The sequence below is a fragment of the Peromyscus leucopus genome, chromosome 2 (genome assembly GCF_004664715.2).
Source record: "Peromyscus leucopus breed LL Stock chromosome 2, UCI_PerLeu_2.1, whole genome shotgun sequence".
NCBI lineage: Eukaryota > Metazoa > Chordata > Mammalia > Rodentia > Cricetidae > Peromyscus > Peromyscus leucopus.
This window is the reverse complement of record NC_051064.1, coordinates 150,258,674-150,398,513: the sequence shown is the minus strand read 5'-3', so window position 1 is coordinate 150,398,513 and position 139,840 is coordinate 150,258,674. Positions and strand designations below refer to the sequence as shown.

Below are 139,840 nucleotides of genomic sequence, written 5' to 3'. Positions count from 1 at the left end.
CTGGGACCCCGCAGAGCTGTGTCCACGGCTGGCGTCGCCAACACGTGAGCGCCAACCAGGCAGGCGGGCGGGATCACCGGCTCCCGCACCACTCTTCCTTGCTGAGTCGCAAGCGCACCCAGCTCCGCACTTGATGTCTGGGCCAGGCGACAGTCTGAGAGGGAGGGAGAGACAGGCAACAGCCCTTCAGGGCGCTGGGGCAGGAAGCCCTGGACAGCTGAGAGACCGGGCGCTCCTCACCTCCTCCACAGTCCCCTCAAGCAGGCTGGGCAGGACACTTTCGGGGTGCCCTGAGTCACTGTGAATCAGAGTTCCCGACCCAGCTGAAAGTCAGGGTTAGAAGTAGTGAAACCAGTATGTGAGACCAAGAAAGACCATTTTTAGTTCAGACCTTGTGTGTCCAGCATGGGAGTAAGCTGCACATCGGTGTGCCCAGATCCAACCTGGGGGGAGCCTTTTAGAAATCACCAAATTAAGTGGGCGCTCTTACCTTGGCCTTGCCTGGGACCCTTGAGAGCTTCCAGTGGTTGAGGGGACAGTGACTCCCTGAGCAGCCAAGGGGGTTGGGGGAGGGGAAGACCGGCCCTCTTCCCTTTGCAGACTGGCAGGGAGCTCAAGCCCCAAGGTGCTGAAGACACCCAGCTGTCCCTCCCCAGTGGGAAAGATGTCAGGATCACCCGTCCCAAAACCCTCGCCACATCGTTCCATGAGCACGAAGGTTCTCCTGGCCGAGGGCGAGGACACACCCTTCACAGAGCACTGCCGCCATTACGAGGATTCCTATCGGGTGAGGGGCTGGGTATCTGCACTGAAGTGGGGCCCCAACCCTTCCTCACTAAGATCCACTCCTCCACTGGAGGACCTGGCAGTGTTCCATGCCCTCACTTACATTCTGCAACAGAGCCTGCAGGTAGAGGTGCAGAACCTCAAGGACCAGGTCCAGGAGTTACACCGAGACCTCACCAAGCACCACTCGCTCATCAAGGCGGAGATCATGGGGGACATCCTGCACAGGTCCCTACGGTTGGACACACAGATTGCTTCTGAACATGCCTCCATGGAAGGCATGAGAGCAATCTTCCAGGAGGTAACTTGCCCCAGCTCTATCAATTCTCGGCTGCAGAAGGCACATGGCTACCCCAAGACAGGAAGGGGAGAGAGCGTCTGGCGTGGTGCTCTGCCAGACCCTCACTCACGCTGTGGGTTCTGTGCTTGGAGGCTTTCCTCTTGAGAAATGTGGACCAGATTGGTGTGTGTGGCTGTGCAGCTCCCAGAGCAGAGACACTGTCAGTGAAATTACTCCCGCCCACCTCAGACAGCGCCACTCTCTCTTTCAGATTTGGGAGGACTCCTACCAACGAGTAGCTACCCAGCAGGAGATTTATGAAGGTCCCCGGCAGTGGCTCTCAGTGTTAATCCACATTGCAGAGGGAGGGTCACCACTAACCATGCCTGCGCATCCCTGCCCCCCCCCCCAGTGTTTGGCTTGGACCTCACACCTGCTTTGGAGGGCAGGATCCTGTTGAGTGGGATGTCCACACCACATGCTGCTCCTTTTGATCACAGACGGTCATTGGCAGTTGGGATCTCTAGATGGTACCAGGCTTAGGAGCAAGAGTCTAATGCCAACAACCAACACTTTGGCGTTGGCTTCACAGCCCAGCTCCATGACCTTCTCCAGCTGAAGCAGGAGAATGCCTACCTGACCACCATCACCAAGCAGATCACGCCCTACATCCGCTCCATTGCCAGGGTGAAGGAGCGACTGGAGCCCAGGTGAGAATGTGTGGGAAACGTGCCAGCAGGCCAGGCATGTGCTAGAATCTACAAGTCTGCCAAAGAAGTGGTGGTGTACTCTAGAGGCTGAGTCAGGAGGATTGCCATGAGCTGAGGATAGGCATCCACATAGCCAGCACCTTCATCCACTCATGGTTGACCGGCCAGGTCTGGACCAGGCCCTCTCAGGCACCAGAGTGTTATTATGATCACACCAGACTGGAGGGTGCAGGCCTGTTCTCTCAGCTATTCGAGCCTAGCATGAGTGAGACCCTAGGTTCAGTCAAAGTGACACATGTTCGCTACAGATGTTCTGCTGGGCCCAGGAGCTGGAATTCCAGGTGCCCTACCTGTCTCCTCCCACTTCCTCTCTGTGGTGATCCCATCTTCCAGCTAGAGTGTAAATTAGCTTCTGGAGAGAGGTCTGTGTGGAGGCATCATGGGTCAGAAAATTCCTTTCATTCTACCTCTCACTTGACTAATGATTTGAGTCTTAAATTCTGGACTGGAAATTCTAGACTGGGGACAATTGTGCTTTGAAGGCAGGGGCCTCTATTCCTTCCAGCTTCCAGTCTCCAAGCCAGCCGAGTTCTTCTGATCCCTCACCATGTACTATGACCTACTCACTCTTCTTGGAAGTTTGCCTTGAATTTCACACAGTGAGGTGTTTCCAGCCACTGGGATGGGCAACAGTGGTTTCGCTCAATCTGGAAGTTCCTACCTTTTGGTTTGGGATCTGGCACACTCTGGAAGTTCCTATCTTTTGGTTTGGGATCTGGCACACTCTGGAAGTTCCTATCTTTTGGTTTGGGATCTGGCACACTCTGGAAGTTCCTCCCTTTTGGTTTGGGATCTGGCACACTCTGGAAGTTCCTCCCTTTTGGTTTGGGATCTGGCACACTCTGGAAGTTCCTCCTTTTGGTTTGGGATCTGGCACACTCTGGAAGTTCTCCCTTTTGGTTTGGATCTGGCACACTCTGGAAGCTCCTATCTTTTGGTTTGGGATCTGGCACACTCTGGAAGTTCCTCCCTTTTGGTTTGGGATCTGGCACACTCTTTAAAATCAGTTGCGGATTGACCGAGTCTCTGTCAGCGCTCCTGTGATGGGACACTGGCCTCCACTTCACCATTTCCCTCTGTTGTGTACTTTCTAGACAACATCTTTCTCACATCTCTTCCAGTTCTTGCTGATTTTGGTGGGTTTTCTTTTCTTTTTGGCTGGATGTGCTGGTTGTACACCTTTAATGCCAGAACCCAGGAAGTAGAGGCAGGTATATCTCTGTGAGTTTAAGGCCAACCTGGTCTATATGGTCCAGTCCAGCTAGGATTAAATAGTGAAACCCTATCTCCAAAAAGTATTTACTGTTTTGTGTCTCTGTACATGTATGTGTAGGCACACATGTATGCCACACAGAGCATATGTGGAGGAAAGAGGACAGTTCACGGAGTCATTTCTGTGGGTTCTGGGAATCGAACTTAGGTCTTCCTGCTTGGAAGCAGGCCCCATCTTGTTTTGACTTTCCAGTTCCCTCTGGTGCTCTGACTGTCCCTAGCTCCTGCTCTTTCCTGGGGATTCTCTCACCAGTTGAGGCTGAGTGGAAGGCTTTGGTTTCTTCAGGCAGCTTGCCCCTGAAGCAGGCTTCTCTGAGTCAGTCTTTGTCCAGGTGCTTATTTCCCATGTTGCAGGTGACCATGGACCTACTCAGCCAGAAGCAAGAGCAGAGCAGTTGTAGGTGGGCAGAGTGTGTCTGGGGGATGCCTCCGAGGTGAGGCTCCCTGTGTGCAGGCAGGTCTTCTTGTGTTTGAAATGTCCCTGTCAGATTCCGGTCCTTTTCCCATTCCCTTCCTGGGAGGCCTCTGTGTGGAGCTGTGCGGGCTTCTCACCTTGGGCTCTGGCATTTCTAAGTGTGCGTCTTTTACACACTGTCCCCTGAGGCTAGCCATCCTCCTGGTTCCTGGCTGCTCCTTCCTCAGCCAGCTGCCTGAATAACAGCTTCTCCCAGGGCTCATCCCAGGCATGCCTCACCTTCTACTCTCTCCGTAAGTGACCCCATTAATCCCCCTGTGCTTGCTCGTTCTCTCTCCACCCCCCCACACACACGCACTCAAACTCGCGTGCATGTATGGATTAAACCCAACCTGAGTACTCTGAGCATGTGCACTATGTAGAACTATCCCACCCCAGTCCCAGTTCTCTGGGTTTAAAGTGAGAGACGCTTCCCATGCACCGCAGCATTCCTGTGCTCTAGACTCACTCCAGCTACATCCTTCCTGGTAGCTCTCTTGTCACGGTGTCTAAGGCACCTCAGCTCCGTAGTGGCCAACAGAACTCCGGACACCACTCCACCACATCCAACCCCTTATCTTGGTCAGTAACATCATGTGTCATCAAAGCCTGGGAGCTGACCTGATTCTGCTCTCATTTGTTCCCTTTTTGTTTGGTTTTGTCTTTGAGACAGGGTTTTTCTGTGTAACAGCCCTGGCTGTTCTGGAACTTGATCTGTATTCAAGGCTGGCCTTGAACTCAGAGATCTGCCTGCCTCTGCCTCCTGGGTGCTGGGATTAAAGGCGTGCGCCGCCGCCGCCGCCGCCGCCACCCTCTTTGTTCCCATTTTTAACCTACCCCAAGACCCAGACTGAACTCCCCATTTCAGCCTGTTTACTCTGTCACTAGCTACAACCCGTCAACCCTACTGTGCCCTTCAAGATACCCTGCAGCCATTTCTAAATAGTCTGTAATTCCCATCCCATCAGGGCATGGCAGCTCTCCAGGGCCCCTCCCTGCCCACCTCTGTCAGACTACACAACACCCTGGCCACAGTGGCCTTCAGCTCCCCTGGGGCAGCTGCATTAGCTCCCACTTCCCACCTAGGCCTGAATGGTTCATGATGCAGGGTGTTCGTGGGGCCTCCCCACACCACACTGCCAACTAAGGAAAGCCTGTCAAGCTGTCCCTCCACGCCACCTGGCCCCACTCTGTTCCCTGAGGTGTCTCCTCTGACCAGAAGATAGCTTGTGAAAGCCAGGCCTGACTGGGGCCTGCATGCTACTGTGGACAGTGGTTCTGACAAGCCACACTGGGCTTGGCAAACAGTCCCAAACCAAGGGAGAAGTGGTGGGTGAGCCCTGGAAGGTCTGCTGCCCCCTCGAGCAGTCTCTACCATCCAGGTTCCAGGTACCCGTGGATGAGCACACAGAGCAGAGCATGGCTGATGACAGCAGGGACCCCGAGACCTCAGCCAGGTAAAACAGCGTCTTCCCAACATGAGCATGGTGTGTGTGTGTGTGTGTGTGTGTGTGTGTGTGTGTGTGTGTGTGATACAATTAGAGACCAACACAATGACAGGACAGACTTCAGGACAAAGTTTGAGCAGAGGATGAGCTACAAAGTGAGACCCTGTCTTAAAAGAAACAAGCGAAAAATCACACACAAAAAAACCCAAACACACCTTCCAGTGATTCACCAAAATGGCAAACACAAAGAGAAAGAGGAGAGGCCCTGCTGTTCCACAGGCCTCTTTGGGAACATGGAGCGCTCCTTTGGCCACATATAACCAATTTACCAGGGTATGTTGTAGGCATCAAGGGGATGGCACTGTTCAAAAAGGAATGCCCTGTGAGTATCACCCACATATTGTTGGCATCCTTGGAAACAAGTTAAGGGCAAGGTTCTTATTGAGAGAATAACGTGTGATGGACAGCTCCTGGAAAGGGTAAACAATCAGGAATAAAGGGAACCGAAGGCACCTGGGCTCGCCTGTGGCACCAGCCAGCGGCTCCCACAGCAGTCTATGAGAACTAGGAGGGAGCCTGAGAGCTAGAACCCAATCCCTGTGAACTGATGGCGCTGAGGAACAATACTGTCCGCCGGCTCCCACATGCACAATGTACATATGTAACACACGAGTACACACCCACACCTGTCATCACCGTACTAGCAAGACAGGGGCAGGACTGCCAGGAGCTTTAAGCCAGACTGAGCTGCACAGTGAACTGGAGGCCAGGTGGACTACACTGCTATAAACCCCAAATCAAAGCAATAAAAAAACCACAACAAAACAGGAAAGTGTTAGTCCCTGGAAGAGGTCTTCTGCGCAGTTGGGAATTCTAGAGCAGTCTAGAACCAGTGTAGTAAAGACAGAGCAGGTGGGTCTGACCCTTCCATACAAGGACGTGCTTAGGGCAGCCCCAGCCTACAGGCTCCCAGTCCGAGCTGTTGAAATGCTTGAATACTCTGATGCTTGAGCCACCAACAGCTGTCACCTGTGGGGAGACTCTCACTGGAGGAGGCAAAGCTCTCGTGAGGCACACTTCTATGGGTGTGGAAAGGTCTTCCATCATGAAAGCTGACAGGATGGACATAGTGAAGGTGGAGTGGAGTCATCCAGCTCACGTCAAACTACCCTTTAGGATCGACACAGGGAGCATCACTGAGAAGAGAGAGAGGGCATCTGAGCCCCACGGAAGCAGCTGGACCCTGAGCAGCCTCCCAGAAGGACCTCCATTAAAGAACCAAGACCACCCCAGGCCCAAGTAGGAAACTGGAGAGGAGGGATGGCAAGGTGGATCAGGTCCCGAAGAGGCTTGCTACCAAGCCTGACCCCTTGGACCGCCAATGGCACAGGGGAAGAACTAATTTCCACATACATTCACAATAAAGAAGTAATGTGAAGAATCTTCTCAATGAGGATGGCATCCCCACACTGAGACAGCAGCTTGGTAACTGGGTCCTAGTGAGTTGGACCCAGATGTCACTTTCTCAGGGCTGGCACACAGGCTCCAGATGTGGCTCAGAGGTTAAAAGCACTGGCTGCTCTTTCAGAGGACCCAGGGTTTGGATCCCATCACCCATATGGTGCTCACAACCACCTGTAAACTCCAGTCCAGAGGATTTGGCACCCTCTTCTGACCTCTGTGGGCACCACAGACACGTGGTGCAGACATGCATGCAGGTAAAAGACACATAAAAATAAATCCTAAAAAATTTGAGCTGGAAAAAAAAGCATGTGCCACCACCACCTGGCCTATTTTTTACACCTTTAATCCCAGTACTCAGGAGGCAGAGTCAGGCAGATGTTTGTGGTTCAAGGCCAGCCCGGTCTACACAGTGAGTTCCAGGACAGCAATGACTACACAGAGAAACCCTGTCTCCTAGGGGAAATTTAAGCTTCATGACCCAAAATTGAAGTTTTGGAGACTAAATGACACCCTTCCAGTCACAATTTAAGAAAATACACAGCTTGATCAAGTTAAACAGCAAATGTTGCTTTTATGTACCAGAGAGGCTGGCACCTCAGACACAATAATTACACTGATACCCTGCACTGCTGTCTCTGAGGGCAGAGGAATTTGTCACTACAACCTGCCAGAGAAGTGGTTCTCAACATGTGGGTCGTGACCCCTTTGGGGTTGCATATCAGATACCTGATTCATAACAGCAGCAGAATTACAGTTATGAAGTAGCAATGAAGTAATTTTATGGTTAAGGGTCACACATGAGGAAGTGTATTATAAAGGGTGGCAGCATTAGAAATGTGGAGAACTACTCTGGTAGGGGCAGAGTTCAGAAGAGAGCAAGAGACAAAGTACACCTCTTGATACTGGTGGTGCTGAACTTTCATCTAGACATGGTTATCACATAGAGCTTCCACATCCTACAGTCACGCTTGTTCATAGTGAAATCAAGTACAGTTTTATTTAATTAAAAAGAATAATCAGTATCTGTGAAAGAAAATCCCATTTAATATATTTAAATAAACATTTCTGTGTGTAAAAAGAAGAGTACAGTAATTACTCCGTAATCCCCCTCCTTTCAATGGGTCAGACAAGCAGCCTCCACTCACTCAGGACGGAGGCTGGCCAGGCTCAGGAAGAGGAGGTACAAGCTTCCCAGAGCTGTAAGCTGCCCGCCCGCCCATCGGGAAGGCTGAGGGCACTGACCTTGCTGCCACTGTAAAAGGGGAGCTACCTAAGGCAGGGAGATGGCGGGAGAAGAGGACCTAGGAGCTTTGGCTGAGCCCTCAGGGACCTGACGCTAAAAATGGCCTCCCTGACACACCAGCCCCCAAGTCAGCAACTACGTGGGAAGAATTAATAAAGTGTACATCCTAGGACCAAGCAGCAGCTACCACCAAGGCCACTGCTGTGTGTTTTCTGCCCTGATTGAAGGCTCATTCCTCTGCAAACTGCAGGGCCTCCTGAATGTTTCCATGATTGCCAAGTAGGCTTTTCTCTGTGTGGTACCTACTTTCCACCCAAGAACTTCCAATCTGAAGCCTGCAACTAGACAGTCTCCTGATGGTTCTGTAATCTGTGGAAGTCCTAGGACATGGCGGCCTAATACCTGAAAAGCCTCATTAGCCTGATTCTCTGCCACCACCTGTCACTGCTACATTTATAAAGTTAAGGATAATCTCTGGACTACAGCCAGAGGAAAGCAATAAGCGGCCAAATCCTTCCACTAAGGAGCTCATATTCCATTGTGGACTGCTGACTTTCACCCACAAGTTTCAGGAGTGGGCCTGTTCTTCCTCCACTCGCACCGTGGAATTATTCCTTAAAAAACACAAACTCTCCTAGGGTACAATGAAGCCTCTCACCAAGAGATCCCACAGCCTGGGCTCCCTCTCTCCTGGCCCTGCCACAAGGCTGAGCTTTCCAGCCTCTGGCAGGTGGAGGGTGGCATCAAATGCCAACATTCAGCCTTACCCTCCACAATGCCAAGGGCTGCTCTCCACTCATCAAAAAGACAACCTCACGGCCCTCAAGGGGGATGCAGGCTGAGAAATAGCTGGGTCTGACTGCCAAACGTCCCTCCCTCCCATTTGTAGCCTGGTGAGTGAGGTGAGCTTCGGGAGGTGTGGTCTGGATCCACTCACATTTCAAAACTGAGTATTGCTGTCCCAACACGGTTATTCCTGGGCAGCTAGGTGTGGGCAATAGTCATGGCTACCACAGAACTCTGCATGCCTCAGGAAGTCCTGAGGGCTGGCAGCTCCTAAAGCAACTGGCCTCATGCTGATACTGGCAAACCTGTAAGCCTCTTTGGTATACAGAACAACAACAACAAAAAATTAACCATGTAATCTGAAAATAAATTTCTTCTGAGCTGGCTAGCTGTTTTTTGAATATACATCAGGTATCTTCAGTTAACACATAGAAACCCAGTTCTCATACTGAAAGATTTCATTATGCCATCTGGCTCACCTAAGCATTAAAACACCTGACACTGGGAGGAGACCAGGAGGTGAGAAGAATTGGGGTACATGATGTGAAAATCCCATGACTCAATAAAAACGCTAAGTAAACAAAAAATTGTTTCAAGGAAAAATAAAGAGGACACAAAGGAGATGAGTCTGGAAGGGGGCATGAATGTGGGAGAAGTTGGGAGGGGGTTGAGATTAAATATGATAAATATACACTATACAATGAAATTGCAAAAGAATTAATAAAATCTCTGATCTTTAAAACAAACAAAAACCAAAGCTGACACTGTTCCTCACAACAACCCTGTGAGGTAGGTAGGTGGTGCTGGCCCCAACCTACCGCTGGGGAGCCTGAGCCCAGAAGGGCGTGAGGGTGAGGAGGCAGCGCTGGGCACATCCCACCACCTTCACCCTCACAGTTAGTGCCACTGCAGGCTCTGGCCTATTAGCAAGTCAGTCTGGTGGTTCACTCAGGCCCTGCAGGCCGCTGTGTGAGCCAGTTTCAGATGCCTACTCCTGAGCGGTGAGTGAAGCCTGCAGGCTGGCCCCAGAGCGCTTCCCGCTGGGGGAATTCTCCGCTCTGCCTGCTTCCCTGGCTTCTCGGGCTGACTGACCAGTGCACAAGTCGCTGAGGTTTCTGGATTCTCAAAAGTTTTGGTGGAGGAGTAGGTACTGGGGTCACCTCCCTGTTGATGGAATGCCTATTATGGCAAGAACAAGCTAGAATTCCCCATTTATATAGCCCTCAAGGTTTCAACAACTCTGAATCCTACAGCACAATACTAACCACCCACCTGACCGGTCCTCCTTGTCTGACAAGGTCCTAGGACATCTCAATATTCAGCACTCAGCCCATATTAACTTTAACCACCCTCTTGGCCAGAATGCCCTCCATCACGGAGTCCTCCAGAGTTGCTGGGCCTCTGAGTATGCATAGGACACATCTGCAGACCCACCAGGTACCCATTCCTGCATCTACTTCCCACCAGCCATCCACGCCCATTCTCTCTGCTGAGGAAGCCAACCAGGGAAATGTGGGTCACCACGGTCAATGGGTTTCCCTGCTGGCTGCACTGTTGTGATGCGGTTCCCAAAGACATCAACACCACCGGTGCCAACATCAAGTCCCAGTGCAGCACCCACTTTGTGGACTGGTGTCCCAATGGCTTCAAGGTTGGCATTAATTACCAACCCCACAATATGGTACCTACCGCAAGCTGCCAGCATGCTTAGCAACACCATGGACATTGGGGCCTGGGCTCGCCTGAGCTGATATTTGCCAAGTGTGCTTCTATGCACTGGTGTGCTCATGAAGGGACAGTCCTCTGAGGCCTGGGAGGCCATGGCTGTCCGTGAGGATTACCAGACGGCTAGACTGAAGGCCAGGAATACTAAGGATCTGGTCTTTTCAGGCCTGCAGGGTGTCAGTTAGTGTCTGCTCAGTGGTACTGGGACAAGGATGAAGGACGGCTGTTCTCCAGTCTGAGCGCCCGGCTGCACAGAGCACTGCGGGCTGACCTGTTGGAGACGGCAGTCAGGCAGGCACACTGGAGCATGCTGTTATCAGGACCAAGTGTGTTAGCTAACACACACTACAATTTTCGGAGGGATTCTTTATCCAGTGTGCTCACGTTTGTCTGTTGGATACTTAAGACTCTTCTACATCTGAAGTAGAAGCTTGGAGAACAAACAAAACCCCCAGTTTGGAAGATTTCATCAAGACCAAGCCCAGATTAATCAGGGGTTGCACCTCTTAAAGCTTCTATGTGCAATATAGAAAAAGCTAATGTTCAGACCCGCAGAACAAAGACGCCAATGGACCACGGACTGCACTGCCAGACTGACGGCTGTTTAAGGGTCACCCGCCTGAACTCGTAGGGGCATGAGCTGTGCCTACCCTCTGGAAAACCAATGTGACAGGCTCACACTGCACTGCAACACAAAAAATACAAAACACAAGCTGTGGTAAAATGAGACTAAAAATCCCAAACACACAGAGGGCAGTATTTCTCAACAGTAGCACAGGCACCTGGTAAATACTTCCTGGAGAACAGAATCGCTGAGGCCAGGGCTGCAGGAGACCCCGGGCCCGCATCCTCAGGCCCAGGTGCAATGGCTGCTCAAAGCCACAGAGCACTTTGAGGGATCTGCACTACCTGTTGCCAAATACAACCTGGAGCATCAGTGTCCCTTTGAATCTCCACTGCTATCTAGGGAAGTGGTGTGTGAATATGAGTAAATGTATGAGCCGAAGTGTCGAGGCCTTTAGAGTTAATACAGAGACATTCACGCACTTACGGCAGACAAAAGTTAAAGCTATGTTGTGTTTTCGGTTAAAGGTTTTTTGATGCAATTTGAATGCTATTGTGTGGCAACTCTGACTACATACTCTGGCCTAAGTGCTGCAGAGGGCAGTGTCCTCTCCTGAGTATCCTGGTCACCGTGTAAACACACTCTGACCTGAGGGGGTGTGAGACTGTGGCGTGAGTCCTCACCCCACCACTGGAGAAAGGGCACTGATGAACCATTGTGACATGCTCCTTGTTCACTGTTTGTCCATGTTCTACCGTCATCCCACACAGGAAGAGGATGCTGCAGTGGGTCCTTTGGTCCTAAGGCCTTCTGACCATTGGGTTTTGAGTGACATTCTGAGGAGTAATTAGTGACGTATAAAATGATTAAGAAACTCATTCTGCAGTGGCCAGCTCGAAGTAGTTTGGTCCTAGGCTGCGCAGGGCCAGAGATTCCCTGGCCCCACAGGCCGCTGCCCGTCATAGCTCCACCTTGACTCCCTTTATGAAAGGCAGGCCCGTGGGCACTCTCTTCTTATACTCCAAGTACTCCTCCCCAAAAAAGTGAATCAGCGAGATCTCCTCCTCTTCTGTGCGATCACGAAAGAAGCGCCACACTGTCAGGGCGTAGACAACCCCACAGATGGGGTTACACAGCATCACCTGGCAGAGGAAGCGCAAGGTCAAAGGTCAGAGAGGCCTGATGCCCAAGCACCTGCTCCCCACAGGACTTCTTGCCGGAGCCCAGAAGACTCTTACAATACTGTGAGAGCCATTAACGTTCCTTGGAGCCACCTCAGGGCTGCATCTTTTTGTACCTGTCTGTGACTCTCTGAGTAAGCAAGACCTTGGTTATAGTGAAAGACAGCACCCTGGGGTTCCCACCATGGATGACACATGTGCCTGCCTGAACTTGTGTGAATTCCCTGACGTGGGAACTCAGGCTTATGTCTCTGTCCTCCCGACTTCTCCTACCCACCTGGACAGACCGACTTGTCTCAGACCCTTGCTTCCTGCTCTCAAGGCCACATGAACCAAAGGCTACCATCTGAGTTCCCAAAACATTTCAGACATCACTGCTCAGAAAGTGGCAGTGTCCACAACTCAGAAAAGCTGTGCTTAGCTGCCTTTCATTCCTACCCCATTTCCAACCTCCAGCCAAAAAGTCCCTCAAAGCTGAAAGCATCCCCAGCTCCTAGAAGCTTCCTTTGTTGCCATGGAAACCACTAACCCACCCATCCCTACTACAGGCATCAGGACCCATCCAGCAATTGCTCAGTGAACCGGCATGCCCCAACTTCCCACTGCTTCCCTGCACTGGTCACAAGTACTGCTGTGTTCACAGCACCATGCTAGGCCACTCGACCCTCATCCAGTCTGTGACTCGGAAGCACTATCGCCACACTACTGTCCTGGCTTTTAGGGTAGAGAAGGCAGGCCTCGGTGACCAGGCCTGGCCCATCTGGCAGCACCGGTCTGTGCCATCACACCTGGCAGATGTGTATAGCTTTCTGGGCAGCCTTGACAACAGGATTCTTAATCATCGGTGGCAACCTTCTACTGAGTCAGGAAAACCAATTCTCAGTGTGTCATCAGCACCATTGCAAACAGTCAAGACAAAACACAGTTTAAGTCCTGTTACAGGAAAGACTCATCACACACACACACACACACACACACACGCACACACACACACGGGCACACTGTAGAAAACACCTATGATCTAATGATCTAAAAGGTATGAAAGGCTCTTCAGCTCTAAAGCCCTCAGACTACAGCATAAGCACTTAAGACAGACTGCATTCATCAGCTCTCAGTGCGACCCCAGGCTGTGACTGCAAGCGGAGCTGTGTGATGTCTCAGAAACACACAGCTCAAAAGAGATGCTAGAGTCACCTCCTACTCCATTACGGGGTCACCAGAATCCCCATGGCCCACGCACCACTGATGGGATGTCTGGGATCCCCAGATGATCTTCCCAGGCTCTATTTACACTCTCTGGCCAAGCTGTTCTAGGACTAAGTGTGGAATCCAGAGACAGCTGACAAGGAGCACGGTCTGGTCTGCATCCCCAGACAGAGCAAACCCCACGGCTCTCATTAACCTGCCAGGACCTTGGCCTCATTTAGACCTATTTTTTGATGAAAACCCACTGAGCCACCACAGGGTGGCTGAGGACACTCCCTCCCCAAAGCCTACCTTCCCTCGCCCAAGGTGTTCCAGATTCCAGTCAGAGTGGCACAAAGGGGGCGGGGGTACAGGGCCGCACACCACCACCAGCAGGGGTCACACAGCACTCAGAAGGCAAGCCTGGCCCTCCCTGCAGGTGCCTGGCCTCTGTGCTCACCTCCATCCTGGTAAGTGCCAGACTCACCACCCGCCTGCCCTGGCGTTTTCCCTTTAAAGAATAAATTGTCCTCAAGTTTAAATAATTAATTAATTTAGAACAACGACTTCACGTCTGAAACACCAAAGGACTGGATTAGGTCTCCTGGCTTTTATTAGTCACCACCTGAGACACGCCAGGGAGCACATGAAGAGCCAGGCTGGCAACCTTGCCCACACTAAAGAGACTTAAGCGCACTCTCAGAAACGGTGGGGTTTATGGTGTGCCAATTATACTTCAATTTAAGAAATGTAAAAACGTCAAGTGGCCTAGACAGGAGGGTTACAAGTTCAAGTAAGCTTGGACTACACACAAGACCCTGGGTCAAGACACCAAAAAGGAAAAACTTAGAAAAGTGAATTCACAGGAAACCAGGGTCAACTTTGGTACCATACCTGAGTTCCGATACTCCAGTAAAACCAGCCCACATAGGAGGGGTGCCGGAACCAGGCATACACCCCGCTTGTCACTAGAGTGTGGGTGTCGGACTTCTCACTCTGCACCACGTGGTTGAAATTGGAGCCAGCCGTGAACATGGCGGCTTTCCTCAGGCACTCTCCGAAGACCACCATCAGCAGTCCAGTGGTACTGAGCCAACTGATCTGCTTCAGTTCTGCAGAAACAGACACAGGGACAAAAAGTGAGTGGGGACGCTGGGGTGCTCATCACCCCCTTCACCGTTTGAAATGGACCTATTTCCCTCAAGAGAGAAACATCAGAAAACACCCTGTGGACAATCAGCATCTATCATCACATTAAACTTGAATGATAAGAAAATAACCCCCAACCCAGCATCACTGTTTCCAGTCTCAAGTGCCAAAAAGTCAACTGTTAGCAGCTCTCCCCTTCCTGGGCTGATGGGCTCCATTCACATCCTTCTCTAGGGAATGCGTACCTCTGAGAGAAAGAGACACACCCATTTCCAAAGTCAGTCCGAGGACCTATATCTGACTTTGGGGAAGTGTGATTTAGGTGCATTCCCAATACTGAGGTTAGATGTGTGGGGTTTTTCTTGTTTTTTTTTTTTTTTTTTTGGTTCTTCAAGACAGGGTTTCTCTGTGTAGTTTTGGAGCCTGTCCTGGATCTCGCTCTAGACCGGGCTGGTCTCAAACTCACAGAGATCCACCTGGCTCTGCCTCCCAAGTGCTGGGATTAAAGGAGTGTGCCACCACCACCTGGCCTTTTTTTTTAAATAATAAAACATTGTGAAATTCTCATGTTACATAAAAGTACTCAGGCCCAAACTTCATCTAGTCCAATGGTAGAGTTAAGACTACAACCAGCAAGGTGGGGCAACTCCGTCTTAGATGGTGCCGGTGGGTGCCCTGCATTTGCAAGGCTTAGAGCAAAAGGTCAACACGTCCTGGATTTGAAATCCAGAAGCAGAAGTCTCCAGCGAGTGGAGCCTGCCCTTTAAATAGCTCAGGGAGGAGAGATCGCTGGGGAAGACTTGCTCGGGGAGATGAGACCTGAAAGGTGAACCAATGTCACTCTCCTCAGCCGCAGGAAGGCACCCTTTTCTCCCAGAGAGAAAGTAGGGCACACCCACCTGGCCAGAAGATGTTTTCAAGTGTGAACTCTATCCAAGAAGAAAGAGCAGCCACTGTGTACTCCAGACTGTGATTCAGGAGGAAGGAGTCCAGGGACAGACTTTTGGGATTATTGACAGCTGTCACTAAGTACTCAGAATAGTGGAATAATGACAGCGAGCACACGTACCTATTTAAAAACAAAAACAAAGGGGTAGACTAGGCAAGAGAACCAAGTTAGGCGAAAGCACAGACCTGGGTCTGCTGAGCTGTCCCTAACTCTGTCACGCGCTGCTGCCATCACCCACCTGAGTGACACCAGGCACGCACACATGCCGTTCATCCCCTCTGGAGCTTGCAGAAAGTGGGGTTGAGTGGTGCTGTTATGTCTCTGAATGTCACAGACAAAATTAAAAATCTCCATAGGTGAAGGAGGAATTATGGTCCCTTTACTCCTTTTAATATGACAATTTCACATTTTAACATGAAGGGGGGATATCAACAAAGTAGTGACGCATGTTGGAAACAAAATTCAACAGAACTAAAATAATTCCAGCAAAGAAGGATTAGATGGCTCAGCATACTGATAATAGGAGATAAAGCTTTTTACCTTGAAGCCACGATTCATATCCAAGTCAGAGGCTAGAAGGCTCAAGGGACTGAACTCATAGTGTAGGGGAAAGTCCTACACTGCTGTGGGGGAAGCACTAGCCGGGACCTGATGGAAACCGGAGACGGAGAAGGCTTAGGAAAACAGCGGGAGGCTTGCCCCTCCCATCACCGCGGACCTGCACCCCTTCAGGAATGGCTTATCACAGCAGCTTCGGATGACAGGGACCTCTGGAGGGCACAGGGAGACCCCTTTCCATCCACCACAGAATCCACTAACATGCACAATTGTGTTCACAAGATTTGAAATGTGGGGATTCAGGGAACGCAGGAGGCTGCTTCTTCAGAATCCTAATCAGCCTCCTTTTCTGTCAAAGCCCAGACAGGGATGAGGAGAGGCCCCTACTCACCCACTACTCTTTGGACCCTCACCTCAACACCATCATTCCCAAAGTCTTTCTTACCAGCCAAAGTGATTCCAAGAGGACTGGCTGAAACTTAGCAGCACACCGCAGCCAAACACAAAGCCAAGGAAACAAGCCCGGATGGCTATCTGAAAACACACCCAAAAGAGCCTCCATCACCCGGTGTTCCATTTGCAGGGCCCAAACCCAGACTGCAGACGGTCTGGATTAGCAAGGCCATCAGTGAGCAGCGTCCATTGCTCAAGAGATAAAGAGGATGAAATGGGGCTGTCTGGGTTCCAATTGTGTTCTTACATTCCTCTCCCTCTCTCTTCTCTCTAGCCTTCGGCAAGTTACTCATCTACACCATGGAAATAACAGGACAACACACAGGACTTACCACACAAACACCTAAGAATAACCAATTTTAACAGCCACAATAATCAGTACTGCTAGCCTTAGCAGGGCCATCTATGGAAAACTGTTTAAGCCCAGTTTATGGCCTATACTCGCAAGTCAGCGACTCTAATGAGAACACTCGGAACTCTGCGCCCAGTCACCTCTGTAAAGTGGGGCGTTTGACCAGCAGGTAAAACACCACACCTGTCATCACATAAATTAAAAACTCGTGGGTTAGCTCACTTCGCACCTGACGTGAATCTGCCGAAGCTGCTGATCGGCAGGAAATGCAATTAACACCCACAGCTCGAAGTGGGTCCCTCCTGTGACCTCAACTTATGGCAGCGATACACGCTAGTGGGAGGCAACCTGCAACGTGGTGCCGGGATGGGGGTGGTAAAAAGGTGAACCGACCACCGCCAGGCTCGGCGATAACCCACTCCCGCTAGACTAGCTCCAATCCCTGTCCCTAGCCCATCTACTCAGCCCTGCCTGCCGGATCCTGGTCCCCAGCCCAGTCTGCCTGATTCTAATGTACCTGGCCCGCCTACCCTTGCGGGGTCCCCGCCTGCTCCGTCCCTGATTCCTGCCTACCCGGACTCATCTGTCCTGTCTCCGGTTCCAGTACACCCGGCCCGCCCTGCCCCATCGCAGCCAGCTCGGTCCTGCCCGGTCCCTACCTACTCAACCCGCTCTGCCCCTTGCCCGCCTGGTCTCGGTCCACCCGTCCTTGGTCCGGGTCTGGAGTGCGGGTCTACCGGCCCACCCTGTCCGTCCCTCCCTGTCTCTGGTCCGGGTCAACCCGTCCCGCCCGCCCTGTCCCCGGTCCCTCCGCACCCGGCCCGCACCTGGTAGCGCGGCGGCCGGTAGAGCAGCAGCAGTAGCGCGTTGAGCCCGGCCACGTAGAGCGCCAGTCCGGTGCGGCCCTGCAGGCCGGCGCGCGTGAGCAGCGGCAGAGCGAGCACCGAGGCGCCCAGCAGGAAGGTAGCGAGGCTGAGGCGCGCCTCGGAGCCCGGCGGAACCCGCGCCGCGCAGCCCGCCATGGCGCAGGGCGGCGGAAGAGCCGGCGGCGGACTAGCGGGCCGAAGCGCCGACTGTAGCCGGGGAAACCCGAAGGCTGCGCCTGCGCACTCGGCCGCCGACGCCGGCTCGGGAAGGGCAGGTACTCGGAGCTGTGTGCAGCCTGCGAGTTCTCGCGAGAGTGATGCCGCGCGTGGCTGAGGGCCGGAATATGGAGCCGGCGGCCCGCCCCGCAGGCCCCGCCTCGCGGGCCCCGCCCCACAGCCCCCCCCCGCAGGCCCCGCCCCACAGTCGCCGGACAACCTGACGTCGGCAGAGGGGCGACGGATCAGCCCGGAAGTGCCCTCGTCGCCCTGTGGAAGTTCGTCCCAAGTTTAGAGCCCTGGTCCAAAGAAACAACCGGGCGTAACCGACCACTCGTTCGCGCCTCGGCCTCAAAACGGACCCCGCCCCCCGCGCAGGCGCGAGCGGGGTCCGCGGACCGGGCGACGAGCCTTCAAGAAACGGGGTCACCCCCCTCGAGGTGGAAATAAATACGGTTTTTACAGGCAGCGTGCCAAACTTTGCGGTGGTTGACTTGGGGAGCCTGGGAGAACGCCTGAAACCTAAATCAGCGAATACCTATAGGGGGCAGCATTCTGGACGATTTTTATTGACCTATAGAGGGTGTGTGTGTGTGTGTGTGTGTGTGTGTGTGTGTTCTGGACGATTTTTATTGACCTATAGAGGGTGTGTGTGTGTGTGTGTGTGTGTGTGTGTGTGTGTGTGTGTGTGTCATTCTGCCTGTGTGTGTGTGAAACCTAAATCAGCGAATACCTATAGGGGCAGCATTCTGGACGATTTTTATTGACCTATAGAGGGTGTGTGTGTGTGTGTGTGTGTGTGTGTGTGTGTGTGTGTGTCATTCTGCCTGTGTGTGTGTGTGTGTGTGTGTGTGTGTGTGTGTGTGTGTGTGTGCCATTCTGCCTATAACGAAGATGTTGGTGTTGAAATCAGAAGTTCTTCACTTTTGGTCATTTTAAATTTATACAGTACTTGTACACATTTATGTGGCACAACACAGTGTGGGTTTGACCAGTCTGGAATTCATCTCTAGGTAGAGAACCACCTGCCTCTGCCTCCCTAGTACAGGGATGAAAGGCGCGGGCCACACACCCAGCTTTGTTTTGCTTTTGAGACTGTATCCTCTGCAGCTCAGGACAGCTTTGAACTCATTTGTTGTCTGGAAGATGCCCTGGGACTTCAACTCCTCCAGCCTCTCCCATCAGGAAGGCCTGAATTACAGGCGTGTGTTGTATATCAGGTGTAGGTTCATGCGGGTCAGTGAAAAGAAGGCACAGAGCACTCTAAGGATGAGCCTTTTCCAGCTGCAGGGGGATCAGTCTCTCTGGACTGACTCACTGGTAGCAAAGGGCTTTTGTATTGTTCTCCAATTTACATCTTTTAGCAAGTTAATTTCCATATCCCAAAAACCTCCTATCTATTCTCAGACAAGATTCACATAGAAGGTACCGGGAGACAAAAGGTAGCAATCACAAAAGGCAGATCAAAACTGGTTGCTAACACTCCGGAACCAAAGCAGCGGCAGCTCTGTAGAAACTGTCCCAACAGGTGTGAACCATCACTCCAGATCTTGTCTGGCTGGGGATTGAACAGAAGGCTTCTTGTATGATAGGCAAGCAGTCTACTGAGTATATCCTCAGTCTATGAAGCATGGAGTTTGGTTGGTTGGTTCAGTTTGAGTCCAGGAGAGAGACCCTGGGGTACGAGGACTACAGGATAGAAGGATGCTAAGACTTCAGGAGCTGGTAATGAGGACATCATTAAGGAACCAAGAGCTGGCACTGGATTTGAAAGGCAGAGGCAGGAAGCGGCAAGCCTAGGCAGGATGGGAGACAGGCCCCAGGAGAAGCTGGGGCAGCTGCTGTGGTGAACCCTCCATATGAACACAGCATCAGGTCTTAAGAGGGGGTGGAGAACCTGGGCTTGTGGTGATGTATTGTGTGCCCTAATAAACTTGCCTGAGGATAAGAGGACAGAGTCAGCCACTAGATTAGACGCAGAGGTCAGGCAGTGGTGGCACACACCTTTAATCCCAGCACTTGAGATCTCATGCCTTTGCTTGGGGAGCACACACGCCTTTAATCCCAGGAAGTGATGTCTGGGCAGAGAAAGGTAGATAAGGCATGAGGAAACAGGAATTCATTCTCTTTAGGCTGAGGGTTTCCTAGAGGTAAGAACTAGTGGCTGGCTGCTCTGCTTCTCTAATCTTCAGCTTTCACCCTGATATCTGGCTCTGGTTTTTTATTAAAAGACCATTTAAGATTCAAACAACATGGGCTGGTGTCCCAGGCTCCAGTACTCCATCCACATCCTATCTTGGTGACTTGAGGCAGGTAACTTCTGTGAACCTTGTCTTCCTGTAAAATGGAATCCTCATTTCACTGTCTTGGACTGACAACCATCCGTTGTCCTGTTTGACCTTAATTGTCACCTTGACACAGCCTAGAGTCATCTGAAAAGAAAAGCCTCGATCGAGGGGTTCCTTACATCAGGAGGTCTATGGGCATGCATGCCTATGAGGTATTGTCTTGATTATCAATTGATGTAGGAGGGCCCAGTCCACTGTGGGGGGCACAATTCCTTGGCAGGTGGTCCTGGGCTGTTTAAGAAAGCTAAGCATGGGCAAGTGAGCACGCTATAGAGCAGCATCCTCCATGACCTCTGCTGAGCTCCTGCTTGAGTTCTTACCCTGACTTCCCTCAGTGGCAGACAGTGACCTGGAAGAATGACACCAGGATCATTTACAAAGCCTAGCAGTGCTGCAACCATGCTCGGAAGACATTTGTTAGTGGGGTAATAGAAATGAGAAGGAGATTTAATGGTTCAGTTATGATGAAACCCCAGCAACACACACACACACACACACACACACACACCAAATAAGGCTTCCGAGTCTCCTTTCTGTTGCTGTGATAAAACTCAGGCCAAAAGGAACTTGAAGAGGAAGGGTTCATTTGGCTTAACTGTTCCAGATCACAGTCCATCACTGAGGGAAGTCAGGGCAGGAACCATGGAGAAACGCTGCTTTCTGGCTGGCTCACCTGCTCATCCTTGGCTAACTTTCTCATACAGACCATAACACCTGCCTGAGGAATGCTGTCCCCCCATAGACATGCTCAGGCTGATCTAGGCAAGTCCTCGATCGGGCTTTCTCCTCAGATAACGAGGCTGTGTCAGTTTGACACGAGAGTCTAAGAAGGGCATAAAGGTGACTGAGTTGTGGTGCCATGCTGGACCAGGCCTGGGTTGTACTGTTCAGGGCTGACAGCAGGAGTTCCGGCTGCTGCCTGCTCCTCACGGCTCCCCCTCTCCCGGAGCAGGACACCTCAGAGCCACTAGAGGGTGCTTGTTGCCCCTCACTTCAGGCACTTGTGGCCCGGGCACAAAATCCTTTCTGGCGAAGCCCCTTCTCAGGCCTGAGCTTTTCACCTCCACCCTTAGGCAACCAACAAAGTGTAACTGACCAGAGAGCTTGAGCAACTCCGTCCTCTGCCTGTCACCTCCCCTGAGGCCCCAGTTCTTCTTCAGCCTTATCCTGGAGGTGGGAGAAAGGAAAACATGGGCTCTGCCAGATGGGGCCACACTCCAGGGGGTGGGAACTCTTAGGGATTGCTGGGATTGCTGAAACTATCAGGGCCTGGAACTCATGGTGCAGTGATGGAGAGGCAAGCAGGTAGATTTATACACATCTGGGCACGTGCATAACCAGAGAAACAGTCACATGGAGAACGCATATACCCAGGAAAACAGTTACAGAGGACATATAGCCAGAGAAACAGTCACATGGAGAATGCATATACCCAGGAAAACAGTTACAGAGGACATATAGCCAGAGAAACAGTCACATGGAGAACGCATATACCCAGGGATATCATCACGGAACATGCACAGACCTAGGAAGACAGTCACCCACAGAGAGGGCTACATCCAGATGCACAGAGAGGAAAGGAGTCTGGCCCAACAGTCTCACTGGGAACCCAGCTCTTCATCCAAATGCAGGAGGTGACAGGTCTCCAGAACAGTTAAAAAAAAAAAAAAAAAGGAGGGGGAAATGCCAGTTCTGATGCGCTGCTGCTCGAATTTTCTTGAAAAATAAGCATTTGAATGTTTTTTGTCCTAGCAGCTTCCATGCAAGCACAAAAGGAGGAGCTCTTTCTCAGGCTGTCGGGTCCCTCTGCAGCCCGCACCTTCATGACTCCTTAGATATCACCACCACAGGCTAAAGCAGCTTTCCTGGCTGGGCCCAGCTGGAGAGCTGTCCTGTTTTGGAAACTGAGGCAGAGAAGCAGACAGACTTGATCTGGACAGACTGAGACTGCTTTATCAGAACAGCGAGCGGCCCCGACCTTTCCTCTGGATGAAGGCTGTATACACTTAGAGAGGCTAGGGACATGTATGTACACATGCACACATATGTATATAGCTATAGGAAGTTACAGGTATTTTATCGTTTGACTGGAAGCAGGGTGGGTTGTTTTGATACCCAAGCATAATGTTTCTACAGACTGAGCAGAATCATCAGGCTGGGGCCAAGCAATTCTTAATGGCTAAGGGGCTATTGCTCCATACAGCTTGACTCAATTCTTCATGAACTGAGGCGATTACCAACACTAAGAACCACCTTAACATCTCCAAATTAAACCACAAGCCGAGGTGAACTCATTTTTCACTCTTTTTTTTTTAAGATTTATTTTTGTTACTTTAAATTGCATGTGTGTGTGTGTGTGTGTGTGTGCACATGAGTGCAGTACTAGTGGAAGCCAAAGGCGCGTTGAACCCCTGAAGCTGCGGTTACAGGTGGTTGTGAGCTGTCTTTGGCAAGAACAGTAGGCACTCTTAACCACTGAGCCATATCTCCAGCCCCCAGACTTTTGTTTCTTAAACAGCATGGTTTTACTGAGCAAGAGAGACGGTGAAGGGGAGAGCAGAGCAAGCCCACGGCGGGTACACAGGTATATGAACGAGACAAGCGTTGACACGCCACCCATTCTACACACAAAATTCCCAGGGTGAAAGCTGGCTCGTGGTATTTCATTCAAGCCTGAGGCCAAGCAGGAGGAAAGCCCAGGATGCTCACGTCCCCCTCCCTAGCGATGGATGCCGATCAGTCATCTGCAGAGGGCTGTTGCCCCCTGCAGCTCCTGGCTATTCACGGCCTCTGGCCTATCCAGAGGGCAGTGGGGAGGAGTCTGTCCAGCGTGGCTATGGGTCGCCACTGGAGACAGCCGGGCCTTCCAAAAGAAAATTTTCTCTCCTCTTCTCTGGCAGTCACAGGCTGGAGGAATGAAAGCGCCTCTTTCCAGTCTGGTAAATGACGCGTGATTTATGAGTACATCAGCCCACGGTGCATAAGTCATACGTGAACAAAGGGGCCGGGTAAATATTTAAAGATTAGAGCCAGCTCGGGGGAGACACAAAAGGCCAGGACAAAGAGGGTCTCTCTGAATTCACTCTTCCTGAGCTGGGCTGGCCTGGTCAGTGTTGATGCACTCACTGAAGTCCCAGCCTTTATCCCCAGAAGGGCCCTGGGCTGCTGTGCCTTTCAAAGTCCTCACAGAGCCAAAGAGAGTTAAACAATTGCAGCCTCTCCAACCCCATCTGGAGACAATCGACGGAGTCATTTCAGGGCTTTTGCTGTGTTCCTGATAGTTAATTGCACACAGCAAAAGCTTCATCCCACTTTGAAACACATCTGCAGAGGCGGACAGGCTTCTTCCTCCGGTTCCCACCAGCACCCACCGCGGTCTGGGCCCGGCTCATCATTAGCATTGAAAGTGCAGGAGGGTGGCTCACCACTCAGGACCCTGGGCAGCCAAGGGCTGGTGTCTGGGATGGGAGGTGGGGCATCTTAGTGGGGCCCTTGTCTGGGGGCTTCAAGCCCGGCTCCCACTTTGTTTCCAGAACTGTGTGTGCTTCTTGCCAAAGTCAAAAAATCGAATGGGAAAGGCACAGAGGCACCGGCCATTTTCACCCTTAAATTCCTCCGTGTGAGAAAGGGTGGGAGTGGGGTGGGCTGAGAGCGAATATTTTTCCTTGAATGACCGAAAGGGGCCTGGGTTTCTCTTCCTGTACTCCTTTCCAGGTACCTTGGGGACCCTGAGTGCTAAAGATAGGAAGGGAGTTGATGGCCCACATCCTGGTTTGCATAAGCAGCGTTTCTAAGTTGGTCCATGACCTTCCCAGCAGTCCAAAAGAGAACTCTGCCCAGCTTGCTCTGAGAGGGTGAGGTGAGCAGCCGCTGTCTCTCCTCACCTCTGGGAAAGCTCTCTCTCCCTGGTGGGTCCGCCTGCTGGGGCAGGCAAGACGTCTCTCATGGACAGATGGAACACCATGGTGTCCTCAGCTTGCATCTCTTTACCTGTCACCTTTTCCAATGACCTCGCCGGATGCACAGGTCTGGTCTAACTTAGTGCGGGAAGAGGTTGCCTAGAGGACGAAGCTGTAATGGGAGCTACCGTAGTGGAAAGAAGGGGACTGTTTCAGAGCTGGGGTTGGGAGGGGGAGATGGAGGGGTCCCTCCTGGTCATGAGCTTGCACAACCCTCAGGCACAGGAGCAGGCATTGGGGGGTGTTTTGTAGCGGTAAATGAAGGAAAGGCAGGGAAGTTCTCACAGGGAGAGAGACCCCTGCCCAAGGACCGGCCCACGGGAAAGGGCGGTGGGAGGCATGGTGCAGCTCAGCCACAGGCTTGTTAAACAGATCCCAGCAGAGTGCAACCGCTGAGAATCCGGTCCTCGCCCCGTGGCGGGCCTCACTTCCCCCAGTCAAAGCAGAACATTGCAGATTAGTACATTTTGTGGTCAATTTTCCACTACCTAAGAAACACTTAGCCACCCACATGAACGGCCCCACCCAGTGCAGCCAGGATTCCTGGGTAGGCTTGTGAGGTGATGGCCCAGACAGTGAAGGGTACTGGGGTGCGGGCGGGAGCGAGAGAGAGGGACTTTATAGTGACTCTAATTCTGGAGAGGGGGCGGGACCAGTGCCCCGCGCCCCGCAGTGCTCTGGGAAAGCTGTGCGCAGAACCATTGGTTTGCTAATTCACTGGACTGAAAGGCTCGGGCAGCAGTTTATGGGGAAGTATTGTAATTACAAGACAAATTGCCCCGGTTCTGACTTGGCTTGAGAGCGAGGAGGATGGAGGGGACCCGTGGAGTTGAGGCGCGCGCCGGGCCTCCCTACAGATGTGCGGCAGCTGGAAGCCCGTGCGCCGCAGGGAGCCGGGAGTTTGGCCCCGAGAAGGCGGGCGCGGGCGCCGCTTTGTGCGAACCGCACAATGCCTTTAACACTCGGCTGCTCCCTTTGTGCGGAGCCTCCTGCCCGCCTGCCCCGCGGCGCCTTTGTACTGTGCCGCCACCTCCCCAGAGCGATAGCTAGGCGCACTGAGGCGGGCCGGGCCCGCCTGGCCCGGGAGCTTTAAGGGCCCGCCTGATCTGGAAGCTTTAAAACTACCCGGCGCGTGGCAGCGCTCGCCACTGGGCTTCAGCCCGGTCATCAGCCCAGAATACAAACCCACCCGGATCTGGTCCACCCACCCTACGGCGGGGGACAGGAGAAGGTTCCCGAGTTCTGGTCGCCTTTGCCGAGGCCTGAAAGGGGGAGGGCGGGGCTCGATTCTCCACGCTGCTTGGCGCTTGGGAGCGCACCGACAAGGCCGGCCAATGCCCAGAACAGGGAGGAGGGAAGCGGAGGGTTCAGAAAGATGCCCGGTTTGGGGGCATCTTGACCCAGCAATATCCTCTTGAGGCCATACAGAGGTCCTTGTTTTCAATACTTGACCACAGAGAATGCTGTGGGACTTGCACGACTTCCCCATAGGCATGGTCAGGATGCCGCTTCAGTCTCCTGGCCCCCAAACGAAGACCAGAAGAGTGAAAGAAAAGGAGTTCTCCAGGTTTGAACTCAAGAGTTTCCCTGGAGGTCTGCCTTGTCAGCCACAGCCGTGGTTCCAACTTCCCTGATCCAACGGGAGTGGTGTGAGGGGATCGCAGCCCTGTCCTACAGCAGGTGGTTCCAGGGCCTCCTGTGTCCTCACACACGGAAAATGGACAGGTGTACAGGGGCGTACAATGCAGTCTGGACTTTCCTCAGAGCATCAGTGGTCCCCACCCCGACTCCCCACTCATTGAACTGAAGAGGAGGTCCCCAGTAGCCGAACCCAGATGCACCCAGTCTCTCTCCCTTTCTCCCTCCCTCCTCTCTTTCTCTCTCTTTTTTGAGACAGGGTTTCTCTGTGTAGTCCTAGCTGTTCTGGAATTCGCTCTATAGACCAAGCTGGCCTCGAACTCCGAGATCCACTTGCCTCTGCCTCCTGAGTGCTGGGATTAAAGGTGCATGCCACCACACCCGGCTCATTTGTTTTTCTCTTAAAGACTGGTTCTTCACCAGAGTCACGAGCTTGGAAGCCCGGGTCTGGGGGTGGGGTGGTCTGCCTCCTAGCTGGAAGTCTCTATATTGGGTTCTATTCGTCAGTACTCCAGTCTCTGGGTCCTTGGAAAGAGAGGCCCGTTGTGGCCCTGCGGGCGGGCTGCATGCTTTAATGGGACACATGTTGCTGCATGGCCCCCACAGGCCCTGCTGGCGACTGGCTTTGAGAAACCACAGGCAGAAAATTGCTACATTGTCCCGACATTAGGGCGACTAATTCAGCATCTCAGCGTGGCCAGAGCGTGAAAGGCATCGCTGGCCAGCACTCCTCGCCTCAGCGTCTTCATCAGGCCTCAGGACACCTAGGGCACCATCATCATCATTTAGGGTGGCACGCAGCACACAAAGCTCCCTGTGACATTGGAGGACCACCAGAGGAATGTTGGGAGATAAGAAGCCAGGACTTGGCAAGTAGAGACAGAGGGGAGACCTACAGTCCTGGCTCAACAGTGCCTGGAGAGGATGGTTTGGGGGAAGTCTTCATACTGGAGCAGTGGTGAGTCAAGGAAGAAATTAAAAAAATAAATAAATAAAAAAGGAAAGGAATCCTTAGAGCTGCAGAAAGCGTCTTGAAAGCCAGAGGCAGCCTGGGCTATTGGAAGGGGCCTCGCAGAGGGATATAGGGGCAGCTCTCCGGCATCCCCTTTCCATCCCCTCCCCCTCTGGGTTTTTCCAGTTCCTAGAGCCTCATTGACATGTAAACGAGGTACCCCTATAAAGGCAATGCAGCCTACTGTCTGTGCAGACATCACAAAATGGGCACTGAGCCCACATCCAGGGGCAGCCCCAGTGGCCCAGCCAGCAGCTTCCGAAAGGTTTGGGGTCCTGAAGGGTATGGGATGAGAACTCCTGGGGTGGGAATCCCTGGGCTGGAGGGAGTGGAGGCCTGGAAAGGTAGGGCCTTCCCTCTAAAAACTACTGGCTGGCCTGCAGATCTCCAAGCCTCTGATGGAGAAGAAGCGCCGGGCACGCATCAACATGTCCCTGGAGCAGCTCAAGTCTCTTCTGGAGAGACACTACTCGCATCAGGTAAGACCGGAGAGGAGGGAGCGATGGGTCCAGCCCTTCCCCAGTCTGCCTGCTAAGAGGGCTTACGGCTTGGCAGATACGGAAACGGAAGTTGGAAAAGGCTGACATCCTAGAGCTGAGTGTCAAGTACATGAAAAGCCTTCAGAATTCATTGCAAGGTAGTGAAGCAAGGCCTTGAAGAGCGGGGAGGGATGTGTGGGAGCTAGCCATGGGGTCCTGGGGGGAGGCGCGGCTTTGTCCGCCAGGAAACCCAGCACTTGGGAAGCTGAGGCAGGAGGATGGAGAGTTGGAGAGTAGTCTGAGCTACTGGGTAGAGAGGAAAACTGAAGCGAACCGCGAGGTGAGGAGGGTCCATCACCTAGCTGGGGTGGATGTGGGGAAGAGCAGCTAAGGCCTGTCTGCACTGGCTTAGTGTGAGCCTAGGTCTGCCCCACCCAGGAGTCTTCTCCCCTCCCTTTATCCTCCACGTCTCTTCTCTTCTATCCCCTCCTCTCCTCCCTTCCCTTCTCCAGGACTCTGGCCAGTACCCAGTGGGGTCGACTACCCGTCTGGCTTCCAGGGCTGCTTGCCCGGCGTGAGCCAGCGGCTTCGGCGCGGAGAGGATGGCAGCGGCCTGCGCTGCCCCCTGGTGCTGGAGCGCAGGGCAGCCAGCACCACGGACAGCGCCAGCCCGCAGGCGGTCTCTGTTCTCAGCCCCTGCCTCCCGGCCATCTGGGCCCCTGCTTCCGCTGCAGGTGGCTCCCAGTCCCCGCTGTCCCCGCTCCCTCTCCCTAGAGGACTCCCTGAGTCCTCCACCGGCGTTCCGGCACCACAACCCGTGTCGAGCTGCCAGACCGAGAGCCCGAGACCCGGGCTTGGGGTGTGGCGGCCCTGGTGAGGCCTAGGCAAGGATTCAGACTCAAGATCCCCCACCCCCGCCCCATCACCCGCCGTCTAGTCTGGGGACACAGAAACTATTTGGGACGCACCCATGGTGACTGCAGGAACTCTTTCAATCGGTGGCCTGGTGGGGCTGCAGGAAAATCCACGCAGCCACTTGCGGATGGGGTCTAGGTGAATTCACCCACTCCGGCCCCATCCACCAGCCAGACCAGCTCCCCTCCTCCCACCTCTAGTGGAGCTAGGAGGGGACGTGTGGACTGTGCCCCTTTCCCAGGGACCCGGGGCTGGCATTCCGCCCCTGCCCCCCTCTCCACGGCTGCGTCACGGTGGGAAGGTCGCGGTCGCCAGCGGCGCAGAGCGGACCCCTCGCAGCGAGGAGAATCGCTGCCCCGCCCTGGCCCATTCAACCGGCCTCGGGCGCTCTGTTCCCACGGGCACAAAGCGCGCAGGGCCCCGCCCCTCCAGCAAGAAGCTCCCATCCCATCTCACCCCCACCCAAGACCTTCTCACTACCATCGCAACCCACTCCCTCTGCACGGGGCCCACCCTGCGGTGGCGCTCTCCAAGGCCCTCCCTTCGCAGATGCTCACGGCTGCGGGGTCCTGGCGCGCAGCGCCGGCTCCGCCCCTAAGGTGCATTGAGTGCTCCGCCGCCTTGCCTCGCCTCGCCACAATTTCTGCGTGGCACTGCCAGCGCGAACCTCGGGACTTCCGCTGAGATCTGCGCACTTTGTGTTCTCCAAAGACCGGTACCCGGGACCACATAGTACCGTCTGAGCCCCAGACTCTGCTCCTGTTACCATGCCATGCGCGGCGACTACGGAGGGGAGAGATCAGTTTTTTGCTCCCAGACTCCTGTCGTGAGCCAGCCTGGGGTCCAGTCAGAAACCCCTGCACCTCCTAGTACCAACGTGCAATTCTGAATAAAGACTGGGTGTTAAGTACAGACTGAGACGTGAGTGCACCACAAACTACCTTAGGGTAATGTCAAGTTTGGGGCGTCTCTTGCCCTGCCAATAAACACGTTCTGGTCCACTTAGGATTCTCCGCAACGTGGCTCTCCCACTAACCCACCCCACAGAGCGGGCTTTCTGAAGCAAGGACCAATACAGAGCCCTGCCCTGGCCATTTCAAGGCGGCCTCTGGTCAGCCCGCCTGGTGGGAGAAAAGCCAAGACTTTTCTCTCCTCTGCCGCTAGGTGGCGACCTCTCAGCGAGGACCAGGAACGGTGCGTGAATTCCACTGGAATCACTGGAGTGAAGTTTCACGGGCACACCCAAACTAGCTGTACCGAGTCAAGTTCACAGTGAGGATCAAATCCTCCCCAGCCAGTTGCCAGGTTGCCGCCCGTGACAGGGGACCCACCCACTGCTGCCTACTGTTGTGGGCCCAGGTCTGCCTCTCTGGCCAGTGGGACAGCAGCAGCACCTGCTTGGAGAAATGGCAAGTCCAAGGGAATGAATGATACACTGGCCTGGCCTTCAGGCTCTAGACAGACAGAGGTTTGGGGTTAGCCCCGTGGAAACAGGTTTCCGTGAACCAGCCTCAGAAGGCTGTGTGCAAACCAAGAGGAAACTTTTATTGGGTCCTGTACAGAAATGTTTTTCAAAAATCTACAAACGCATCCCTGACTCTGGGCTAGGCGGTGGTATACAGATAGTGCTCTTATCAGTAACTCACGGCCAAGGTCCTTACAGGCATCAGCAAACAAGGAGGCTGAAGAAGGGCGGGGAAGAGCCCTGGTACCCAGGGTCCGCTGCTTGGGGCTTGCCCTTAAAGTTTTGTATAAAGTAGGAGTGACTTAGGGCACAAGGTCCCCACTACAAGTATTGCCGTTGAATACAAAACAGAGTGAAAACCCAAGGTGATAAATTGATGACTGGAGGCCGGGGAGGGAGACAGTGGCTAGCTGGTGGCCTCTGCCCCCACATGACGTCAGTCCCTGAAGGCACAGCAGCAAATAACCAGAGGAAGTTTCTCCCATGTCCAAAGATGGACTGACTGCAGCCCCTGCTCATCTGGGGTGTCTAATCTTTCACTTACCCCACAGCCAGGGACTACAGGGTCCTCTGAGGCCTAGGACAGGGCAGTCGCCCATCCCCATCCGGAGTTGGAACTCTGTCTGGAGAGGGAGAGGAGATGGGCCTGGCCATTGGGCAGTGAGAACGGGGCACAGGCTGCTCTGTGCTGGCCTTTGAGACTATCTCCGGGTCCCAACACAGGGGCTCTGCTGTACGGTGGTGGTGCTACCCCACCCCAGCTCACAGCCTGGGTGTTTCCTGGGAAGACCGATGTCCCTGCCACAGTCCAGAGAGAGGTCTACCCAGGAGAGCAAAGCCCTTCTCTGCAGAGGAGGAGGGGTACAGGACACCCTTTGCGGGACCCTTGCCTGTGTGGGTGCGAGGCGGAGCTGGAGATGGGCACCAGGACAGGGAAGCCCACTTCCATTTGCTTTAGCTCTGTGCACCAGGTACCCGCAGCCTTCACAGCAGGATCACAGAATGGCCGACTTAGTGGGAGACAGGCAATATGGTGTAGTCTCGAGCATGGGGACACTAATGGGGTCAAGGTGGCTGTTATACCCACGGAGTATTTGTGCTTTAGCTAAAGTGAGTCTCCAAGACAGCAAAGGTCATCGAGATGGGGAGGCCTCAGATCTGGGGGTCAACTGCTGAGGGCTGACCCTCACAAAGGGCCCTAAGACCAGGAGGGTTCTTCAAACAGCCCTGAGAGATGTATCATGGTCCGTCATTCACTCATCAGAGACAGGGAAACTGAGGCAAGTCACAGGGAAGCCTGCTCAGTAGAACTTGTTTGGGTTTTGAAGACCCCTGTGCTTACAGACGCTCTACATGCCACACCCTTGAGGTGAGGCAGAGGCAGTACGAGTGAAGTTGAACGCGGTCCAGCAGCTTCTGGCTTAAGCTTCTCTGGGAAGGGATTTGGTCTTTTCTCATGGTGGTCAGGTCTCAGGGTCTCCTATAAACCCCAGCCTAGCCTCAGAGGGCTGGGGAAGGTGTACTAAATGTGCAGATGCCACTCACTACAAAGGCACAGTCTGTCCCTTCCTGGGAGATGCGGTGCCCAGCAGCAGGTCTGTGTCCTGTGCAGCCATCAAAGGCGGCCATCGTCCCTCCAGGAGATATCAGAAGGAAGGAACCATAGAGAGGCGCAGAGCCCACCATCCATTCACCCCTCGGGTGGGTGGTACTTGTCCGCGCGCCTAACACATGCGATGGCATCTTTGGTGCTGTGCCTCTCTCATCTGCATGGCGGCCCTAGGGCGGACCGAGAGGGCCCTAGGACGCAGAGCCCAGCGAGTCCGAGTTCAGCGTGACGTAACCCGAGGACTCGGAAGGCGAGCTCAGAAAGCTGCTGGTGCTGCCGCCGCCCGCCGCGTGCAAGCCTCCGGGCTCGCCCCACGATGCGCTCAGGCCAGTCTGCAGGGGCCCCGCGTGTGCGCGCGTGGCCCGGCGTCCGTGGCTGCGTTGCGTACGGCCGCCAGGAGGGGTCGGGACCTCACCAGGCTCCGTCCCGTCGGAGGCGGCGGGGAAAGGCCGCGCTGGGGCCGGCAGACGACGCAGGGCCTGCGGCTCGCGCTCAAAGGCGGTCAGCGCGAAGGCGTCCGGCAGCAGCGAGACCGAGGCGGAGCGGGCGCCAGGCCCCGGGCGGCGACGCGGGCTGCCGGGAGGCGAGTCGTGGGTGCGACGCGGGCCGCCGTCCAGGGACGAGGGCTGCAGAGACAGCAGGCTCTCGGCCGAGCGACGGCGCGGGCGAAATGGGGGCGCGTCCTCGGCGAAAGCCAGAAGGCTCCCGCGCCGCCGGTCGGACCCCGCGGGCAGCATTAGGTGCGCCGCCAGGGCTGCCAGATCCTCGCCGGAGCTCCAGCGCGGTAGGAAGGTGGGCAGCGGGACGGCCGCCCAAACGTCAGCGTCATCGTGGGAGAACCGCCGTGTGGGCGGGACCTGCGAGCACCCGGCCGGGCTGAAACGGGGCTGCCCTCCTGGAAACCCGCACTGATGCCTCCCCGCGCCCTGCAGAGCAGTGTGTGGGTCAGGGACTAGGGCCCCCTGATTCGGAGCTGTGAGATTTGGGGCAAGTGACAACCTCTCTGAACCTCGGTGTTGAATGAAGCTTGGGTCAGCTGGAGAGAAGTCTCATGGGAAGGTTCACGGTTCAGACACCAATGGACCCCTCTTCCAGAGCACGGGCATAGACCCACCCGCAAAGACTGTGACCTCGAGGCAAGCCAGGGGCTGACAGCCATCCATTGCCACTGATCTGTACGTGCGTGCATGCATGCATGCCTGAAGCGAGCGAGCGAGCAAGAGAGCGAGGGAGAGTGATATCGAGGGGGCGGGGAGGGGAAGAGAGAGAATAGTCCACCACAGACTTACGAGGAGGTCCCTCCGTTCTGCCTCAACCTACCTGCAGATACTGCATCCTATCCTCCTGCAGTGGCCGCAGAGGGTAGAGCTGGGGCAAGCCTCCCTCCAGGGCAGAGAGCTCATACTTGGCCATCCTGTCCAGGGCCACGAAGTCACCTCCATAGCTGTAGTCAAGGGAGCGCTCCAGTACCAGGTCGGGGGAGATGCTACCATCTAGGCTGGTCTCTGCAGGATAGGACAGAAGCACCATGAAAACGTGGGGGCATCAGGAAGGTTTTAGGGATCCCCATGAGGAAGGGACTAGTTTGCAGAAAGGGCAGGCAAGGGTTCCGAGTTCAAATCCCAGCTACAACACACTTTAGTTGTGAGTCTGAAGGCTGACATGTTGAGCACTTCGCTCCTCTGAGATTTGGGGTGGGGACTCCACGGGACCAAGCACCCACACAGGCTGACAGCTCCTGACACACAGCCTGTTGCCACAGGAATATCTGGTGGTGATCGGAACAGGGCCACCTAAGTGCCAGGTGGTGGGGGTACACCAAATGACTATTTCGACAGACACCAGATCTCGCCCAGGTGCTGCACTCCCCAGGGGCCACCCTGAAGCCATCCTTACCATTGTCAGAGTCCTCATCATTGGCCATAAGGGCCACGCACTTCTCCCAGACTGCCTTGAGGTCTGCCCGGTAGCGGTCACAGGTCCAGAGGAAGGCAGGCAGCAGCAAAGCCTGGACCACGGAGCACCACAGGACACAGAGCACCATCCAGGGCGCCGAAGCATCAGCCCGCAGGCTACTGAAGCTCACCACCTGTGGGCACAGGGCTAGGCCTGACCTACAGGGCCCTCCCCACAACATCCCCTCCTAGCCACAGCTGCCACAGCTGTGCGGCAGAGCCCATAACCCCCTCACTGCCCAGAGGAAATGAAGGCTGAGGAGGTGGCTGTTGAAAGCTCCAGGCGAAGGAAGGGCAGCTGAGTGAGTGGCGGCAGGGCCCGTGCCCACCCTGAGTAGAGCTGGCTGTGTATATCCCCCTCAGTGTGTTGGGCAGCAGTCTCACGGGTGCCGGGGGGGGGGGGGGACGGACGTGACACAGGGTTCTGTGGACCACTTCCAAAGGAACAGGCCTCCAGTCTGCACTTCTGTCACTGCCCTATCTTCCCGGGCCAGTGGCTCCTTAGCTCTGCCCCCACCCACAAGCTCAGACCCCAGAGGAGACTTATCAGCCAAAGGGCTCTTCCCAGGTCCCCCATCAGCTTGGAAAGTGTTTAATGATGCCACAACAGAGCACAACTGGGCACGCTGTATCTGTTCCGAGACTGCGCAATCCTTGGAAAGCTGGTGAATTCCTCTGGGGCTCCGTTTCCTCATTTGTGAAATGGGCTAAAAACGCCCACACTACAGAAGGCGAGGTAAGGATTCCTTTTTTAAAAAAATATATAGTTTCACTTTTTAAGCATTTATTTACGTGTGTTTTGTCTGAACGCATGTACGTGTACCACGTGCATGCCTATGGATGGTTGTAAATCACCATGTGGATACTAGAAAGCAAACCCAGGTCCTCTGCAAGAACAGCCAGCGTTTTTAGCTACTGAGCCATCTCTCCAGCCCGGAGGTAAGAACTGTCGATAATGTTTATGACAAGCAGTAGGCTCCATCATCAGTGGCACCCACCTCCCGGCTCTGAGGTGGGAAGTGATGCTGGGGTGGGCCCCTCCAAGGCCCACTGTCTTTACAGTACTTTGTCATTCTCAGGGCCCTTTCTTAGCTCTTACCTTTGGCATAAAGGACTGGGGGGTATCAAGCCCCACTGTAGATGCGGACCGTAGAGTGGGAGGGTGTTGGGCCTGCTGGGGGCAGGGTGACAGAGCAAGCCGGGGGTACAGCCGGAGAGGACATAACCTCCTGGCTGTGTAGGCAGGCTGGCTCTGGCATGGGCTCTTGTCTCTCCAGACCGTCTGTAGCAGGAGCCCCAATCAGACAGGAGCTGTTTACTAAGTGCAGACTTCAGTCTTGAGCCAGCCTAGTCCAAGCTGGCCAGAGGACTGCAGGCAGGCCCACTGGACCGTGGTTAGCAAGGCCTTCATCCAGGAGCCTTTCATCTGACCTCCTCCAGTCCTTACAATGGAGTGCAACTTCAGAGAAGCCGTTTAGGGGCCTGCCCTGTGCCAATTCAATGTTGCCTACTCCTGCCACATCCTGGGGCCTGAGCAGGGGAGGGCAGTGGCATTGCTTCTCATGGAAAGGGCCTTGGGAGAGGGGAGGATGTACCTCTTGCAGTGTGACAAAAAGATCCTAGTCAGCTGACAAGGGTTCAAGTCTCATCACATCTACCCTGACTTTGGGAAGCCATGTACCTCTCTGAACTCTGCTTTCCAAATCTATAAAATGGGAGTAACAATTCACAGCCCGGAAGTCAGGTTTGAGGTTTCAGCCACCTGATGCCCAGTCCCTAGGCTGTCCTAGAAGCCACATCCATGACAGGCTCCCTACCCAACAACCTCACCCACCAGCACAGGGAAGCCCATGAGGCAGTCATAGATGACCACGATGGTGGCCACCAGGCCCGTAATCTGCAGCGAGGTTTTGGCAGGCTCCGAGCCGTCAATGGAGGAGCGACGCTTGCCCTGTGTATCCTCCACCACGATGGTGGGCACAGTGAAGGCACGGCGGTCAGCCCGGTGCCCCGCCTGCGTGGCCAGTGTCTGGAAGAGGGCAATGGCTGTGCAGACCACGCCCATGGCCACGCTGCCACCCACCAGTAGCAAGAAGCAGACTCCGAAGCCAAGGCCGATCTCAGCCACGATGAAGCGGCAGCCGTGGGTGTAGAAACGCTCACTGGTGTCGTGCCAGCCAACGGCAGGAAGGGCCGACAGGATGAAGGACACCATCCAGATGCCCATCACTGTGTGCACCGCCTGCTTCTTGGCATTGCTCAGCCTGGCATGGGGCAGGGCAGGATAGAGAATCCTGGTGTTACTCACCGACCTCTGAGGGACCACAGAGGGTCCTGACCACCCTTCCCCGCTGACCCAGCCGCACAGCTGGCCTTGCCCCTCAGTGGAAAGCCATTCACGCACCTGACCCTCTCTTCAGGCATTTCTGTCCTGTGACACTCACCTTCTACAAACATGTCCTGTGACACTCACCTTCTACAAACACGCCCCTAGCAGGCCTGACTGTGCCGGCCCTCAACCTCCTCACCCATCCTGGCATAGCACGGCCACATATACAGACACACCGCACGCACTGTCTCGCGCTCACCGGTAGTTGACGGGCCAGCGGACCATCCACATGCGGTGGTAGGAGATGGAGGTGACAGAGAAACAGGTGGCCAGAGTGAGGGTGTAGAAGGTGGACACAAAGACCTTACAGAGGCCTTCGTTCCACTCGTAGTCAGGCCGCTGCCTCCGGAGCTGCACCACAGCGTACGTGGCAATGGGGACGGCCACGTTGAGCATGTGGGTGGCTGCCAGGGTGCAAAGCAGGAACTCCAGTGGCTTCCACTTCCTCTGCTTGGCACCCACACTGAGGATGCCCCAGGCATTGGCTAGCAACGACAGGCCTCCACACGCCAGCCAGCCTACCGCACTGCCAGGCAGCCGCCGCTCATCACTCATGGTGCAGACCGGAGCTGGCGAGTGGCTGTGGCATCCTCCTCCTCCTCCTCACCGTGCAGCAGCTCTCACGTGGGGGGGCTTGGCGAGGGAGGCCAGGGTCGACAAGCAGCTGGGGAGGGAGCGATGAGCACTCAGTGAGAGATCAGAGGACAGCAAGCCTGGCACTCTCGGATGGGAGACCTGAGTGGGCGTGGCTTACACCCGGCTGCTGTTGTCTCAGAAGAATCTATTACTCACCGGGCCGGAGGCCCAGGGGGTGGTACACAGGGTAAGTGCACACTCCCTCATTTCCACTCACTTCTGACCATGAGTCTCCTTTTCCCCCTTTCTTTTTAATATTTATTTTATGTACTTGTGTGTGCCTGATAGTTAAGTATGTGCACCATGTGTATGCAGGGCCTCCAGAGCCCAGCAGAGGGCATCAGATCCCCTGGACGTGGAGTTACAGGCAGCTGTAAGCCACTTGATGAGGGTGCTGGGAACTGAACCCAGGTCCTCTGGAAGAGCAACAAATGTTCTTAACAGTTGAGCCATCTCTCCAGCCCAGAATCTGAGGCCACCTGTTCACTTACAGTCTCAGGCCAGGCTGGGCCCATATGGACTGTCTCTCTTTGGATTTATTCATTTTATACCATATGAAATGTTTTGCCTGTGTACCACATGTGTTCCTAGGCCAGGAGAGGGTGCTGGGTCCCCTGGAACTGGAGTTACAGATGGTTGTGTGTGGTGATAAATTGTGTACTCTAATAAACTTGCCTGAGGATCAGAGGACAGAGCCAGCCACTAGATTAGACACAGAGGCCAGGCAGTGGTGGCACACAACCTTAATCCTATCCCTCAGGAGGCAGAGATCCATCTGGATCTCTGTGAGTTCAAGGCCACCATGGAAGCAGAGGCAGGCAGTGTTGGTACACACCTTTAATCCCAGTACTGGGAAGCACACACACCTTTAATCCCAGTACTGGGAAGCACACACACCTTTAATCCCAGGACGTGACATGGCTGGGTGGAGAAAGGTCGATAAGGCGTGAGGAGACAGGAACTAAAGCAGTTCAGCTGAGACCCTTTCGGGTGAGGACTCAGGGGCTTTCAGTCTGGGGATCCGTGGAGTTGGTGAGGTAACAGGTGGTGGCTGTGGCTTGCTCTGCTTCTCTGATCTTTCAGCTTTCACCCCGATATCTGGCTCTGGGTTTTGTTTTTTGTTTTGTTTTGTTTTTTAACAACAAAAGACCATCTAGACTGAACAACAGTTGTGAGCCACCATGTGGGTGCTGGGAACTGGACCTGAGTCCTCTGCAAGAGCAGAAAGTGCTCTTAACCACTGAGCCATCTCTCCAGCCTCAGTCTGGGTTCCTAAGGGACAGGGACTATGGAACCCTGGTGAGCCTGGGACTTGCCGTGTGGACCAGGTAGTCCCAGTTTTGTGCCACAGCAAGCCTTCTCACCATCATGTGTTCCCACATCGCCACACAGACATCCCGGGCACTTGGACCTTCGTTCATTCCAGCTCCCCGAATACCTCCCTTTGCCTTCTCTGATCCCCCAGGTGACCTGTGAGGTAGAGATGAGCTGGCCACCACTCTCACACCCACCCTGGAAGTGGGTCGACAGTCTCTCATAGTGGGCACAGCCAGACTGACCAGACTGCATCACTTGGGGTGGGGTCAGTGGTGGGGCCCCACCTGAGGAGAGTTATGCTGCTTCTGTGGGGGAGCTAAGAGGATAGACAGCACATCTCTAAAGCCTAGGGCCGGGGTATCACACAGCGGATGGGGGAGCTACGTGGATAGACAGCACATCTCTAAAGCCTAGGGCCGGGTATCACACAGCGGATGGGGGAGCTACATGGATAGACAGCACATCTCTAAAGCCTAGGGCCGGGTATCACACAGCGGATGGGGGAGCTACATGGATAGACAGCACATCTCTAAAGCCTAGGGCCGGGGTATCACACAGCGGATGCTGTGGAGGGACAGCAGCATGCCAGGAGCTAGGTCCCACACCCGGTGGGTACTATGAGGTAGTAGTTAGGACCATGTCCTGGGCCTGGATCTCACCTAGAGGGTTCTATGGACTAGTGCTGGCCCAGAGTCACCCTGGAGTCAGACCTTAACTGCCAGTTGCCTTCAGATGGGAGTGAGGGGCACGGGATCCTAGGCGGGAGGTTACACACGAGGGGAGAACCATACCCTACTGGAAGGCTGATTTCAGACTGGCAGTCCCTCCCACCCCTCCCGCTACCAGCCTGTCACCTCTTTCAGCTCCCTGTGCGGAGACTGCTTCATGGAGCAGGCAGCTTGGGGTCCCCATGCCGAGGAGGCGACCTGCCATCCTATTAGCTACTCAGGACTCATGGTAACACATGCAGCCTCACACAGCGCCTCCAGCTGGGGGCAGATGGGCAATTGCAGCCCTAACCAGGACTCCCAGCTCTCAGGCAGGGAAAACCAAGTTGTCCTGGCCAACTGAGCAGACATTCTCTGCTGGTCTTATCTACAATTTCTCTCCTTAAAAAAAAAAAAAAATGTTTTGAGACAAGGTCACTCTATGTAGCCTTGACTGTTCTGGAGCTTGCTCTGTAGCCCAGGCTGGCCTTAGACTTCCAGAGATCTGCCTGCCTCTGCCTCCCCAGAGCTGGCATCAAAGCACCACCCTCAGCTCTTGTCCATATAGTTTTCAGCCTGCTGGGGATTAGTCTTCTCATTTGCTTTTGTGTGTCTTCCCCAGGCCTGCCCAGACTCTGACCCAGGTTGGGTCTACTGTGGCCTGCTGCAGGAAGGGCAGTTTCTGCCCAAACATTTATCAGGTCCATGCTTGCAGAAACCACTGTGGGCAGCAGGGTGGCCCTATCAGATTGTACCCTCCGCCACAGCGTCTGGGTCGGGCCAGCCTCCTCAGCTGTAGACTAGAGGCTACCAGGTGAGTGTGTGTGTGTGTGTGTGTGTGTGTGTGTGTGTGTGAGAGAGAGAGAGAGAGAGAGAGAGAGAGAGAGAGAGAGAGAGAGAGAGAGAGCATTGTGGGCTAGACTCAGGAAGCTGGAGTCCAGCCCCAGCTCCCCGCTGGTTACCTGATACCCCTGCACCTCAGTTTTCTAATCCAAAGATCAGACATGACAGTGCCTTTCTTGAAAAGAGTTGGCAAAGTACTTAGGGTGGAATCAGAGGCGTGGTGAGCAGTCAGTAGTAAACAGTTTCCTAGATTAAAGGATCGCATGGAGTATAGCCGAGCTGGGCCCTCACCCAGGCTTCAGTTCAGCGGTCTACAGGACAGAAGGGTATGGGTGGGTGAGGGAGGGGGCACACTTCTCCAGCATCGTTAATGGGTAGCTAAATGCCATCCCCATTACAGAGAGGCATTTCGATGGAGGGAGGGGGAGAGAGAGATATGAGATCACCTGCCAACATCTTTATGTGCCCGAGCCAGGATTCAAACTGCAGGCATCAAACACCAGAGTCGTGGTCCCAAGCCCTTCTAAAAAGTCCCCAACAAGTATTTTACAGCTCCTAGAAGCAAGGTCTGTCTGAGCTGCTCATCCCTGCAGGAGAGATCCTAACTTTGGCAACAAGGCCGCCTTCAAGCTGAGGACAGCTGAGAATAAAGGGCCAGGGCAGGCTATACTTGACCCCAGGAGTCCTGAAGGCTGTATTCTGGGAGGGGAGGACTGTTCTGGAGTGTTGGGAGGCGGTGGGGACACGCTGTTGATGCCCACAGATCTTAGAGAAGCAGCCACTGGAGGCCAGACCCCACTGGGCCCCATCGGGATTTGGCTATTCTAGCCAGCAAGAATCTATCCCTTCTGCAACGGATTCCAAGCATCTCCAACATTTCCAAGATGCTTCCCACCTCCCTATCAGGAACCTCACAACTCGCCCTCCCCAAGGCAGGGCACAAAGTAGGTGAGACAATCTAGAGACCCTCCCAGGCCTTGAAGCCTCCTCCCTCTGCAGGGTCTGCGGGCAGGGCCAGCTCTTGACGTCACGACCCAGAGCCAATGAGGCCGCGCAGCCCCAGGGCTGTATTGCGCAACAAAGAGAACCCAGAACTTGAAAGGATTCCCCGGGTTCGGGCTGCGCCCACCCGTCTCTAAGAAGCCTACGCTTCGTGATTTCGCCTCCTAGCTGGCCTCTGGTCTGCCAAAAGGTCTCCAAAGGCCCAGCTGGACGGCGGCCCAGAGCACAGAGCGCAGTGCACGCCCCTTGACACCCCACTTATAGGTCTCGGTCTCCCGGGGCTCAGTTGGTTTCTCTGCCCGCCCCTAAAAGGCGCAGCCCTGCCGGTCTGGCCCTTGTAGGTCTTCCACTTTCCAATCCCGAGGGCGCGTCCAAGCGACGGCCTGGGGAGACAGATTAGGGGTGGGACTGTGCCTCAACCCGCACCTCAGTTTGCGCTTGGCATGGGGGCCTGGGACCTACAAAGTAGCCATGCCTGCCCGCTGCCAGCCGCCAAGGACTGCGCTGCCACCCTGGAGGCGGGGAGCCGAGGAAAAGGCTGGCTCGGAGAAGTTACCCTGAAGGTCCCCAAGTTGATGGTGGTGGGGCGTTCCATGCCCAAAGGCTACCCACGGCCACTCCGACGGACCCCGCGTCCCACCAGGTGTCACAGCGCCTCCTGGTCCAATCCTCCCGCCCGGATTTCCCCTTCGGTGTCCCTGGGCCGGGGCGGCGTCGCTCACCCAGCATTCGGGCGCCCAAGGCTCCAGCTCGCTGCTCCCGCCTCCGGCTGCGGTTCCCACGCCCCGGCACTGAGCGCCCGCCGCCAGGGGCCGCGGGGGTGGCTGGCGGCGGAGCAGCCCGCGGGCCGGGGCATCCTGGCGGCGGCTGCCGATAGCCAAAGCGCTGCGCTGCGCTCGGCCCCGCCGCCCTCCCTCCCTGGGCACCGCCTCCGCCACGGCCGCGCTCGGCTCTCGCCGTTCGGCTGGCTGCGCTCAGGCGGCCGGGGGCGGGGGGCGGTCCAGGGCGCATGCCTCTGCCGGGGCCTCCGCGCCGCCCCCTGGCCGCGCCCCGCCTTCCTGGGCGCGTCGCGCTGGCCCCCCACTCCGGGCAGCCACGTAGCCCCAGCAGCCGCAGTGAAGCCCCTTGGAGCGCGCGACAGGACCCGCCCACGCTGGGGCCTCTTGGGTCTGGGTCACTCGCGCAGCCTCCTCTTGGCCGCCCGGAGTTGAGGGGCGGGGCTCGCAGGCCAGAGAAAGGGGAGCTTGGTCACGGAGAGGACACAGGACAGGGGTGTGGGGAGTCAGGGAGGAAGCCACGTCAGATGTTAGCATCCTTGACAAGAGGGACGGTATTCATGCGCCTGAGGATTAGTGGCTTCTAGGAATCACAGGAGCAGGAGGCAGGGTTCTGCCAGCCAAAGGTTCCAACTTATTACCTGTGCAGCAGAGACCTCAGGAGTGCAGAGTGACGACAATATGGACCCAGCCCTGTCCCCTCTGAGACTCTGACCAACCAAGCTGATGGGTAAAAGCCAGGATTTGAAGCATGGCTCCTGACTCTTCCTCCCCTCCTGGAACCCACCTTCTGTCAACATCTGTGGTGGGGTACAGGCTTGTCACCCCTACAGTCCCCTGCTCCTATGCAGAGGGAAATGTCCCGTTCTCCATTCGAGCTCTTAAAACCTCTCCAGCCAGAATGCAGCTGACATCCTGGCTCCCCATCCAGGTGACACGATGGCACAAAGTCTTCTGGGCCACTCGGGGCTATGTGGGACAGGGACCATCCTTTAGCCTCCCTGGGCCAGAGCTGTGTGCTCTCAGGAAGATGGATACCTAGGACCGTCATCAACTGCAATCTAGTAGCTGTCCTGCAATCCACCCTCACTCTGTAGCTTACCTTCTGTACCCTGGGGAGTCAGGTGGGCCTTAGGGTCAGTCCTCTGAGACAGAAGTCTTGGTTTTGTAATAGAGGAACAGTTCATATTAATATGCAGGGCCTGGGATGGCTCCACGTGTGCCCTCTGACACTCCTCAGGGTTTCTGGGAGTGGTCAGGGCTCCCATGCAGACAACCCTGGTTATAAATAGATTGCCAGCAGAGGGCAGTTGCAATCAAGTGTGGTATTTAATGCTGTGTCTACGAAGGACATGCCCCAGGGAGCCCATGGTCTGGGTCCTGCTAAGGATGGTGTGGCTGGGTCTGGGTTCACAGATCTTGGTAATATCCTTTCTGCTGGCCACACCCTGAGAGTGGCCTCATCACCACATCAAGGGTATCCTTGTGGCATAGGCTGGAGACCTCGAAGTTGTCTAGGAACCTGAGGGACAGGCAGTTGATATGGCTGTATGTGGGAGAGCTGGTCCCCTCCCCTACTTCCAGGCAGGAAGTAGCCCGTCGTCTGGGACCCAGGCCGAGACAGATTCCGAAGTTGGAGCTCTTGGCGGGTGTTTCTGCACATCTGGAGCCGGGTTCTTCCTCCAGGGGCCTCAGAGAGCTGCGTGATAGGCTGCAGCTGCTGGCAGCACAGTTTGCCTTTTTCATGTGGTGGGACAGATGTTTGGGCTTCAGGGATAAACCCAGGCGCCACCTCTGGCTGTTTGGTGGGCAGGGGGTGGAGTCCTGGCCCCTGGAGAGGCCTTGGTGGCTATTTGTGTGCCCCCCCCCCCAGGCAGCTGTACCACAAGCACACATATATCCTGATGACACAGATATCTCCATAGCAAACATCCACTGCTACATACAGCAGCATGGATGCATGGGCACAGAACCTCACACCACATATGCATACAGCAAAACAGACATGCACATGCACACACCACGCACACCTACCTGCAGTTATACAGCCACACCCTGACTCCATGGACACACTGCCTCCCAGATCTTCATTCCACACAGGCCTCTCCAAGTAGCCCCTGCCTGAGCAGCTGGGAGTCTCCCAGCAGATGTGAAATCTGGGCCCTCTTTCCAGGAGCTCGAACCAGGCAGTGCAGATTCTCTCCACACATCTCCTGCTTAGGCCATTTAGCATGGAGAGGGCCAAGGAGGGAATGCACATAAGGCTGAGGCAGCGTCCCATGGAAGCTGTAGGGGCAGTGGGTTCCCACGATTCCCACTGGGATGCAAGGCCCCAAGTCACCTCTCTGAGTTCCCAGAGCTGATGCTAGGAGGGGTGGGGCCTGGGAGGAAGGCAGTGAGCCCCCAAGAATGGAGGGCTGAGGCTGCACACAGGAGGTCGACCCCCCACCCCCACCCCAGACAAATGACTACTAGGCTTCATGGGTCCAGCCAGACAGCAGCTTTATTAGTGGTGCTGGGTTTCTTCACAGACCATTCAGTGCTCTGGTGTCCGTGGTGGCCTTTGGGACAACACTGGGGAGCAGTTACTGGAGGGGTATAAATAAAGCTTTGGTGCACAGGTTTTGGGAATGGGGCACAGGTAACACTGCCACACAATACTTCACAACACCAGCTCTCAGTGGAAATGGGGTTCTGGCCAAGGGGGTACTTCTAAGTGACTGCACATGGGGCTGCCGCCTCAACTGTGCTGACCCCAGGGGTAGCAGGAAGACACCTAGGGCTGAGGCTCCGTGTGGCCCTGCCGCTTCGCCTTCATCTGCAGATAGCGGCCTTTGCCTTCTTCAAAGCGCTTCTTCTCATCCTCAGTCTCAGGCTGTGGCACACACAAAGAAGGGCACGTTAGAGACACCAGAGAGCCCAGGGCTGTCTGCACTGTCCCTGGAGAGAGCTGAGGACTTCTGCCACGCACTAGTATCCTGACACCTCCCACAGTCGGGATGGACTGTGAGGTCAGAAGGTCTGTGTGGGGGCCAAGTGTCAGCCAAGAGGGATTGCGCCACCCCGGGGAACTGACCAGCCTTTGTCACAAAGGGAAGGTGGGGCGCTGTATGGGCTGTTGCCTTGAGATAAAGCTTTACTTTATACTAATGGGAGGGACCCTACCACCCTCACCCTGCATGGGCTGTGAGATCCTCAGAAGTGGCACCTAGGGCTGAGCAACTTAAACAGCTGGAGCCGAGCATCAGTGGGCAGGACCAACTGGCCAGAGGGATTCGCTGCAGGCTGGGTTTTCCTCAGGGATGGTCCTGATTTGTGACTATTGGCCTGCTGGGACTTCATATTTGGGAGTGGCCTGGTTTCGCTATGAACCCCTGGGCAGATATCATGGCAGCAGCAATTGGGTGGTCACTTTTGAGTCTGATCTGTCCTGTCTAAAGTTCCATCTGGCACTGCCCTGGCCAAGGAGCTGGGTTTAATGAGCTGTACTAATTCTGCTGGGATGCAATTTCATTGTGACATTATGAGGGTATCCAAAAGCCAAGGAAATGGGGCAGGTGCCCTTCATCCAGAATGACACCAAGTCCTGGCAGCTATTTTTAGGCCTACATGCTTTACAGACCTTTGGTATATTGGCAAAGGAGAACCACCAGCCAGAGGACTTAATGTCAAATCACACTAAGTATTTCCTTCCTCCAGCCTTCCCCAAAATTGCTCTCTAAATGTCACCAGGTGTAAACTGTCCAGGCTGTGCCAGCTGGGATCCAAAGGGACACGAGGTATTAAGACACCGGCATGCGGGGCTGGAGAGATGGCTCAGAGGTTAAGAGCACTGGCTGCTCTTCCAGAGGTCCTGAGTTCAAGTCCCAGCAACCACATGGTGACTCACAACCATCTGTAATGAGATCTGGTGCCCTCTTCTAGCCTTCAGGCAGAACACTGCATACATAATATTTTTTTATTTTAAAGACACGGGCATGCTTTCCATAGGGGTTCTGGTTCCTGTGTGCACTGTTCAGTGCATACACAGAACTTATCCCTGGCTGTCCTGGAACTTGCTCTGTAGAGCAGGCTGGCCTTAAACTCACAAAGATCCACCTGCCTCTGTCTCCTGAGTGCTGGGATTAAAGGCGTGCGCCACCACCGCCCAACCACACAAAAGTTTAATTACGGTTGCCTCACACGGGAGAAGGCTCCTTCTAGAGGACATAGGGTGCCAAATTAAAAAGCACAGAGTAACGCCCGTGCTACGCCTGCTTTCCTGACAGCCAGGGCCCACGGCGTAAGCACCTACACAGTCTCTCACAGAAAACAATGTACATTGACGCTACGATCTGAAATCTCAAAGTAAAATCATTTGTTTAAACTGGTTAAATTGAGGCTTTCCCACACCGGTTTGTCCAGTGCTACAGCACTGTTCAGCGTTAGTCAGGGGTTGTTGGTACCATGCTTTCCGCTTAGCCACCTGCTCACACGCTCTTTTTGCTGGCCTCCACGGCCCAGGGGATACTGTGCTGTCGGTTATGAGCCCCCTGGTCTATGGTTTTGGCTCTGGCTATGGGTGCTCTGAGTTATCACTACCTCTGGTTTCTAGCAGGCTGGGATCTCTCCTGACTTTGACATAAGGAGGAAGCTGCCTGGGTGAGGAAGAGATGGGACCCAGGACCAAGAACTCTGTCTGGGGAGGGCACTGGTTCCCAGAGTGCACCTGGACAGAGGAGTCAGAGCACATGGCCTGGTGCTTCTGCACAGGAGCTCTGCACTCCTCAGAAGGCACGTGACTCAGGACAAACCATCTTCCCTGGTCTCTGGGCAGGCCGGTGCCCACAGCGGGAGGGTATCTTCACCCAAGAGACAGCAGGGGGTCCGGAAGGGCTCTAGGTTTATTCTCAGAGGACAGACCTCACTCATCACAGAGACCCTTGGGTTTCCTGTCTCACACATTCCCGCTGATTACCCTTGATCTAGCAGGCAGCTACAGCGCAGCAGTCTAGGTGGAGGCTCTGCCACTCACCTGCTGTGTTACTTTGGGCAGTTATGCAACCTCTCTGGGCTTCACTTTCTCATCCCCCTGTAGTGGTGCTGCCTCCCGCCTGTTATGGAGGCTGCTGTGCTTGCACTGGCTCCCGGGTGTACAGGACTCCAAGGCAGGCCCTATCACTCTCAGCCTGCTCTGAGTTAACAACAGCACATGACCCTCAGTCCTCACAGGGTAAAGGGGTGGTCAGGATTTAATCCTGCAGGTTTCCAGGGGACCTAAAGGTGCTGAGAGCTGGTGCAGTTACACTCACGGTCCACATGGCACTACCAGCGGCTATCCTCAGCTAGAGAGGCCAGGAGATGGCTGCACTGCCCTCACCTGGGCGGGCCATGCTGCATGCACGGAGCCGAGGTCCCACTGCACATCTGGGAGCTGGACTGGAATGTTCAAGTATTGACCTGAGTGTGTCCTCAGCTCATCTAATGAAGGCATGAGGGGGTTATGTCACTCCTGAGCTACGGCCTGCCTGTGCCTGCCATCTGCGCCTTGTCCCACTGACAGCCCCTCTTTGGGGCCCCCTGGTCATCTGTATTGGGGAGAGGAGCTGGTTTCCTAGATCTTAAGTTTCTCTCAGTTGAACTGGCTCCTCCTCTTAACTGCAGGAGGACTCCAGTGCACATAAAGGCAGAGGTTCCTAGGTGCTTGCCACCTGGGGCCAGTCTGACTCCCCCACTCCCTGTCGGCTTCCCCCACTGAGCTCCTGGCCCCAGGTCCAACTCTCCCTCACTTAGGCAGTGTCCTCCTTGAGCCGGTCACCAGGAGTTCCAGGCTCCTAGAGCTCAGAGAAGGACAGAATGCCCATAGCCAATACAATGGGCTACAGTCTCAGCAAGCGGACCACGCATGGGCGCAGAGCCCAGGTTTACCTCAGTACTGAATACCAGGCCCTCCGGATCCCCAATCAGCAAACATCACAACACACCAGGAGAAGCCAGACCCTGGGCCATCATCCTCACATCCTTCGCTACATCCACTCCCCACTCCCCGAGTATGGTACGAAGTTTGAGAGGGACTGAGGGAGGGCTCCATGTGGGAACCTGCCAACTGAAACAGTGTGCAGACGCCATGTTGGGTGTCATCAGTGCAGGGACAGACAGGTGCCCATGCCCAGCTGTGACAGAGACTGTCTGAGCCATTCTCCATCACAGCCTCACCAGCCAGCAGGCCTTGGTGGCTCACTAGGGCACTGATGGTAGACCCAGGAGGCACGGGCCAAAGTGTAGGAAACTGTAGTCGTCAGCCCAGGGCAGAGGGCAAAGCTGGGGCCTGGCACTGGGCCTTGAGGCTGCTCTGATGTTTAATATCGGCAGTGACCTCATCACCAGGATCTGCCCTCAGCCAAAATGAATGCTGCCTGGTGATGGATGTGTGGGAGGGTGGCCAGGGGAGCGTGGCCAAGGCTTTGCAGGAGCCTATGAGGAAGGACCACCCCACTGCTCTTCTCTCTAGGGACTGTGGCTCGCATTCAGTATCCTGTGCTCAGAGACGGGAATCCAAGCAGGCCGGAGCCAAATTCTGCCCCCCACCACCACCCCAAGATGACAAAAGCCTCCCTCCCCTAGAGGTCCAAGCTGTGCACAATCAGTCCCACAGCCAAGGACCCTTTTCACTTGCCAGCTAGAGGAAACCACAGAGGCAGGCAGGCAGGCAGGGTCTGTCTCGTGTGGAAACAAGGCCCCTTGCTCAGAGGGGCTGGTGGGCTTTCCTACCCAGTGACTAATAGAACCTCCATGTCCCTGTTGGGTCTGGAGCGGACAGAATGAGACAGATGGCAGCCTGTGCACAGCCCTCGCCATGACACAGCTGCCACTTCCTGCAGCCTGACCCCCTCCATGGGCTAAGTAAATAAACACATACGGTGCTGGCTGTGCCATTTTTCATGGCGCTAGGGAGGCGGGGAGAAGGCAAAAGCTTTTCCACGGGAGACCTAAGGCTGCCAGTGGGAAGAAAGGAGCAGGTGACCACAGGGCCATGGGCAGCTCTCGGCCGCTAGAGTACCTACCGCAGCCCCAAGCAGGTTCCCATGCCAGGCCAAAGGCAAGAGGTGAGACAAAGGGACAGAGAATGGAAGGCACCTGCCTAGTGGGAAGGATGGAGAGAGGTGACCCAGCAGGAGTCTGGGTCCATGGACCTGGTTGAGAAGTCTCACATGCACTATTGCTAGGCTTCCTCACCATGAAATAAGAACTCTGGGGGATACTCGAAGTACTCCCAGTGGGGCCTAGCATATGTGTCCCTCACATGTTCATAGGCATGAGCATCTAGAGTCATCCTGGGGCCACATGTACTCCTGGGGCTGGAGGGTGCTCGAGGAGGCCACCACTGCTAGCTCAAGGCAGCCTGGGAGGACAGCCAGATGGCCTGGGGGTCATCTAAGTCAGCTGGGCCTTGAGGGCAGCTTGTCTACTCAGAGGTGATGCCCCACAGCCATAGGTTAAAGGTACATTGCCTTCTGGATGCTCAGAGCTCCGCCTGGCACTGAGTGCCAAGCCCTTCCCCCTGCCTGGCAGCTCCAGGCCTCAATCTGCATCTTTTCCTCCCTCCTCCGCAGACCTGCCAAGTGCCATCTTCTGGGCCTGCTTCCACCAGAGGGGAGCCTGTGGCTTTCGGAGCTTCACACTGCAAACCAAGTGTTTTCCACTCTGTGTTTTCTGTGCTTCAAGAACACATATTTAGAGCACAGCACAGAGGCTGAGTGGCTGAGATCTATCCTCAGCACAGTCAACAGCTTGTCCTTTTTGTCATTAGTGAGTGTCTGGTCAAAGGAGGTCTCCAGTGGTGACAAAATACCTTCCTGCTAGCCTGAGGGACACAAACCTTAACTAGGAAGTCACACAGTGCACTCTCTCCCGTGATCCACTGGGAGACATGAGGGTCTTGGAACACTCACAAAAATCAATGGAAACTTTTCTGATTAGTGTGTGTGTGTGTGTGTGTGTGTGTGTGTGTGCGTGTGTGTGTGTAAGGGCATCAGGCCAGATAGTCAGACTCAGCACAGGACTCACTGTCCCCCGGTGAGAAGGATGGAGAGAGTAACAGAGTCCAGGTCTGTCTGCGAGTCTGACCACTGCAGGGCCGGGCCAGGCACCTGGGAGGCAGAATGCACACTACAGCCTCAACAGCTGGCTTGACCAATTCTAGGGTCTCCTGCAGAAACCTCACCATGGAGAACCCTCACCAGGGGTTCCTCCTAACTGCAGGGATGGGCTCACACCTAGCATACATTGTTCCCATATGACTGAGAAATCCCCTGTATAAAGGCCACCAGGAGGCTGCTGGCAGGGGATCAGCTGTGCAGAGGGGGAGGAGTCACCCCCTGGGAGGGCCTCTCCCATGGGCACAGGCTTGTTCGTCTCTGAAGCTATGTTCATAGCTCCCATGTTAGCTGTCTCCACAGCAACCAAGATAACAAGGGCAGTTCATTGGCTAGGTCCCAGCCAGAGCTATGGTCTCATCTCAGGCTCTGCCCTGTGGTCCTTTCCATCTTGGTGGAGGCAAAAACTGGACCTGGGTCCAGCAGAATGAATAACTAATCAAAACAAGGAAGTCTTTTTTTTTTTTTTTTTTTTTGAGGCAGGGTTTCTCTGTGTAGCCCTGGACCAGGCTGGCCGGGAACTCACAGAGATCTGCCTGCCTCTGCCTCCCCAAGTGCTGGGATTAAAGGTGTGCGCCACCACCACCACCACCACCACCACCAGGCTAGGGAGCCTTAATCCACACAGGTGTGTCTGGCCTTCGTGTCCAGATTCAAACACTGATACCATCTGCCGGTCGACTCCAGCAGGCTTGGCAGAGGCAGCAATGATGATGGCACAGACGTGAGTGGATGTAGCCAGGAAACTGCCTAGGAACCAGCTTTCCTCCTGGCACTGGTGTGTGTTACTGACGCTACATTGTGTACTCACGCACACGAGTGGGAAGGCCTCCCCACACCCTCCCCACCACAGGCTCCCAGAACCCGCTCTCTGGACCTCTGCACACATGCTCAGAAGAGTGTCTTGTCTGAGGGCCTTGGCCACAGCACTCTAATATGGAGTACTAACAGTGTGCTGTAGGCTAAAGACTGGGGCTGGGGGTACCCTGCCCCAGGATATACGAGGGGCCAGATTTGGCCGCCATAAAATCTGTCTTAGTGGTCCAGGCCTCACCTTGCCTCCTGACCTTAATACTTCCTTCCTGAGGCAGTGGAGTGAGTGGTCTGTGACACATTCTCCTTCCCATGCCTTCTGGAAACCTGAATGAAGGGCCTCCTTGCATGATTGCCCTCCTAACCCCTGTGCTGGCAGGGCTCACCCCATCACACTGCGGGGGTGTATCCCTGATCCTCCAGGGTTCTGGGGCTAGTGCCTCTTGTGCATCATGACTGGAGGTGACAGGCCCCTGTACCCCATTGGACTGGCCTGGGGGAAGGACAGGGCCAGCTCAGCAGAGAGCCAGGCACAATTCAGCACACACTGTGTGTACGGTAGCCTGGACCTGAGAGTCCCCAAGAGACACCTCCAGCTTGGTAGACAAAGAGGTGGGTGAAGAGACTGGGATGGAGACAGAGGCAGGCCTGGGGAGGAGGATGTGTCCTCTCAGCTGAGCCAACCTCCTGTATGGTACTCATCATCACTGACTCTGGGGATTGCAGGGCTCACAAGCCCCTATGTTCCCAACAGTCAGCTCTAAGGGTCTGGCATTTTTAATCATTAGAGTCATCTTGCACACCCAGAGGCAGAAAGATACTGGACAGAGTATATCCTGGATGTCCTCATCCGTGACTCATTCCTGAGAGCTGGCACTGTGGGGGTCTGCCTCGCTCCTGAGGCTGGGCAGTACCCATGCCTTCTCAGAAGAGATGCACCAAACTGCTGTGCTTCCCGCTTCTCCAAAGGAAACCGAGAACCACACTGTGCCTAAACAAATGAAGGAGGCACACAGACAGCCTCGGACAGCCAAGGGACAGTAGGACAGTGTCCCAACCAAAAGTGCTCAAAGGTCCTGTGTGTGGACCTAGAATTCTCTAGGCTTGAACATGGCCCCTCAGAGCCTGCAGAAGCCTGTGGACTGAGGTGTCCATGATAGAGATCGGAGCCCCTGTTCCCTGCCCCAGGGTAAGCGCCTTACGTGAGAACCTTCCTCCCTCCCTTCCTGTTTCCTGGAAGCAGGATATGTTCCTTCTGCAGTGCTGGACCAGGCCCTGTAGCCCCCCCCTCCCCCCCCTGCCCTGGCCCCTCTTTGCTGTGTGGCTGGGGTCAGACTCGGGGACCACAGGGAGGGGAGCTGACTGCCACAAAAAGTCTTGTCCTGTCTCCTTAGCACCAAGGTTTGTGGGGCTTTCTAGTGAGTTCCAAACAGAGGGAGCTCAGAGAGCGGGAGATGGCTGGTAATGGCACAGGTGCCAAGGCCTGAGACAGAGGCTCAGCCACAGCCACAGCTCTTCTACCCACAAGCCCACACCACATCACCATGACGACGACGACGACGACGACGACGACGACGACGACGACGACGACAACAACACAGCTTTGACACCACACCGAAGACAGGTAGTCCCAGAGGCAGCTCCAGGGCTGGGGCAGAAGGCTGACAGGCCCTTGTCACATGTCACACCTCAATGGCTAGCTGAGGTAGACTGTGTGGCTACCTCTGTACCTTCTGTGGGATGTTCTGTATGGCAAATGTGTTGCTCTGATTGGTTAGTAAATAAAGCACTGATTGGCCAGTAGTCAGGCAGGAGGAAGTATAGGCGGGACTAACAGAGAGGAGAAAAGAAAGAACAGGAAGGCGGAAGGAGTCACGGCCAGCTGCCACCATGACAAGCTGCATGTGAAGATGCTGGTAGCCACATGGCAAGGTATAGATTTATGGAAATGGATTAATTTAAGCTATAAGAACAGTTAGCAAGAAGCCTGCCACGGCCATACAGTTTGTAAGCAATGTAAGTCTCTGTGTTTACTTGGTTGGGTCTGAGCAGCTGTGGGACTGGCGGGTGACAAAGATTTGTCCTGACTGTGGGCCAGGCAGGAAAACTCTAGCTACATGTACCCACTGTGCAGATGTATTCACTGAGGTTGGGGGATAAAGCGGTAGAATAAGTCACAAGGGTAGGAACTGGGGGTGCATTCTGGGTGTATATGCTGAGCCCAGGGTAGATAGGCTAGAGAAAAACTAGATTTCAAAACCTCTGTGGCAATCACATGGGATTAAGCATCTAAACAGGTCAGTACCAGCTGGTCCAGTGCAACCCCCTGGGAAAGGCATCTGGGGTTGATACCAAGTTCCCTGCATGGAGCAGGCAGAGCAGCGCCAGTGTTTGAGAGAGTCAACAGGTTCTCGGTCACACTGGAGGCTCTGGCTGCAGGCCTATTGCAGATGTCTGTCCCAGAACCTGAACTGAGGCCAACACTCCCAGAACCAAATCAGCAGGTCTGATTCAACAGTGAGGTCTTGAAGCAGTGAGCCACCCTCTCCTGGCCTGACAGACAGCTAGGAAAGTCACTGTCCTACCCTGCCTCAGGGTCTTCCTGTAAGGATGACGATGACATCTCCTAACTCCAGACGTACCACTCATGACAAGTGTGACTCCATGTTCCGTGGCCAGTACCAAGGACCCTGACCACCTGCCCTTCCACTCCTCAGACCCTCCTGTCCACCTTTCCCAGAGGTGAGGAATGGCTGTGGCATCAGCCTAGCCTCAGTGGCCACCCTCTTTCTAAGCAGGCCAGCATCCCTGCTGAGGACAGTTCTGAGGACCATCACACAGGGGACATGTGGTCTCCAGTGGTGGCATCTTTGAGAGGTGGGCTTCCTGAGGACATGGGTGACGGGGTACGCCCTTTGGAGGGTGCCTTATGCAGTAGTCCTCCCTTGCATGCTCTCTCTAGCTGCCATGAGAGAAGCAGGTCTATTCCACCACACTCTCCCCTGTGCAGGATGCTCTACCTTCCTGAGGCCCACAGTGACAGAGCCAAGGCACCACGGACTGAAACACCGGAAATCATAAGTCCCCCAAAAAACAAAAATGAGAAGGAGCAGCTCTTTTCCTCGGGTGTTCTGTCATAGCCATGGGAAGTGACTCCTACCAGGCTCACAGCAAGTCTGTGGCAGACCTGGCTCACTGGCCCAGGGATCTGAGCTGCTGCTGCACTGGGCGAAGAGGCACTCTCCCGTTGAGAAGACCAAAACCAGCACATTTCACCGACCCTTGGTTGAGCGCCTCTGGCTACGAGCAAGCCTCATTTGGAAGGAGAAAAAAGTTGGCCACAACCTTCTATCTCCACTGTCTCCATCTGAACCTGTATCACATGTTCTCATCACCTTAGGGCTGCTGACTAAGGCAGGGTCTGGTCCTGCCTGCCAGTGTACCGTTCATTAGGTATACGCTGCCAGGCATTAGGTGTACACAGCATGGGCTAGGACATTCTGTGACGGAGCAGCTGGTTCTGGAGTTGAATTCAGATTTTCTGAGAACATATGAATCAAATCTGCTTTGTGTGCCCCCTCCCTCCTTAGAGGCAGGTTGGGCATTCTCTGGTTTACAGAGTGCATCTTTTGGGGGCGGGGGAGTCCTTGGATGTAGCACTCTAACTGGGGCAAGTGCTGCCCATACGAGGGGCCAGAGATATCCTCAGCCCAACACCAACTCTATATGGTTCTTACCCTTCTCAAAGAACTTTCCTTACCTTGGCCAAAAAGGGAGAAAAAAAAAAATCACACAGTAGAGGCCGACACAGATCCTGACCCACCAGGGCGGCTCTCCCACAAGGCCTTCCCCTGGCCACTATCACAGTTCTAGTCAGAGCCTGGGTCTCACTCCCACCCCAAGGTCAGAGGGCACCGCCACAGGGAGGATGAGTGGCAGAAGGTGTGGGCCTATGCTGACAGCAGTCAGCCTGGGCATGACAGCAGCTGCCGGGACCCTGGCACACAAGCCCTCCCCGCAGCGGGAAACACCTCCACAGAAGCAAACACGTGTGGCGGCTGCATTCCATGTCAGCAGGGCCCTGGGGAGGGAGCTAAAAATAGTCAAGAGCTTGAAGATGGCTAGCAATGGGGGCAGGGGACAGGCGGGAGCAGGGGGGCAGTGCACACACTCATGTAGCCATGTGCAGTACACGTGTGTGTACCGAGGGCCAGGTTCCCAAGCACACCCAAGCCCAGAGAGTCTGTCTCCAGAATCTTTCCCTTTGCCCTTGCCAGCTGCTCTCACCCACATCAGTAGGCCCCAGCACACCTCAGTGAAGGGCCAAGAGCGTCTTCAACAAGTGTAGAGTGCCTGGACCCACAGGACACCATCAAGAGCAGAACCTCCCACTCTCGGCCTGGTCCTGCCTGTCCTGGTGCCTCCTCTCTTTGGGTCAGGACAGCTCCTATGCTGCCCAGGATGCAGCTCTCCACTGGTTCAGTGGAGACCACGGGCCCAGTCCCCAGACTCTACCCCCGGGGTTGGATTCCACAGAAGTAGGGGACATGGGGTAAAAAGCCAGGCCTATCTTCCAGGGCCCACCCTGGGCTTTTACCATCCTGGGAACCCCAAAGAAGGTGCTACAGGATGCACTTGACCCTGCAGCTGGGGAGGAGGACTCATGGTTCTGTGCAGGGGTCTGTGACCACGCCCACAGCAGCATCTGCCTTCTCTACTCACAGACGGAGCCCTGCCAAGATGCAGCACTAGAGCCGCCTCATCTTGTGCCCATGTGAGCAGTCCTGGAGACCCCAAGCCCTCACGGGACAGAAAGAACTTGGTCCTAGGCCTGTTTTTTTTGTCTTCTGCTCCTGCATGCCCCTGCAGCCTCCTGAGATGGTTCCTCCCTGCTTCCCACCCCCAAGCGTCTGGTCAAAGCCTTCCTTGTGAAGGAACTTAAACCTGTGGCTGCTGATCGGCACTCCCAAGTGTCCCCACTCCCCGCCCTTGATGCTTCCAGCCACCTCCTTGTTCACCTGATGACCGTCCGGAGCGAGGGCTCCAGAAAGTTGTGGACGTGTCAGGCCATCAAGGACAGACTCAGGTTCTTACCTACCTCATGTGACACATACTATGGTTGTCCCCACTACACAGAAGGTACATGCCTAAGACCACACAGTTCATTAGTGGGCTGGCTACCCCTCTCCTCATCTGCATGAGCCACTCACTAATAGTGTAGAACTGAAGCTTGCTTTTCATCAGGTGACATAAAACGCCAGTCCTGTTGAGAGGGCGCACCCCTCAGACCTCCCAGGCCCCCCCGATGAGCTGGAGAACACAAAGCTTGAGATGTTTCTAAACCCCACTCCGGCACAATGTACACAATGCCAGGAGCCCCGGGCACTGTGCCAGCCACGGTGATGAGCTCAGAGAGGTCTGACCCATCTGCCCACCCTACAGCCTGCAGCTTACAAGGTACCTCTTCGTGGGACTTCACTAGACCTGAGCACAGCCCATGACACAGGCCTGGGCCCTGCCCTGTTTAGGACAGGACAGTGCTCCCGAGGACACTTACCACAAGCTGAGGTACAGGCAGTGGCTTGCCATCCTGGTTCAGGGACACATAGGTGAAGAAGGCACTGGCGGCCCGGTACCGCTTCTGTGAGTTGTCCACCACAGGGTCGGCGTCCACCAGGACCTCAATTTCCATGGACTTATTGCTCGTGAAGGTCATACGTCCAGAGATGGTGATGACGCAGCCTGCGGAGGACACGGAGCCGCTGCATTAGTGGATGCCAGCTTGGTCTCTACCCACAGGGGCACAAGTAGGCAGGGGCAGGTCAGCGAGAACCCATGTTACTGAGGACGTTAAGACACGGGTTAGGCAGCACAGGCAGCAGCAACTACTACGACACCACGACAACAAACTATTAGTGTGCGCCATCATTAGTCGATGTGAGTCATCTGTCTCCTGCAGTTCTGGCCGCCACTGGGTCCAGCCCCACTGACACAGGCCAGGAGCGGCAGCTTCAGCCGGGCTGTGGGTGAGCCTGCTCAGTCCTGCCGCCTTCCCTGTCCTCCAGGCCACACAGTTACCCACTGCGATGCTCTGAGCACCAAAGAATACCCCAGAGGCTTATAATCTTATGTTGGCTTGACACAAGCCATGGCGTCAAGTTTTTGGTGGGGTCATGTGACTGTCTGTCAGGTTTGCTGACGTTTCATCCTCTGAGCTGCTGGACATCATGTCAGGATAGTATCCAGGTGGTCATGACCTCAGTCCACAGTCAGTGTCTTTGTAAATGCCCCGAGTGACCCCTCTCAACTTAAGCCAGAGCACACTACCATACAGTGCATAATACCACACAGTACTTCAGCCTGGCCTTCTGCTTCCGGGCTTGATACCTCTCCCTGTCTCCACCCACCCTTCCACTGCTGGACCTTGCCCTTCTCAACCCTGGGCAGTTTCTAGTCTCAGGGTGCTCAGTTCTGCTCTTAAAAATGGACACCCAGGAACTTGACCTTCAGAGAACTGCGAAAGAAAAGGCCGAAGACCCTGTGCCGGGTCTAGTGCTTGCCAAGGATCATCTTTCCCAGCCATGACGGGTTTGGCCACAGGTATGTTGGCCTGTGGAGGATTTGGGGAAAAGCTGGCTCCTGGCTGCTGCCACTTCTGACTGATGTGTGACCAGACTCCTCCTCCCAGCTCCAGCACAGTCTTCTGGGCCAGGACATGTGGGTCACAGGGCCTTCTCAGGAGGGCCTAGTGCTGGCTGCAGGGCCCTACAACACATATCTAGCAACCTAGCTTCAAGACAGGCCCTGCAGGACACACTGAGACAGCCAGAGAGAAAGACAGTGGAGGCAGCAGGGCTTTCCATTGAGAAGTTCCAGAAAGCTCCATTCCACATTCAACTTCATACTTACACAGGGCGCTTCAGTGCAGGACATGGCCATTTCTGGGAGGGAAGGAAGGAGCCAGGTGGTCAGCAACAGGTGGCCTGGTACGAGCTGTAGTGCTCAGTCACATGCAAGCATCTGACAGGTGAACACACCTGTGCCACACCCTGGGACTGTCACCAGCTCAGGGTCTAGAAGCTTAGACTAGTCACCCAGGCCTTACCATGCCTCTGTCCTCTCCTAAATGCCACTGAGAGCTGGGCTATAAGGCGGGACGTGGAAAAGAGAAAGCGGGCAAGATTTCCCCCAAGTCCAAGGCTCGTGAGGGCCACTGTGTGAAGTACCACCTATTGCACACCGTCGGAGAGGCCAATTCCAGGGTCTCCAAACACACTGCGAATTCCAGAGACAACAGGAAGTGTGTCCTTCTGCTGTCAATCACAAAGCCATTTCCTGCCATGGGTCACAGCCAAACCCTGGCTGCTCATGGTGTTAATGTCTGAGTTGGAAGCCCAAAGCTTCTGACTCCAAGTTTAAGTCACAAGTGGCTGGTTCTGAGAACTGGACCAGAAGACCAGCAGCTGGAAGGGTCTGGAGAGCCAGGGGTGTCATGTGACACGATGAACACCCCAAGTCTGGGCTTTTTCACTCACAAGAGCACTGTATCACCATGCCACACACAAGCCTCTGGGGAATCTCCACAGATCTAGGAATCCACCACGGAGCTGGCACCTGACTGGGCCACTGAGAGAACAGGATCAAACTGAGACCCCATGTCGAAAATCTTCAGCTCTGGTGACAGGGGAGGCACAGAGCACCCAAGTCTCTGCAGTGTCAAAGTCTGCCTGGGGAACCAGATCCAACTAAGTGAGGAGAGGCAGCTAACAAGTGGTCCATCCTCCATGACGGCCTCCCCATCCCACACACTTCCTATAATGGCTGCCTAGCTCACCCTGCGCCTCTCCTCCAGGGATGCTGCCAAGACCAGCCCACCTCCTCCACGGCACTCCTTCTAATAGCCTTCACGTTCCACTGCAGATCTGACTAACGTCTACCTGTCTCCCAGTCTGGAATACCTAAGGGCAAGGCAGGGGTCCCCATTATGTGGTGAGTAAACATACAGACCCACAAGGGCTATGGAAGGGTTTTAAATAAGGCAGTTGACCACAGAAACCTAGCACCCTGCAGCCCCCGAGCCCAGGGGAGCCCGAGACCCCGCCATTACCCTGGAGGAGACACCGCACTGGCCTGAACTGAGTGGCTCAGAAGCATGGCACTGGCCTCCACCAAAACACTGCTAGCCAATGCTTCCCTCCACTTCCTTCCTCAACTCAAAGGCCATCCTTTGAACGGCTGCCCTGGAATCTCCCAACCTCTTACCCACCTGCCTCTCCCCAGGGGAAGCAGGGCCCTTCCTCCCGCTCCACCCTTCTCTAAGTCCCCAGAATGTCCGGCACATGGGGTGAAGTGAAGGAAGGATGGGAGAGTCTAGGGTCACGTGACCCCTGTGGTTATGGACAGTGTTGGCACACTTGTTAGCAAAGAGCCCTCAACACCCCGACTGTGGAACACGGCACTACACGGAAGAAGTCTCTGACACATCAGTGGAGACATATTAAGCCGGTAGAGGAGCAGGTCAGCCCCAGTGCCAACAGCTCCTGCAGTTCTGTCCCTCTGCCTAGGGTGGTGGCCTGGTGGGTAAGCAAACACCACAGCTCATGCCAGCACATGACACCTGGGCCACCCATGCTCAAAGTTACAGGTATCTGGAACTGAAAGGCTGGACATAACGTGCTATATCATGAAACAGTCTACATCTGCACTGCCCTGCACACCGTTACAGGGCTCTGGCACTTGAGATGGCTGAGGATAACTGGAGATCGGCACTTTTCATCCTTCTCTCTCTGCCCCTTCTCTTCCTTTCCTGCCGTCCCCCTTCTGGCCTTTCTTCTTTAGACAAGGTTTCATGGCACAGCCCAGGCTGCCTTGGACTTCTGTCTTCCTGACTTTCTGGAATGTCCTCATTGTGTTGGCCAGGCTACACTGGGACTATAAGCACATCCCACTATGCCCAGCTTTAGTTTTCATTTTAATTATACTCTGAATAGTCATGTGTGGACGGGGACTATTTTGTGGGCAGCACAGCAGTTAAAGCTCAGGGGCTGGAGAGATGGTTAGTAGTTTAGAGCACCTGTCGCTCTTACAGAGAACCTGGATTCAATTCCCAGTACCCACATGGTGGCTCACGACCATCCAAACTCTAGTTCCACTCTGCAAACACCAGGCACACACACGACGTACACACATACATGCAGGCAAAACATGTATATATTTTTTTAAAAAACTATAAAAAAGGTTTTTTTGTAGTTTTGTTTTTAAGCAAAGCCAATAGAATGGAGTGTAGGGAGCTGCTGGAGACAGGAGACTCAACTATCCACCCCTGATGCTCTCCAAAATCAACAGGAAAAGGACCCTGGTAAAGGCTGATGAGGGCACAACAGAGCAATGTTTTTCTTAGGCTAAACCACTCACTGCACAAAGCTTCAGAAGAGAGAAGTTCCTACTCAGATGTGAGAAGCAGCTGAAGTCAGATAACATCCAAGGTGAACATCAAAGGTAGATGATGTTGCATTTGACCTATGAAGATCACATGTAGCACCCCTCACCCATATCCACCCTGAAGCTGCTGTTCTGTGTCCTGGATACCTGGCTGTGTCCTGCAAGGGGTCACCAAAAAACGCCTGAGCCCCAGTGGCTATGGGCAGCTTCCTTAACCTCTCAAGTTAAAGATTAGAACCCTGAGATAACAAACTGCAGAAGCTCAAGGGAAGGCACTCAGCATGGGCCTGACCCTGAAGCCAGCAATGTCCAGGGCAAATGCATCAAGTGGGTTGAGCTGCGAACTGCCTGCTTTGAAGCCGCTGATAGCCACCTGGAGAGCGTACCCCACAAGGCTGGCAGCTGCCCCAGCTGACTCCCCTGAAGACAACATCACTCCCCAGGCAGCAGCAGCTAGATTACCACTGTATGCCAGGGATTGGGAACGAAAACTAACTAATAAAGAAAAATAGCTGTTACCAAGCCTGAGACCTGCTAAGCACTCGGAAGTTTACAAAGAGCTCCGTGTTTTGTGCACCAGAGAGCCAGGGCACAGAACTGTCTCAAGTGCACAAAACAGTGAACTAAACTGCAGCCTCTGGGAGGGTCCTTCTGGAAGACTGGTTATCTACAGAAAACTGCACTGCCAAAAACCATTTCTTCAAGGAAACTGGTTGGAATTTATGTCTCAACTGAGGGGGGAAGGGAGACAGTAACCCATGGGATACATTATGCTCATGTGGTTGAGGTTTCTTGTTTGTACTGAGCAAAGGCATTGATGTCCACGTCAGGCTTCCATGCTGTGTGCTGTCCAATGTGTGCTCACTGACCTCGGCATGGTCACAGCAGGTCCTCTAAGAAGAGGCATGGGCTTGTCACGGCTCATGGCTCCTACTGTCCCCAGCATCCATGACACTGGCATGGAGAAGCCTGAGATGCTCTTGCTGGGCCAACACTGTTTAAGGAGCTGGATCTCTGGCCTTCTCATTTCTTACTGGGCAAGGGGCTAGTGACGTGACAAAGGGCTGGACACCACTCTAGTGTGTGGATGGAGCCACTGGAGAGTTAACTCAACCCACACCTTCAGTGTGCACAGGCGGCAGCTGGCCTTGGTATACCAGGAGGCCAGACTGAGCGGCCTGAACAGAGGGTGTCGCAGGTGGCCACGGAGGCTGTGAGCCATAGGGGGGATGGAGTGTGTCCTCTCTGTTCTCAGTATGAGTGAAGAGTTATCCTCAAAGAACCACGTTCATAAACAGCAAGTTGGCTAGTCTACCAAGAGCAGAGGCAACTAGTAGCCCGAGTGGCCACATGGAAAGTCTGGCTCTGAAAACTCAGCCTGTATTTATAAACCCGGATGCAGCTAACTGCATTTTAGCACATATCCTGTTGTGCTCAAACTCACACATTCTCTTCTGACCTTCTGAGGACAGTACTGTGACCACGTAAAGCTGTTGCTAAAACTTTCTGATGGACATCCTATTAAGTGACAGAAAATCTTCTGAGAGACAGACCCACAAGATGGTGTGTGGCCAAGGACACAGGGAGCCAGAGGAGGCAGTATGGTTCTCAGAGGGTGTGCAGCTCTCATGACATCTTGGACTCAGATGTTAGCCTCCAAAATCAGGAGAGAATTCGTTTCTGTCATTTTAGGCATCCCAGTCTGTGTGCATCAGACGCCGCAGCCCCAGGGAGCTAACGTTCTTTCACAGAGTCCACGTGAGCCAGGCCCGTCTTGCAGGCAAGGTTCCCAGAGCTCTGTAGACGCTGCCTTATCCTGTACACACTGATGCATGTCACACCTCTTCTGTGGAGGTGACAAAACTGCCCCCCGTGGCCTCCTCCATGTCAGAGCCGAGGTGAAGGCAAAGGCGAGCACACAGACGGTGGCCCAAGAGGTGCCACAGCCTCGAGCTAAAGTGACCTCAGCAGCTTGATCAGAACCGGCTTGTCAGCCCCACCCTCCTCATGGCGGCTGACACACTTGGACCGCATCACCACAACCCCAGAGGCAGGAGGGACTTGCCACCCCTGCGCCTCTGTCTGAAGAAGCAGGGGCCTCGGTCCTGAGGAACCAAAGATGGAATGTCATAACCACATTTGTGAGGAAGACACAGCCTGTGCCACCTGAAGAGGGACCCTCCCCCTAGACACACCCAGGATGGCTCCTGTGTAAAAGGACAACACACAGGGACCTCACAGGGGACATCTAGTTAGAAACAAGCAAGGTGACAGTGTGTAAAAGCCTAAGGACGCTGGCACAGAAGTAGGCCGGACTCTGTAACTGTTATTTCATTACAGCCTCAATTCCTGCAAACCCCAAGCAAGACGCCATTTCAGCAAGCAGCCGTAATCTGCCGCTCCCTGAGAGGAGCCAAATGTCTCTCTCCGAAGTCTCTAGGCCAGAGGGCTGTAACGGTACAAGGACAAAGACAAGGTTGCAGCAGCCACCAAGGGAGGGGCTCCAGAGAAGGGCCCTCACATCACAGACTTTTCTTTTTTAAATTGAAGACAGGGTCTCACTATGCAACCCTGAGTGGCTGGGAACTCACTATGCAGATTAAGCTGGCCTTGAACTCCCAAGTGCGGGGATTAAAGATGTGCGCTACCACACTGTTTTAGATAAATACAAAGACCAGGACATCCCAGAGGTTCTGTGCAAAGCCTCCAGCCCCCCAGCCCGCCCCTCTGAGGAAGCCAGTGCAGAGCAGTGTGTCAGACCCGTCAAGGACATTTGCTGCAGATAATGCAGCCCCACATCCTCTGGTGGCAGAAGTGACCCTAGACAAGCTGCTGCCTCTCAGCCATTCCTCCACTCCAGATCCACTGCCTCTTGGACAGCCCTGCCAAGCTCCTGGCCATACAGGAGGCCAACGGTGAAGAATCTGGGGGTCTTGCTCTGGTGCCTTCCTTCTGAGAACAGAGCGTGCTTCCTTTAAGGGCTTTCTGACTCAAGGCTTTATTGATATGTCTATTGCTGGGTGGACCTGGAGGAAAGCATCCTCCAGGATGCTTTTTCACTGTTCTAGGGCCATTGAGGGAAGGCTGAGTGGGACCAGTTCTGTGATACATGAGCCTGCTCTCCACGGTGGGTCTGGGTTTATATTGAACAGTGGAGTGCTGAGCAGCCATGTGTCACCAGGCAGGAACTCTAGAAAAAGGACACTCAGGACTCTCCCTTCCCGAAAGGCTCACGGAATGAGCTACAAGGATCACAGCATTCAAGGCTTCTGACACACAAGGCCCCGAGCAGCAAGCTAAAGTGACAAGAGCCACTTGTCACCAGCACCTGTTAAAACAATACCTGTCAATCAAGACAGATTCCTGGAAGCAGAGGGAGCCATGTCACCGTCACGGCTGGCTGTCCTTACCAACAGCCCCACATCCACAGCAGGAAAGCCTAGTTACTCAGTATGGCGAAGTGTAGTCTTGCATCAACCCAGTCTCAGAGTGCTTCCTTCCACCACGTAGCACCCCCTACCTGGTGCTGGGGAGCACCCAGGGTCACAAGGCTCTGGCCTGAGCACCAGGAGTGCAAGGCAGTGAAGTGGTTTAACCTGTATGGCTCCTAGTCTGTAATCAGCAATCTGTAGCAAGGCCTGGCCTCATCCACTGCCCCTCTCATGAGCTCTCTCACAGCGCAGCATCCCAGGGCCAAGGCCCCACTTTGGACTCGCCCTCTGCCTGAAACAACGAGGCGGAGGCACTGACGAACCTGCCCCACCCTCTACAGCTGCACAATTCCATCCCTGTCCGTGAAACCCTCAAGGAGGGTGAGCAGGGCAGGCCAGGGACGGAGCGCCTGAGGCGCCTCAGCACTGTCCCGCCATCACTGTCCATCCTGCCATGGGTCACCTCTTACTCCACAAGAAGGAAACCTACAAGGTTTGGTGGCAGCTGTTGAAGCGAGGGCATCCCAGGGCTCCTAATGCCCGAGTTCAGGGACAAAAGCCTCTGTCATCCCAGAGTTTCCAGCTGAAATCAGATCAATAAACAGCAGCCTCACGGATGTGTGTGAAGGACAAAGCACAGTTGTGTCTTCCTGCTCCTTGTGCACACAGGCAGACACCAGGTGTGAGCACAGAGGGAAACAGCTCCAGGGCCCAAGCACCCTGGACCCTAGAGTGCTACCGCCCCCTTCTCACGGGGAGAGTTCTTACCTTTCCGGATCTTGTCGTGAAAATTGATTGCATCCACGGAAGCTGTGACGATGTTGGTCTTGCAGTGGCGTGCAGCCACAATCCCAGCCACCTCATCCATGAGCTTCATGGTGACACCTGCACAGAAGAGGGGACCCGGCTGGTGAGACTGGAGGAAGAGAGCACACTCACACCCTGGAAACAGTCCTCCCACCCACACCAGCAAGGGCTCCAGTCAGCTGGAGCGGGGGTGGGGCATGCTGTGACTTCCTCAGAAGCATCTGGAAATGGCCGCTGGTGACATTCTGGGCAAGTGACAAAGTTCTCCACAAACCTCACTGCCAGGCAAAGTTCAGAACAATGTCCCCTGGGAGGACATCGGTCAAAACATCAGCTGGTTAGACAGATAAGTTGACACACTCAGTGACCCATATACTCAAGAGGCTGAGGCAGGAGGATCTTGAGTTTGAGGCCATCCTGTCCTGTCTCAAAACAGTAAGGACAAAATCAGATAACACAAGGCAAGGGCAGCTCAGAATCACCAATCCTTCCTATTTACTTAGAGACAGGGTTTCTCTGTGCTAACCCTGGCTGCCCTGGAACTCGCTCTGTAGACCAGGCTGGCCTGGAACTCAGAGATCCACCAGCATCTGCTTCCCGAGTGCTGGGATTAAAGGCGTGCGCCACCACTGCCTGGCATCGCCAGAGAAGGGGCAGTTTCTGGGAAATGTCTGGAATTTGTAGAAAGCAGCAGTGTACTTCAACTGTTCCACACCCAGGGACAGAGATGCCCCAGAGACGCAAATTTACTGGCAGTCTCACTCCTCACAGCCAGCAAGGGACAACACAAACGCCCACCCACCCACACTAACACGGGTGGACCTGAAGATAGGCAGAGGGAAGCGAGACAGACAGACAGACAGACAGACGCCGAGGGCCACATTCAGTAAGAGGCTCTTGTGCTGTAGGAGGAGACTCAAGGGTCCCTAGCGATGGCAGACCAGAGGGCAATGAGTGACTGCCAGGGGGCACAGGGCTTCTCTTCTAGAGGGAATCAAATGTTTCCAATCAGAATCTGAAACTGAAATGTTCCAAGAGCCAAACTCTTTGAGCATCAATGTGATGCACAACAGCAAATGTCATATTATACTGGGAAACTGTTTAACACACAATTATTAAAAATATAGCACAGTGGAAATGTAACACTGGTGACCCACTGTGGAAAACAGTACAGAGGGTCCTCAAAACACTGGAAACATAACTACTGCACAATGCAGCAATCTATTTCCATGGTGTAGAGCCAAAGGAAACAGCAGCACACTGCCTGCCTAGTTATTATATTTTTTATTTTTTATTTATTTTATTTATTTATTATGTATACAGTGTTCTGCCTACATGTATCCCTGCAGGCCAGAAGAGGGCACCAGATCTCATTATAGATGGTTGTGAGTCACCATGTGGTTGCGGAAGAGTAGCCAGTGCTCTTAACCACTGAGCCATCTCTCCAGCCCCCCATTTTTATTTATTTAAGCATGCACATCTCTGTCTCTGTGTGCCTGCGTGCGCACGGATGTACCACAGCACACATTTTATGTGGGTTGTGCACTGGACTTGCAGGGCAAGTGGTTTCCTCACTGAGCCATTTTGTGGGTCCCCTGCCTGCTTATTTTTTGAGACAAGGTCTTGCCAATGTAACCCAAACTGATCTTAAACTCAAGATTCTCCCCTCTTGGTGTCCCAAGCTCTGGGATTATAACCTACAAAAGCATCAAAGTGACATTGATTCACCCAACAGACATCAGGAACTTCAGAAAGCGGAGTGCTCACTATGCTCGGATCTGCTGGCTTCTAAAGAGGCAGAGAGAGGAGAAAAACTGGGAGGCACCCCACCCATGAGGTCCAGGCTCTACTGCAGTCACGTGCCTCATGTTGTTGTTGAACTGAACACCAATTTCCTGTGTGTCTATGCCAATTTAGGATTGGAGATGAACACATAAGTAAAAAGAAATAAAATGTCTCTGGAGGAGTCAGGGAAATCTGGCACCACATACACTCTGCTCAGGTAGGCACAGGGATCAGAGATGGTCAACCTCCCCTGGCCAGGTGCCACTCACATGGAGGCACATCCGGGCCATGCCACTCACTACCTCCTGATTTGGCTATGGCTTCATGGCAGGTCTCTGTGCAAACACTTATCTAAAGACTTCAGAGAGGATGGAGAGAGGGTGCTCACAGGCTGAGCTCTTCTGGATTTTCTCCATAAAAACCAGAGGGGACAACAGCTGGGCAGTGGCCAGACTCACAAGAGGATCAGCATGAGGCCCTGGCGCATGCAGAGGTGCTTTCCCATAGATCATCCTCATACCATGAGCAACGGCCTTGGTGGCCACAGAAGCTCCCTTGGCTCAGGTTAACATCAAGAACACTTGCTGTAGAACACTGACAGCGTACATGAAGAAAAGATGTGCCCAGAATTAGAATGTGGGTTTAGATCACACCCATCAGTCAAGCACAGAATGGCTAAGAGACAGGAGTCTAGGAACTGGCTGCCGGCCTCACTGGGACAGGCCTCACTGGGACAATGCTCTTTAGATGCTGAGTTCATAGCACTGTGCCTTCAAAACAGCTGTCCTCTTTAGGAGACAGTCTGCCTGACAAAGACAAGCTGGCTGTTTCCAGAAGAAAGTCAAAAAGGAGCAGAAATCGAAGCTTTCTGGAGAGTCCACAAAGCCACCGTGACCTGGATGCTCAGGACCAGCCACACTGCAGAAGCACTGGAGCTCGGCAGAGCTCAGAGACCTGGTGGGAGAGCAGCTCCAGGATGGACCAGGCCTCTGTCCCCGGTAGCTGGTCCCCGGTAGATAGCTCTCAACAAATACAGACAAGGGTGCTGAGCTTCCTGGAAAGCAGCCCCAGGAGACAGGCACATTGTTGTCTGTCTCACAAATCAGGGCACAGACCCAAGGAGTTGTGTGTCCCAGACACACAGCAGGAACTGAGTCCAGACACCACTGCTCAGGGGCTACCGAGGCCAAGCTATGCTGCCTTTCCAAGGTGGTTGGCCAGATCAAGAGTGAAGTGGAATTCTTAGGTAGGGTGATGAGAGATTTCAAGATCATGGTGAAGGGTAGGGTGGCAGAAAAATTACTGTGTGTGTAGAGGGGTCATGGCCCAGAGCACCTCCCTGGCCTACTGTGTGTGTAGAGGGGGTCATGGGCCAAAGCACCTCCCTGGCCTACTGTGTATGTAGAGAGGGTCATGGCCCAGAGCACCCCCCCCCCTGGCCTCTAGACAGTTACATTATGGGAGGGGTAAAGAAGAGGGGAAGGAAGGGTTTGTGTTAAAATCTAGAATTCCCAGGGTGGTGACAGCATGCCTTTAATCCCAGCTCCTGGGAGGCAGAGGAAGGCCGATTTCTCTGAGTTTGAGGCCAGCCTGGTCTAAAGAGTGAGTTCTAGGACAGCCAGGGATATAGAGAGAGACCCTGTCTCAAAAAAACAAAACGAAACAAAAATCCAGAACTCACTATATCTGTAACTGGCCCCTTGTTTACAAGCACAACTTGTTAAAAATGGAAGAATAAAATGGAAGAGACTGATGCAAATACAGTTTTGCCTCATTTACCAAAAATGTCAGCTAGTTACCATCAAATCTACTACGAGGCCATTGTCTCTAAAATGCTGACAGTTCTAATGTGCAAGGCTGTGATCCCCAGTAGATTTCGGAAGGAACAAGTGTGGTTGGGTGAGCTTCTGGTTCATAGATGACATGTTGGCCCATATGTGGGCCCCACAAGGCACCCAAGAATGCAATGGATAATGTGTAACATGGATATCTGAGTCATGCCTCAGTTTCCCTGGCCCAAAACAGATCCTGGATCTTGGTGCTCAAGAGATGGCTGCTGGATATGAAAAGACTGATAAAGAAACAGACACTGAAGATCCTAAGTCAAGATGTCCATTCCTTGTTAACCTGACACTCAAAAAATATCACTCTAAACAACAACATTCTACCCTTAACCCACAACAGACTCATGTCCATCTCATTATTCAATGCATGCATCCAGTTGACCTCCAAGAATCCCCAAAGCTTTAAGAGTTCTAACAAGGTTCAAAAGCCAAAAGTTAAGTTTCCTGGAGACTCGGGGCAATTGTCAACCCTTGTAAAAACCAGAAAGTCACATACTCCCAACATGTAATGGCTCAGGGTCCACTTCTGTTCCCAACAGGACCGATGGGAGGTCTGGGGACCCATTCCTCTATCTTGTATGTAGCCACACGGTCTCTCCTGGACCGTCTCTAGTTATCCCTTCGGGCTTCCTTCCACAGACTTTCCATTGTATTAGCTTCTCTAACACCCCAAGGTCTCCAGTGAAACAGGCTTCAGCCCCATGGCTTCACCTGCGGCTCTGAGAGCTGCTGCAAGGATCCTAACCTACCACACACTGCCTTGTACCTCAGGCCTTCCTTCGAAATCTAGGTGGAAGAATACCATCTTCTGTGTTGTTTACATGGGCATCTCTGTGACCACAACACCCAGAAAGGGGAAACAGCCTCCTAGACACAGCCAGAACTGTGCTTGCTCACAAGCGAGAACAAGCATCATGGGAGCTGATCTCACAAAGAATGGTGACGTGTTTCAGTATAAAATATTCAAGGGGCTGGCGAGCTGGCTCAGTGCTAACAGCAGGAACTGTTCTTCCAAGGTCAGGAGTTTGGTTTCAGCACACACACATCAGACAGCTCACACTATCTAACTCCAGCCCTAGATCAATCTGATGTCACTGGCCTCCAGAGGCCTGCACTCTCATGCATATGTACACACATGTGCCTCCAGAGGCCTGCACTCGTGTGTACGTGTGCACACATGTGCATGGAAGGGAGTACTCTAGCTACTGAGCAACATCCCCATGCCCTCACTTGTCTCTCTGATCTGTGTTTGTCTTTGTCGTCCTCATTTTCTCTCACCACTGCATAAACAAGCAGGTCTCAACTCAGACTTCAGACCGTGCAACTGTTCCCCACTGGGAAGGGAGAAGAGAAGGCATGGACTGAAGGTTTTACGTTCTATTTTTTAATTGTGTGTGTGTGTGTGTGTGTGTGTGAGAGAGAGGGGGGGGGGGAGAAGGAGGGAGGGAAGGAGGGAGGGAGAGGGGGAGGGAGGGAGGAAGGGAGGGAGGGAGGGAGAAAGGGAGGAACCAAAGAAGTCCTGAGTTTGATCCTCAGCACCACAGAGATCAGACACCCATCACTCAGGAAGTGAAGGCAGGGACATCAGAAATTCAAGGCCATCCTCAGCTACACAGCGAGTCTGAAGTCAGCAGAGCTGTGTGAGGCCCTACCTGAGAAGGACTGGCTGTCATGTGTCACACGGGAATTACTGAACGCATGCCTAACTCTTCCGGCACAGCCTTCGAGGACTCCATCACAAACACCACTGCCCATGTCACACCAGGACGCCTCAGTATCAACGTCAGTCAGTGCAGAGGCTGTTTGCTAACCTGCATCAAACAGAAGCCTGCAGCCTGGTTCCCAAGTGCCTGGCTGTCAGTGCAGCCCAGATGGACGCTTCTTTCAGAGAAGCCACGTCCCTTCTTCTGCCCTGGAAGTCACCATCCCACCCCCCCTTTCTCGCCTTCACACAACTGTCTAGTGCCAAGTTTTCTATAAAGCACCTCTCCTCGGTGTCCAGGGAAAGCCTCCTCACTCGCTTCCCATTCAGACATGGCTGGTATCAAAAAAAAATAATTTTGGCAAATGATACAGTCCATCATTGGCTGTCACTGCTACTCAAGATTGGTAATTTTAAAAGATGACAACAAAATTGTAGGATTTGCTGTCGTTAGAGACTGCATTCACTTCAGGAATTATGGGAAGGAAAAGAACCAGGCTTGTTGGCCACTAACACATAGATAAACACCGGGTGGCAGAGATATTTTTGTATCTTAACATTTAACTGCTTACAGATTTTTGTTTTGATTTTTCTTTAAGTATTGACAACATGCTGACTGGATTAAAAATAAAGGCTTAATTTTCTTTTCCTAAGGCCTGCTGGCTGGCTGGGCCTGCCTACAAACCCACAGCAGCAGCCAGCAGCTCAGAGCCGGAGCAGCACTGCCTGCTCTGTGGGTGGGATCCGAGATGCCCCCATTTCTAAATTTAACCCCAGCTGACGGAGCGTGGGTAAGAGCCTCCTATATTAAGCAAATGATAGTAACTTCATCTTATTTTATCCATCCTACCCTTTGGTGATGACAAGAGGTTATTATGAGACACAGGTGAGTGAGAGCTCCCACATGACCCTGGCTCCTCTGGGTCCTATCACCCTGAGGCACTGGGATAAGACCAAGGAATCCCTGGCACAGGAGTCTTAATTAAGGCAGTTTATACAGGTTATTTTTGGCAATGAGTGCACAGACAACTACAAATTTCTAAAGACAGTAACAAAATGTCAAAAGTGGGAACTTCAGGAACAGACAGACACAGTTCAGCAGGTAAAGTTCCTGTCACCAAGGCAGACCGTCGGTGAAGGAAATAACCACCCCTAGCAAGTTGTCCTGTACAGCCAGCCATTTGTGCCACAGTGCCTAGGAAATGGAATGTTTTAAAAAGTAGACACTAGCTGGGCGGTGGTGGCGCACGCCTTTAATCCCAGCACTTGGGAGGCAGAGCCAGGCGGATCTCTGTGAGTTCGAGGCCAGCCTGGGCTACCAAGTGAGTCCCAGGAAAGGCGCAAAGCTACACAGAGAAACCCTGTCTCAAAAAAACCAAAAAAAACCAAAAAAAAAAAAAAAAAAAAAAAAAAAAGTAGACACTATGGCAAAGTCCCAGGTGGTGACGCCTGTGGTTGGAACATCACAGAACAGGGTGACAAGGGTAGCTTCTCTCCCTCAGCCGATTACTGCTCAAGGGTCAATGGAGCAGCATCAAAGCAGTAGGGTACATTTGTCACCCAATGCCTTGGGGACTTGGTGGAGAGACAACAGCAGTATAAATCCACATCCAGACCCAGGAGACGTAGGCCAGAGGACAGTCTTAGCCTCAACTAGAGGCCATGAAAGGGCAGGCTCCTACAAGGACTCAGGACCGGAGCAGGGATAGGCTACTGTTTTAGACTAATTTAAATGCATTGGTCACTTTGGACAGGACAATGTTGTTGTTAGAGGCCACCTGCCCTGGTCACCCTAATGAATATGAGGTGAGCAATATTAGGTGAACCAGCTGAAGAGGGGAAAGAAAGGCTCGTTTATGTACAGCCTGGGTCTGAAGGGGGATGGTGTGCCGGTTAACAGGGAATGTGAGGGAGTCGGTTGTCTAGGGACAGTAACAGGGCAGGGGGAGGGAGGCTAGGGCAGTACCTGTGCGACCAGGGGTACAGGGCCCTGGCACACCAGGAGCCTGAGCTCTGGAGAGGTGGCAGGCAGGTCAGTTGGCCGCAGTGGGGAGATGACTGAACTCATAGACAGAAACGGTCAAGTAAGGAACCTTGACCTTCTGGCTGCCGGGTGCCAAGCGGGGTGTGGCTCATGTTGGCAAGGATGGTGCTGCTATGTTGGGAGGGCATGTGGAGGGGTGAGGCGGTCAACAGGAGGCCAGGGCAGGCGGCGGCGGCGGCCAGGGTTTGGGCCAGGAGGAAAGAGGGTACACGTGCTCAGATTCTGACCTGATGAGACAGTAGAGCAGAAGGGTGGACCAAGAGAGGAAATGGAGGTTTTCTGGGATGGATCTGAGTCAGGGCCACCTGCAGGAATGCTGGCCAGACAAAGGACGGAGACTGCTGGGAAGGGCCATAGCTCCATGACAGAGATGCTGCCAGAGTCCAGGGGAGAGGATAGGGCTGGAGCCATGGATACAGGAGCCACTGGCCTCAGATGAATGGGGGACCAGAGAGAGCAGGCGGCGCAGGAGTGCAAAGCTGGGCACTGAGGCCTGAGGTGGGGAGTGTGGAGAGCAGCAGGGGACTGAAGGGCAGTGGCAGGCTAGATGAAGACATGGCCCAGGACAAGTGAGGGGGGCAGCAGGCAGCAAGTCCTGCAGAGACCCCTGGGCTTGCTATACCCTAGTACAGGCAAGAGAGAAGCATCTGGTGTCAGGTTCCAGAGAGAAGCAGGCCCAGAGTGCAGCCCAGGGCTGAGAGGGTAGAGGCCCCCAAGTGGCTGGCAGAACCCCTTTGCTAGGGAGAAGGCTGGCCCCACTTGCTGTCTTTGGGGTCACATCTACCTAGACAGTTTCTCACAAGCACCTGCCCCTACCTCACAAAGGCCTCCTCGAAGTTACTACCATCACTCTTTCCCAGAAGTGAGCTAACAGCAAAGTCAAGGAAACCCGTGTTCCATGAGACCACCCTGGGAATGTGGGAACTTCCCTCTACTCCCATGGACCATCAGAGCCACATCAGAGTCAAAGACTTGAGACAGCACAGGATGGAAGTTGACCATGCCCTGGCCAATAGTCCCACAATAACTGCATGCTCCATAGACTAGGCTGGTCACTAGTCACTCCCTCTCCTGACCCTGGCTGGATCTGGGGTTGGAGTGCAGGGCAGGACCCTAGCCTGTTGGTCGAAGCAGAATCAACCAGGTACGGAGCCTGAGGATGCATTTACACATCATGTGCCAGAGTAGCTCGAAGCAGAAGAGTCACCACAGCCACTGCAGAGGAGGGTCAGCTCTACAGAAAGGGATGGGGTCACTCATTAACCACGGTGACCTGGGGGGCCACACAGTTCAGGACACTGGAGAGTGGGATGAACTTAGGTGTCATGCTTCTATGTATATGGAATGTGGCTCTAGGAAGCACAGGGACCAGAGGACCAAGACAGCGGTGGGAAGAAGCCTCCCCGTCAGGCCCACCCTCCTCTTTTTCTACGAGCAGACTGTTATTCTCTTCCCAGCACCAACACTTTGGTATTTTTAATTTTTCTTTTTAAATCCCACAGGCTCAACGCCGCCCACTTTTCCTCCAGGAACATCTTTGGCCCTCCCCCCAACTGGGGGGCAGCGGCTCCTTTCATTACTTCAGTCCGCGTGCCTCCCAGGCCCGGCCCTTCAGGGAGGCAGCTTGGTTTCAGGCAGCTGTGTTCTTCTCAAGGATGCTCAAGCTTTACCAAACCTGCTTCGGGGCATTCGTATTTAAAATGCTCTTTACAGTCAAAAAGTCAAATGATCACATTGCATAAACGCCCCTCTGAACAGACAAATGCTCTCAACTGTCCAAGGCATCCTCTCCCTCTGCCCATGGCAAAAAAACTAGTAAGTAAACAAGGAAAACTCTGAAAGTGGAGGTGAACACAGCTGGAGCTCCCACAGCTTTGGAGGCTCAAGTAGGAGGACGGCCTGAGGCCAGGAGTTCAAGATCAGCTGAGCATGACAGCAAGACCCACCTCAAAACACACAGGGCCGGTGGACTCAGCAGCTCAGCGGACTCAGCAGCTAGGTACACTTGCCACCAGGACTGAGGCCCTAAGTTTGAGCCTCAGGTCGAACTCACTTCCTAGTCTCTGCAGTGATCAACCCTCTCCCCAGGAAGAGGCCCTGGGTGCATCTCTGAGCAGAACCAGTTTTACCCAGACCTGAATGTAAACAAGATTCCTTTCTCCAACAGAACAGAACACCCACCCCTCCACACCTCTTGTCCTCTAAAGACCGGGAACATGAACTGCAGAGGTGACCAGATCATTCATTCTACATCGACTATGGCCATGTCTAGGCCGAAATGAAGAGGCATGACTGAAATGTGCCGGGAGCCACTGGACACCTGGAGTGGAGCCGCTGCTGTCCCCAATTCATCCTTGACTATGACTATGACTCTCTCCACTCTCCTTCAGAGAGTCGCTGCAAGAATGAGGTTCTCCTCCACCCAGCTTCTCCCGAGAGCAGAGGAACGGGCTCTGGGCAGCTGTGCATTCTCCTCTACAGTGTGTGCTGGACTCCAGACGGCTGCCCAGACCACCCAGACAGCTTCTCCACAGCTGGCCCAAGGACACAGCTGCAGTCCTCAGAAAAAAGCACAATGCCCAGCCTTAAAGACGTAGGCAGAGGAGGAGTGTGGCTTGGCTCTGAAAAGAGGTGCTACCAACACCACAAGTGGGCCAAGAGGGCAGAGAGACAGGAAATGGAATTGCCTCCTAGTAAGACAGAGGCCCAGGAAAGGCTCCCAGGCAGAAGAGGGAGGTCACAACAAGCTGACCATGGACAGGATGCACATTTTTCATGAGGATGCTGGGCAGGACAGAGCTGTAGAAATCATAAGCCCAACAGATGCAACAGGGACTTTCACTGGAGAGGCATTCTCCCAAGAGGAGCTCCCCATGGAGCCTGACAGAAACCCCATTTTCTTGGCCCCTAACCTTGCTGATTACTGGTGAGGCCTCACAGAGCTTTCAATAGCTCTTGTCCAGTGTGACTATATATCAGGTAGAGACGGTGCCTGGGTCAATGGGGAGTCAGAGGTCTGAACAACGTGTGGACACATCAGCAGACAGCAAGAGGTAGGCCACAATGCACGGGGGTAAGGGAATCCAGCCCTTGCATTTGCTGGCTAAAACTATGGGAGCTGAAGATGTAGAACAGAGCCCCATGGGTAGAAGGACTCTCCAAAAAAAGTGCCACACTTAGCCAGTTCATGTTTTCAGGTATGCAAAACCCAGTAAAATATCCTCTGACCCAACAGAGAATACGTCTGCAAATGAGTTTTCCCTTAACCAGGTTGTGACAGGCACCACATACCACCCAGAGGGCCACCACCTTGTAGGACTGCCCCCCTAAACTTTTACCAAGTTGCCACTCTAGCCCTGATCACTCCTGGCCACACTGTCCCTTGTGGAAGCTACTGCCATTTAGGGCATTTGCACAGCACAGATCTTCATCCTAGGGCACCTGCTACCTGCTGTAGGAAGCCATGGAGGATGGAAGCCACCAAAACCAGCAGAGAGGACCTCAAGGCCTGGGAGTCAGACATCTAACCCAGATGAGAGGCACCCTGACTGGCGGAGTCTTCAGGGAACACCGGCACAGAGCAACGGTTGGACCAGACTGCCAGGCAATCATGAGTGCTGTGGAAAACCTTACCCAGAAGGCAACTGCAGCCCAGCCAGTACAATTGGATCTTTTCCTCTAGTCACAGCCTGACCTTACACATTAGGACGGAGGACGCCTCTGAGGTTTAGGACAGAAGCAGTATCTAAAGTAGCTACGGGGGGGGGGGGGGGGGGGTAACCAGAGGACAAGAGGGAGTGACACTTTGTCATCCTTCAGGTTCCCAATAATGAACTTCAAGAAATAAAGCATCAACAAAAAAGCTAGAGCCTTGGAAGTTGGGAACTGACAATTCCTCGAGGATCCACCCTGATGGCCCCTCAGGATCTCCCTCCCTTGTGCTCTGATCCCAATACCTGTCACTCACCCCAGGAAGTATAATGGGGGGAGCAGGAAAGGGACAGAAAGGAAGTGGGTCCTTACAAGCTGACACCTGGCAGGCACGTCCAGGAAGTGAAGGAAGTGGCTGTGAAGTTTCATTTGGGGTTCAGAAGAAGCAGAAGCCAAGGTTAAGTACGTGCTTCCGAGTGTGCCCCAACTCAGGACTCCCTACTAGAGAGGAAAACGACCTACAAGACACAGCCATTCTGATCACACAGGCACAGAGGAGGCTCCGTTCATGTGTTGGCTGGGGGTGAGGTGCTGGGGAACCGATACCTGGGTTTCACTGTGGTTCTCAACAGAAAGGTCACCTTTCCAATGTACCTTCCACAGCCCGTCACATCAGGGCCAAGCCCAGCCAGCAACCAAGTCACTCAGTCAGCGCCTTTCCAAAATACCACAGCACAGAACCAGGGACTGTGGCCACATTCACATCCATCCGGGTTCACCGGCGCCTCATGTGACTGCATTATGGCTTGTTAAGACTGATTCAAGTGGTTTTAGATATCCCTGTTGTAACACTCTACAGGAAACACAATGGGACAGTAGTTGCTGGTACTATTATTCACCTACTTCTGGTGAACTCACTGGCACACAGGGAATGTTGGGGTCTGTAGAAATTAGGAGGCATATTTTATAAATCAGGCACATGGAACTCCTAAGAAAACAGGCATTAAACATCATAAAGCTACTGTAAATGCTTCTCCACACAGTAAACACAGTGTCTAGACCAGAGGACTGCTTGCACTCTGTAAACAAGCATAGCTTCTCAGAGGTGTTCAAGACTTCTTCACTCCTTCACTTCACTTCACTCTGGCTAACAAGTTCTCACAGGCCAAGCCAAGAGGACCCACTTGGCATGTGTACTTTCACCAAGGAGGCAGTGAGATGGAAAACCTCTAACATGCACACTGCAGCATGGAGCTTCCTGGCCTCACAGAGCAGGACTCTGAGAAGCTGCAGAACGAGCCTTGGAGAGGCCTGTGTTTACAAGACAGGGAGGGCTGCTGTCTACCTGGAACTTGGGGCCAGTGAGGAAGGGATGTGGGGACATCGGCAAGGACACAGCTGCTCTCGAGGCAGAAAGACAGACTGTCATGGGTCTGGAAAGCACCACTTGCTCTAAAGTAGAACTGGCTTCCCCGGGTGGGGCCTCTGCTGATCAGAGAGCAGTGCAGACAGCAGTTAGTGAAGAGGCAAACAGTCGTGAACTGAAAACAGAACCACACGGAGGGGATTGCGTAACTCAGGAACAAGGCTTAAAAACCTCTCTCAAATCAGAGGCCTCTGACTCTGGCAGGCCCGGGGCCCATTATCCTTTGACTCAAAAGTAAGTCATGCCTCTTTGTGTCTGTGTGGGGCACTACTTCCCAGGTAAAGATAGAATCTGGTCCCCACTCTTGAGAATCCGTGGTAGAAACATCAACGTCAACCTACAGTGAAGCCATCCATCTGAGCTGGGGTAAAAATAAAACAAGTGTCTTCTGCCCAGAGAATGAATGGGAATGCGGCGTTCCAGGCACTGAGAAACCAGGGCAGAAGGGACAGGGATGCACAAAAGCACCTCTCATACCCGAGGACTGAGGACCAGACACGCCCAAACCCTGACGCCACATGTCACCTCCCAACGCCTGCTCTCATCTGCACAGCTTCCCTGCTTCTGCCCGGCATGTCTCTTTAAATCAGATCCATTTATGACTGTTTGGGAACCAGGGTCTCGCTGCTGCCCAGGCTGGTCTCCAGTTCCTGGCCTTGAGTAATCGTCCCATTTCAGCCTCTTGACGCACTGGAAATCCACACATCTCCGCCTCATGTCTAAAGATAAGTGCTCTCACCTCCTGAGCAGTCTCTCCAGCCCTCAACTCATTTTTACAGTTTACTTTACTCTCATCCAGAATGACACTATCCATTTGTGCAACTCATGTGTTCCTTATATTTGTCTTATATAACAAAGAAAAAATTATATATTACTAAAGCACAAAGTGTCCTCCTTGAGCCAAGGGCCAAATCCTCAGTGTCACAGTCAGAGGAGCCCGGCCAGGACCTTTAAGGCCTACGGCGTCAGAAGTAAGATCTCCAATAACTGAAAATAGTAAAGGTAATCATCTGGAAGAACATTTTTAAATAGCAAGTGACAGTGGGTTACAGGGTATTCTCCCAGACTCTGCAAGACCAACCCTTGACACCACATAGCTCTGAGGTCCCTGGATTCCACGTGACCCTTTGCTGGGATGTCCTCATCCATCCAACTTTCATTTCCAGTTTTAAAAACAGACACCAATGGTATTTCAGTAATTTCTTATGCAACCTCTTAAAAGTTTAAATTTATACTTCACCAGACATGAAAGTCTAAACTAGGTCAGTAAGCAGCGCGGCCTCCCGGGGGATGCTCAGGGCAGGCAGGGGAAGTGGACAGGGGAGGGCTTCCCAGGGGATGCTCAGGGCAGGCAGGGAGGGGCCTCCTGGGGATGCTGCCCTGGAAGGGGACGGAACAGTGGCCACAGCAACTTTATCCCTACCTCCGTGCACGAAGCCATGAAGGGTGCAGTCCGAGGGCCCCACCAGGTGGATCAAGCTGGACTGGCTGTAGCTCACTGTGTTGGGCTCTAGAAAAGAACAGGAGAGAGATCAGTTGTTACACGGATGGGTCTCCATAGCCCAACAGTGGCAAGGCCACTACTGTCCAGCATTCTGTCACCAGAAGTGTCTGCCTGCAGTCACTTAGGCAAGTTTCTCTGAGATAATGGAGGTCTCAGGCAGTAGTAAGGAGCCTCTGTCAGCGAGTCACAGTGCACTCTGGGTATGGTGGTGCCCACTAGACCCCGCCCATGGTAGTCATTACATCCCTCAGCTAGACAATTCCAGACTTATCTCTGATCCTCCACAGGATGTCATTATCCAGCTAACTTTCCATTCCAAAAACACAAAAAGCAAGGACAGTGTTTCTATACTTCCCGAATCGGCCCAGGTCTCAGCCTTGACAGGTGTCTGGGCTGGCTTCCCTCTGAGCAGCCCTCCCCACGGACGGCTGTGGGTGTAAACCTTCCAAGAACAGGAGACCGCAACACAGCTCCAGCCACTCAGCGCTGCTGCCAACCATCTGGGAAGGCTTCACTTAAGACAGGACCCAAATATGGTGGTATTTTATTTGTACTGAAATGTGATTTTCATTGTATGTTAATAAATAAAGTTGCCCGGGGGTCAGAGCTATTAGAGCCATAACAAGAGTGTGGTGGTGGTGGTGGTGGTGGTGGTGGCGGCGGCGGCGGCGGCGGCGGTGGCGGCAGGGGCGGCAGCACACGCCTTTAATCCCAGCACTTGGTAGAAGAGCTAGGTATATCTCTGTGTGTTCAGGGATACAGCCAGCATTGGAGACATACGCCTTTAAGACCTGGAGGATGGTACTTACAGGAGCACAGGTCCTGGGGCCACTGCAGGTGAGGGTCCTAAGACAGCCTCAAGCAAGAGGTCCTTTTGGACACCATATCTGCTCTGGCTCTGCAAGGCAATCTTAGTTTTGTCATGGTGTCTGATCATGTGACTCTCAAGATACCTTCATTACTGGCCACTGTGTGGGGCTGTCAGGTGACAGGTGAGGGCCCCCAATGGCCAGCAGACTGCAGTGAGCTGAGGTGACCTGTGACTCTGAGAGTCTTATTTATCTATCCTATGCCACTTCAATGTCACCTCCCAAAACCTAGGAGTACCCAGATGGCGCTGGGCCTCAGGGCAGCTTCTTTACACCTTGAAAGGCTACATGGGACACTAGTCTGAGCTTGGGCAAAGACCAGGCCCCTGACTCTCCAGGGCTCCTCCCACCTCCCCAGCTCTGCTTGGCTCTGCTCTGATTTGGGAGTGGGAAGTGAGCAGTGAAGCCCACAGCCTGGAAAGCCCTCTGCTGAGAGAGAGGAGTATCACACTGACTCCCTGCCTAGGGTGCTGGGTGGATGGAAAGCAAGCGCCAACAACAGTCCTGAATGCCAGCATCTCCTTGGCTGTCTGAGAGGACACTGAGAGGCCAAGGCTGCCAACACTTCACTCTGTCACCTCTGCTTGCTTGGTTCCCTCATAATGACATGAACGGTGTGTTCTGGAGCAGGACTGGACACCCACAACCTCCAATGTGGCCATCTCAGACCTGCTCTACCAGTGAAGAGACCTGCGTGAGGTGAACATCAAAGGGATATTTTTAAACGTCAAACCTAAAGCTGGGATAGAGCTTGGGGGCAGCATACTTGCTCAGCATGCACAAGGCACAGATTTGATTCCCTAATACACAAAAACAAATTGAAAATTGCATACAAAACCTTACTTGGCCAGGCGGTAGTGGCACACACCTTTAATGCCAGCACTTGGGAGGAAGAGGCAGAGGCAGGCAGATCTCTGAGTTCAAGGCCAGCCCATTCTACAAAGCAAGTTCCAGGACAGCCAGGGCTACACAGAGAAATATTGTCTCAAACAACAAAACAAAAAATCTTTCTCACATGACCAACTCAACAGTATGCTCAAGGAAAGGTCCTTGCAGTCAACTTCAGCTACCTGAATTCAATTCCTGGAGCCACATGGTTGAAGGAGAAAAATGACTCCAACAAGTTGTACTCTGACTTTTAAAGGCTCAAGATGACATGCCTGTGCCTTTCCATAGGCACACGAGTATACACATACACACAGACACGCGCGCACGCGCGCGCGCGCACACACAGTCTTTTACAAAAATCTTCCTCATTGTTTTGTTTTATTTTATGCCTATGTCTCACGGCATACCCTGGCTGGGCTGGAACTCACTATGTGGACCCACCACATCCACCTTGTTTTTATTCCTTTTGATAGCAGGTCTTGTGTGTGTGTCCCAGGCTGGTCTCCAACTCAGTCTGTATCTGTGATATTGGGCTTCTGCTTATATAACAGGTGGGAACCACCATGTCCAACCTATGTGGTGCTGGGGATCGAACCTAGAACCTTAACTATGCTAAACAAGCTCTCTACCACCTCAGCCACCGCCTGGTTCCCTTCTTTCTCACATTGAAAACTGACTGTTCACACAGCAATGGGAGGCGACTATAGCGCCCAGGTCAGGGCCCCCACTGTCGTGCTCTCCTGTCTGAGAACACTGGGTAGGCCAGTGTCAGCGCTCTGAGGAGCAGGAGCTTTCAATGGATAGGAGCGCCAGTGCCTCTTTAGTTTCCTCCCCCATTTGGCCATCAGCTAACCCTCCAGGGCTCCTGGAATGAGCGCTTCCTTCTCTGGGCGGTGAGTCCAACACAGCCACTCCCATGCCCCCCCACAGTCTACATTTTAAGTGACACAGGGAACATGTGAAAGGAGTCTGCTGTGAGCAAATACATCCACAGAAATGGGAATGCCTTGAATACAGACACTAATGAGGTGCTGCCCAAAGAGCCTTTTTTTTCCAGAGTCTATACCATCTTGCCAGCATGAAAGGCAGGGCACACATGTTTAAATTGTATGCCCACCAAGTTAAGGCAGGGCACACATGTCTAAATTGCATGTCCACCAAGTTAAGGCAGGGCACACATGTTTAAATTGTATGCCCACTGAGTTAAGGCAGGGCACACATGTCTAAATTACGTGTCCACCAAGTTAAGGCAAGGCAAACATGTCTAAACTGCATGCCTACTGAGTTAAGGCAGGGTATGTTTAAATTGCATGCCTCCTGAGTTAAGGCAGGGAAAAAGGCATGTCTTAATTGCATGCCTCCTGAGTTAAGGCAGGGCACACATGTCTAAATTGTATGCCCACTGAGTTAAGACAGGGCATAAGGCATGTCTAAATTAAATGCCCGCTGAGTTATGGTGCTGAGGTAAATGGCTGAATAGAGCCAGGGTCATGGAGACCTTTGCTTTCATTGCTCTTGGGCAGGCAGACCAGAAAAGACACAAGCTCCAGAAAGAAGCGGCCAGTTTTTAAGTAGCACCCAGAGTGAGCTGAGTTCAGATACTTGGGACATCAAAGACCAGACACACCTTCTGCCTCCAGACCTGGGGCTGAGGGAACTTGAGAGCAAAAGCCTGTCAGGAATCAGCTCTGAATCAGGAACCCTGAGACAGCGTGGCTTTCTCATCCACGTCTGTCTGTCCACGGAGGACTAGTGGAGTGGGTGAGGAGGATAAGATGCACAGGCTTGGAAAGTAAGCCTGGGAGGAACTGTGGGTGTGGCCACTGTCCTAGGAACCTGACTAGAAGTGACCAGATCCACAGGGGGACTGAAGATGCTCTGACTGGTCCAGTCTCACAATCACTTCGAAATCTCACATGCAGACAAGCACGTGGGTGGTGAGCCCCATTTCCCTGCGTCCACTGTGAATGGTGCCAGGGTTTATCACTGTGTGGCTCAGTCGGGATCAGGTGCCTGTCATTTTGCTGTTCCCAGGCTTCTGCTCCCTCAACCATAATCAACCCGTCTTCCCAGTGCATCAGATATAGGACCATGAGGTGTTGCATGCCAACACCGTGGAGAGGACTACACACCACCAAGGCTGGACAGGACCTCATGACTGCCCTTGAGATAAGGTTTCTCCATGTGCAAAGACACCAAGATGGAGATATTGGGAGGAGAAGACAGGGCAAGCAGAGACAACTGACTGTCAGGCCTGTTTTCTCCCTGTCCCACATACATACACATACAGAGGACCATGCCTGCCTAGCTTCATTGTGGGGCTGGGGGATGGCCACACTGCTCATGAGTCTCAGAAGAGCTGTGGGCTGCTTCTAGACCTGACCTATGCAACATCTGGAATGTGAGCCTGTGCAATGACCCTTCCAAGAGGAGTAGGCAGAGAGCCTTCTATATCTATGGGGTCAACCAACTTCCAATCAAATACACTTGCAACAGCTGGGTAGTGGTGGTGTACACTTGTGATCCCAGCACTCGGGAGACAGAGGCAGGCAGATCTCTGAGTTTGAGGCCAGCCTGGTCTACATAGTGAGTTTCAGGACAGCCAGGTCTACACAGAAACCCTGTCTCAAAAAACCAAAACACTTGCAGCACAAGCAGCCATGCACATCTGTAATCCCAGCATTCAGGAGGCTGAGGCAGAAGACTGCTGAGTCAAGGACTGCCTGAGTTACACAGTGAGACCCTGCCTGAAAAGAATTCGGAGGGGAGTCTGTCTCTATGTACATATATAGAGGGTTTTTTGTCATTATTTCTTAAATAATACAGGTTAATTACTATTGTTTAATAGCATTTACATTATAAGTAATTCAAAGAATTAACGTACACAGGAGGTTGTGTGTACACAGTGTGTAAGGTTATATGCAAGCCCCACTCCATTTTATACATGAGATTTTATGCATCCTTGGATTCTGGAAACCCTCCCCCATGGATGCCAAGGGAAGACATCACACACACGCACACACACACACACACACACACACACACACTCACACACACAGTATTAAATTGTATGTGATAAATATATTCAATTTTATCAACAGATGACAAAGCAACAGGAACAAAGGGACCTGAGTCCCCCAGTCTCCACCATTTGGAGGAGAACCACCCTCAGGGGAGCCCAGTTCCAAGTCTGCCTAAGCAAGAACTGCACCTCGATTTATGCACTAACATACTTGGTTTACCTGCTGCAGCAGTTACTATGACTCTAACCTTTAAACCTGAAGTTTCCAAACCATGTGGGGACCCCTAGTAAAGCTCCCAGGGAAGCACCCGGCAAGGCTTCATAGGTTCTAGACCCACTCCCTTCTCAGAGCCCATCCACCTGCCAGGAGTCCTTCCCTCTCCATGTACATCCAGCGCCCTTCACCCCACACGCCTGCATCTCAATGGCTGCCTTGTCTGTTTCCACCAAGGAAAGTGAGAATTAGATGCCCAGAGAACTGGGATAGAAAGCCAAGCAAACTCCAGAACCTTCCCTCCCTGTCTTCACATACCAAATTCCCCCAAGATTAGAGTTGAAGGAACCAGGATCATGGCCAAGCCGGATGGATGGTCACGGACATCAGAGAGGCACTTCAGATGCAGGACTGGGTCCAAAAGCCAGGCTGGCCTGCCTTTGCTGTCCAGGGGTTCGCTCTAGGCAGACCTGCCTAGGCACTGCTGACCCTGGGAGGCAGATCTCATTCCAGGACCAGGAGCTTGTTGGCCTGCCAAGGCTCCCCGATGCTCTGCCTGAGGTAGCCTGGATGTGAACACTATTTCAAGCCCATGTGAAGACAGCACTTGGTCATGTCTGAGGCAATGCTGATTGCATCATAAACCCAACAGACCTGGAAACAGGGTCTTGTAGTCTGAGTCACCACAGTGTTAAAGCTGGGCAGCTGATGGTCATGAACCTGGCAGCTCAAAAGTAACCTGTCTCTTGTGGGACAGAGAAAAACACACAGAAAGCTGCCTTCTAAAGAAGTAACCAGACTCCCTAAGGACACCTACCTAAAGACAGGTGGCTCAGAGGTTGCTAGGCAACACTGTCTGAGCCCAGGTTCTAGCCGCATAAGTGGTTATGGGTGAGGCCAAGAGGTGAGTGTAGTGGGGGAAGGGAAACATGAACGCTACACTGTAGAGCTCTGTCCTCCCAGAATGACATGGCCACGGCCATCCTGAAGTAAAAGTAGCTCCAATTACCCACATTAGACTCTTGCCCACAAAGTTCCCTAGTGAAGGGAGAGGGAATTCACGAGACTGTTCACGAGGTGGTGTGGCCCCTTCCTGCCGGGGTATGGGACAACTGCTGAGAGAGAGGGGTACAGCTGTTAACGCTCCTGAAAACCACCAATCCATCCCCTACATTCCTGGAAGCAACTTCAGTCAAACTAACTGGCTCACCAAGCGAGACGGGAGAAATTCTCTCCTCCTTCCACTGCTGGTGCTCTATCTGGGGTGAGATGTGTGTTCCTATCTCCCCAGGAAAGATGACACACAGCTACATTTTGGAAAGACACAAACCTTGTCCACACTGCTCCTTGTGGACACAGCACCCCACCAGCCCACTCACCCAGGAGAGCCCACCACACAGGCAGAAGGACAGGCACAGGGGACCCAAGAGGACAGGGATGGTTCTGCCAGGAAATGAAGTCAGAAACGCAGTTTCCAGAGACTTTAGGAGGGCTTGATGGCAGAACACTTGCCTAGCTTGTGGGAGGCTCTGGATTCAACCCTCACTACCCAAGGAGAAAAAAAAGTAACGATTGGGCATGTGACTCCTGTTACACACTTTTCAGAGCTGCATCTCAAATCCAATCAGCTGAGGGAGATGTATTTTACAATACACAGAAAAACAGATGGTAAAACTCCACCAGAAAGCCAACTTCAGTCACTATCGGCCAACAATGACCACCATGCCCAGTTCAGTCGAAATGGCCCAACAAACTGTAAAGGTTTTGTAGGCTGCATGTCCCACCGGCCTCGACGATGAGTTTCAGTTTGGGTGAGCTGCAGAAGGAGGATGGATGACAGGCAAACCGCTAGACACTCAGGTAGACACTGGCTGCGCCGCCCTGTGCACAGCAGGGCCACTTCACCACAGTGCCAGAGTGTGCTCAGGCCACACAGACTGAGAGAGCCAAGAGACAAACTTCCACCCCCCCCCAGGGGCCTGAGGCACTGGAGGTCAGGAAGCCCTCGCTCAGGGACATCATGGAATCCAGCACAGAATCTGAGTATTACAATGAGTCTAGGCTTGTTTCCAGCCAAGATGGAGAAGCTCCCAGAACATTCTAGAAAGAAAGCATTCTCTGCGTACTATGGCAACTGTATGTGCAGGGGTGCAAGGAGTCACAAGCATCACCAGGAAACCCTACCTCTAAAGGTGGCCACACAATCCCTCATCAAGCTCCTGAAGGGTCAGACACATGCCAAGACTCCTGCCCTGGCTGTCACTGAGGAACCTGGGGAGGCCCTGTTTAGTTTTTGGACAGACACTGCATGAAAACACACACCAGCCTGGTAGGGGAGAGCGGAGAGGAAGGAACAATCCCACAAGGAAGGAGAGCTCAAGTTTGTCACTGGCATAGTGGGGAGGACAGAGCTCCTCAGAGGCAAATGTCTACCTATGGGAGCCTGAGAAGAAATGGCACTTAAATCTGTGATCATCTCCTGACCCCAGACCTTCGTGCTACTGATATGGACATTTGCTCAAAAACAAGCTCCTGAGCAAACTCAGAGTGTCAACCAAACAAATGCTCTACACAAGCCAGGGGCCTCTGCTGAGACCGGAAGGAGCTAGTATGGCAGGACCCACCCAGACTCACTCTCAGGAGCTGCTAATGCCACCTCTCCCTGCCAGCTGTGCTCAGGGCAGGACAATGGACAAAGCCTGACTGCAGGAGAGAACTCAACACCCAAGAGCCCAGAGGATAGTGAAGCATACTGGTGAGCACCCCCCCCTCCAATGACATCTACCCAAGTATCAGCCTCCCCTTCCCCTTCCCCAGCCTGCTTCCACCTGGGTTCAGGACAGGCTGGACAATGTCCCTGTTCCTCCCCCTCCCTTTCCCCAGCCCACTCTCACCTGGGTTCAGGACAGGCTGGACAATGTTCCTGTTCCTCCCCCTCCCTTTCCCCAGCCCACTCTCACCTGGGTTCAGGACAGGCTGGACAATGTCCCCGTTCCTCCACTTGGTCTCCATGCGCTCCAGCTTCTGGGCTTCATAGCGTTTCCGACCCTCTTCCTCCAGCTCCTGCCGTGAATACTATAGAAAGGAAGCGAGAGAGAGGGTCAGGGAACACAACCTTCCTCCATACCCTTGGGGCTCCAGGTCTCCCTTCCAGCATTCTGTAATGGGAACTGCCCCCTTTCTTCTGATGACATGACTGCTACATAATAAGAATACAGAACAGATGAAAGTTTCACGGTGTGCCCTTCACCAGAGACAACCTGGTGGATGTCAAAGTTAGATCTCTGTACATCTGTGGATATATAAAAAGTCCTATTACTTGCCGGGTGGGGGTGGCGCACACCTTTAATCCCAGCACTCGGGAAGTGGAGGCAGGCGGATCTCTGCGAGTTCGAGGCCAGCCTGGTCTACAGAGCGAGATCCAGGACAGGCTCCAAAGCTACGCAGAAAAACCCTGTCTTAAAGAGAAAAAAAAGTACTACCACTGGACATGAGAGCTGGAACAACACTGCTTCATTATTTCACTGCGGCACAGTCCATGTGACTGAAGGTCATTTAGCAATGGCCCTCTCTGCTCTTACAATGACACCATTCTGGTGATTCTTACTACATCCTGTCACAAGGGCAACCACCCCTCCTGCCATCTTTGCTAACCGCCAGCCAATCAGCAGGCAGGACCTTTGCACAGCCCGGAAGCCAAGGATGAAACCGCCCACAAGGCACTCCTCATGGATCATAGACATTTTGATCCAGGAAGTGTGAACATAAAATCTACTACATTGCATGCCTTTAATCGCAGCAGCATTCAGGAAGCAGAGGCAGGTGGATCTCAGAGACCAGCCTGGTTCTCAGAGTGAGTTTCAGGACAGTCAGGGCTACACAGAGAAACCCTGTCCCAAAATAAACAAACCAACAAATAAATAAAAATAAAATCTATTCCACAAGCCCAGAATGATGGGGATATGGGCTTTTCACTGCAACATCAATGGGTCATTCAACACTTCCTGGCCACAAAGGGGACACAGCACACCGCCTCACTTCCTCCCTGGGATCCTAGCAGTCCTGGGTGCTAGCCTTAGGTGTCTCCCTACCCTCAGAAGCCTCCTGTGCTGAGCCACCAGAGGCAGATCATTCTCCCCTCAACCCAGCCCTCCATGCTGACCCCTGCCTCGCATTCTCCAGAAGTCAACCTCACCTCTGCTTCCTCACTCAGCCTGCATTTCTGGCCAAGCCCTCTGGCTCCTCTCTACCTGTCAAAGCCTCTCTGACCATGAATTCACGTCAAATGGCAGCTTTAGACCTCCTTTCTAAAGACATGCTCTTGCTTCAGGCTTGGCTGAGCAGCGGAGCAGGACTGTGGGGATTAACGACCCATCCCCTTCGACTGGAGTACGCCTCTTCAAAGTAGGCCAAGGAGGGAGCTGAGAGGTTTGCTCAAAAGAAAAAAGCCAAGCCCCACTGCAAGGAGCATTTGACACGGCAGGAGGCACTCAACCTTCCCCTCCACAAAAGAGCTGATTAGTTCCTCATGCTCATGCCCAGCATTCAATGGTGAGAGCAGCATCCGCCTGTGTTTGGCCCATTACCCAGAACTAATGGCCGGACTCCCACATCCTAAAAAAAAATGCTCTCCAGAGACTTTAGAGGGGTGGTGCTGTAGCTCAGTGCAGAAGGTGCTGGGTTCCCTCCGCAACACCACAAAAACAACAACAAAGCCAAGCACTGGCTGGAGAGGTGGCTCAGTGGTTAGAGCACTGGCTGCTCTTGCCGAGGACCCGTATGCATCTGTAACTCCAGTCCCAGGGGATCCCACACCCTCTTCTGGCCTACAGAGGGCACTGCTCATATGTGGTACACAGACATACATTCAGGCAAGCATTCATACACAAAAAAACAAAAATAAAATCTCAAAAAACAAAGTTTTAGGCCAAGCACAAAGGTATCACAACTGTAATCTCAGCACAGGAGACTGAGACAGGAAGACTGTTCCAAGTTCAAAGCCAGCCAGCGCTACAGAACACAATCTTACCTTAAAAAACAAAAACAAGAAGACAGAGAACGGCTTGGCAGGTAAAGGCACTTGCTGCCAGGCCTGACAACCCGAGTCTGGTCCCTAGACCCACATGGCATAAAGAGAGGGCTGACTCCTGCAGCTTGTCCTCTAGCCCCTACAATCATGCATTGGTGTGCATGCTCATGCCCACATACATACAATATAACACACATAGTTTAAAAAGTAAAATAAACAAAAATAAAGAGGAAAAAAATTGCTGCTTAATAAGATCCACCCCCTCACCCCACCCCACACACAACTGCATCCCAAACCCTCATGGTGCCCGCAGGCTTGTCTGAGCTATGCAGGGATGCATGGAGCCTGAGGGCCTAGTCCTGGACCCAAGCCTCACACATAGAGAGGCCCAGCTGCCTCACATGCTGCAAACTGCTAGCACATTCTAATGTAAGGCTGGCCCTTCACCCTACCCCAAGGGCCTATCAGACCCAGCTGATTCAAAGGAGCAAACAGCTCAGTTCAAATGCTCAGACCTATGGGCCTCCTAAAGGAAGCACACCAGAACACTCCAGAAAAGCTGCTATGTTCAATACCAGGGACCTTCTGGCACAACAACCTGCTGACTTCTTTTAATAACCATAGGGAATGCTGTACTGCCAGGCTGAGGAAGAAGGTGGGACAAGTCATAAAGTGACCAAGTAACCACAGTGAGCAGCCATACCTGGTAACTAACTAACCTCTGTGTGTGTGTGTGTGTGTGTGTGTGTGTGTGTGTGTGTGTGTGTGTGTGTACTACACATAGCTACAGACAGCTGTACACTTTCTTGAAGGAATGTTACTTGTAAAAAGTTGGCAGGAGGATGCTCATGGCATCTGAAGCCTGATCTCAAGCTCCAAGTACATACACCTTCTAGAACAAGGAAGTCACGATTTCCAGGGTCAGGACAGGTCTCTGCTGGGCCCTGCCAGGGCACACAGGGGCCCACACCCCAGGGAATTGACGGGTCCCACTCTGTGCACTTGGCATCTGTGGGAAGAATCCGGATCACCCCAGCAGCTGCTGCAGCTGGGACTGGTGTGCTTCCTTCCTCAGCCCCCGCCTCAGCTTGGTGGCCCAGTTTCAACACGCTCCTCTGCGAAGCCCAACTAGTACTTGTGTGCCATCAACCCCAACACACAAAGCAAACGAGAAGGCCGCAGGACTCCTTCGGCACATGGTGGGCACTCGTGACTGCAGAAGAGCGTGCAGAGGGTGGGTCCCTGTGGTGAGGACTTCCTGGATCCCCCATGCAACTGGTTGGAGGCTGAGTGGCTCCAGCCTTTAGGGCCCTGGCGTGTGAAAAAGCAATCATGTGCTCAGTCTCGGAATCTCTGGAGGCTGCAGCACACAGTGCCGCAGCCACACGGGACAGCTAGAGAGACAGAGCATTGACAACCCCTGAGGGACCTGGCTGAGGCACCGCACCACCTTTGACTCCAAGGACAAGGTGAGAGTGCACGTGTGTGCTCTTGTGACTGTTACCACGCATGTAACTGCCACAAGGTCTGAGCCCCAGACAACAGCCCAAACAAGAAGCTAGCAGAGAAGCCCAGCCCAGGAGGGTGGGAGGAAGCGAGACGAGGGAGGGTGGGTGCTGGCTGAGGAGCACACCCAGGGTGGGACAGGGCTATAAAAGAGAACCATGAACCTCAGTGGGGACAGTTCTGGGAATGGATTTTGCAAATGCAGCTGGAGTGGGCAGGCCTCGGTCCTAAGCCTTTGTATGGTCTCTAAGACACAACCAAAGGGAAGGTGAGAAAGACAGGCAGAGACAGGGTGATGCCACCCTAGGCCTGCACCACGAGGAGCTAAAACAGGACATGGAAACTTCCTCTGGAGCTCCACGGGGCATGCGGTCCTGGCTGCACATGAATTTGGGGCTTGACATTCAAACCTGTGAAAAAATAATCTTCTATAGTTCTAAATTTTTTTTTATTTTATTTTATTTTATTTTTAAGACAGGGTCTCTCTAAGTAGCCCCAGTTGTCCTAGATTCTCTATGTGGACCAGACTGGCCTTGAAGTCACTGAGATATACCTGCCTCTGCTTCTCAAGTGCTGGGATTAAAAGCATGTGCCACCATGCCTGGCCTTCTTTAGTTTTTAGTTTAACTTTTTCTCTGAGGTGGGTGTTTAGAGACAGGGTTTCTCTGTGTAGCCCTGGCTGTGCTAGAACTCACTCTGTAGACCAGGCTGGCCTTGAACTCACAGAGATCAGCCTACCCCTGCCTCTGCCTCCCGAGTGCTGGGATTAAAGTCAAGCGCCGCTACCACCCAGCTCTTCTTCAGTTTTTAAACCACTTTGTCACAGCAGTGTCAGGACAGTGACACAGACAGGACTGTGGAACACCTTCCTCTGCTCTGCTCACAGGGAGAGACCTGCTTAGCACAGCTGGCGACCAGAACCAGCACAGCCAGGCCAACACTGATCTGCCCTTTCCAAGAAGCATGGAGGTTCTGTCACCAGAGTGTTCTCAAAAATACCTAGACTTAAAAACAACAACAACAACAACACACACAACACACACACACACACACACACACACACACACACACAAAATAACCCAGACTTGGGGCTAGAGAGATGACTCAGTGGTTAAGAGCACTGACTGCTCTTCCACAGGACCAGGGTTCAGTTCCCAGCACCACATGGCGACTCACAACTGTCTGTAACTCTAGTTCCAGGGGATCCCACACCCTCACACAGACATGTATGCAGGCAAAACACCAATGCACATAGAATAAACATAAATAAATCATTTTTAAAAATCCCTAGCTTAGTCAAACTGTGGTGGAACATGCCTGGGATCCTGACACTCAGGAGGATGGCAAGGTTGAGGTCAGCTTAACTTGCATGGGAAGTTATAGGCTAACATGGGCTATAGAATGAGGCCCGTCTCACAAAAACTAAATAAAGCTACATTACAATCATAGCACTTGGGAGGTGTAGGCAGGATGATCAGGAGTTCAAGTCATCCTGAGCAACATAACAATTTCTATACGTCAGCCTGGACTATAAGATCCTGTCTCAAGCCTTCCAGTCCACAACACTCTTACTAAATAAATAGCAATAATAAAAAATTTAAAAAAGCGTAGCTAGGTGTAGTGGTGTGTACCAGTACTGCTAGCACATTGTTGGCGGGGAGGGAGTGGTGCTGAGACAGGAGGATGGTGAGTAGGAGAAAGGGTATGTCAAATCACAGATGTATCCAACCACACCTTGACCTGCTACCCAAGCCCAGTTGGCCACTGAGCAATGATGGGAGAGATTACAAAAAGCCAGGTTTGGGGGTACCCCTGAGTGATGATGAGGAGTAAGTCTCCACTGGCACAAGTTACCCAGATCCAGTGGAAAGATAACAGATAGAGAACTGTCTCACCATGGGAAGCCCCCCTGCACCTGTGAAGACGAGAAGACACCCAAAAGGAACAAGGGCTGTGGGTGTCAACGCTGCCCATCTCTGGTTGGTAGGTCTGCAAGCCGAGGGCAGACCCGTCCTAACCATCCAACGCCCAGTTCATCTTTTTTATTTCCTCTGTGTAGCTTTGGAGCCTATCCTGAAACTCACTCCGTAGACCAGGCTGGCCTCAAACTCCCAGAGATCCGCCTGCCTCTACCTCCCAAGTGCTGGGATTAAAGACGTGCACCACCATGCCTGGCTCCCAGTTCATCTTTCTTAAAGGCACATTCTACATAAATGTTCACCACAGGCGGAAGCCCCTAGGTGTCAACACTCTTTCCTGGTACAGGAAGGCAGCCAGCACACTTGGGAAGAACTGGTCACAGATACCTGAGTCTCTAACACAGCATCCGCTGGGCCTGCCAGTTGTGTAGCGGTTTCCTCTGACATTGAAACACGCCACCCTACAGGGAAGTTCACTAAACAGGAAGGTACAACGTAAGTAGCTTCAGGAAGTCCCTGAAACTGACCAGATTCGCTAGCCGCCCCCCTTGCCAGAGAAGCAATAAACGTTGAACATCCCCCTCAGAAGGGCAGAGCCAAGCTGCAAAGACAACTCTGACAGCAGACTAGCTGCCTGAAAGATGCGGAAACCAGCGGCGCTGCTCGGGAGAGGTTTACACCAGCCCAGTCACTTGGGAAGGACACCCTCCAATCTGTTGAGAGTTGTGAGCCTACAGGCTGTGCAGTGTGCTCCAGGTTCCTAGCTTTGTGAGCCACCACACATGCTGGGGTAGGTTTTGGCGATGTAGCTGTCTGAGTCATTTCTGCTCCTGTAAGTAACCCCAATAAAACTCACTGGTTCACCACGTTGGCCTCTGGTGGTTATCCATACTTTGGTCTGTCATGGGATCCCTGTCTGGAGTGAGTAGATCTGTGTGTTGTTGCACCTCCTCAGCAAAAGCTTTGTCACACAATACTGCCCTAGACAGCCTGCCTGCCTGTAGCGGGACCCTCCAGAGACAAACACCGCAGACTCTTCTCATCCTACTAAGTTACACACACACACACACACACACACACACACACACACACACACAGAGAGAGAGAGAGAGAGACAGACAGACAGACAGACAGACACTCAAAAGAAGAGGCAGATGCCAGTAGAGGCAACAGAGAGGAAAGCAATGCTCATGTAAGACCAAGTCCTAGCACCAGTGCCTCAGAAGCTGAGAGGAAATCCTGTTCTCGTGAGCTTCAGGGAGTGGCCTACCTGGCCTAGCCAGCCTGCTCTCAGCAGGACCCAGCACTCAAAGCAGACAGTCCTAGCATGGGCTTTCTTCCAATGAGCAAGTGTGACACAAAGGGACACCCTACCGTGGGATGTGGGCCACTGACAGGGGCATTCCAGGAGTTCCAGGCACTGCAGACCAGTGCCTCCCCAGGGCAGGAGCTCCATGTTCCTTCACCCATCCAGAGAGTTCCCTGCCAGGCTCCCAAGGGGCCCTAGAGCTACAGTCTACCCCATGATCCTCTGGGCTGCTCTGTGGCTAAATGGGCCTCCCACAACTCGGAGAGGCCCAGCCTCTGCATTTACCCCAAGAGACAAGTGAAAGGAAACCTTACCACAATAGGAGGCACCTCGAGGACCTTGTCCACATTCTTCAGTGACAGGGGCACATACCACAAGGTGGCCTTATTGGTCAGCTTTTTGGTACCTTAAGAGAAGAAAACCACATGAGTGGTGCCTCAGTTTGGTTACACTGGGTAGACACTTCTACTAGCCCTCAGCACGCCAGGGCTCCCAACCCCCAAGGTCCGGTCCAGCCTCCTGCCCTGAGAGCACTGCCATTGTGGATGTACGGGAGCAGAGTCCCATGCAGTCCCAGGAGCTGCATCTGTGGTAGCTTCTTCCCCGTACAGAGGAAGGACCTCAGACTGTAGGCTCTAAGCTAAGTCAGCCTGGCGTCACAGAAACAGGGGGTGGCTAGGAATCAGACGGCAGAGGAAGGACCTGTCAGACGCAGGAGGCTGATGAGGCCAGGCCAAGCTGCTAACTGGCCCAAGTCCCCACCAGCAGACACTGCCATTGCCTGTTGAGGACCTGACATCCTCAGTCCAGACCAGTACAGATCTTTCCGAAGATTCTGTTCACCTGTCCGGATGCTGTAAGAATTCTCTTGCCAGCAGGAGACAAAAATGAATGAATGAATGAATGGATGGATGGATGGATGAATGGATGGATGGATGGATGAATGAATGAATGAATGAATGACAGCCTGAAGGGTGCATACAGCCAAACCTCATGGCATATGGAGACTGCAGAGCAGAGCAGGCCCTGAGGTGGCACAAGACCAACCACCACCCAAAGCATAGAGGCCTGGGTCAGCTCCTGGGGCCCAGTGCCCACAGGCAGGTTGCTTCTCCCCATCCTCTCCCTCATACAGTTCAATCCAGAGCTTCTGCCACAAGAGGGTCAATGGGCTCAGACTCACTTGGGACACGGAGTTCAGACATGGAGCTGATTGAAGCTCCCAAAGCAGGAAAGCCCGTCTGGGTGGAGAGCCACAGCTCATGGCCTTTGGTGCCAAAGGAATTCACAGCCCACTGGCCTATGCCCCTGCTTATCGTAGGAAGCTAGAAGCCCAGAGAGGTCAAGAGCTTTGACCAAGGTCAGATGGCAACTTGGTGATACCCTAAGTACACACCTGGGCTCTCCAGTTCCAGCCACTTCAGAAAACGTGTGAATGTGCCTTTAAAAAGTGGCTTTGACAACATGAAAGACTCCTGGGCAGTGCAGGGACAGCAACAGCAGCAGCGGTGGTCTCTGCCACCCTGGAGAAGAGGCTGCCTCCAGCTACCTCTAGAGCACCTTCCCACAGGCACCTAGGGCACCCCTAAGGTTACAGCACACACAGCCCAGGCTCCCAGTCAAGCACCCCCTTGATGGGGGGGGGCAAGGGACTATTAAAAGACAGGCTCACAAGGGCCCTCCTATTCCAAAATGGCAGGCCTCACAACCCCACCCACATGGCACCCCTAAAACAAGGCTGTGGGCTCCCATGCCTGGGAACCACAGGCAGACACGATGGGAAAATATTTTCCCCACACTTTGACTGAATGAATCTGACAACCTGCTTTTGGGAATAAAGATTTCCTGTTGGACTCAGAGCCAGCATGAAGAGCTGGTTTCCATGGAAACCCAAGTGGCCTGCTAAACCTAAATGAACAGCACTGAGCAAAATGAGGCAAACATACTAATTGTGCAATCTCCACCCTCCCATGGAACACGTCAGGACTGCTGCATTTCAAATTTATCTTCAAAGCTCACAAGCCCCTCTGCTATGCGCCAAAGCAGCCCGCAGCAATGACCCCCTTAGCCTAGTATTCTGATGTCCGAGAGAGAAACGAGTGTGTGGCATCTCCAGAGCAGATTTAAGGACAGTGAGCAGGTTTGTGCTCGTGCAGTGGACTCTGGACTGTAGTGCAGCCCAACAAAAGGGAACGTGGTGACTGGGGTCCTTGCTCTTGTGGTCAGGTCACGCTAATAACAAGTTTGGCCTTCCCGTGGGCTACAGCCCTGGGTATGCACCTAGCTCCCCAGCCCATGTTCACGTCACTCATCCACTCAGCCAGGGCATGTGGTCAGGGTGGTGTGGATCAGACGGCTGTAAGCAGGCATCACAGGTTCACCACAGCCGACATGTGGCAGGGAAACAGCAGAGAACCCTGGAGAGCCAGAGTCCAGTCCACAACAGTGGACTCTGGGGTAAGACAACCAAGACACGAAGAGAGGACGCGAACCCTTCCTGCTCTGAGAGCAGACTGTCCCCATCCGTGCTCCAGGAAGGAGGGAGCAGGAGGATGCGAGGCAATGGCCCAGCCCCACTGAGAAAAGCGGCCATGCACCGCCTCCCCTGAGCACCAAGAGTAAACATGCCTGTCCCGTGTCCTGGGAGACAGTACCAGCACTGTGTCTGCCCTTCAAGGCTGGTCCCTCTGCCTCCTTGGCAGGCCAGGCCTTCTGTACCCTCCTCGGGGAAGGGGGCTCTACGGAAGGAAGGTCTATGGGGTGAATGCAAAGGGCAGGGCTGCTGCGTCAGGCTTTTTGATTTAAGAATGATTTTTATTATTTTAAAATATTGATTGTATGAGTATTTTGTCTACACGTGTATCTGTGCACCACATGCACATCCTCACAATTCTGAAAGCTGCAGAATATCTTTGTGCTCTGCCGCTCTCCTGACTCATAATACAGTGTCCTCTGGCCACTGGGCTCTGAGGGCTGAAGCCTTGTTTCAGATGAAGCAGAAATATGCTCTTGTTTTTTAATTCATTGTGTGTTTTGCCGCATGTATGTATGTGCACCATGTGTGCATCGGGTGCCCTTGGAGGCAAGAAGAGGGCACCAGATACCCTGAGACTAGAGTGACAGACAGACATGAGTCAAATTCTGGGAATTAAACCCAGGTCCTCTGTAAGAGCGAGTCCGAGCTCTTAACCACTGAGCCATCTATCCAGCCCTTAGGAATCCTTCCCTCAACCCCCAAGACAGGGTTTCTCTATGTAACAGCCCTGGCTGTCCTAAAACTTGCTCTAGTCCAGGCTGGCCTCGAATTCACAGAAATCTGCCTGCCTTTGCCTCCCCGGTGCTGGGATTAAAGGTGTGCGCCACCACCGCCCTGTTTAGGATTCCATTGAAGCGGGCCCCACACAGTTCTGAAGCTGTAGGCTCTACTGGCTGGCTGCCAGCCTGAAGACCAAGACACTCCATAGAGCCTCTCTCCTGCCCAGGGGTGACTAGCCCCCCAGCTAGGCCCAGCAGAGGAAGGCCCACAGGACAGACATCGATTCCCCACTGCACTGGGCCTGTAGTCCCCTAGTGGGGCACAGCTGTCCCTTCGTGTGCCACAGCCTGAGACCAGCATCCAAAGCACCCTCTAATGCCAAAGGGTCCCACAGGCCGAGGAGCAAGAGCACAGGCTCATTCACAGTCTTTCAGTTCATAGCAGCTGAGATGACAGCCCATTCTAATCCATCCCTGCTGAAGTCATCAGAATGTTCCAGATGGACAACTGTGTTCTTAGCCCTTCCCAGGATGGCCTGAGCCCCTTAATCAGCCCTGAGCCATCATTCCATGGGGTCACTACTGAAGAGGACCTGGGAAAGGAGAAAAGGAAGAAACCAGCCCAGCCTCTAAGGCACATGGGACCATAGGGTGGTGGAGCGATAAGGGCCTGTCTTTCCAATCAACAGCCAGGTTATAAAAGAAACATAAGCACTTCATGAGAAGGAGCTCTGATCTCCTGTGGTACCAATGGGGAAGAGGAGAAGAGTTTCCATGGTTACCATAGCCAAGGAAAGGACTCAGATGAACCAAGGCAAAGGTTTACCCAACAGCATCTATAAAAGCCTGGTTTCTAGATGAGCAAGGACAGATTTTTCCAGCAACCTCTGCATAGCCATACAAGCCATGGTCCAGAAGAACAGATAGATACAGAGGCAGGGGATGGTAGCCATGGACTAGCTGGTCTCAAGAAGGAGGGGGAGCAGGCTAGGAATCCTGTTCTGGCTGGAGAGGAACTCAGGTATACTTCATAAACCACCAGTGCTCCGTCTGCAAACTGTAAAAACATGGGTAGAGAAAAATCTGCCCACAGGTGCATGAGGACCAAAGAGGTCATACAGAGATGTAGCCAGCCCCTGGGCATGGCCAGCCCTCCAAGAATGAGCAAGCCGTGTGTCAGTCAGCTTCAGCTGTCAACTTGACACAAACCTAGAGTCACCTGGGAGGATAAAACCTCACCTAAAGAATTAGGCAGATCAGACTAGCCCGTGACCATGTCTTGGAGCCATTTTCTTAGCAGCTAATTGATGTCGACAGTGGGCCTGGGCTGTGTAAGAAAGGTAGCTGTGCAAGCCAGAGCTGCGGGGCTGGTAACCAGCGTTCCTCCACCATCTCTGCTTTAGTTCCTCCCTCCAGGCTCTTACCTTCAATTCCCGGCATGGCTTCCCCCAGGTGATGGCCAAGCTGAAACAAAGGCTTTCTTTCTTCCCCAAGTTAGTTGTGGTTCATGTTTCATCACAGCAACCAAAAGCAAAGCAGAACATTGACGCTGAGCCAAGGTGGCCTGGTGAGAAACACCTGCGAGTTACCTGTGAGGATGTTCTCCGACATCACGTGGACCTGGACCTCCACAGAATGCTTGGACGTGTAGGTGATCTCCGCACTGACATGAGCCACCTCCCCGATGCACATGGGCGACAGGAAGTCAGTGCGCTCCACCCGGGCCAGGGCAGCCACACAGCGCTCCTGCAAAGACCACAGAAAGCCATCAGCCCAGGCCAGCAAGTCCCTACCACAGAGCCCCTCCCTCAATCTGCCTGTTGGGTTCCTCACTGTGAAATAACGTGGCTGATTGATGGCACTGGCCTAAGTGTGGAGGAACAGCAGCAAACACCTCAGAGGGCCACCGCCTGAACTGGAGTCACACACTCACAGGGTCATTTCCTCTTGTTTCTATAGGAACACGACTGCTTCCGAAGGAATATCAAAAAAGCACACAGAGAGGTGGAGAGGGGCAACATCACTCCCTTCCTAAGAGAAGCAGTTACCATCGGGGTCTTTCCAGGCATCTTCCTCAGGACAGGGCTTCGCTGCCTTGTCTCTTGTTGAGCATGCTTCAGTCTTAGGTGGCTGTGCATTTCCTAGACACACCTTCACATTCTGATCTTCCTCACTCCACAGGGAGAATAACCCGCCTACTGTCACTACGTTATCCATCTGACAAATGTGGTTGCCAGGAGGGCCAGCCCACAGGGCGCGTGGGGACAGGAGAGGCCACCTAGGGAAATGGCATCCCCAGGGCACTAGACACTAACAGACTCTCTCTCTCTCTCTCTCTCTCTCTCTCTCTCTCTCTCACACACACACACACACACACACACACACACACACACACACACTCATTCCTCCCCTCACCCAACCTTTAAACAGATAACCCAGTCTCATGATTCAAAATTATTAAAGAGCATCTGGCATCAGGTGGCCTCCAGTCATCTTGTCCCTGAGTTACCTGGGAGCCCTGGGGACACAGTCTCAACCCCATGGTGAGGCCCAGATAGTAAATGCAAGCATACTGACTAAGTGCCCTTCACCCCCAAAAGGCCACCCCTCACAGTCTCATTTGGACAGTCCTACAGGCTGTTTCTTAGTCTGTTAGTGCTGCTGAAACAGAAAATAAGCTGGGTGGCCTATAAACAACAGAATTTCATCTCTCCATTTCTCAGACTGTAAGTTCAAGACAAGGATACAGGTGTACTCAAGTCCGATGAAGCCCTTCTTCCAGGTTCATGGTTGAAAGACCAAGAAGACACTACTGCCTCTTCACGTAAGGCCACTGAGCAGCAGAACCTGCCGGCACACACCTCCAATCCCAGCGCTAAGTAAGACAGGAGAACTTGGCAGGGAGGGGAGGGTTTTAAGGCAAGACTGGGCTACACAGGGAATTTGAGGTCTACTTAGAGTACAAAACAAGACCCGGTCTCAAGAAGACTAAATAAATAAATAGATAGATTAATTAATCAATTAATAGGGTGGCTGAGCCCTTCATGAAAGCTGAAGACCCAGTCACCTAAGAGCTTGGCCTTCCACAACCCTCACCTTTTAGGACGGACTGAGTCCATGGCAGTACTGGAAGGACGTCCTCAACCTGTTCCCAGGATCCTACTGCACAAGTGTTTAATGCCCAGGCAGAATAGGACTCTCTATCTGTTGCTAGACATGTGCCAACTTCAGCTGTGGTGTAGTATAAGCAACACTGTGTGGACAACCTCTCACATCCAACATGGTCTGCACTTCTGGAGTCAGTATTTTCATATACATCCCCAAGACCTCTTCAAAGGCTAGCAGTGAGCCACATGGCCACAGGCACCTCAGAGTGCCCTTACTGAACCCCTTATCTTCCATGCTTGCTAATACAATGGCAAGATGGTTTGGTGCCTCGCAGCGGCACTGAGAAAAGCAATCCCTCTCCATAGAGTCCTTGGCACTTTGTGACCGTCCACTGGAACAAGCAGCTTCCTCAGGACGCAGCACCAGGGCTGCCACTAGGCTGACGAGGACATAAGCAGCTCTGGTGTCAGTTCTCAGTCAGTCCTTACAATAGCCCTTACCAAGAGCCACGATGGAAGGACAGCTGCCAAAGCTGCCCAGCAGGCAGGGAAGAGTTCAGGCCCTTGTTGTAACCCGCGCCCCCCCCCCCCCCCGTGTGAGTGTGTGTGTGTGTGTGTGTGTGTGTGTGTGTGTGTATATATATATATATATATATATATATATATATATGCTTATGAACGGGTGCACACACACGGGAAGGCCAGAGGAAGGCAGGCGTCCTCTGTCAGTCTCCGCTGTAGGGGACGGAGGAGCCCGAGTGACTAAAGCCCTGAGAGAACATAGTGTTGTCAAGGGTACAGCCACGTGGACGACTGCATTCCTCAGCCTTCCTTCCAGGAGTGGCAAAGCCAGCAGAGGTTCAGGAGGGATGACAAAGCTTCCCTCCAGAGTCCAAGTGTGAGTGAGTGAGCAGTGTGTGCAAAGACTAACAACTACAGCTTCCTCCTCCTCCTCCCAGATGCTCATGCCTGAGACTGCTCACCAACAGAGATCTCCTCCAGAGATTATCTGTGCTGTACCTAATAACATGCTGTGGGGAGGAGAGGTGCCTTCCATCAGAGTGAGCACGTCCCCACCTGACCCCAGCTTTCCTGTACATGTGTCTGTGTGTCTGTCCTTTCTTCATTCCCAATGCCCCTAGTCAGGGTTTCCGTATCCAAGTCCGGTAGCACACGGTTCTCCAACTTATACCTCAAGACAGGCCATCTCCCCAAACCTGGAACTCCCTGGTTTTGAGCAGGCTGGTGGCCAGCAAGTGCCATCATCCCTACATGCTGCACCCCACCAGCATGTGGCCAGGCCCGGCTTTATGTGGGAGCTGGGGATCCAGACTCAGGTCCTCAGTTGCACAGCAAGTACTCTTCCCTGCTGAGGCATCTCCCCAGCCCTGCCTCTCCTACCGGCCTGAGAACTCACCTGCTCCCTGGCAGATGAGGAGACGTCAGCAGCATGCCTCCCTCTATGACCCACCTCTTTGGAAACATGACCAAGAACCTTGCTCAACGCTTTCCCAGGTAATCCTCACACAAACAGGCTGGAGACAACACACATACACACAGACAGATCTCAGCAAGGCAACTGAGACTGGGCACTAAATGGAAAGTTCTAGAGTGTGGATGTTACCCGCCCTGGACTTCCGGACTGGATCTGCAGGGCGTCATGCCCTCCCACCCACTGCCTACTTATGCCAAACGAAAAAGGACCAAGGAGGAGTGTGCCCTCAAGTTCATTCTCATGACTGGGGCGCCACCCACTGGCAGAAGCTGGAAAGGCAAAGGCTAGGCTGAGCCAGAAAAGCGAAGGCACCACTTTGAGTGTGACAATACTACCTCGTAGAACCACCCAGCACTGTTAGCAGGATTACTGGAGAATGAGGTTAATTCAGATCTCAACGCACCCATGTTCTTGTCTGACAGGCAGGAGGAGCCTCGAAGCTCAACTGCTCCACTCCTTACCTCGCATACCAAGGCCACTTCTCACCTGAATCATGGAGGCCAGGTAGGCCCCATCCTCAGGGCCACCTCCGGTGGGACAGGTCACAGAGCCTGTCCTGGGGCCCAGGGGCTAGTAGGGAAGATGATAAATGAGTAAACGAGGCGGCACACCCAGAGTTAGGTGTTCAGAACACAGACAAGGTCAGATGAGGGGACACCAGACTGAAGCCCAGATGACAAGCTGGGAGAAAGAAGGTCAGGAGGGACAGACCAGAGCATCAATGACAGCAGTCCTGAGGGAGACCCAAGGCCAGACGCAAAGTCAGGAGAGCTGGAATCAAAGGCAGACCAAGCGCCCCTGGGAGGGAGGCACAAAGGCTGGCCTCCCTTTTGAATCTTCCCTCAAGAACTCTCAGCAAGGACAGTCTCCTCAGAGAAGGAGGATGCTAACTGAAGCCCTGAAGCAGGGGGAAAACACAGACCTTCACCTATGCTGGCCCCAGGATGGACCTCAGGAGTCTTCTGGTTGCTTCTAGCCCAAAGGGAGCAGCAGTGTCCAGCCTGCAGTCCCTGCTCCCTCTGTCCCCAGCAGCCCTGTCCACGGAGGGAAAAACCCCTGCAGGTGTCTGGGAAGAGCAGCCCAGACGGGAGGAGAGCACAACAGAGGCCCTGAGGCAGGAACTCACCCAGGGCAGGCTAGGAGAAAGAGCCACAGGAAGTAAGGTCCAGAGTAGGGAGACACGGGTAGACTGGGCTTGGACTCCAGAGCTGGCGCCTGCTGCCTAGTGAATGGTGCACTCCAGTCACATCTAAAGGGACTCTGGCTACTATTCTGGGTACAGACACCACGGGAGGTGGGCAATGACCAAAAAGGCACTCTGCCAAGGGGCTGTCCCAGCAATCCCAGGGCAGGAGTGTCCCTACTGATCAGGTTGTGCAGGCCAGGATTCACCTATGGCCAGTGTCTATAGCATGAGAAAACAATATCCAAACAGAGCTTCAGATCTGGATCCTGAGGAAGAAGGGACTCATGGACCAGCTCCTCAAAGACAGCAGCAGTGACAATGTCACCACCACACCTCTTAGGAGTGAGATAAGGATCACATGACCTAAAGGGCTTCTTACTAGATGACAGCTGTTATTCCTACATTTTTTTTTTTTTTTTTTTTTGAAACAGGGCCTTGGCTGCCCTGGAACTCACTATGTAGACCAGACTGGCCTTGAACTCATGGAGATCCACCATGCCTCGCCTGAGTGCTACAATTTTTACTGGCATCATTGCCCACTTGTCCTCCCAAGTCCTCCTCTTCCTTCATCCCCAAGCCCGGGAGCTTCTCCTTCCCAAGTCCATTCTCTTGTCAAGCCTTCCGGAGATGCACACTGCTTTTTTCTCTCGAAGCTTCTCTACAGAAAGGGCAGCCTCTGAGATTGTCACATCACACCTACAGCCACCAGAGGGCACCCTGATGCACCAAGCTCCAAGGGCAGCACCTTCCTACAGAAGGCAGCCAGCTTCACAGGGTAGTCCCACTCCATCTCCTAGGCCGCCGGTACAACCACACCCAAGCTCCTGCTTTTCCACTGAGAAGGTGGCTCCCTGATCAGACTGAATGCTGTGCTGTGGTCTGAATGTCGGTGAGGCCAAATTCGTGCGTGTAAACTCTACCCACCAAAGTGACCAGGAAGTAGAGCCTCTGGGCAGTGACTGGGTCATGAGGCCTGTGAGCACAGCCTTCGAACGAGGCAAATGCTCTTCAGACAACAGAGGTCTCACACGGACTCAACCATGAGAAGACACCAACAATGATCCAGGGAGCAGGCCCTCCCCAGACAATTCGCTAGTGCGAGATCAGCTTCTGCTGCTCATGGGCTGTCCTGAGTTTATGGAGCCTATCAGGCATGGCAGGTGCCAGGACACCATAACCAGGCAAACATAGGCAAGTAACTCGGAGGCTTTCTGTGAGAAACTGCTCACGCTGCAGTAGCCTACCAAGTGTGTGACAGTATGATGCCAAAACTAGCCTTACTCCATCCAGGAACACTTACACAGCAAGACCCTGGTTCAAAAGTCTGGCACTGCCTTGAAAATCTGTTAGCCATTACCTAAGCCTTCAGCAAGTTCTGACTTACTGATGGGTCTTGCCTCCATGTGGACGGCTGCTCGCTAGCCAGGATGGTAAGTACTGAAGACTCTCTTCAAGTGTGGTAATGAAGCTTGAGGTAGAACCGCCCTTCTCTAATCAAATAGCATCCACAGCAAAAGTTTCAAGACTGAGCTCAACCGCCCAAAATTGCCATCATGCTGCTGAGTTTCTGTGACATCCAAACTCATGGTGATACAGCCCTGTTCCCAGTGTCCTCACCAGGAGAATCCCACTCATGGAGACACTCACTGGCTTTGTGCATCCACAGGGTCAACTCCTCTGCCTTAAATGTGGCCCTGAGGTGGCATCCTCAGATGCTACTTCCAACTCATTTTCTCCTGTATCACATGTACAGGCTCTTCCTCCACAGAAGTCTCTACCCCTAAGTCATCCAAGATGGCTGAATTCCACCGCTTCCAGACCCCAGTTCACTGCGATGCTGTACCCTCGTCCCACTAATGAAGACTCAGTCTTCTCCAGTTTTCCAGTTTATAGTGTCCAGATCCATCAGACAAATCACTGTGGCAGATATAGACACTGAAATACACTTCTCAGACGGCACGCACCTGAGAGCTGGACATACCCCTTGGCCCACAGGCTGCAGAATGGCTCTCACGTCAGCAGATGTAGCAGTCACACTCATCAGGGCTCCTGGGTGGCCAGGTACATGGCCAATGAAAAGCAGTTTTGTTTGTTTTGTGCAGTACTGACCATTGAACCTAGGGCCTCTCACCTTCAAAGTAAACACTCTACCACTATACTATGGCCCAGGTCTTCTTTTTCATTTGAGATGGTATGTCACAGAGTTATCTAGGCTGGCCTTGAACTCACCCCTGCTTCAACCTCACAAGTAGCTAAGATGGTAGGTAGGCCAGGGTTGTTTTAAATCTCTTTCTGAGAGCAGCAGGTCTCAACAGTGCGCTTACAGTATTTAGCAGTCCACTCAGGAAACAGATGTGTGGTCACCCAAGCCTCGCTGCCTTCAGAGAGCACAGGCAGAATGGACCTAGAATACTCATTCTTAGGAGCCCTGGGGTTCTGGGATGGTCAGGGAGTACTGGCTCCCTCTTAAAGTCACCAGCTGCCTCAGCCCTCACAGGAGAGAGGCCACCCGTGCTGTAACACTTTGGAGTTCTCCTCTCCAGCTGTCAAAGTCCCAGATGCCATTGTCCAGTAGAAGGCTGTTTCATCTACACCCTAAGTCTGCTGTCTGCTGGGGCCACTGGCTACCAGAGGTCTCTAGACCAGTGGCTCTCAATCTTCCTAATGCTGTAACCCTTTAATACAGTTTCTCATGTTGTGGTGACCCCCAATTATTCTTACATTGTGGTGATCCCCAAACCCCAATTATTTTATTTTTAAAAATAACCCAATTATTTTTGTTGCTACTTCATAACTGTAATTTTGCTACTGTTACGAACTGTAATGTTCATATCTGTTTTCCAATGGTCTTAGGCAAGCCCTGTAAAAGGTCATTGGACCCCTAAAAAGGTCAAGACCTACAGACTGAGAACTCTGCTCAAGAGCCCTGGGTGACTCGATGAGGCCTCACCAGTGGCACCTGCTGCTTCACCTGCACACCTGTGTCACAGCAATGGGACCTTCCTCAAGCCTCACAGCAGCCTCCAACCGCCCTTCTGCAGTAGCCTCAGCTGACTCTACTCCCTCAACCTGGAAGGAACTAAATCGAGTCAGGCCTGGCTCTGGACAATGCTTTGGCTGAAGGGACTGCTGTGGCTGGCTTGATCTTATCTCCAGACCAGGAAATTTCCTGCACATCAACCATCAAGCTGCTGTCTTTCTTATCATCCCATGTTCACTGGAACAAATCTTCTAAAGCCTGCCAAGAGTCCTTCCTCTACTCACAGCTTGGCTCGGCCTTAGTCTATCTCAGCTTTTGATGCTCCTTCCTCATAAAGCTTCCCCATTTCTAACGTCTGATGTCTAATGAAAGTCACTGGAAGCTGGGCGGTGGTGGCGCACCCCTTTAATCCCAGCACTCTGGAGGCAGAGGCATGCGGCTCTGAGTTCAAGGTTAGACTGGTCTACAGAGCGAGTTTCAGGACAGCAAGGACTACACAGAGAAACCCTGTCACAAAAACAAACAAACAAACAAAAAACCATGTAGGGGAATTGGTAGAGTGCTTGCCCAGCATGCATGAGGCCCTGGGGTTAGTACTCAGCACCACATACACCAGACATGGTGATACATACCTACATCCAACTAGTGCCTGGGCAGAGAGGAAGAAGACCCCCACCTCACTTAAAGGAAGTGGGTAGATATACAGGACCCCTCTGTGGGCTAATGTGAACACAGGGTCTATTCAGGACAGGGAACCCCCAGACAGGCACATTATTCTGACCTGAGGCTAGGCCTCACCTGACCACAGGCTCACCCGAAGGACCCAGCGTGGTGAGAGGGTCCTTCAGCTGTCTAGCAGCTTTATCTCTGCTGATTTCCCACCCTCCACACTGAGGCCAAAGCCAAACCTTATTCCCTGGGGCCCCAAGGAGGATTCACTGTGCCAGAGCCTCCAGATGCATACCCACAATCCCAACACTTAGAAAGGGAGGACAGGAAGATCAGAAGTTCAAAGTCAGGCCAGCAAGAGGCCTTAGCCAGTAGAGAGATGCTTGCTAACAAACCCAGTGACCTCAGTTCATTCTCTGGAACTACACAGTGAAGAAAGAGAACTCACTCCTCCAAGTTGTCCACAGTACACACTTCCCCTCACCAATAAATAACTATAAAAAATACTGAAAGTTCAAATTCATCACTGGCTACATACATGGGAAGTTCAGGCCAGCCCAGCTCTACGTAAGACCCTATTCTCAAAAACCAAAACATTACTAAAGTGAGAGTCACGTAACTCTTCCCTTTGGCTGAGTACTGATACTGAAAGGTGACTACAGAATTAGGTTCAATCATGTTGTGTCTCAAGGAATGAAGAGACCCACAGAGGGAGAGAGGGAAGGGAACCTACAGAACTGACCTAGATGAGAACAGTTCCCCATACCCTGAAACAATTACCATAGTAATAACTGACCAGAATTGCAGTATCACTCACTTGCCTAAGACCCGGGTACTGGGGCTGGAGAGATGGTTAGGAGCATGTTCTGCTTGTACAGAAGACCAGAATCCTGTTCCCAGAACTCATGTTAGGCAGCTCACAACTGCCTATGACTCCAGCTGCAGGGCCCCTGACACTTTCTTCTGCCCTCCATGGTACCCGCACTCCTGTATACACACCAAGACATAGGCACACATATATACACTTTTTAAAATTTAAAAATCTTAAACACAGCAACAAAACACCAGGGTTTCATCAGTACTGGGTGCTTTGGAGCAAGGTGGGGGGACCACTGCTCATAAATCCTCATAGCAGATATGGTTAGCAAAGAACGTGAACAGTTATCAAAATGTGCCACAGACACAGACATACGCCAGGACATTCCTGCTAAAACAACATCAATAGATTTATTCAATGCAAGTTTGCCACAGACCTTCATTTGAAGAACGGGCAATATGTATGGAGTACAGTAAACCAAGTGCAGCATGAGGAATCTGTGCCTCATTATGGCAGGCTGCACAGTCAGGCCAGCATGTCTTTTGTTCCAGCTGGCCAGCTTGGCCAGGTCAAAATACATGGTGCCTCTCTGGGTTCTCTGGCCTGAATAGACCCTGTGTTCACATCAGCTAATAGAGGGGTCCTGTGTATCTACCCACTTTTCTTTAAGTGAGGTGGGGTCTTATTCCTCTCTGCCCAGGGCACTAGCTGAGACTCACAGTCCACAGAGGCTGTGCAGACCCCCACCACCCTGGCAGGCCCACCTCTGTGCACTGCAGACCCCCACCACCCTGGCAGGCCCACCTCTGTGCACTGCAGACTCCCGCAGGCCCACCTCTGTGCACTGCAGACCCCACCACCCTGGCAGGCCCACCTCTGTGCACTGCAGACTCCCCGCAGGCCCACCTCTGTGCACTGCAGACTCCCCGCAGGCCCACCTCTGTGCACTGCAGACTCCCCGCAGGCCCATCTCTGTGCACTGCAGACTCCCACCCTCCTGGCAGGCCCATCTCTGTGCACTGCAGACTCCCCGCAGGCCCATCTCTGTGCACTGCAGACTCCGCAGCCCCCTCTGTGCCTGCAGACCATCTCCTGGCAGGCCCATCCTCTGTGCACTGCAGACTCCCCGCAGGCCCATCTCTGCACTGCAGACTCCCTGCAGGCCCACCTCTGTGCACTGCAGACTCCCTGCAGGCCCACCTCTGTGTGCTGCAGACTCTCTGCAGGCCCACCTCTGTGCACTGCAGACTCCCGCAGGCCCACCTCTGTGCTGCAGACCCCCCCCCTCCTGCAGCCCCCGCCCACCTCTGTGCACTGCAGACTCCCCGCAGGCCCATCTCTGCACCTACTACAACATGCAGCTTTCGGCGGATTATCTGTCACTGGCTAGCATCAGAAAAAATGTCAGGTCCTTCTGGCTGTCATCTGATGACAACCTACAGAGACCTGAGGTTCTAAACCCAAAGAGCCTGTCCTACAGGCCCCAAATAGCTGCAGAGACACCTCCCACTGCACAGTTCCTGAGTAGGTGACACAGTGGCCCCAGCACTATGCATAAACACAGCTGAAGCACAGAAAGCCAAGCCCTTGCCCACAAGCACCAGAATTCAGTCATGGACAGAAAGGGACTCAGGCAGCCTGTCACCCACACTTCAGTCCTTAAATATGATAGCACATCCACACAGGCATACAATATTTCTGACCACCACCAAGGAGCTAGCGGGGGTCAAGACAGGGCCCTGTGCGAGCCACAGCTCCTAGGGATCCAGCATAACTGCTTTGTCTCTGCTGATTTCCCACCCTCCACACTGAAGCCAAAGCCAAACCTTATTCCCTGACGCCCCAAGCAGGGCTCACCATGCCAGAGCCTCCAGAGACCTAGACATAGTAGGCAAGGCAAGTATGCTGCAGATCTGGCCTCTACGTGATCTACTTTCCAGACCCCCACACTGTTATGGCGCTATGGAGTCCAGAATCTTATAGGTAATCCCAGTATATAAGAACAGGGGCCCAGGCACTTACCCCATTCTGGCTATTACAGTGCCGGGTGCTGATGATGACCCCTGCCTCCTCAATCATCTTCAAAATGGTCCCTCCATGAACATTGCCAGCCACGTTGGCATCATCTGGCCGCATGATCCTACAGCAGGTAAGAGAAATGAGATAAGCCTCTTCAAGACTATGACACTACTATGACAGTGACCCCTGTCAGAGCACCAGCAGGCCGGCTGGCTCCCACAGGAAGGACAAGAACTTCCCACACATCTTGGCTCTCCCTCAATATAGTGTATCCATCAAGGCTAATCTGACAGGCATGGAAGGGCTTCACAGTCCTCTTTATAGAGGACAGAAGGCAAGCAGAGGACTTTCCCTTCCTGAGGCCACAGGTGCAGGTAGGGAGAAGCCCACCTTGTCCTCAAAGGACTGACAGCAGTAGTTTTCCCAAGACCACTAGGCAAGGAGGTGGCTGAGCTGCTGAAGTCCCTCAGAGCCTATGTGCCAGGCCACCATGGGCCAGAGCTCTGATTACAGCTGAGCTGAGTAAGCACAAGAGGCAGACTGAGCCCCAGGAGCAAATCCCAGAGCACAGGGTAGCTGCAACTGTTTTGAAAATGAGGTATAGGCTACATACAGCTTCAAGATCTCTAGACTGCCAGGTGGTGGTGGCGCATGCCTTTAATTCCAGCACTCGGGAGGCAGAGGCAGGTGGATCTCTGTGAGTTCGAGACCAGCCTGGGCTACAGAGTGAGTTCCAGGACAGGATCCAAAGCTGCACAGAGAAACTCTGTCTCGAAAAAAGGTACAAGGTAGTACCTAGGACCCCAGGTTGGGAGCTGGGAGCTGAGAGCTCTCAGGGCCAGGAGAATAGAAACAATAGCTCATTCTTCCAGAAGAGAGACTTTGTACTTCCTGTGGGCAGCTAGCCACTCAGGCTACACAAAGCCTCAGGGCTCCCAACAAGCCAGTTCGGTACTATCACAAGCTGCCCTGGCAGCACTGGCAACACCCCAGATAGCCATGTCACTAACAACATGTCCCTTCTCTAACGGGTGCACGCCTGTGTCTAAAACTGTCTGTGGCTCACTCCTGTGAGGAAGGTCCCAGACCAGCATGCTCAGGCCGAGAGCTGCCAAGCCTTCTTACAGCAAGTCAAGACTCTTAAGAGATCAGGTCTGGCCCCAGCTCTGAGCTCTGGGTATCTAGGACAAGTTGACTTAACTGGATTAATCATTCCTTTGATTCTTCACCTGTAAAACGGACAGATGTCACAGCAGTGATGCCTCAGCTGACTACAGGGAGACAGAGAGCCCGGAAACATGCCATGCTGCCCAGCCAGGTGACTGTGCACAGCTGGCACCCAGCACATGCTAAGCAGTGTGTGCCAACACTTTTGATGCCACCCACCTTCAAAGGTACTCCTTCACCAAGTAAAACGGTATATAGCGACCAATCCTGCCTCACACCAGGGTGAGAGCCACCAGGGTGGCTACACACACACCGTCATGGTAACGTGAGGTTTAGTGGTGCACAAACATGCACACAGAGTCCTAGACTAGGAAGGGAGCTTTTAGAACCTTCACTTGAGTACTTTCAGAATTAAGAGTTTTTCTCCGAAGCTCCTAAATAATCAAAGTACGAAAAATTAGTGTCTGGTCAAAATTAGCCAAAATTGGGACATCTGCATCATAGCCCCTCTCCCAAATACTCAAGGAGGGAGCATCATAGAAGAGGCAAGGGAGAGGCTGTGAGACCCAGGGGTTGAGGAAGAATGGACAAAGCAATGTCGTCCGGACATGCTGGGACTCACAGCAGCCTCAGGTGCCTGCCAGACCTGCATCACAAGATCAAGCCAGTCAACGCCGCAGCCAAGGGGAGACCTGGGCAGGGGGTGATGATCCCCAGCCCTAGCTGAAGGGGGTAGTGGCAGTTGGTGGCTGCTAAGTGAGGGAGTGAGACTTAGCAAGTTCCCCTACAAATGACTACACACACATAGCTGATATAAAGCTATTTATGCATGGACGTGTGTGCACACACAATAATTAAAGAGTTATTGGTACTTATGTGTCTCTATAAGTGTATGCCACATGTGTGCGGGTATCTCTGAAGATCAGAAGTGGGTGTCAGATCCCCTAGACTGTTATAGATGGTTGTGAGCCACCCTATGTAGGTGCTGAGAACTGAACTCGGGTCCTCTGGAAGAGCAGCCAGTGTTCTCAACTGTTACATCATTTCTCCACCCTACAACAAAGAGTTAAAAAGAATGATGGGCACAAAGCTAGATACAATGGCTCACATCTGTAATCCCAGCTCTCAGGAAGCTGGGGCAGGAGAATTAACATTAGCTCAAGGCTAGTCTGGGTAGCACAGCAAGACCTTGTCTCAGAAAGAATGAATAATAATAATGGGGACAATCTGAGTTGGAGGCGTACTGGAGAGTGACCAACCAGGAGCTTTGGTTGCCCCCGGAGAAGGGAATGTCAACTGGACGGGGATTTGGTTTCAGTTTGAAGTCACATCAGCCTAACAGCCTAACAAATAATGTCTCCTGGCATCCTTGGCCATTTCCTCCTCACTTGTGAACTGGCCAGGGCCCGGGCATTCCTGGAGCACTCTACAGATGTATTCTCAGGGTGCAGCCCACCTTCCCTGCAGTCCAGGGGGCAGATGTGAGGCAGGAGAATGCTGTTCTAAAGCAAAAGGCAGGCATCAGAATAAGTGAGAAGGACCAAGGTCGGGGAGCCATTCTTTTTTGTTGTTTTTGTTTTTGTTTTTTTGTTTTTGTTTTTCAAGACAGGGTTTCTCCGTGTAACCCTGGCTGTCCTGAAACTCACTCTGTAGACCAGGCTGGCCTTGAACTCGATCCATCTGCCTCTGCCTCCAGAGTGCTGGGATTAAAGGAATGTGCCACCACCCCAGGGGAAGGGGGAGCCATTCTTTTTTTCTTTAACTTTTTTTTTAAAGATTATTTATTATGTATACAGTGTTCTTCCTGCATGTATGCCTGCAGGCCAGAAGAGGGCACCAGATCTCACTACAGATGGTTGTGAGCCACCATGTGGTTGCTGGGAATTGAACTCAGGACCTCTGGAAGCGCAGCCAGTGCTCTTAACCTCTGAGCCATCTCTCCAGCACCACCACCACCCTGCCCCACCCTTTTTTTTTTTAAACATTTTTTAAAGGAATTATTTATTCTTATTTTATGTAAATTGGTGTTTTGCCTGTATATATGTCTGTGTGAGGGTGTCAGATTCCCCAGAACTGGAGTTACAGACAGTTGTGAGCTGCCATGTGGGTGCTAGGAATTGAACCTGGGTCCTCTGGAAGAACAGCCAGTGCTCTTAACTACTGAGCCATCTCTCCAGCCAAGGGGGAGCCATTCTTATCCACAGCCTCACACCAGGCATTCTGGCCACACCTGTCCTGACCTGACCACACCTGGCCACAAACTCCTTGGAATCTTTCTATGGTAGAACCCAGCCCAGAGCCTTGCATGGAACCCATAACCTGCGGTGAACCTAGTTTACTTCTATGCCCAAGCCCCACCTAGTAATTAGGAAAGTGGCTGTCTTTGAAATTAGACCTTCCAGGGTGTTAATTAACCCGTACTGCTTGCGGCCAGACTTTGTGAGAAATACCTGAACCAATTTAAAAACAGGGCAGATGTATTTCAGCCTATGGCTCCAGAGGTTTGAGTCCAGGGGCAGCAGGAGCCAAGGCTTAGAGGCTGAGTTGTGGCAGAGGACCACGTGGGTGGAGCAGCCAGCAGAGGCTGCTCACCTGTTACAGTGGGGATGAAATATCCTCATAGGCCCATGCTTTAGACACCTGGTCCCCAGCTGAGAGCACTAGTTTGGGAGATTCTGAGAATGGGGTGTGGAGCCTTGGCAGAAGCAGGGGTAGGCCTGGTTCCTGCCTCTCTCTCTGCTTCCTGGGCCACCATGACATGAACAGCCTCCTTTGCATGCTCCCTCCCACCACTAATAAGTGCTTGGCTTTCCCCACCAACATGGACTGAAGGAAACCAGGAGCCAGACCCAATCTTCCCTCCTGTGTGTCAAGAGCTGTGGCCTGCAAAGTGGACAGAAGACAGACCCTTCTGAGTCACACAGCCAGACCTGCTGCTCCAGATGCTCCCCCACCACACACACACACACACACACACACACACACACACACACCTATTCCAGGTCTGTATCCATCAATGAACTAACTCACTGATGAGGGCAGAGCCCTCAGGACCAGTCACTTCCCCAAAGCCCCACCTCTTGCATTAGGGACCAGGCTTTCAATACATGAGCTTTTTGGAGCTCACATCTGAAATGGGCTCTAATGCCCTTACAGGAACAGAGAATTCTGAGACACAGAGAAAAGCCACTGCAGACAGAGCAAACACCAGAGATCCCGGAAGCCAGTAGAAACTAGGAGGCAGGAAAGCTCTCCCACGGCCACTGACTCCTGGATTTGAGACCTGTCACCTCTGCTGTTCCAAGTCACTCCTGCCAGCAGTGCCACACCCCCATCCATCCTGTCCTACCCGCTTTGGACGCCTTTCCTTCCTCGCGGAGGCAACAGTGTGTGGCACTAGCGAGCCATTCAGAATGGTAGTGACCCCACCACCCATTCTGGCAGCTTGGGAAGAGAGATGACCACTGTCTCCTCCTCCTGCAACCCACTAAGACTGCGGCCAGTATCTCTAAATCCGCCTTGAAAATGTCAGTGCTAAAATTAAAACACTGCTATGTGGAAACCATGGCAACTGGGGAGGGGTGTGCCTGACTCCCTCCACTTTACAGAGAAAGCTGAAAGGACTAAAACAGAGGTGGTCCCACCAAGCACAGGTCCAAGTGGCACCCAAAGACAGACAGGAGCCTGTCGCCTGGGGTGTGGCTGGGGCTGAGCCACACTAACTCCAAGAACAGCACAGATGGGCCAGAAGCCCCCTGGGTCTCAGTAGGTGCCCAGAAAACAAGCAGAGGATGTGTGTGTTCCTAGCCACAGCCAGAGACAATACTACACACCCCATAAGAGGTCAGGGGCAGGAGAAACATCTAAACCAAGAAAGTTTTAGGGGCATTCTAGACCCCAGAGCAGAGGGGAAAGGAACCAACAATCCCCTCCCAAACTCCCAACCTCAGCTTGGGGAAGAGAAATAACCACAGACTCCATGGGTGGCCCAAGGACCACACCCACAACATCAGAGTCTGACACAGGCAGGTGGGAAACACAAGAGTCTCCGGCAATCAGCCAGGAATATGGGTTCCCACTGCAGTGGGTGTGGGGAAGAGAGGGAGCAGGGGTGAGGCTGGGACTAGAGACCCATCCACATCCCCAGAGGCTCCAAATGGGGAACATTCTGACCCCTGTCCAGAGCCAGGTCATTGGGGTTGGACTCCGGAAGCGCTCCAGCAGGCCAGAACAAGGCAAATGCAGGCCTGAACACTGCAAACATGTCCCTGACAGGTCTGCCCTTCTCCCCCATTCCCTCTGCCTTGCTAAAGCCAGCCACCAAGGTCTATTCCCTTATTTAGCCATGTCCTCCCCCTGAGGCGGGCTACCAAGGTCCAGCTATCAGAGTATCGAAGTCCAGCAATCAAGAGCCCCGTTGTGACTACCCTGATTAACATATCCAATCAAAATCAACCACCTCATCCTAACACGGGGTTTCCCTTTATAAACTCATTTGCCTACGGGTCACGCCTGTCTCCTCTCTGTCCAGAGGCAGTCCTCTGTCCCTCTGGGGCAAACATCCCTTCTCCCTTGTTTATTCCCCTTCTCCCTCATCCTCTACTTCCTGTCTTTGTCTCTATTCCCTGCCTCTGTCCCTCTGAAGCAAATAAATCTCCTCTGTGCTGAGAACTTGGTCTTGGGGTGTCTTGTGCTGACTTCTGGTCCTCTCGTTTCCTGTCTTAACTTTGAGTACCACCTAATGTCCAGGGTAAGTTGACACAGGACCAGGGTATTCCTGATGGCCTCCCTGGCTACATGAAGCTAGTCAGGCTGCCAGGCACAGGAGCCACATCCAAGTGTCCCTCAGATATTCAATCTGGCACTGGATAGAGCTGTGTGTGATGAAACCTGCTGGGCAAGGAAGCCATGAAACCAGGACTCCCCAGACTGGGACTCAGAAGGGGTCAAGAAAGACCTCATGGTGGAAGACACCTCTAGTCCTAGTATTCAGGAGGCAGAAGCAGACAGATCGCTGTGAGTTCGAGACCATCTACATAGCGAGTTCCAAGACAGCCAGAGCTACAAAGTGAGACCCTGTGTCAAAGAAAAAAAAAAAAAAAGGATAGAAGGCAATCTGGCTGTGACATCTGTCACCCACTCCATCACCAGGGCTGATGCGGCTGATGTGGCTGGTAGGTGTCCTCTTTCTCCTCACTACCTCATGTGCATCGGCCCCAAAGCCAGGCACTCAGTGCTCTTGATGGAGGAGAACGGCCTTCCCTGAATAGAGGAGGACCTGTTTTCAGTCAAGGGTATGTGAGTTCACTCCCCTGCTACAACCTCCCAACAAGCTCAGAGAAGAAGAAAAATAGCCAGGCAGTGGTGGTGCACGCCTTTGATCCCACCCAGCACTTGGGAGGCAGAGGCAGGTGGATCTCTGTGAGTTCAAGGCCAGCCTGGTCTACAGAGAAAGTTAAGGTTTCACAGAAAAACCCTGTCTCAAAAAAAAAGAGGAGGAGGAGGGGAAAAAGGAGAAAGGAGGGAGGGAGGAAGAGGAAAGAGGAAAAGATGAAAACAGGTAACGGGAGCCAGGATTTCCCAGCCTGTCAAGCCCGGCCTGGCCCAGCACCATCTCAGCAAACCACTGACCAGACCACCTGCTGGCTTCCTGAACTGCTTAATCTAAACAGGAAGAGGCTGTAGCAACCAAAGCCAGTTGTCATAGAAACTGTGTTACAGATCATTACAACAGAAGCAACTCTATGAGCCCTTTCTGGCAACTCTACCAGGAGAGCGAGCGGGGAGCAGAGGGGTCACCACTGAGCAGTATTTGGGACGACATCTGAAGGCTCTGTCCTTCCCCAGCCTTGCTCAGACAAAATGAGCCGCAGCCAGAACCTACTGCCAGCCATAGACCTGAAAGGCTGAGGACGGCTGAAGGCAGAGAGGAGCCTTCCTGGGCTGAGCCTGCATCCCACTGAAACTACGTCTGTCTCTAGCACCAGGGCCTAAGGGGCAGCTGGAAGGAGACTAGATGTCTAGCCCCCTCACCTGCCAGAGATCATGGTGACTGTCTGGGCCTCACGATCTCCTCCTACCACTCCTCAGACAGGAAAGCTCTAGAGCTACCAGCTACCCCAAGTCCCCCAGTGCCCCCACCATAACCATACTTCTCCCACCTTCCCTCTACCGGTTGGTGAAGTCAAAAGCCACAATGGCCAGAGACAAGTGCAATGCTGGTCCCCGGGGAGGTGGCCAGACCTCACATGACTTCCCAAACCACCCTCAGCAGCACTGCTTTCCATAAATCTGCAACCAGACCTGAAATGCAAACTCCAGCACACCGCCACCAGGCCATGCAGACGAGGCTGTGCCACGACCGGCGGACACATCACCTGTAGGCTACTCAGTGTCCTCCCAGGATGAGCATCTTGACTTGGCCCTGGCCTTGGGTCTGTTGTCGTCACAGGGATTGAGGCCAGAGAGTCCAGCAGGCAAAGAGCGGCAGCCAGTCCTGCATCCACAGACAGCCCCTATCAAAGAACCTGCCTCCAACTTCCACTCCTGACAGACCCAGCCCTGGAGGACTTCCTCATTTAGTAGCTACCTGATAAAAGCAGCCAAGGTAAATTATTACAGGTGCCACTGTGAGCCAACCTTCCTGAAGGAGGACAGTAACCCTATTCCCATGATCACCACAAGAACTAGGCCCTAGGGAGAGGGTGTGAAGCCCTGCCTTCCTGGACTCCCTGGCCCTGCCTGGTCTGACAGCCAAGGGCTAGTACATGCCTGGAAGCAGAGGTCAGAGGGTTCTAAACAAGGTTCCCCAACTACACCAAATATCTCCCCAGAGCGGAAACAAGGGACCAGAGCCTTCAGAGCCGGCCGCCTGGGACCAACTCTGCAGAGTCTTCAGAGCCGTCCCCACCCACACAGCCTGCCAGGAGTCCTCCCTGGGTTGCAGAACCCCGGCCTTTGATTGCCAAGGGGCACTTTATCCTGAGGAGAAATGCCTTCATTTGACGAGAGCACCATGGACAAGTCTGTGATGCCCCAGACCTGACTGTAGCCTATCCAGGCAAAGTACCATGAATGTGTCAGATCTGAGTAAGTCACATACAAGTCAGGACCACACAAGTCTCCCCCATTCTAGCCCCACGCCTTGTACACGAGTCCCCTTGGGTCAGTCCAAAATCTTCTGGCACGTGGCCAGCATGCAAGGATGGCCATTACCCCACTCCCCTCTCCTGGGCTAAGAGAAGCCTTGTTTTCAAAGGACCTGTGACCAGGTATCATGCCTACAAGCAGCAGACACCCCAAGACCCCAGACCTCCCTGGTTCTAGTCCATTTCTTACCTTCAACAGAGGAAAGGACACGAAAGCATCCCAGGACCCCATGGTTAGACACCACAGTTCTGACCACCCAGCTATCAAAGTCTCAACATACTTCTACCACCGGGGAACCCCCAGCTCCCCCCAGTTCCTAACTCACTGTTTGACCTTCTCCCTGAGGCAGACCTCGGTGACTCCCTTTCTGCAGACCTGGAGAGACAAGGCTCGCTGCAGTAGGAGCATGTTCTCTGTCTCTGCTCCCTCCAGAAGCCGAAGCCAAAAGCAAGTGAGGGAACAGCCCTGGCACCCAATGCTATGCCCTTTGGACTTGCCTCCCTCACTCCAGGTAGACATTGTTCCTTCCCTAAGCAACCCCAGCTTCTCCCAGGCCTGGCCCCAGCACCAGCTCTATCAGACACACTACCCACCCCAAGAGGTAAGGCACCTCCACAGTAATGGTGGCTGAGCCATAACAGGATGACGGGCCCATGGTTCAGCCACATGAGTGAATAATTCCAAAATGAACAGTCAGAGCTGATGCTTCTACCTACTAAGTTAACCAGAAGTCACCTAACTGACAAAACCAGATGTCTGGGGCATTCACAGCAACAGCACTCACGCACCAAAAAGTGGAAACAACCCTCATGTCCATCACTCCTGCTAAGTCCATAAATGGAACATCATTTGACCATAAAGAGGATTGGCGGGGAGATGGAGAGATGACTCAGAGGACTTGGGTTTGCATTCTCAACACCCACATAGAAAGCCAGGCTCAGTGGTGGTGTCATCCCAGGGCTGGCAGGTACAGGCAGGAGGACCACAAGACATTTCCAGAGCAAGCCAGTCTAGCCAAATCAAGAAGTTCTGGTTGAGTGTAGATACTGTCCAATAAAACAACAACAAACCAGTGGGGAGTTGCTGTGGGACGTTCTCTATGCTCTGAATGTGTTGCTCTGATTGGTTAATCAATAAAGTGCTGATTGGCCAGTAGCCAGGCAGGAAGTATAGGCGGGACAAACAGAGAAGAGAATTGTTAAGAAGAGAAAGGCTGAGGGAGGAGTCGTTGCCAGCCACACAATGAGAAGCGTGATGTAAAGTACCCATAAGCCACGAACCATGTGGCAACTTACAGATTAATAGAAATGGGTTAATTTAAGATGTAAGAACTAGCTAGCAAGAAGCCTGTCACAGTCATACAATTTATAAGTAATATAAGTCTCTGTGTGTTTGCTTGGGTCCAAGCGGCTGCGGGACTGGTGGGTGAGAGAGATTTGTCAGGCAGGACCAGGAAAACTCCAGCTACAGAGGGTTATGGAGGAAAACACCTAACAGGGACTCTGAGCTCCACACACAAACACAGGCACAAACACTTGCATATATATGTACACACACACATTCATATACCATACATACGCACCAACAGCAATAAATAACAAATGAGTTTTTTAAAGGACTGAGAGAACTACACACATGTGGATGAACACACCAAAGGTATTGTAAGCAGGTGGGAGTGGTGGACCAGCTTGTACACTCATAAAACTGAGGCAGGAAAGCGTGACTCTAAGGCTAATGGCTACACTGTGAGTCTTTCTCAGAGAAACAAAGGGCAGGAGGGTTTGAGATGGCTCAGCGGTTAAGAGCACTGACTGCTCCTCCAGAGGTCCTGGGTTCAATTCCTCGCAACCACATGGTGGCTCACAATCATCTGTAGTGAGATCTGGTGCCCTCTTCTGGTGTGCAGGCATACATGCAGGCAGAACACTGAATACATAAAAATAAATAAACCTTAAAAAAAAAAAAAAGCCAAGGGCTGTATAACTCAGAACTAAGCACTCATCCTGAATCCATAGGCCCTGGGTTATATCACCAAAACCAGAAAGAAGAATAGAGTAAAAGAAGCCAGATAGGGCTAGGAGATGACCTATGCCCTTAATCCCAGCACTCGGAAGACAGAGGCAGATGGATCTCAGTGAGTTGAAGGCCAGCCTAGTCTACAACGTGAGTTCTAGGACAGCCAGAACTGTTACAGAGAGAAACCCTGTCTCAGGAAAAAAAAAAAAAAAAAAAAAAAAGGAGGAGGAGGAAGCAGCAGTAGCAGCAGCCAGACAGTAGATTGATGGCTACCAGGGCCTGGCAGGGGCATGGAGGCCACTGTATGGAGCACAGGTACATTTCTGTGGATGATAAAAGTGCCCGGGGAACGGAGTGTGCACAATATTTGGGTTTACTAAACATCTAGGGAATGTACTTATAGCCTGAAGGGTAAACTTTGTGGTTTTTAAGTCTTCTCAAAGAAGTCATAAACAGCCAGGGGGTAGTGGCACACGCCTTTAACAGGTGGATCTTTGTGAGTTCGAGGCCAGCCTGGTCCAGACTGAGTTCCAGGACAGCCAGGGCTGTTACACAGAGAAACCCTGTCTCGAAAGACTTTAAAAAAAAAAGTCACAGGGCTGGAGAGATGGCTCAGAGGGTAAGAGCACTGACTGACCTTCTAAAGGTCCTGAGTTCAATTCCCAGCAACCACATGGTGGCTCACAAGCATCTATAATGAGATCTGACGCCCTTTTCTGGCATGTAGGCAGAACAACTGTATACATAATAAATAAATAAATCTAAAAGAAAAAAAAGAAACTCTAAAAAAAAAAAGTCAAACAGCAAAATGGATATGGGAAGCCACATGGACATAAGCTGGCCTCCCCATTCCAGAGCTGGCTGTGTGAGCAATGCTCTGAGAGAACCCCTAAAAAAAGCACCCTTGACTCAGAAAGGCACTCCCAAGACTTAGCAAAAACAAACAGCTGCCAGGCATGGTGGCATATGACTGCTATCCCAGCACTCAGGAGGCAGAGGCAGGCAGATCTCTGTGAACTCAAGGCCAGCCTGGTCTACATAGTAAGTTTCAAGAGAGCCTGTCTCAAAAGAGAGACAGACAGACAGACAGACCCACCCACCCAGCTAGCTGGTGTTGCTGGTCCTACACTAACAGATGAAGGAGAGCCAGCTAGGGCCCTAGGAACAGGCCAAGCCCACACCTCCCTTTGTGTTTGGTGTTGTTCCAGGGAATATAGACCACTGTCTTCTACAGCTTTTAACAGCACGGAAAAGCATTCTTCCCAAAAAGTTGGAGACTTCACCAATGTCTAGACTCACAGAGAAGTGGGTACTGAGCCAGCCAGGCACCTGTAACTCAAAAGAACAATAGGCTATCTTAAAGGAGGCCTCAGCAGAGACTTTCAGGACATGACACACCCACATCCCCTAGATAATCCATGTCCCTTCCCTCTACAGCTCATCCCCTCATGCCAGAGGAAGCTTGATCCAGACCCCATAAAGATATCTCAAAAACTGTGTGTGTGTGCATGTGTGCTGTAGGATGGTCTGTATGACTCTGATTGGTCAATAAATAAAAACACTGATTGGCCGTGGCTAGGCAGGAAGTATAGGCGGGACTAACAGAGAGGAGAAAAGAAAGAACAGAAAGGCAGAAGGAGTCACTGCCAGCCGCCACCATGATAAGCAGCATGTGAAGATGCTGGTAAGCCACGAGCCATGTGGCAAGGTATAGATTTATGGAAATGGATTAATTTAAGCTATAAGAACAGTTAGCAAGAAGCCTGCCACGGCCATACAGTTTGTAAGCAATATAAGTCTGTGTTTACTTGGTTGGGTCTGAGTGGCTGTGGGACTGGCGGGTGACAGAGATTTGTCCTGACTGTGGGCCAGGCAGGAAAACTCTAGCTGTGTGTGTGTGTGTGTGTGTGTGTAGAGAAGGAGAACCATTTGTGGGATGGAAGGGTAGAGCAGCGCAGAGGGCAGACAGGGAAGATGACGGGTGTGCAAATACGAACAAAATACAATGGTACATGTGTATTAAAATGTCTAATGATGGGCTAGAGTTGGCTCAGTGGTTAAAGCACTTATTGCTCTTCCAGAGGACCCAGGTTCAATTCCCAGCATCCACATGGTGTCTTACAACTGTCTGTAACTCCAGTCCCAGGGGATATGACTCCCTTTTCTAAGTTCCACAGGCACCAGGCATGCACATGGTACACAGACATGCATATAGGCAAAACACATAAAATAATAAAATAAACCAAAAATAAAAGAAAAATAAATGATACCTACTATTCTATATCCTAACTATAACAAATAAAATGACCTCTTAGAACCTGTGCTTCAGGCTTCCTGACCATGGCGGCATAATTCTTCTGCTCTGCCCTCCTAGCAACAATGGGCTGATACCTCTGAAACTGTGTCCTTGAGCCTCCAGAGACCCTGTCCGAGCAAGAAATAAATGAAAAAAACTCCTATACACACACACATACACACACACACAAAGAAAGAAAGAAAGAAAGAAAGAAACAAACAAACAAACAAACAAACAAACAGCAAGGAAGCCACACTTATCTTTAACATAGTCACCAGCCCCTCACAAGGGTGATCAGTTCCCCAATATTTTTCCACCCAGTGGACAATGGGCTAAGTTCTGAATCTGAGTTCCAAGAAAAACTTTAGCTTATGAGAGATCACCATGTGTACACCACAGCTAATAATCAGACCTTGAAAGCTGAGCACAAGGTGGCGGGAGGCCACAGACTCCTAAGAACTCAACAAGCTAACCCAGAAAATTCCAGCTACTGCTTGAAGGGTTAAGGAAAACAGTGAGAACACTGAAGACTTGGAAAATGGAATTACAGCCTGAGATGTTCACCTCTCTGCACTTCTTACAGCCTTCCATAGAGAAGAACACCCCAACATCTGGACTGGAATCCCCATCATCACTGGCTCATCCCTAGCTACTGTTAGGACATTTAAGCAAAGAAGTAAAAACCTCAAGCAGTGTGACTTGAAGAGGGAGATGAGACCTGATGCTTACAGATGGAATAGGTCAATGTGGGAAACAGTGCTGAATCTGTTATGTGGTGTGCACATGTACATCATGTGAGCACACACGTATCTAAGGATACCAGGCACTGCGTATTAATTATTCTGTCTTTGCAGAGACATCTGAATGTATTCATTTGCTCTAAGCGTAGGGCCAGCAAGACCGTGGGGAGCTGAGGGAGCCCTGAGTGACTATGTAAGGAGCAGATATAGTCCTGAGAGCATGTGTATTACTCAAGGACCAATGCTAAACATACCAACCTCCATCCACCTGCTGTATGCCTGTCCCTACAATTACCCACAGCACTGATGAGTCTGAGGTCAAGAATTCACAGCAGTTTTCTATACAAGACCAAAACCCCTGGAAGAATCCATCATCTGTCACGTAATGGTACACTCCCGGTACAGTGCCACCAAGCCACAGAGAAGGACAAATACAGACACAAAACCACGTGGATGAAGTTCAGCCCCTGCACATGCTAGGTAGGGGTTAGGGGTGTGTGTGTGTATGTGTGTGTGTGTGTGTGTGTGTGTGTGTGCATGTGTGTGTGTATCTGTGAAGGCCAAAAGAGGACAGCGGATCCCCTGGAGCTGGAGCTTCAGGTGGTTGCCAGGGGAACCACACCTGGATCCTCTGCAAAAGCAGTGAGGGTCCTAGCTGGTTTGAGACGGTTCTCACCGGTTCTCACGGGCAGTCTGCGCTAGCTGTGGATCTGTGGCACTGCTGCCTGGGCCGAGTTACAGATGCACATCACCAAACTCCATGTCTATAAAATCCTAGAAAATCAAAACCACAGCACAGAAAACCAGCCAGCAGATGCCTGCCGGTGGGGTGGGGTGGGGCTGGAGGGTGGTGTCTAGGTCAGACGCCATGGCGTCTCTTCACAGCAACTCTCAGAAAAGAAAGGATTGAATTGGAGCTTGCTTCACAGTTTCAGAGACTCAGCCCACTATTGTCATGGCAGGAAGCATGGCAGCACACAGGCAGACATGCTGCTGGAGAAGCTGAGAGTTCTACATCTGGATCTGAGGGCAGCAGGAAGAGAGGTGAGCCACGCACGTCCTCCGACAAGGCCACACCTATCCCTCTCACCTAGCGCCACGCCCCAATGACCAGCATTCAGATACTGAGCCTATGAGGGTGACTCCTATTAAACCAGCACAGGTGGTGAGGAATAAAATGTAACAGGAGGAAACTCCCAAGGGTGACGGCCTGTTCCTCATCTTGACAATGGCCTGGCCTTGCAGGCATGTATGTATATGGGTCAAAGTGAGCAAATACATTAAGTCGGTGCAACTATACAAATTACACACCTCAATAAAGTAATTTAAACAAGTGCCAACTCCACTCCCATTGTTTGTTTACAGAATCCTATGTTCTTGGCAGGAACCTTTGGCTTTGGACTGACATGCTAACCCTAGGTGTGCTCCCAGAATTCAGCCCATTTCAGTAAGTGTAATTATGTCACAGGGACTGACACTGGGTACCTGGGCTGGGAGCAGAACGTTCCAAGCCCTCTGGGTCCCATGACCGAGAACAATGCGGCTTTGCACTAACAGACACCACGTTGGTACGTGGCCCCCAGAAGACAGGCACAGTGGTACACACCTGCAATCCTAGCGGCTGAGAAGCAGAGGCAGGACATCAAAGCCAGACTGGTCTACAAAGCAAATTGCTGGCAAGCCAGGGCTACTTAGGGAGAGCCGTCCCAGGTGGGGGATATTTATATTTATATACCTACAACCATGTGGACAGGCAGGGATGGCCCATGGGCAAAGCAGCAGGCTGGAGTGTATCCCCAGAACAATCTCAAGTATGAGGTCACCCTGTCTCACTCTGAGTGTCAAGGGACACACAGAGAAGTGGCCTGTGGAGAGAGATTGACACCCACAAACAGGTACCTCCATAAGAGGCAAGGAGAAAATGCCAAGAGCAAAGGGGTCCGGCAGCCCGGCCAGCGCTCCGGTGGTGACACGACCCCACCCCCACACCCCACGCCATCACTATCCCCTGGAACCAAAGTGTCTTCGCCTGTAAGAGGTGATGGCAGAGCTGATGGTCCCTGGAGGATGAGACCCCAACACTGTGCCACCCCAACACTTCCTCCCACCTTGGAAGCACCAGCATGAGTTCCAAAGTCACCATCTGCTGAGGACAAGGTTGTGGAGTCAAGGTTCAAAAAAGAAACTGGCCGGACGGTGGTGGCGCACACCTTTAATCCCAGCACTTGGGAGGCAGAGCCAGGTGGATCTCTGTGAGTTCGAGGCCAGCCTGGACTACCAAGTGAGTTCCAGGAAAGGTGCAAAGCTACACAGAGAAACCCTGTCTCAAAGAAAAAAAGAAAAAAGAAAAGAAAAGAAACTGAGTCTGGCTGTGGTGTTTGAAAGAAAATGGCCCCCAAAGGCACACACACACACATGCATACACCCACATTCACACACACCCCAACATTCACACACACAATCTATCACAAAGGCACCAAAAACACTGTAGGAAAAGAACAGCCTTAAGCAGTAATGGAAGAGTATGCAAAGAACAAAGCTGTCCCTTACCTACAGAGCATAGGAAAAGTCATTCAGAACAGACCTCAGGCCTAAATGAAGAGCCCTGAGGAGAAAACGTAAGGACATTCCTGACACAGGGTCTGTGCATGAAAAGCAGGCAAATTAGGCTCACAAAATTTAGATATTTTTACACTAATAGTATCAACAGAGTCTAAAGCCAGGGCACAAAAAGGGGAAGCCATCTGTAAATCATGTGCCCACTGAAGAGCTAGTATCTGAAACAGAGAGCAGCTTTTTTTGGTTTTGTGTAGCCCTGGCTGTCCTGGAGCTCACTATGTAGACCAGGCTGGTCTTGAACACAGATCCACCTGCCTCTGCCTCCCTTGTGCGGGATTAATAGCTAGAATACACAATCTTTTCAACTGGCAAATATCTGGCCATGATGGAGTACACCAGCGATCCCAGTGCTTGGAACATAGAGGCAGGAGTATATGGAGTCCAAGATCTTCCTCGGCTGCATAGTGAGTTCAAGGCCAACATGGCCACATCTAAAAAAAAAAAATGCAAAACCAAGTAGACTCCTCCAAAGGGACACACGGGTGACCAACAAGCACACTAGCAAGGGCTGAGTGTGCAGCACAGCCGTACAAAGTGCACCTGGTGCGCACAAGGCCCCTGGTGCTACGACTGCTGAATAAGGTGTCACTTTTTTAATACAATAAAACACACACTAATGGAAAGACAAATCAACAGTACAAGAGCCCAGCACGATGGTGCACACCTGTAATCCCAGCTCTCTGGAGGCTGAGGCAGGAGAAAAAAGAATTCCAAGCTACATAATAAATGGGAGGCCAGCTAGATTAAAAAAAAAAAGAAAGGAAAGGAGGGAGGGAGGAAGGGAGGGAGGGAGGAGGGAAAAGGGAGGAAAAAAAATAATATATTATATATATATAGAGAGAGAGGTGGGAGGGAGAGAGAGAAACATGACAGAACATTGCACAACCCCATTTGGACGTGAAATAAGCCATGCCGCAATCAAAAGTGACTGCGGGCTGCCCGGGCCCGTCACTCATGCTGCAGGAAGAGGACGCCAAAAGCCTTTCCCCAGGTTTGGAAGGTCCAGCCTGCACTGGTGCTTTAGTCTAACACATCTTCCTCCTCATGGCTGCTGACAGCAGGCTCCCTGAGTGCCCTCCACCAGCACTGGGCAGTGTCCTCAAAGGTTTATGGAAGGGAGGCAGAAACAAAGCTCTGCCTTGAGGGGTTTATTCTGGCCTAGTTTTTCAAGCATCCTATGAGCCTCCGTCATGTCTTGTCGAATATCCTTTCCTACCTTCTGTGGCTGCTGGAGAAGAGAGAACCCAGAAGCCTATGGGGTGATAGGCTACCTGACCCCTCTTCCTTGCGTCCCAGGTGTTTGTGGACACTGGAGGGCCAGAGAGTGAACAGCAAGATCACTATACCAAGTGAAACTGAAGACACTGTCCACTCAGAACATCACTCAACAGCTTTTTCTGCTCTGCTTAGTAATTGGCTCAAGCATGGGAGACTCCAGCACATGAAGTCTTGACACCACACCACAGAAGGCCATCATGCCCTGTCCATCCACTACTGCCTGGAATGACAAGGAATTTTTTGTTAACTTTGCTGCCTCCCCCAAACTGTGCAATAAACCTTACAGATAAAAAAATAAAATTAAAATTAAAATAAATAAACAAATAAGTAAGCAAGTCAGGCATGGGACACTTTTAAAGCCAATATTCACAAAGCAGAGGAGGCCTGTGCAATGCATGGTCTGAAGACACAATGAGATGCTGCCTCAAGAGGAAAGGAAGAAACAGGAGCTAGAGGACCAGCTCGGTGACACAGCATGACTAAAGTTTGCCCCCCTAAAAACAAGAGAAAATAACGAGTCTGCTGGTGTGGGGGCTGGGGTTTATGCACTGCTCAGAGGCTTGATAAATAAATGGTATGCTCCTTAAAATAGAAATGAACTGATGACCTTATTATCCTGTGAACAGTCACACAAGACATGCCAGCATTATGTCATAGTTAGCCTATCCCCAGGCAAGTAGACAGGAAGTGTGTCCTAGCCTCCTGAGGAACATTACCCTGCCTTTACAAGAGGAAGAAAGAAGTTGGGTAGTGGTGACGCACACCTTTAATCCCGGTACTCGGGAGACAAAGCCAGGTGGATCTCTGTGAGTTCGAGGCCAGCCTGGTCTACAGAGCGAGATACAGGACAGGCTCCAAAGCTACACAGAGAAACCCTGTCTTGAAAGAGGAAGAAAGAGGCTGAGGACACAGTGCCATTGGCAGAGTGCTGGCCTGCTGGAACACAGTCCAGGAATGAAGGAATGAGGCCCTGACTGATAGACACACTATCACGAGACACTGTACAACCCGCCTGAGGCAACAGAGCAGTCAGATTCAGAGTCCAGCCTTCTACCATAGAAGAGTCTGCCAGAGACTGGTGAAGGCAGATGAGGACAGTCTGATAGGCCAGACTAGCTTTTCGTCTGGAGACAACGTGGTATGGATGTCACTAACAGCACTGAACACACACTCCGAAACAGTTAAGTTCACAAATGTGATGTTACCTATACTTTAACACATTTTGGGAGCTGGAAAAAATGTCTAAGAAGGGAAAAAAATTGTATCTAGAATGTATAAAGAACTTTTATGACTCAACTAATGAAAAACAAGCCTACCAGAAAGCAGGCTAAGATCAAGTGTGGTGGTGCACACCTACAACCCCAGCACTCAGGAGGTCAAGGCCAGCTTCCACAACATAGTGAGTTTGAGGCTAGACTGTGATATTAGACTCTATCTCAAGAAAGTCAAAAGAGCCAGGCAGTGGTGACACACGCCTTTCTTTAGTCCCAACACAGGGACTCTCTGTGATTTCAAGGCCAGTCTGGTCTACACAGCCAACTAATTCCAGGACAACCCAGGCTATATAGTGAGATCTCTCAAAGGGTGGGAGGAGTCAGGGGAAGTATGATAAAGAGCTGGCTCATTGGTTAAAAATGCTTGCTGCTCTTCCAGAGGACCTAAGTTCAGTTCCCAGCAACCCCATGGCAGTCACAACCTCCTATAACACCAGCTCCAAGAGACCCAACAGCTCTTCTGGCTTCTGTGGGCACCTATACACATGACTCCCCACACATATATACATAAATATACATACATATAATAAATCTTGAAAAAGAAAAGAAGCCAAGTGTGGCGGCACACACTTTTAATCCCAGCACTCGGGAGGCAGAGACAGCCAGAGTCTGGAAGTTCAAGGCCAGCCTGGTCTACAGAGCTAGCTCCAGGACTGCCAGGCTATACAAAGAAACCCTGTCATGAAAAACAAAAAGTCAAAGAAATAAACAAACAAACAAAAATGCAAGTTTCAGGCCAGGACTGTCACACAGAGAAACCCTGTCTCAGAAAAAGAAAGAAGGGAAGTCTGAGTCCTCGAGGGAGTGCCAATCACACCTGCAGTGGACAATACTTCACACCCACGAACAAGCAAGTGCTGGGAGGCGTTAATACAGCAGGGTCCTGTGGAAGCCACCCTGCATGCCTCCAAGGTTGACTGGGAGTTACCAGGGGATTCAAAGTCTGCTCCCAAATGAACTGTTTCCGAGCACACCACCTCTGTGGACAAACATCAGGTGATGTTTCCACTTCTTCAGCTCAGGTCCTATAACTCAGTGCGGGTCTGCCACCAACCCCAAAGGCCAAAAGGGCTTGGTCAGTCCCCAAAGACCACCCGCTTCAGGCACCAGATACCAGTCCCATTCGTCACAGTCATCCAAATCAGTGTTCTCACAAGCCCCTCCTCCAATCTACTAACTGGGGTGGGAGGTGGGGGAGATAAGTCGGCCGACTTACTACAGGGCTCATTACCAAGGCCAGGACCCCAGGCACTGGGCACTCTGCTGGGATCCTGGTGCTTTGGAGACAGCCTGGAGTACACAGTAAGGCTCTATCTCAAAAAAAAAAAAAAAAAAAAAAAAAAAAAAAAAAAAGGTTTCTTTTTTTTAAATGAAGGACACAACCAAGATCAGCCAAATTGATGTAGTGGTTGCCAATGAGAAGCTCAAAAATAAATGCTAACCTCAGCATCAAGAGCTTTTAAGGGGATTTCATGACTGATCAAGTCATTGGTCACGGGTGATTAACTCAAGCCAAGAACCTCTCCCACCCCCAGAGTAGCATATAATGCCAAAAGTTCAGGCAGTCTTTCAAGAGGCCAGCCCCCGTCACCTCATTAGCATAGGCAGTCTTTCAAGAGGCCAGCCCCCGGTCACCTCATTAGCATACAAAGACATTCCTGTCACCACCAATTCCAACAAACACCCTTTATCGAAGTTGTTGTGGTCGCCGCTTGCAAAACTGAGGCAATTTAGCCGGGTGGCAGCACTCAGGAGGCAGAGCCAGTGGATCTCTGTGAGTTTGAGACCAGCCTGGTCTACAGAGTGAGATCCAGGACAGACACCAAAACTCGGGGGGGGGCTCTGAGGCAAATCATGGTGACACAGCTCAGGGAAGGTGCTAACGCCACCAGGTTGTGAACTTGAATAGATAAAATGTATGCATGTGACTCACACCCCAACAAAGTTTCTGCAAAGCTCAGGGGAAATAAAAAACCATTCATTCAGAACCAGACAGAAGCTGCAGCGTCTCTCAGCCACCTGGAAGAGCAGCTTGGGAGAATGCCTGGGCCAGCAAGCTGCTAGTTCATAGGAAGTGGTGATCTCCAACCACACCCAAAGGAATTTATGACTAGAAAGGGCTCAGCTTCCTACAGCCTGGAGATGCCAAGCCTGGAGCCCTGGAGCCTCCATGGTCCCCAAAAGAACAGCATGGCAAACCTCAATTGAAACTACCTATTGACAAGAGGCAGCTCACCAAGCCCCATGCTTTACAGCACATCCTCTGTTTCCCAGCCTGAGGCCCTGGGGCAAAGTCCCAGGGAACAGAATATCGCCAGTCATCCTACCTTCCCGTGGTGATGACGCAATGTCCAGACGTTTCGTGATCTGCTCTGGTTCTGAGAGCCCTCATGGAAGCCCACATCTTCTTCCCCTGAGCCCCAAACACCCCTGGCCTGTCACCGGGCTCCAGGAGGCTACTTGCCTCCCCACCTCCCAGAGGCGCAGAGTGCTAGCAAGCAGCTTCATCCTGGGAGTGGGACGACCCCTTTATCCTCCCTCTCGGCAAGAGGCTCAGCTGCTGTGCTCACCGGCCAGGACCCAGCTTAGCAAAGGGGCCTCCTCAAGGGGACCCAGGGGACCCAGCTAGCTCCTCTTCCCACCACCAGTGAGTAGGCAAATGACTGATGAGCAAGCAGGCAAGCTGGTGGCTCTGTTCCTGAAGTCCAGTGATGCAAGCCGCTCAGGAGGACGCGTGAAGTCACTCAGCCTTGCCTTCCTTCTGAGGGAGGAGAGGGGAGGAGAGAGAAAGGCACCGCCTATCTGCAGGGTGACAGAGCTCCCTCCAGGACCCCCATCTAAAAGAACTTGAAGCCAAGCTTCACCCTGCATGGTTTAGGCCACGCTGAGGCACAGGTCCCTGTTGCGGCACCTGGGCCAAAAGATCCCCGGCCAGGCTGGGCTGCCAAGTAGGACAGAGATCCTGGCTCAGCACGAAGGCAACGGAAGTCCTTCCGGAGAACAAGAAAGTGCTTGCAGGACCACAGAGGCAACCACGGGGCTGGACTCCGCCCTCACACTCTGAAGCGGGGAGGCTCCAGAGCGGGTGTTCTCTACTCTATTGTGGAAAAAACCAAAGGTCCAGATTAGTCAACTGTCCCCACCCTCTGGCTCCAAACCAAAAAGTCAATTCACCTGCCTCCTAGCCACCCCTGGTTTTCTCTTTGCTCCAAGCACTCTCCAATGCCAGGTTATCTTGCAGCAAATACCAGACAACATGACTTGGCATCCATAAACATTTCAGCATCCTCTCTAAAACACAGGCTCCTTCTCAAATCCACCACAGGCTAGGTGGCATTTGTCCTCCCATTTGCTAGGGAGCTTAGGAAGCAGAGAAGGTGCTCTTTGAGCACAGAATTTCAGGATAGCCTGGGCAACACAGTGAAGTCTCACACATGGTTTGGTTTAGTTTTTAAAGATAGGGTCTTACTATGTCACCCTGGCTCACCTGGAACTCACCTGTGAGCCAGGCTCGCCTCACACTCACAGTCCCCAGGCTTCCTCCTGCCTCCCGAGTGCTGGGATTACAGCCACGCACTACTAGGCCTGGCCTCCCATTTTTAAATAAGAAAATACATGAGTAAATAAATAAATACATCTAGAACATATAAAAAAAAACCCTCCACCTCATCAAACATCAAGTGGCTGTTCCCATGCCCTAGATTACATCCCAATGCCTGTGAAATCACATTTGTAAAGTACATTCACAACTGCTAAAATCCCAGATGCTCACTGACTGTAGAGATGAGCCAGCTGGGATGTGCAGGGAAAGTTCAGCACCTACCCAGGTGAGGCTCACAGGCACTATGTTAAGTGTGATGTCCTCCCCAGGCAATCGTAGAACAAACCACCATGAAAGAAAGCCGCTGATCTGCTTCTGGGTGCCAATGGTTAAGGAAGGAAGTAACTGCCCTGTGGTATACCCTAATAAACTTGCCTGAGGATCAGAGGACAGAGTCAGCCACTAGATTAGACACAGAGGTCAGGCAGTGGTGGCACACACCTTTAATCCCAGCACTTGAGATCTCATGCCTTTGCTTGGGGAGCACACACACCTTTAATCCCAGGAAGTGATGTCTGAGCAGAGAAAGGTATATAAGGCATGAGGAAACAGGAATTCATTCTCTTTAGGCTGAGGATGTCGTAGAGGTAAGAACTAGTGGCTGGCTGCTCTGTTTCTCTGATCTTTCAGCTTTCACCCTGATATCTGGCTCTGGGTTTTTATTAAAAGACCATCTAAGATTCAAACAACAGCCCCTCCCTATCAGATGTGATGAGGACATTCTGTGTCATAGTCAGATGGTCATACACAGGCACCCACACACCTGTCAAAACACAATGAAATGTGCACACCTGTAATCTCAGGACTTGGGAGATAGAAGCAGGAGGATCAGGAGTTCAAAGCTATCCTCCACACACGGCAAATGTAAAACTAGCCTGGGCTACATGAGCCTCTGCCTCAAAACAAAACAAACTTTAATGAAATGTACATAACGCAGATGCATTTTGTTCAGAATGGTTTTATGGAGTGTGTGCCTTTTTAATTGTATCTATATGCCAACAAGGTTTTTACAAAAGCAAAGTTCAAGCTAGAACTGAAGCTTGTGGGAAAGCACTCAGCTGCCATGTACAGGCCCTGAGCTTGAGTCCCTGCAGAAAGACCTAACTATTTTATAAATATTTAAAATCAATAGTTTTAACAGCAAAGGACAATAAAATGACAGCTGAGAAGGCTGGAGAGGTGGCTCAGTGGTTAAGAGCACTGGCTCTTGCAGAGGACCTGGGTTCAGTTACTAGAACCTACATGGCACATGACAAACATCTGTAACTCCTGTCCCAGGGGATCTGACGCCCTCTTCTGACCTCCACAGGCACCGCATGCACATGGTACACAAGCATACGTGCAGGCAAAAACACCTAATACACATTAAATAAAAAACAAGCCGGGGGCTGGAGAGATGGCTCAGAGGTTAAGAGCACTGACTGCTCTTCCAGAGGTCCTGAGTTCAATTCCCAGCAACCACATGGTGGCTCACAACCATCTGTAATGAGATCTGGTGCCCTCTTCTGGCCTGCAGTCATACATGCCGTATAAATAATAAATAAATAAATCTAAAAAAAAAAAAAAAAAAAAACAAGCCGGGCTGGTGGTGGATGACACCTTTAATCCCAGCACTAGGAGGCAGAGGCAGGCGGATCTTTGTGAGTTTGAGGCCAGCCTGGTCTACAGCGCGAGATCCAGGACAGATACCAAAAACTATACAGCGAAACCCTGCCTCGAAAAAACAAAAACAAGCAAACAAAAAAGACAGAGTTGAGAAAAACCAAAAAAACAAAAAAAAAAAGAAAAACCTAAAAGAACAAATTGGTGTGTGTGAAAATACGTAAATAAATGACAACCAGCAAGCTGTGATTCAGTGGCAGTGTTTACCTGCATACATAAGGCCCTATGTAGTGGGCAGCCATTCCAGCTTTGATCTGGAAGTTCCAACCCCCATTGAGGCTTCGGCAACTGTCACGCCTACAAGGCGGGGCCAAGGGAGGCACCTGGAGACTTGAGATCTGGATGGGCCAGCGCTCTCTCTGTTCCTGGACCCTGGACAGTGGAGGTTGACCGAGCAGAGCTCCAGAGAACACTGCTGGACTGCGACACACCTTCCCCAGACCCCTTCATTTGTAAGTTACCCACTAAATAAATCTTGGGTTTTTTTTTTTTTTTTTTTTTTTTTTGATTTTTCGAGACAGGGTTTCTCTGTGTAGTTTTGCGCCTTTCCTGGGACTCACTTGGTAGCCCAGGCCTCGAACTCACAGAGATCAGCCTGCCTCTGCCTCCCAGTGCTGGGATTAAAGGTGTGCGCCGCCGGCCGCCCCGCCCCCCCCCCCCCCCCCCCCCCCCCCCCCCCCCCCCCCCACCACCGCCACCACGGGTGCGTGGCCTTAATAATTTCACCAATAACCCTGGGTTTAATCTCTGGGTGGAGCATGGGGTGGGGGAGCAACTTTTTTCCACCATTCATTTATAGAAAAGAGGTGGGCTCACCACTGCCTGGATGTCACAGGTGAGTGGAAGTAAGAGGGCAATTTACAAGAGCTGGTTCTTTCCTCGGTCCAAGGACCAAACTAAAATCTCTCAGGTTTTGCAGACAAGCACCTTCTTCAACTGAGCCACCTCACTGGTTTCCCCTAGCATTTAAAACATTAATTATACTTTAAAAGGAAAAGGGAGAGAGAGAAGGTCTCATCACACAGTCCAATTGGCCTTCTGCCTCTGCTTGCCACATACTGGAATGACAGGTGTGCATCACCTCACACTAAGATTTTTTCTAGGGTTGGGCGGTGGTGGTGGCCCACGCCCTTAATCCAAGCACTCAGGAGGCAAAGCCAGGCAGATCTCTGTGAGTTTTCTACAGAACAAGATCCAGGACAGGCACCAAAACTACACAGAGAAACCCTGTCTCAAAAAAACAAAAACAAACAAACAAAAAAAAAAAGATTTTTTTTTCTAATTTATTTTAATATTTTTTATGTGTATATGCGGGGGTTGCATGTATGTGAGTGCAGGTATCAGAGGAGGCCAGAGGCACTGGTTTTTCTCAAGGTAGAGAGTTAGAGGCAGTTGTGAGCCGACATGGCTGCTGGGGAATGAACTAGCGTTGGGTAGAAAAGCAGCAAGCATTCTTTTTTGTTTGTTTTTTGTTTTTTTGTTTTTTCAAGACAGGGTTTCTCTGTGTAGTTTTGGTGCCTGTCCTGGATCTCACTCTGTAGACCAGGCTGGCCTCAAACTCAGAGAGATCCGCCTGGCTCTGCCTCCCAAGTGCTGGGATTAAAGGCATGCGCCACCACCGCCCAGCTCAGCAAGCATTCTTAACCACTAAGCTCTCTCTCTAGTCCCAAGAGATTTTCTTTCTTTCTTCTCTCTGGTAGCACCCAGGCAGGGGGATCAGGATCCATCTCTGGTACCTGGGCAGGCTTTTGGCAATCCGGTGCCTGTGATGTGACGCCTTGGTGCAGTAGGAAGGGCTTGGACCCGCCTAGGCTCAGTTTGCCAGGCTCTGCTAACTCCCCATGGGAGACCTTGATTGGGGGATGTGGGATGTGGGTGGCTTGGGAGAGAGGGCTGGGGGGTGGGAGGAGAGAGGATCTGTGGATGGTATGTAGAATGAGTAAAAAATTTCTTAATAATGAAAAATGGAAAAAAAAAAGGATTCTCTCTGGTATAAGAGGGTGTTTGTTTGGTTTTTTGTTTGTTTGGTTTGGGAACAGTCTTCCTATTGTCTAGATGAACCTGGAATTACTATGTACCCCAGCCTGGCCATGAACTCAATCTTCCTGCCTCATCTTCAATTGAGGGAATGACTATGTCTATGGGATTAAAGATTTCAAGGAACTATCCCTAAATACTTAAAATCTGTATTCTGTGGAATCTCTACTGAAATGTTATTTTCAGGTATTGCCATCTGCAATGGTGAACAGCCTCCCCAGCGATTTGCAAACAGTTAGCTGGTGAGGAGGACCACATAATAACTCCCTTCCCAGGAAGCCTCCAAGAGTGAAAAAGAACGCCAGGATGGGAGGTCAAGAGCCTGTGTCGTCAGCCCTGACAAGAACCCACTTGAACAGGGCCAACTCTTCACTTGGGCACATGGGTCCTCTTCAGAAGAAGGCACCTGGGCTGGAGAGATGGCTCACTGGTTAAGAACACTGGCTGCTCTTCCAGAAGACCTGAATTTGGATCCCAGAACCACATGGAAATTCACAACTGTCTATAACTCCAGTCCCAGGGGATCTGATGACCTCTTCTGGCACTAGGCACACACAGCATAAAGACATATGCAGGCAAACGTCCATACTCAGAACAGTAAGTAAATAAAATTTAAATAAATAAGAGAAGGCATCTTCTGACACCAGGGTGCCGGCCAGAGTGACAGCAGGCCACCTTGAACACTAACAGGACAACGGTAGACTTAGGCCTCCTCCACCATAGGCCACTGAGCTGCAGAGAGGCCTCTTCATCAGGGTACACACATCTTCCCAGAACAGAGCCAGCACTGTGTTTTATGGAATGTGCCAGAACAGATTCTGTTTTCATCAATTCCACCTTCAAGCCAAAGGCCAAGGTGCAAGGGGAGAAAATTCCCATCCACTGAACTGATATTGGCTGGAGTCTTGCAGGTGTTCACTGTCCTCATGGTACCAAGCATCCCAGCTCCCAGGAAAATGCTTGGCAGATCAGTATCTGAGAGCAGGACAAGCGAAGCAAGACAGACCTGCAGACGTCACATTCTTAACCCCAAACGGATTCCAAAGCCACGCTATCCCAGCACTCATGAGGCTGGGGCAGAATGCCAAGGACAAGCCTAGCATGGGCTACAAAGTAAAACTCTGCCTCAAAAAAGGAAAGAAAGAAAGAAATGAAATAAGGGCGCCAGGCAGTGGTGGCACACGTCTTTAATCCCAGCAAAGACAGGTGAGGTCATCCTGGTCTACAGAGTGAGTTCCAGGAGGAAGGCTACACAGAGAAACCCTGTCTTGAAAAAACAAAAACAACAAAAAACAAAACAAAACCAAAGACCACTAAAAGATAGATGTCATAAATACAAAAATGTAAGAAATAAATAGGAATGGAGAGTAATTCAGAAAGACACCCAATATGGATGTCTTTGCTTCCACATACATAAGGATGTGTACCCACATGAACATATGCAGAACGTTCCAAGCTTATGGGCCTGCTAGGCCATCTTGCACCAAAACCCCCTCCACCAGTACACTGCTTGAAAGCTGACTATCTATTTGCAGCAGATCAAAGGACAGGGGATGACAGTGACCCGCTGTGGCCTGAGTGAGCACTCAAAGAGCTGGTTCTCAAAGGGTTCCCTTTGTAAGATCATGTTTATACTATCAGGAAATGGGACAAAGGTATCAGTCCTCACAGTGACCTGAAGATAGGCATTGTACTATCTCCAATTTACAGATAAGAAAGCCAAGGTGCTGTGAGATGAGGGAAATGATGTAAACCTCACAAGCAACCTGCAAGAGCCAGACATGGGAGTGGAGCCCGGGCTGGCAGCCTCCCGAGCTGGTGTCTTGATTTCCACATCAAGAACGCACACTGACTGAGGTGTTGGCCGTCCTACCAGGTCTGGCTACACTTTTCCTTTCTTCTCTTTCTCTCTTTCTTTATTTGATTTTCTGAGACAAGGTTTCTCTGTGTAGCCCTGGCTGCACTGGAACTCTGTAGACCAAGCTGGCCTTGAACTCAGGATCTTTCTGCCTGTCTCTACTTCCAAATGATGGGATTAAAGGTGTGCAGCACCAAGCCCCGTTTGACTCTTAGTCAATACTCAGACCCATAAGAGAACAGGGACACAGGAAAGTTAGGCAGTGGCTTCCAGGTCACTCAAGTTACCAAGGGCAGAGGCCACATCCATCCCAGACCTATAGTCACACCCCACACTTACTTTCATCTTTTCAGAGTGTGTGTGTACAGGTGTACTCATGCCAATAGCATGGGTATGGAGGTCAGAGAATCACCTCAGGCATCAGTCCTCAAACATCACCTGGACTGAGACAGGGTTTCACAGCAGTATTAGGGTCACTACAATATCGACTGGGTTAGCTGGCACCTGAGCTTCTGGGAATTTTCTTGTCTCCCCTTCCCATCTTGCTGTAGGAGCACTGGAGTTACAGGCACACACTATCTTGTCTGGTTTCACATGGGTTCTGAACTCAGCTCCCATCTCCCCAGCCTGTCTTTAAAGCTTCTTTCCTTCGGAACTGAAAGCAGATGGTCGCTCTCCTAGTCTAGGATGATGGGTACCCATCTACGCAACACTGTGTCTCTCCTAAGATAAGGACAAAACTTTCCATTGCTCAGTGTCCTTCCCAGTGCCTGCTCCTTGGAGGTGTCTGGTGAAGTCTTGTTAAATTCATGGCTTGGATGTGCCAGGCCAGAAGTCTCCTCTTTCAATGTGTTAGCTCACATGTCCTTAAAGGGCTCTCCAGTCTGCTAGGTCCACTCTCCAAACCCAAATGACCACAGTCCACTTCACAGCCCCACCTCCCCTGGCAGGCACATCTCAGCCAGGCTTCCTGGCCACAAACCCCTTTTGTCACTTAGGAAAAATACGCAATTGTGACTCTAACAGCTAGAGATGGCCCTGTGGGGTACAATCAGAAGAAAAGCCACACACAAGACATTTGTAAACATATGAATGTATGTACCCAAGCTACATAAAAATCCATTAGCTGTTAGAAGCTAGTGGAAAAAAGGCCTAGTCACCAACCATGCTGCTGATGTTAAGTAAGAGCCATGCTGGTTTAAGCAGACCTGAGGAAGAGCTGCCTCTGAAACTCCTGGGGCTGGGCTGCTTTACTGAGTTGCTCAGTTCCCTCCTCCACACGGCAGGATGAAGGATACTACCATCCAGCCTTCCAGGAAAGGTAAGAGGGGACAGGAACAGGTTCTTTCCTGTTCCAGGAGGTCCAAGAGCCCCAACAGCCAGCATGTCTCAAAGACCCCTATGATCTCCAAATATCAGTAACATGCACTCTTGGTCCCCAGAGAGTTCAAGTGCAAGGCCGGGTGCAGCAGCCACACAGCAGCCACACAGCCAATGAGGAAGCAAGAGAAGCAGGGCTCCCCTAAACATACGCTCTCTAGGAGGTCAAAACGGACCTTGAGATCAGGAAATGGGCTCTGTCAGGCCAGAACTTGAGGTTGAGAGCAAAGAGCTCCAGTAATCCAGCAGCAGCATCCACAAGAAAGGAGCCTGCCTCTGTTGAGTATGGCTTGGACACAAGGTCAGTGTGATACCCAACGTCCAAACTCTCACTCTTGGCAGCCTGTCAGACAGAGCAGATGCCCAGCGGGCACAGCGCCCCCCATTCCGCCCCTTCTTACTGAGCTGGTGTATAAATATCAGCTTGCCTATGCTTCCACTTCTGTGAACGAAACCGCAGGGTAACCTTGAGGCTGCCCTCTCTGCCTTCTCGGGAAATGAGCTTGCTCATCAGCTCCAGCTTCCTCTGGGGACCCACATCTAAGTAGCACCCCCAGTGGAGCAAGACTGGGGAGGGTGCGTAGATTAGAATAATCCTTTGCCCCTATTGTGTGAGCAGGCCCACTCACTCTCTTTCCTGGACAATAAAGCGTTTAAAGGATGAGTTCTTCCTTCCAACACCTGCTCTCCTCACAGCTGAGGCGGGGCTCTGAAGGAACAGAGGGTCTGGGCCTGCTCTCACCGAGGCACCCACCCATCTATGCTCCCACTGCTCTGGGCATCTTCGCCACCACCCTCTGGAGCCCGAGTTATCGTTTCCGAACCCCGCCGGAGGCTGGGCTCAGACTATAAGGCGCCGAGCCCGGGGTGGGGCGAGCCCTGTAGGACACACAAGAGGACGGCGGACAGACCCTTTGCCAGTCTAACGTCCACTGTCCCTGCCCGGCTTCCTAAACCGAGCCTCCTCAGGATTGCGGCCGCCGCCCTTGGGATGCAGCCAGAGGCCGGTGGGAGGAGCCGGCGAGGCGGCCGGATTCTGCAGCATGGCGGGGAGCATCACTGAAGAGGGTACGCGGGTGTCCAGGGAAAGGGATCCAGGGCGGGGTCCCGGGAGAGAGTTCTGGGCCTTGGTCCAGAGACGGGGCGGGTTCCAGGGCCGGAGTCCCGGGAGCGTGGAGCCGGGTAGGGCCGCCCAGGATGAGGGCGGCATCCGGCGAGCCTCAGCCGGCTCCGGTGCGAGCGAGCAGGGAAGGGTCTGCTCGGGATGCCTCCATCTTACCGGCAGATCTGAATGGCGGACGGTGCGTCCGTGGCGGGGCCTGACATCTTTTCTGCGACGGTGGACGGCAGCGGGAGCTGAGAACAGGTGTCTAGCAGGCCGGGCGCCGAATGAATGAGCCTGGGAGGCGCCATAGAGGGGGAGGAAGGGGGCGGGACCATGGCACCGGAGAGGCGGGGCCTGCGCGGAGGCGGCGAATCACACAGGGCCGCCCCCCGGAGGCCCCGCCCATGCTTAGGCCCCTCCCCCCTCCCCTGCCCAGAGGCCTCCAGGGCCGTAGGCGCCGGCGGGGGCGGCGAGCTCGGTCGGCCGCGGGGGCGGCTGTGGGGCTCCACTTCCAGAAGGTTCGATGGCGGTTGGGTGGCGCGCGGGCGCGCACGCGCGCGCGCCGCTCACACCGCACGCGCCGGCGCGGAGCAGGCCGGCGGCCCGCGGCCGAGACCACGCAGGACGGAGGCCGAGCAGCGGAGCGTCCCCGGAGCGCGTGCGTGGCCTCGGCGGCGGCCGGGTGTCTACGGGGCGTTCCTGTGCGCCCGCGCGGCGATTCGCTGCCCGCCCGGGCCGGCCACCCGATGAGGTCACCGGGGGAGGCCCGACCCGGACGGGAACGGTGCCCGCGAGCCGCGCGCCGACCCCGGCGCCCGGCCTAGGCCTCCGGATAGGCGTTAGCTCGGTTGCCGACCCGGAACCCATGGGACCCTGATGACTGATATCAGGCGGGCTCGGCGCCTGATAGACGCCGAGGACCATCGACCCCCGGCCCCTGCCGACCCCTGCCGGCCGCAGACCCGCCCCGCCCCGGGAACCCCAAGCGCAAGCGTGGGTGCACCTGCCGCCCCAAAGCTGCCTACGATGCCTGGAAATCGAGTCCACCCAAGTTGCAGGCCACAGAAGCCACCCAAGAAGGGAAGTTGGGACACTCCTACATACTGTCGTTGCAGAGAGCTGCTGCCGCCCGTGCGGTTTTCTCGAAATTAACACCGACCCGTTAACGGAACTTCGACCCATTTACACTAAAGCCCTGGCCCTGAGAGGGCCGTCATCCCTGCATTAGCAGGTGCCAGCAGGAGACGGAGCTTAGTGATACGGGCCTTGCCTGGCAGCCATGTTCACACACCCCAGCCTTCCCTGGGATTTCACAATTCAAAAAATTCAGCTTTTAGGGCTGGAGGTAAAGGGTTAGTGTGGAGGCTTCCACCCTGTGTTCTCCTCCCAGCATTCCAGTATGAATTGAGCAAGCTCTCCAGGGTTTGTGTACTTTTAAAATATCACCACTTCCCCTTACAGGGAGCAGATCTGAGAGGAAGCTGTAGCTAGACATGGGACTTTCCTTATTTACTAACTGGGTCTGACAACACCCTCCCCAAAACCTCTGTGAACGTTAAGTGGCCTCATGAATATACAGGGTCTGGCTGGATAATACAGTGAGTGGGGTTTTCTGGGCTAGTCCTTCTTGTAAAGGACCTAGATTCAGTTCCCAGTGCCCAAATAATGGTTCGTCTGCAACGCTAGATCCAGGGGACCCAATGTCTCTTTTGAGCTTTTCCAGCTCATGCACATAAATACGCTAACATACACAAAAATCGTATAAAATGTAAATACATTAGGGTTTTGTTATGTGCAAATTGAGGTATTTTACTGTATTATACAGTACAAAATAGCTTAGTGCCATTTATATAAGGTTCTAAAAGTTGTAAGCTATGGTGGAAACAGAACTAGGCTTGCCAGAGGCGGGGGTAGGTGGTGGGACACGGGACTGGAAAGAGGTATGAGGGCAGTCCCTGGAGTGATGATAACAGTCCATGACTTTCTAGGGTATATTAGTCAGGGTTCTCTAGAGTAACAGAACTTAGAGAATGAAGCCC

General features: G+C 52.7%; 5 protein-coding genes across 15 annotated transcripts in view; 2 read left to right on the top strand and 3 right to left on the bottom strand.

Annotated features, from left to right (window-relative positions):
- Positions 1–6,636, top strand: part of Rnf207 (ring finger protein 207) — a 10,998-nt gene extending 4,362 nt beyond the window's left edge. For 2 of the 4 annotated variants that reach the window (XM_028883076.2, XM_028883075.2), the window contains exons 11-17: positions 1–44; positions 601–787; positions 902–1,087; positions 1,338–1,389; positions 1,659–1,776; positions 4,945–5,019; positions 6,187–6,636. The exon at positions 1–44 is cut by the window's left edge and continues 54 nt beyond it. In XM_028883076.2, coding sequence (XP_028738909.1) covers positions 1–44; positions 601–787; positions 902–1,087; positions 1,338–1,389; positions 1,659–1,776; positions 4,945–5,019; positions 6,187–6,313 — 789 coding nt within the window. In that variant the 3' untranslated portion in view covers positions 6,314–6,636. Of the gene's footprint in view, positions 45–600; positions 788–901; positions 1,088–1,337; positions 1,390–1,566; positions 1,777–4,944; positions 5,020–6,186 lie in introns of those variants that run through there. The other 2 variants (XM_028883077.2, XM_028883078.2) reach the window with 2 other exon arrangements.
- An 809-nt stretch (positions 6,637–7,445) lies between these two features.
- Positions 7,446–17,733, bottom strand: Icmt (isoprenylcysteine carboxyl methyltransferase). Its single transcript, XM_028883081.2, has 5 exons — positions 17,448–17,733; positions 16,261–16,349; positions 15,208–15,377; positions 14,054–14,271; positions 7,446–11,935 (listed from the first exon to the last, which is right to left on the bottom strand). Exons 1-5 carry the CDS (start codon positions 17,640–17,642, stop codon positions 11,753–11,755), a joined length of 855 nt encoding a protein of 284 aa, XP_028738914.1. The 5' UTR covers positions 17,643–17,733; the 3' UTR covers positions 7,446–11,752.
- An 8,252-nt stretch (positions 17,734–25,985) lies between these two features.
- On the top strand, positions 25,986–29,019 carry Hes3 (hes family bHLH transcription factor 3). 2 transcript variants are annotated; one of them, XM_037202322.1, is made up of 4 exons: positions 25,986–26,605; positions 27,043–27,138; positions 27,215–27,296; positions 27,651–29,019. In XM_037202322.1, the coding sequence occupies exons 2-4, from the start codon at positions 27,058–27,060 to the stop codon at positions 28,013–28,015; spliced, it is 528 nt and encodes a 175-aa protein (XP_037058217.1). In that variant the 5' UTR covers positions 25,986–26,605; positions 27,043–27,057; the 3' UTR covers positions 28,016–29,019. The 2 variants fall into 2 exon arrangements, with proteins under 2 accessions (XP_037058217.1, XP_028738894.1); XM_028883061.2 differs by having other exon boundaries at positions 25,986–27,138.
- A 554-nt stretch (positions 29,020–29,573) lies between these two features.
- Gpr153 (G protein-coupled receptor 153) lies at positions 29,574–41,961 on the bottom strand. Of its 5 annotated transcripts, none has more exons than XM_028883083.2 (6): positions 41,855–41,961; positions 35,671–36,135; positions 34,917–35,346; positions 33,024–33,216; positions 32,448–32,632; positions 29,574–32,053 (listed from the first exon to the last, which is right to left on the bottom strand). In XM_028883083.2, exons 2-6 carry the CDS (start codon positions 36,024–36,026, stop codon positions 31,319–31,321), a joined length of 1,899 nt encoding a protein of 632 aa, XP_028738916.1. In that variant the 5' UTR covers positions 36,027–36,135; positions 41,855–41,961; the 3' UTR covers positions 29,574–31,318. The 5 variants fall into 5 exon arrangements, with proteins under 5 accessions (XP_028738916.1, XP_028738915.1, XP_028738918.1 ...); XM_028883082.2 differs by lacking the exon at positions 41,855–41,961 and adding an exon at positions 40,699–40,960; XM_028883085.2 differs by lacking the exon at positions 41,855–41,961 and adding an exon at positions 40,699–40,960 and having other exon boundaries at positions 29,574–31,984.
- Positions 41,962–43,232: 1,271 nt separating this feature from the next.
- Positions 43,233–139,137, bottom strand: Acot7 (acyl-CoA thioesterase 7). Of its 3 annotated transcripts, XR_005090968.1 has the most exons (10): positions 137,976–138,232; positions 107,623–107,740; positions 96,936–97,092; positions 92,406–92,497; positions 85,289–85,403; positions 77,255–77,341; positions 63,341–63,457; positions 56,610–56,641; positions 55,258–55,442; positions 43,233–43,627 (listed from the first exon to the last, which is right to left on the bottom strand). XR_005090968.1 is itself a non-coding variant. In XM_037203233.1 (9 exons), exons 2-9 carry the CDS (start codon positions 107,734–107,736, stop codon positions 43,529–43,531), a joined length of 966 nt encoding a protein of 321 aa, XP_037059128.1. In that variant the 5' UTR covers positions 107,737–107,740; positions 138,906–139,137; the 3' UTR covers positions 43,233–43,528. The 3 variants fall into 3 exon arrangements, 2 of the variants coding, with proteins under 2 accessions (XP_037059128.1, XP_028738920.1); XM_037203233.1 differs by lacking the exons at positions 56,610–56,641; positions 137,976–138,232 and adding an exon at positions 138,906–139,137; XM_028883087.2 differs by lacking the exon at positions 56,610–56,641 and having other exon boundaries at positions 137,976–138,220.
- Positions 139,138–139,840: the final 703 nt, after the last annotated feature.

What these genes read in the sequence shown, in the direction of transcription:
- Icmt (XM_028883081.2), bottom strand. Translation starts at nt 17,642, where the DNA reads ATGGCGGGCTGCGCGGCGCGGGTTCCGCCGGGCTCCGAGGCGCGCCTC. An exon ending in TGAAAACATCTTCTGGCCAG is followed by an intron (nt 14,272 to 15,207) that starts GTGGGTGTGCCC and finishes CTGTTTCTGCAG; the next exon opens with AACTGAAGCAGATCAGTTGG. An exon ending in ACTGGAGTATCGGAACTCAG is followed by an intron (nt 11,936 to 14,053) that starts GTATGGTACCAA and finishes TTCCTCTGCCAG; the next exon opens with GTGATGCTGTGTAACCCCAT.
- Hes3 (XM_037202322.1), top strand. Translation starts at nt 27,058, where the DNA reads ATGGAGAAGAAGCGCCGGGCACGCATCAACATGTCCCTGGAGCAGCTC. An exon ending in AGAGACACTACTCGCATCAG is followed by an intron (nt 27,139 to 27,214) that starts GTAAGACCGGAG and finishes ACGGCTTGGCAG; the next exon opens with ATACGGAAACGGAAGTTGGA. An exon ending in CCTTCAGAATTCATTGCAAG is followed by an intron (nt 27,297 to 27,650) that starts GTAGTGAAGCAA and finishes TCCCTTCTCCAG; the next exon opens with GACTCTGGCCAGTACCCAGT.
- Gpr153 (XM_028883083.2), bottom strand. Translation starts at nt 36,026, where the DNA reads ATGAGTGATGAGCGGCGGCTGCCTGGCAGTGCGGTAGGCTGGCTGGCG. An exon ending in CGCTGGCCCGTCAACTACCG is followed by an intron (nt 35,347 to 35,670) that starts GTGAGCGCGAGA and finishes GCCCCATGCCAG; the next exon opens with GCTGAGCAATGCCAAGAAGC. An exon ending in TGATGAGGACTCTGACAATG is followed by an intron (nt 32,633 to 33,023) that starts GTAAGGATGGCT and finishes CCTATCCTGCAG; the next exon opens with AGACCAGCCTAGATGGTAGC.
- Acot7 (XM_028883087.2), bottom strand. Translation starts at nt 138,136, where the DNA reads ATGGTCCCGCCCCCTTCCTCCCCCTCTATGGCGCCTCCCAGGCTCATT. An exon ending in ACTGTAATAGCCAGAATGGG is followed by an intron (nt 97,093 to 107,622) that starts GTAAGTGCCTGG and finishes TGGTCTTTGCAG; the next exon opens with GAGCGCTGTGTGGCTGCCCT. An exon ending in GTCGGAGAACATCCTCACAG is followed by an intron (nt 92,498 to 96,935) that starts GTAACTCGCAGG and finishes TCTTCTCTTAAG; the next exon opens with GTACCAAAAAGCTGACCAAT.